Source organism: Rhinoderma darwinii, chromosome 3 (assembly GCF_050947455.1).
Source record: "Rhinoderma darwinii isolate aRhiDar2 chromosome 3, aRhiDar2.hap1, whole genome shotgun sequence".
NCBI lineage: Eukaryota > Metazoa > Chordata > Amphibia > Anura > Rhinodermatidae > Rhinoderma > Rhinoderma darwinii.
This window is the reverse complement of record NC_134689.1, coordinates 37,605,646-37,749,824: the sequence shown is the minus strand read 5'-3', so window position 1 is coordinate 37,749,824 and position 144,179 is coordinate 37,605,646. Positions and strand designations below refer to the sequence as shown.

The following is a 144,179-nucleotide window of genomic DNA, read 5'->3' as shown; positions in this document are numbered from 1 at the left end:
GCTGTTTTTAAACACCATCCTAATTCCAACTTGTACTTTCCAGAATGCCACGTGAATATAATGAGGATGAAGATCCAGCTGCCAGAAGAAGGAAGAAAAAAAGGTAACTTGAGAGCTGCATCATGCTTGTATTGTATTTCATAAGGCAAAGATACCTTGCATGTAAGTGTGCATTCTATTTCATTATTGCACTTCAGGTAAATGTTCATTATTATGTATTTAGGGCTTAATTTTTATTTATTTTTTGTTTACAGCTACTATGCAAAGTTACGACAGCAAGAAATTGAACGTGAAAGAGAACTTGCTGAGAAATATAGAGACCGAGCCAAAGAGCGACGAGATGGCGTCAACAAGGACTACGAAGAAACTGAACTCATTAGCACAACAGCAAATTATCGAGCAGTGGGACCTACAGCTGAGGCGTAAGAGTTTTAATATTGTATATTTTTAGTATAGAAATATTTTTCTTGGTTACATTTAGGGATGCACGATGCATCGAAACTTCGATACTCTGCATCCCTAAACGGTTCGATACCGCTATTTCCTGTATTTCGATACTTCGCCGCACAGCTCAGTATAGTAATACATGAATGTATGAGAGCGGGGCTGCAGCTGTGTGATACAGCGATTGCTCCACTCCGGAGTCCTGATAACAAGTGCTGTGGGGTCAGGATGATGTGATGCGGCCGCCGCTGCACTAATGAGCTGCGGCACTGAAGACAGAACATGGCAGGCGCACTACAAAACACCCCCATGTTCTGTCTTCAGTGCCTAAACCGCCGCTCATTAGTGCAGCGCCGGCCGCATCACCTCATGCTGACCGCGCGCGCACTTCCTGTCAGGAGCGGGGCAATGGCTGTATTACACTTCCACAGCCCTGCTCTATAACGGCGGAAATCAGAGAAACCTCTCATCTCCGCCGCTATTCCCCTGAATGCTGCGATCACAGCTGACTGCAGCATTCAGGGGAAAATGAGAAGGGGGGATGCCCCTGGATCGCGTCACAGGGAATTCCTGTGACGCGATCGAGGGCCATACCATATATGGGCATACAGCCCAGGGTCTATTGACGGACCCCAGGGCTGTCCTACCATATTTCTTGTTGTTAGGGCATACTGAGGTATGTCCTAACAACTGCCTGTACTATCCGTCCACATGCTAATGTACTGGCACATATCTGATATGTCAGTACATTAAAGTTTAAAAACAAAGTATTGTTAAATTTAAAAAAAATACACATTCACCTTTTTTACAGTAAACATTAAAATAAGTCAATATATAAAATATACACATTCGGTATTGGCGCGGCCGTAATAACCTGCACAACAATTTTTTTTGCATCATTTATGATGTGTATGCTGTAAAAAAAAAATGAAATAAACACGGCTTTCTATCACTTATCAATGTGAGGCGCGAGGTGCGATGAATTTAACCTCCATGTTCCTCACATTAATAGTAATTAACCCCATCATGTACCTCACACATTAACCCATTATGACTGAGAAACTGGATGGGATTAATTACTATTAATGTGAGGCGCGTTCAAAATTCATCACACGTCGCGCCTCACATCAGAAAACGGAAGACATTTTTTTTTTTATTACTGTTGGCAAAGTATCGTAATCGCAATACTAAACGAAGTATCGGTATCGAAGTCCAAATTCTGGTATCGTGACATCCCTACTTACATTAGGAACAACAAACAGTGGGTATATGGTGTTGCCACTAGGAGGCTTGACACTAAGAATTCAATTGTAGCCCCTCCGACGGTATAAACCCCACCTACAGACGACATTGAACTAATACAGTCTTAGCTTAGTGTCTTTACATTATTTTTTTTTATTGAAGTAAATTATATATTTTTTTTTTCTATTTTAATTGAGAAACATGGTTTTCCTGTTGTCCCCTCCAAGGCGGGCGCACTGTGTCCTTTCTATTGCGCCATTGTTCCCCTCCCTATGAAGACAAGAGGTACAACATTGTCAGCTCCTCTGTCACCGCCAGCCTAAGGTGCAGCTCTTCTACTTTGCTCCCACCAGTATCTCCCCTCACCGAGGGCGACTCGCTGACGGGGTGCTCCAGCCCAAGGAAGAGCGTGAGTCCGAGACACTCCCTAACACTTGTTAAACTCAGCTCACTTATACACTTGTTTTTAGGCCTTCGTGTCCTATTTACTTTAATGGCTGCCATTTACAGCCAAGCTGTATCCGACGGCACAAGCTTGCAGGCGCTCCCTGTTTTTTTCACTTTAAATGGACACCATTTTCTGCCAGCTCTAGCCGGCGGCGTTATTTTGTGGTGCTGGAGTATTTTTGTTAGGCAAGGGGTGGGTCTTCAGCATGTTCAATAGTACTCCGCTCTCTTCAGGGGGAAAACAGTAAAAAAAAAAAAAGCTGGATTGAATGATTGTGTACTCATGACCGCCAACGTCTAATCGCTGCGTTTCGGTGATGTGGCCTATGCCTACCTCTCTGTCGGTCCTTCATTCGGGCAGACACGTCAATGGACACAGGACCTCCTGACAGAGTCTTGCTGCCTTTGCCTCTAGGACAGCACAAACTGTCCAGAAACCAGGTAGGCCTCCTTTTTTTTGTTTTAATTGTTTTTTTTAATTTATTTTCCACACTACAGGTGCCTTTTCCTTTAGACTCAGAGTGTTTTCCCTACAGTAGGAGTTATTTTCCTAGCAGACCTAGGTAACTAGGCAGCCATTACCTGCTTACTTAAGGAATAATTGTGCTGCAGTGCAGTACCTGAGTGTACCCACTAGTCATCTCACCACCCGTCTTTCCAGAATGAGTACGATGAGCAGTTCTACTGCAATGTCTTACCCTAGGGGAGAGCCTTCCTGCCAGGCAACCGTCACTGTTAGTTATGCTTTCTCTAAATGCAGCACTAAATTTTCATGTGGTCAACCTACTTCCTTTTGGGATGTATGCCAGACTCCTGGTCAAGCATCTCTGACCCCTGCCATCCCCAGCGTTACCCATGCCTGGTATTGAGGGCACTGAACCGGATTGGGCTCATTCTCTTTGTAGGACCGTTGGTGACCTCGCTAACATCCAGTCAATGATGTGCATCTTGGTTCGGCTTTCTGTTCAGTCACTTTAGACTCTCCGTCCACATCTTCCTCACGTGGCAGACTCCAAAAGCGGGCCAGGTTTACTCGACTAACTTTGCTTTCACCTGTCTCTTCTGCCTTACCTCCTCCCCCGGAGGTATGGTCCTTTGCTTCCTCCCCGCCCCTATTCCTACTTTGATTCTGATTTGGATGACAAAAAATCCTCAAACCTCTCCACTTCTGTTGAAGCTCTTAAAGAGGCTCTGTCACCAGATTATAAGTGCCCTATCTCCTACATAATCTGATTGGTGCTGTAATGCAGAGAACAGCAGTGGTTTTTATTTTGAAAAACGATAATTTTTGACAGTTATGAACAATTTTAGATTTATGCTAATTAGTTTCTTAATAGACAACTGGGCGTGTTTTTACTTTTTACCAACTGGGCGTTGTGAAGAGAAGTGTATGACGCTGACAAATCAGTATAATACACTTCTCATTGTTCCAGCCCAGCGTGATTGTGCAGTGAAAGAAGCTGGGCTGGAACAATGAGAAGTGTATGACGCTGATTGGTCAGCGTCGTACACTTCTCTTCATAACGCCCAGTTGAAAAAAGTAAAAACACGCCCAGTTGTCTAATAAGAAACTAATTAGCATAAATCTAAAATTGTTCATAACTTGGTAAAAAATGATCGTTTTTCAAAATAAAAACCACTGTTATCTGCATTACAGCGCCGATAACATTATGTAGGAGATAGGGGACTTATAATCTGGTGACAGAGCCTCTTTAAGTCTGCCCATGACACATTACAGGTCACGTGACACAGTACCTTCAATTGGTTTGTTTTCCTTCCTTCACCCTCAACGGTCCCAGAAAGTTTTTCCTACACTTTCTGAACTCGAGGGAGTGGTTTCTAAGGAATAGAAACATCCAGACAAGTTTTCTCACTAGCCAGTTGGATGTTATGTATCTTTTTCTGGAAGGGGTCTCTTTCAAATGGGATAAGTCACCAGCGGTGGACCCTCCAGTCTCCCGCCTGACCAAGACTACTACTTTAGCCATGGCAGCTGCAACTTTGTTCCAAGACCCTGTGGATTCCTGTGTGGAGCCTTTTTGCTAAATCCAACTCTGAGACTACTGGCTATGCCCTACGTCCTATTTTCACTTCAACCTGGGTCAGCAGATTCGTCATGGTCTCCTCTCCAGGGCTACTTGGGAAAGATCAGCCAATTCCTCCTATCACCTATCTAATGTATCCAAATATTTGTGCGAGGCATCTTTGACGCTACTAGTCTGGTGGCTCGTGCTTCAGCTTCTACCATTGCTAGACTCAGAACGGCCTGGCTCAAATGTTGGTCTGTGGATATGGCTTCCAAGCAGTCTCTGACAGCACTTAATTTTTCAGGTTCCCTTCTCTTTGGGACCCGACTGGATGAAATAATCTGTGATGCCATGACTTGAAACAGTCAAACGGCTGCCCCTTGCAAGTAGACCGGTCCCTGTTTTTGGTCTTTTCATGGGTTCTCCAGCACTCAGTCTTCCTTCCAGACTGCCATCTTGCCAGGACCCTAAAGCCAAGACTTTCTTCAAGGTCCCTCCCTCCTAGTGTCCTCACCCTCTGACCGCCAAAGCAGGGGCTGGCAAACTTGGCTCTGCCTGAAGGTGCGCCCCTGCTTGACCCCCTTTTGAGTGGGAGGGGGGGGTCAGACTTCTGTGCTTCAAGGATGTCTGGCTTTCCCACATTTTGGATGCCTGAGTTCAAATGGTAACCTTGGGATCAAAAATCGAATTTACCAGCTTTCCTCCAGAGCGCTTCTTCCATTATGCTGTTCTTCAGTCTCCCTCCAGAAAAAAGATTTCTCAGGATTTACTTTTGTCGTTCCAAAAAAAGGACTGCCCAGTACTGGACCTCAAGCGTTTTAAAGAGTGTCAAGGTCCGCCATTTCCGCATGGAATCCATCCGCTCGTTCATCGCTTCCATAGAACTAAGGGAACTTCATCAAGGATGTGTATTTTACATGTTCCTATTTGCCAGTCTCACCAGCGCTTCCTTCGCTTTGCAGTGCCGTTTCCCCCTCACCAGATTGTAGCTCTTCTATTTGGTCTGGCGATGGCACTGCGTTTTCACCAAAATTCTGTCTGTGGTGATGGTGCTTCTTTGAACCAGAGGTGTGTCTGTCACCCCGTACCTGGACGACATCATCTTCAGCAAGTTCCCTACCAGGGAGAGCGTGGCTGCTCTCCAGATCACTCTGCATATCCTGTGCCGATTTTGTTGAATTGACAATTGATCCAAGACTTGTCTATCCCCCTCCCAGACAATTGTTTTCCTGTGCGTGGGATTCGACACTCAGCCAGCGAGAGTGTTCCTTTCCTAGGAAATGTTTTTTGTTTTTCAGAACAGAATTTGGTCCTTGCGGACAGCTTCACAGACCTCTCTGTGCATGAGCGTTTTTGGCACCATGTTACCTTTGATTGAAGCCATTCCCTTCGCACAGTTCCACGTTCACTTCCTTCCGCTAACCTGGCAGATCCTTTCCATGGATGCAAGCCCCAAATGGTGGGAAGGAATGTTCTGGAACCTCACGGCTTAGGGGCTGTGATTCCCCCGCAGGAATCATTTCTCCCCATCAACCTGCTGGAGTTCAGGGCCATCTCCTTTTGTCTGCTGCACTGGACATCTTTTGTCCGGCCATCCGGTGCGAGTACAAATGGATAAAGTCACGGCCGTGGCTTATCTCCATCACCAGGGTGGGACTCGAAGCGCAGCGCTAAAAAAAAAAACCTCACCTGGGCAGAACGTTTTGTTTCCGCTTTGCCGATGGTGCACTTCCCAGGGGGCGACGACTGGCTCTTGGGCTTCCTCAGTCGAGTACTCGCCATAAAATCCTTTTCTCATCCAGTTCATTGGGGGGACAGCACACACTTCTTTTATTTTGGTCAATGTTCGCATGTTTTTTTTGTTGGAGATATTTTCCTCTTGTTCTGACTGACCTTTACTTAGTCTGCTTCTACTGCTTAAGGAGAGACTGAAGCTCAGTGTGTTTATGTGGGGCAAAAAAAATAAAATATATATATATAGATTATTTTTTTGGACACTTTTCTTTCCTTTTTTCTTTTTTTTGCATCTCTTGTAGCCAGGAAAATTTTCTATATATTTCCTGAAAGCAGACCACTTTTAATGATTTGCAATTGACTTGATGAGCTGTTGGTAGCCATGTCCACTTTCACGTTACTTTGTGACAAACAGAAATGTATTAAAAAAAATAAATGCATTCTAATATTTGCACCTAAAGCTCACATACAAACAGAGGTTTACATCAAAAATAGTGTAAAAATAATAGACCACGGTTTGTAAAGTTCTTGTCTGTTACATGCGTCTATATCAACAAGAGCTTGTGCTCTCAAAAAATGGCTAAAAGATAACTAAACTTTTAAAACTTCTGACGTGTCACTGACACGTCAGAAGTTTTGATCTGTTGGGGTCCGTGCACTGAGACCCCCAACGATTGCTAAAACGAAGAGGCGTAAGTGCTCGGGTGAACGCTGTGCCGCTTCGTTTCTGATTTTGCTTTCCTCGGAAAGCCAAGCGAGTGGTGTACGGACTCAGACTTTCTATTGTGCCCGCACACCGCTCCGAGGAAAGCCGATCAGAAACCTAGCGGCTCAGCGCTCACTTGAGCGCTTCTGCGGCTTTGTTTTAGTGCTCGGACCCCCCCCTGATCATAACTTCTGACATGTCACTATGACAATTTAAGACTTTTTCTAAAGTCTTGTTATACTTTAAATAAACCCCATGCAATATTTTGCCATTATTCACAAATGCGTTAAAAATATAGACTGCACATGGCAAACTGCTAATATTCTACCAAAACCTAATTTTTTTTTTGAGGGCGCACAGCATACCATGTATAAAAATACAATTAAATAATTTATACCCACAGCCACCTTTATGCAACTTTGCATCTAATAGTGATTGTTCATACAGTTTTTGCTTATAATCAACGTTGTGACTAAAATGCGTACTCAAGCAGACCCCATATCAAAACCAATTATATTCTGAAACGAACCGTAATTTGTACGTTCACAGGTGCATGTGTTAATGACACGCTAAAACCACAGGAATGCACCAACAAATTTTTGCATGCAAATTAAATTGAGGCTTATATGGGTATATCATTATCCATTCCCCTATATAAACTGTATTAAAAAAATATATATATATTTACAGTAAAACTGCTTTATTTTGCTGCAATTCTGCAAATAACATAAAAAATTAACATTTCAATTGCCTAAACTTAATCTAATGGGTTAGCTAGTTAAAGTAGCAATCAGTGGATTTTATGCTAAAGAGTGTAAAATGTACAAACTTTATTGACTCTGTAATCCGGATGCTGGTAAGTGTCCGCATCATTAAGTCAATAGACGGCCTAATTAGATGCAGAGGGGTAATTAGACGGACTATGGCTCGCTTTCTCCTCCCCTTAAAAAAATAAATATGTTGGGGTGACAACATAAAGTCAAATTCATGTTAACCCTTCCCCTGGGGTCATCTATAGCCATACAGGGACAGGAGGAGGAGGATAGCTTCTCCCCTCCCTGTATGATGCCAGCACATCCCAAATGCTGGCATCCCCTTTCCTCCTACACATAGACTGAAGTGAAAGCAGCAACTATATACAGCTCCCAATTCAACCTGCTCTTGTTCAAGCAAGTCCTGAATTGCGGCTCCAGCCGAGTTAGAGCCAGTAGTAGTAAATACGTATTGGATACGTCCTTGGATACTGAAGTGCCTTTCTGCCATGACCTATAACATACGTACGTACACACACCGCTCCGACGCTGTCTGCAGCTGATTGGACAGTGTCATAGTGCTGACTATCACGCCCCCCCTACCTGAAACGACCTAAAATTTTACATTAAACTGGTGTAGAATCGTTGTTCAATTCCCCCCATAGTTTTTAGGCTACGGCTATTGTTTGGGTTAGCAAAAAATCTTCCCCTAAAAAAAGTTATGAGGTTACCAGGTTCTTCGAACGTAATTGATTGTGTTTTGTTTCTGGTGTTTTGCAGTGACAAATCCGCAGCAGAGAAAAGGCGTCAGTTGATCCAGGAGTCTAAGTTCTTGGGTGGTGACATGGAGCACACTCACTTGGTGAAAGGCCTGGATTTTGCCCTATTGCAAAAGGTTAGGAATAGTCTTGTGTCCTCTATGCAGATCATGTACTAAATGAATCTTTTGCAGCTAAGGCTTCGTTCACATATCCGTTAGGGCTCTATTCTGACGTTCCGTCTGAGGTTTCCATCAGAATAGAGCCCTGATTGACACAAACGGAAACCTCAGACGGAGTGTCAGAATAGAGCCCTAACGGATATGTGAATGCAGCCTAATTTGTATTATTTTATGGTTTATAAGTCGCAGTCTCTTTGCTTAAAGGGAACCTGTCACCAGCATTTCACCTATTAAACCTGCAATACCTGGTGCTAGTGGGTGAAAAATCATGTATATGTAATCTGTTATCTTCTAAGTAGGCTCTGTACCTTTTTTTAATATTCAGTTTTTTAGTGAATGCTAATGAGCAGAAAAGAGTCATATCTTCGTTCGAAAAGAGTCAAATCATCATTCTTAAAGGCCCTTTCACCACATAAGTGGCTTATGTTGTACATGATGTGATTGGCGCTGTAATGTAGATCACAGCAGTGTTTTTTTTATTTAGAAAAATGATCATTTTATGTTATTGACCTATTTTAGCTTTTCTAATGAGTTTCTCAATGGACAACTGGGTGTGTTTTACTATATGACCAAGAGGGCGTTGTACAGAGGAGTGTATGACGCTGACCAATCAGTGACCAATCAGCGTCATACACTTCTCTCGTCATTTACACTGCAGATAGCGATATAGCTATATCGCTATTTTCAGTCCCATAAACACACTATAACGCTACTCGTGTCATGACAATGAATATACATTTCCTCCAACCTGGACGTCGTGTGTACTCATTCTCCTGACCACTTCTGTAGCGTCTGTGTGATTTACAGCACAGCAGGCGTAGTCTCGCGAGATAATGCTGTAAACGGTCATGCACAGCGAGATCTCGCTGTGCTGTGCTGTAAATCACACAGACGCTACAGAAGTGGTCAGGAGAATGAATACACGTCACGTCCTGGCTGGAGGTAATATATATTCATTGTCATGACACATGAGTAGCGTTATAGTGTGTTTAGGTGACTGCAAATAGCGATATAGCTATATCGCTATCTGCAGTGTAAATGGAGAGAAGTGCATGACGCTGATTGGTCAGCGTCATACACTCTGTACAACACCCACTTGGTCATATAGTAAAACACGCCCACTTGGTCATATAGTAAAACACGCCCACTTGGTCATATAGTAAAACACGCCCAGTTGTCCATTGAGAAACTCATTAGCATAAAGCTAATATAGGTCATAACTCCGTCAAAAATTATCGTTTTTCTAAATAAAAAACCACTGCTGTGATTTACATTACAGCGCCGATCACATCATGTACACTATAGGCGACTTATAATGTGGTGACAGAGCCTCTTTAAAGCCTTTCCGAGTTAACCCCGTCTCCTTACTTTTGATTGACAACTTAATTTTAATTGGCCGCATTCAGGATGGACCAGTTTTCGGCGTTGGGCGGGCATAAGAAGAGGAACGAACGGCCGTCGGATTATTACCATAAAAGACGCAAAATGTTTCCGACTGTTATGTGTGGTCGGAGGAGGAATTTAGTAGAGGAGATAACGGCAAAGATCTTTTGACCGCAGCAGCCAGCGGGGGCTGAGTAGAGTTCAATAGGTGAAATGCTGGTGACAGGTTCCCTTTAAGTGTTCTTCAGCCACCAGAAAAACTTACAGGGAATGTTGTGTATTGTTAGGTCCGTGCTGAAATTGCCAGCAAAGAAAAGGAAGAAGAGGATATCATTGAAAAGCCAGAGAAAGAAACCAAGTGAGTATCACAAACTTGTATAAAATAATAATCTTTCTGGTAGATGAGTAAGAGGGATTATGGCTCATTTCTAAATCTGGCTCTCCCAACTGGGCGCAGCTTCTCGAAAGTAATTCGCTTTGATTTCCAACCTCTAAAACTCAGGTATTCTCCGGTATTCTCAACTTATAACATTTCTTACAGGGATATTTCTCACATGGACTGCATAAATTGTCCATGCGTTTGGCTGAAAGAAGATCTAGTCAACCTGGCAACTAGGTTTTTTTCTAGCTTTGCTCTCGTGATTTAACCAGTTCAGGACCGGGCTATTTTGCGCCTTCAGGACCAGACACCGTTTAGCCATTTTTAGCACGTGTTCGTTAAATGGCTATAACTTTTTTATTTGTTGGGCTAACGACGTGATTTTTGCGACGTTTTTTCCGTAGACAATGCAGGTTTCTTTTTTTTATCGTTTTTATACACACCTTTTTTGCTATTTTTAGAATTTTTATTCATAAAGTTTGAAAATAATAGTAAAAAAATAAGCTTTTTTAAGTTTCAGCTATTTTTTTTTGGTAATAACATAGTTTTACCCTAAAATAGACCTTTTATTTGTGATCGTCATTGTCTACCGTAAATTTTAATATATTACATGTCTATATTAGGGTAATTGGGTCAGCCCTAGCTTTACAACAATGATTGGCGGGGGGGAACGTTTTTTTTGGGGTGGGTATTTTATGTGTATTTATTATTTAATTTTTTTTTGCACTTTACTATTACTATTTTTTATTATTATGGTCTGTTCCTCAAAGGTCAAAAAAGACCTTTGGGGAACTTTATATATATTTTTTCTTTGTTTTACACCATGTTTTTCCACTGTAACGAGCTGCACAGCAGCCCCAGTTACAGGGGAAATCAGCCCTCTCATAGTGACGATTGTCACTAATAGGGCTGTGCTGGGTCTAGTAAGACCCAGCAGCAGTCTGTCAGTAACGGCACCCGGCGATCAGGTGACCAGTCACATGATCACCGGGAGGAATAGAGACAGCGCCGCTGCTGCTGTCTCTATTCCTATACACAGTGTTCATTGAGCGCTGTGTAAAAAGACATCGGAGAAGACAGAAGCAGCGAAAGCTGCTTCTATCCTTTCCTCAGGGTCCCCGGCAGTCACTGACAGCCGGAGACCCGACATTCAGCTGCCCGATCGCGCGGGCAGCAAGTTTAAACCCGAGCCGTAAAAAGTCTATGGCTCGGGTTTTAAGGACGCTGGCCGTAAAAATACAGCCAGCGGTCGGGAACCAGTTAATACATACCTTGTGAATAGTAGCAGAATTGCTATAAAAACAAATATTGGCAAACTTGGGATGATTTCTGTAATTTAGTTGCCATCTCACTCAGATCATTGGCTGTACGACCAGAAGAAGCCATGGTCCCTGTTTTCATTGGTAGGTTAACTGCACGTGCATGGTTACATGAAGTCCGCTTTTCATGTGAACGTGGCTTGATTAAATCGTTCATATGTTTTTTCATTTTCTATAGAAAAGATGAAGATCCAGAAAATAAGATTGAATTTAAGACTCGCCTTGGTAAGTCCACACTCCACACGTTGTGCTTGTTCTTCAAGAGAATATTTAGAACAAAATTGCAGGATAACATACAAAGTGTTTGTTCTTTCTCTTTTCAATAGGTCGGAATGTGTACCGGAATCTTTTTAGGGGCAAAGCATATGAGCGCAATGAGCTCTTCCTGCCTGGACGAATGGCCTATGTGGTAGATTTAGATGACGAGTACGCAGATACTGACATTCCAACAACGCTTATTCGAAGCAAAGCCGACTGTCCAACCATGGAGGTAAATGATAGTGAAATTTTATTATTCTATTGTAAATCTCATACCCCCTGTAGAAGAGGACATACAGGTGGGTACACCTTTTTATTAATGCAGAATAATGCCTTTAAAGAGTAAATACACTTTCAGAAGACATTTAATATGTCATAGTGACACATCAAAAAGTTTGATCGGTGGGGGCTCGAGTGCTGAGATTCTTACAATCGCTGAAACAAAGGTGCAGAAGCACTCAGTGAAGCGCTCTGCACCTTCGGCTGTGATCAGCTCTTCTCATCAGCCTGAAGACGGACTCCCACAGAACAGCCAATCTACAGTCTGATGAGAAGCACAGATCATAGCCAAAGATGTGGAACGCTCAGCTGAGCTTTTCTGCATTTATTTTGTTCCCCCCTCTATCTTTTACTTGATTTTTTTATTTTTATTTTTTTAAACTTTTATTTTTTTGGGTTGCATAACAACAAAACAACCTCCTTCGATTGCTTCTTAAAAACTCAATGTGCAGGAGTAGGATAGCAGAATTAACACCTCAATACACTTTTTGTCAGATGTAGATTATATCTTCCAAACAGCAGAGAGTCTTCAATATTCATTAGCGTAGAGATCCCCAGAATTACTTATGCACACCCTAGTTATCAGAGTCTCTGTCACCAGATTATAAGTGCCCTGTCTCCTACATAATCTGATCGGCGCTGTAATGTAGATAACAGCAGTGGTTTTTATTTTGAAAAACGATCATTTTTGACCAAGTTATAAACTATTTTAGATTTAGTTTCTTAATCGACAACTGGCCGTGTTTTTACTTTTTACCATCTAGGCGTTGTACAGAGGAGTGTATGACACTGACCAATCCGTGACCAATCGGTGTCATACACTTCTCATTGTTCCAGCCCAGTGTGATTGTGCTGTGAATGAAGCTGGGCTGGAACAATGAGAAGTGTATGACACCGATTGGTCACGGATTGGTCAGTGTCATACACTCCTCTGTACAACGCCTAGATGGTAAAAAGTAAAAACACACCCAGTTGTCTATTAAGAAACTAAATCTAAAATAGTTTATAACTTGGTCAAAAATGATCGTTTTTCAAAATAAAAACCACAGCGCCGATCACATTATATAGGGGATAGGGCGCTTATAATCTGGTGACAGAGCCCCTTTAAGCTAAATTCTGTCTAGTAAAAGAAGCAGATGCCAGACCTAATTCATCTAACAATTTAGCCTATAATTCTTCAAACTTTTCTTGCATATTTTTCTTAAGATGAACTCCATTTTTCATCCGAGTTATCCAAATAACGTTATTAATAAATTATTGCACTACAGCATTGAGCTATTCCCTTCCGTGCAATTATATAAAAGTTTAAGCACCAAGTTTGAGAACATCATTGACGGAAGATTTTGGACATATCCTAATACGCATTATAATGGGGTAACCAGTATGGAAAGTCCATATACAGGACCAGTTAGGCCTGGTTCACATTGCGTTCTTTACCTTCCGTCGTAGGTAGACGGAGTCCTGAGTTACACCTCTGGTGGAATTTAGCAACGTTTCTCACTGAATAGGTATTCAGTGGTATACCCCGCTCTTACCCCCAGGTCAGAGCGCTACTTGAAGTGATGTGCCCGGGGAAGCCCCTGACGTTACTGTCCATATATGTATACTTTTTTTTTGCGGGATTCCTCGGGAAGGAATAACGTAGTCTACTACGTTATTCCCTTCTCGAAAAAAAAAAAAAAAAAAAAAGTTGGACCAATGTATACCAGCCCGACTGAGGCCAAAAGGTCACTCTTTTGGCCTTTGTCGGGCTAACCGATCCCCATGGACAAGTTTAGCATGTATGTCGGCAGTTTTCTTGGCGTACATGCTAAACGTAGGGCTAAAATGCAATGTGAATAAGTCCTCAGTTGCAATACCTCCCTTCAATACCTTCTCAACCTTGGGCAATTCTAGATCATGTGGATCCGCCTGTTCATTCTGACACCTACGGCAAGCAGAAACTCCTCTGAGACCGATACGTTAAGACCATAAAATAGATGGCTCAGGGTCCCCCTCCCTAGGCTCAAGTATGTCAGACACTTGTCTATCTTTCCTTTCCTTTTGTCTCTGCGCTTTTCTGGTTTCCTTCACTATATTTCTGTTTTGCAATGGAGTTTTATGCATCGCTGCGGGTTCATGGTGCATAGCTGCATGCCTTCCAAAATCACTCAGAGATATTGCACTTCTTGTTGTTCTTATTGAATTTATGCACTGTATGTAACGGGCCTGAGGCCACGGTCAATAGCACATTTGAGTGTATTCTGATGATTTTTGTCCGATTGTCTGTTGATCTTCATATTACAAAATCAAAATAAAAGAATTTATAAAAAAAAACAAAAACATAAAATAGAGCGATAGACTTGGTGTAATAAATAGAAGTGAGCAAATACACAGGCCGCATTACTAAAGAGCTTTGGAACTGCCTGCAGAATTTTAGCCAAAACTTCATCGCTAATGGTACCCAGGTCTGTTTCCCATTTTTCCTCAACAGTGCATGGGAAGGGTTCCAGAAACCATGACAAGAAATGCCTATACAACATTGATATGAGACCCGAATTGATTTCTGCTTTCTCGTTCATAACAATAGCAGTGTTCTAGTGGATGCTTAGACTAACCGTGCAATTTTGAAACTCCGAAGCGCGTCTCAATTACAGGTATTGATAAAAGCAAAGCATGCGCAGGCCACATTCCTGCTGAATAACTGAAAATTGTTCAACACCTTTTAGTACAGATTTGGGAAACTAGTCGTACTGCTTATTTCCACTGATGAAAACCCACCAGTTTGTGCAAAAAACTGTGGCTGCCTGAATTTAACAAAGTGGAGTGGGGCGCACAACCACTAATGCCTTGCAGGGGCCTCACTACCCACCACAATTTATACATTAAATGGATGGTGTGAAGTCTTCTGGCATTAATGCTAAAACCATTACTGTCCAAGGATACCAGCAGGTGTGGTAGTTGAGAGTCCAAAAAATATATCTCCGGGTTGGGCTCTGCCCGCGCTCCCTCCTCTTCCTCCTCCTTCAATCGCAGCGGCTCTAGTCAAATTCTATGATGACCCTTTTTACATATCGGGTCCTGATACAAAGCTTTAATTTTTAGTAAAGAATGGTAGAGGGAACCAAACTAGTGATTTGTGCAGAAAGTAAAGAAGTTTTGGCATCCAGTTCATTTTCACCACATTGGTTTGTCCAACCACTGATCTAGGTAATTTACGTGTAATTTTTTAGTAAAGTTACCAATCAGCGAATCAAGATTAAGTTGCTCATATTCTGCTACATTCCTAGACTCCCTAATATTTAGATACATAAAATTAGTTATCAACTATGAACATAGCCACTGGCAAAAAAGGTGTAACATTTCCTTAGAATGAGATGCATGTCGTCTGTATAGAGGGCCGCTCCTCCCTTTCCCCATAACAAAATCCAGCAATAGAGGGATCTATGCAGAGAGCTAGCGGTGTTTTCATTATTGCAAATAGAAGGGGTAATGGGGGACACCCCTGCATTTTGTCCCTTCCCAAGGGAAAAGTCTCCATTAACCGTCCATTGCCCATTTATTCTCGCTCTGGGATCCTTGTAGAAGAGTTGAGCCCACGCTATAAAAGTTTCTTCAAAACCAATCCTAGCTAACCCCTCCCACAGAAATGGCTATTTGACCCTATCTAATGCCTTAGCGGCATCTAACGAGCTGCCCACTCGTTGAGCCTCATTTATCTGTGGTAATTTGTAAGTTAATATATAGCCACTGGGTATTGATGGCTGTGGACTTTGCTGTCATAAAGACTGGTTCGGTCGGAATAAATGACAGGTAATGACTTTAGAGATCCGCCCAGCCAAGACCTTAGCCAAGATCTTTACATCCACCAGCAATAATGGTATAGGCGTCAGGGAGAAGAGGGTCCTTGCATGACTTGGGCAGCACCACTATGGTGGCATCACACACGGATTACAGAAGAGACGCTGCCTTAAAGGGGTTTTCCAGGGACACAAAAAATTTTAAGTAATATTCCATGTAATTCTTTAATAACGTTCCTAATATACATTCTATATTTAATCTGAACAAGCTTCTTCATATTCTCCCTACTTCTGCCCTGCTGGAAGTTCTGCTTTTCATCCGTCGTCGTTTTTTTTTTTTCCCTCGACACAGGCTCGCGCACAAGAGTTAGTATACACGCAGTCCTGTGTCGATCCCTCACTGACCTACGTAACGACACAGGACTGTTCTTTACTAATTATTCCGCCCCCTGTGTGTCTATTGGCCCTCCCCACTAATTCTTCCTTCCCCTCCCAGTTTATTCTGAATCTCGTGACCAAACCTCCGATAACAAATGAAATCCCCATTATCCCTAAATATATGTACCCCATCATAATTGTAGATGCCATCGGGGCAGGCAGCTTTCGGGCACTGACGAAAATGGTGCCGCTATTGAAGTAGAAGCATAGAATGAACGGAGCGGATATGGAGTAGGCTGTGGACCAATAGGATGCCTCAAACCCAGGACTTCTGACTTAGACCCGGGTTTGATGCATCACATTGGTCCGCAGCCTCCTCAATGCCCGCCGTGTTAAATTCTTTGCTTATGCCTCAATGCCCGCCCCAATTTCCACTCATTAAAAACTCCTCCGTGCGCTGCCTGGCTTGAAAAAACTAGTGTCCCTGGAAAAGCCCTTTAAAAACAGGTAAGGAAGTAACATTTTTCAGATAAATTTTTTTTTTCTTCTAGTTCTGCAGGCAGGTTACCTTGCCCAGGTGCTTTATCATTAGAAAAGGAACTCGATACTTCCTGTAATTCCTCAAATTGAAGAGGAGCATTTAGGGAGTCTCTAGCCACTAACGATAATTGTGGTAAATGAAGCTAACCGACATCGGACTGGATTTGGTATCAAGTAGCAGACAGCTTGGCATCGGAAACCACCTTTCCCCCTGAATGCTGAAAACCTTTGATATAGGAAGGCCCAATTTGAGCATATGCTATAATCGCTAGTAAATGCTCTGCTTTCTCCCCCTCATAATATTTTTAAACTCCGGAACTAAATTCCTATTAGCAGCTACGTCAACTAGATGAGCGGTATGTGGGTTTTTGTGTATCGAGTTTTATTGCAGACCATTTGTTCCTCACTGGTATTAAGCTGGATACTAATTTCCTCCCCTAATTTACTATTGCAAGACTTAACCTGGCTATTGCACTGAATTAAAATTCTATATATATATATATATATATATATATATATACATATACACAATATATTATATATACACTACCGTTCAAAACTTTGGGGTCACCCAGACAATTTTGTGTTTTCCTTGAAAACTCACACTTCTATTTATCAAATGAGTTGCAAAATGACTAGAACATAGTCAAGACATTGACAAGGTTAGAAATAATGATTTTTATTTGAAATAATAATTTTCTCCTTCAAACTTTGCTTTCGTCAAAGAATGCTCCATTTGCAGCAATTACGGCATTGCAGACCTTTGGCATTCTAGCTGTTAATTTGCTGAGGTAATCGGGAGAAATTTCACCCCATGCTTCCAGAATCCCCTCCCACAAGTTGGATTGGCTTGATGGGCACTTCTTGCGTACCATACGGTCAAGCTGCTCCCACAACAGCTCTATGGGGTTGAGATCTGGTGACTGTGCTGGCCACTCCATTACAGATAGAATACCAGCTGCCTGCTTCTTCCCTAAATAGTTCTTGCATAATTTGGAGGTGTGCTTTGGGTCATTGTCCTGTTGTAGGATGAAATTGGCTCCAATCAAGCGCTGTCCACAGGGTATGGCATGGCGTTGCAAAATGGAGTGATAGCCTTCCTTATTCAAAATCCCTTTTACCTTGTACAAATCTCCCACTTTACCAGCACCAAAGCAACCCCAGACCATCACATTACCTCCACCATGCTTGACAGATGGCGTCAGGCACTCTTGCAGCATCTTTTCAGTTGTTCTGCGTCTCACAAATGTTCTTCTGTGTGATCCAAACACCTCAAACTTCGATTCGTCTGTCCATAACACTTTTTTCCAATCTTCCTCTGTCCAATGTCTGTGTGCTTTTGCCCATATTAATCTTTTCCTTTTATTAGCCAGTCTCAGATATGGCTTTTTCTTTGCCACTCTGCCCTGAAGGCCAGCATCCCAGAGCCGCCTCTTCACTGTAGACGTTGACACTGGCGTTTTGCGGGTACTATTTAATGAAGCTGCCAGTTGAGGACCTGTGAGGCGTCTATTTCTCAAACTAGAGACTCTAATGTACTTGTCTTGTTGCTCAGTTGTGCAGCGGGGCGTCCCACTTCTCTTTCTACTCTGGTTAGAGCCTGTGTGTGCTGTCCTCTGATGGGAGTAGTACACACGGTTGGAGGAAATCTTCAGTTTCTTGGCAATTTCTCTCACGGAATAGCCTTAATTTCTAAGAACAAGAATAGACTGTCGAGTTTCACATGAAAGCTCTCTCTTTCTAGCCATTTTGAGAGTTTAATCGAACCCACAAATGTAAAGCTCCAGATTCTCAACTAGCTCAAAGGAAGGTCAGTTTTATAGCTCCTCTAAACAGCAAAACTGTTTACAGCGGTGCTAACATAATTGCACAAGGGTTTTCAAGTGTTTTCTAATCATCCATTAGCCTTCTAACACAGTTAGCAAACACAATGTACCATTAGAACACTGGAGTGATGGTTGCTGGAAATGGGCCTCTATACACTTATGTCGATATTGCATTAAAAACAAGAAGTTTGCACCTAGAATAGTCATTTAGCACATTAACAATGTATAGCGTGTATTTCTGATTAATTTAATATCTTCATTTGAAAAAAAACTGCTTTTTCTTTCAAAATTAAGGAAATTTCTAAGTGACCCTAAACTTTTGAACGGTTGTGTGTGTGTATGTATGTGTGTATGTATGTGTGTGTGTATATATATATATATATATATATATATATATATATATAGTGTGTGTGTTTTCTGAGTGTCCCAAACCATCTCTCTAGAGGTGGTTCCTACATTATAAGTAAAAAAAAAACAACCTGAGATGACACTCAGTATACTCTACTATACAGTAGTTGGAGCTGGAAGCAGATGGCTCCGACAACTGCATTGCGGCCATTATGGAGAACTGCGGCTCTGCAGAACAGCCGCTATGCTGCAGTTACGCTTTCATATCAGGGAGTATAATTCCTTGCTCTAAATTCCATATAACCTCTTATGCTTTCTCTAACATTTGGTTAGTTCTAGCGTCTTGTTGAAAAATTTATTCGTGATCCCTTGTGCTACAGTTTAACATAAACCTCTACTTTTCAGGCTCAAACAACACTCACAACAAATGACATCGTCATTAGCAAGCTGACTCAAATCTTGTCCTACCTGAGGCAAGGAACTCGGAACAAAAAGTTGAAGAAAAAGGACAAAGGTAGTTATAGGCGTGTTTCTCATTTACTGCAATACCTGGTGTGTGTCCTGTTTTTATAAGCTAATTCATCGGTTTCCTTAAAGGGAATGTGTCGCGAATGAAACCTTTTTTTTAAGTGTCGTTACTTATTTCTATTATATTTTTTACGTTTTTTTGCTGTATTTTTATTTATTTTTTCTTCCATATCCTGGAAAGTATTAAAAATCAAATAATAATTTGACATGTTTTCCTATGTTGGCCACCAGGGGGGAGCACTTCCCAGAATTACAGCAAGGTGAATAAGGCAAAGCAACCTGACTCACAGCTGCTGTAAATGTTGGAGATAATCTCACCCCCCCCCCCCCCTCCCACAAGCCAGGAAAAGGTGTCTTCAAATTGCTAAGCAGTGTCCGGCAGCCATTTTGGGTGTGTTATAGGACACACCAAAAGGATAAGGGTATGTTCACACGCTTACTAAACAAAGGGAAAACCGCTCATGATTTTCAGCCATTTTTTAATCAAACTCGCGTTTTTTAACGGCCGTTTTTTGGAGCTGTTTTTCTATAAAGTCAATGAAAATCGGCTCCAAAAACGTCCCAAGAAGTGATGCGCACTTCATTTTGGTGGGCGTCTTTTTACGTGCCGGTTTTGGAAAACGACCACGTAAAAAACGCCCTGTCGGAACAGAACGCCGTATTTTCCTTTGAAACCAATGGGCAGATGCTTGTAGGCGTTCTGCTTCCGATTTTTCAGCTGTAAACATTGTGTGTGGCCTTACCCTTAGGGCTTATTCAGACGAACGGGATATACGTCCGTGCAACGCGCCTCGCACGGACCTATATTAGTCTATGGGGCAGTGCAGACAGTGCGTGATTTTCATGCATCGTGAGTCCGCTGCGTAAAAGTCACGCATGTCGCACGGAAGCACTTCCGTGGGACGCGCGTGATTTCGCGCAACCAGTGAAAAGGATGAATGAAAACAGAAAAGCACCACGTGCTTTTCTGTTTACAAACATCCAAACGGAGTGTCATAATGATGGTGGCTGCGCGAAAATCACGCAGCCGCGCATCATACGGTGATGACAAACGGAGCTGTTAAGTGCCTTTTGCGCAGGCAAAACGCCGCGTTTTTTGCGTCCGCAAAAAACACACTCGTGTGAATCCAGCCTTAGGCTGGATTCACACGAGTGTGTTTTTTGTGCACACACGTGTAAACCCGACCTAAGGCTGGATTCACACGAGCGTCTGCTTTTTGCGCACGCAAAAAACGCGGAGTTTTGCCTGCGCAAAAGGCACTTACCAGCTCCGTTTGTCATCACCGTATGATGCGCGGCTGCGTGATTTTCGCGCAGCCGCCATCATTATGACACTCCGTTTGGATGTTTGTAAACAGAAAAGCACGTGGTGCTTTTCGGTTTTCATTCATCCTTTTCACTGGTGCGACATGCGTTGTTTTCACGCACCCATTGACTTCAATGGGTGCGTGATGCGCGAAAAACGCTCAAAGAACGGACGTGCTGTGACTTTTACGCAGCGGACTCACGATGCGCAAAAAACACGGACTGTCTGCACGGCCCCATAGACTAATATAGGTCCCTGCGACGCGCTTGAAAATCACGTGCGTCGCACGGACTTATAACACGTGTAAATGAGCCCTTAGAATGATGAAAGTGAAGTGAATGACTTTTCAGCTGACCGGTTCACACACCGTGTATTTGATACGTTTTTTTTTTTTTGCACATTTTACGTGCAAAAAACGCATTAAAAAAACGCTTGATTACACTTGATTCTGCATGTTTTGGGGGATTTGTGTGTGTGTGGGGGGGTGCTCGCCGCTGATTCTTCAAAACAGCTGATAAGCGGCTATGAAGGATCAGCGGCGCCCGTGCACACTATGCTCTGCCACACACACACACACACACACACACACACACACACACACACACACACACACACACACACACACACACGCACACGCACACGCACAGGAAAAGTCTTAAAGGGGTCGTCCTGGAAAACATGGCGCCGCACCTGTCCTCAGGTCGTGTGTGGTATTATAGCTCTGTCCTATTCACTTCAGTGGAGGTGAACTGCAATACCAGACACAACCTGAGGACAGGTGCGGCGCTGTCTCCAATCCGGACACTCCTTCTGTCCTGAGATGACCCGATGGGGGAGGCGGGTGTCAGAGCCACCCACCGCCATCACTGCAGACAGAACCACACAACTACGGCATGATGGCAGGGCTTGTCCTGAGTGCACGGTCTCTTGTTATGGACAGATTTAGGGTATGTGCACACACACTAATTACGTCCGTAATTGACGGACGTATTTCGGCCGCAAGTCCCGGACCGAACACAGTGCAAGGAGCCGGGCTCCTAGCATCATACTTATGTACGACGCTAGGAGTCCCTGCCTCGCTGCAGGACAACTGTCCCGTACTGTAAACATGATTATACTACGGGACAGTTGTCCTGCAGCAAGGCAGGGACTCCTAGCGTCGTACATAAGTATGATGCTAGGAGCCAGGCTCCTTGCACTGTGTTCGGTCCGGGACTTGCGGCCGAAATACGTCCGTCAATTACGGACGTAATTAGTGTGTGTGCACATACCCTTATAGTCACATGAACCGGTAACCTAGGTCCGATCACATGACAGAGGGGGTCACCAAAAACCCTGTGCACCCTCAGCCCGTCCATCCAGCCCTTTCCTGGTTATATCTGCTTCTGGGAAAGCTGGGTGACCACCATTACCCCTCATAGTGGAGTGTGAGCGATTCATTAGTCACATCCCCAAACACACTCCAGTAGGAGGGGTAATGGTCACCCAGCTTTCCCAGACCCCTGAACGATAAATCTCTCTAGTTGTGCTGAGACTGTTTGGGGATGTGACTAATGAACCTCTGAGTCTCAGCACAACTAGAGAGATTTATCGTTCAGGGGTCTGGGAAAGCTGGGTGACCACCATTACACCTCCATCTGGAGTGAGAGGTTCATTAGTAACATCCCCAAACAGTCTCAGCACAACTAGAGAGATTTACCGTTCAGGGCTTTCCCTGTACAGTTGCATAATGTGTCCTCCATATGGGGGGGGGCCGTTAGGGGGGGCCTGTCGGGGGTCACGAGAGTGGGGGTCTGTGAGATAGAGAGTGGGACAGACATAGACACACATCTTACCTGCAGTGCATCTGGTCTTCAGTATGGCTGCTGAGTGACTCTGCTCTCTGGCTCTGTACTCTGTACTGCGCAGACGCAGGTCAAAGTCAATGGAACGGCTCCCGTTCATTGACTCCTATGCCCTGTAGCTGCCGTATTCCATCTCAGTATGTGTCGTTAATCGACACATACAGAGATGAAAAACAAAATGGCAGCCCCCATAGTGAAGTAAAAGTTAGAAAAAAGAAAAAAGTAACCCACAGATAATTAAAATGTATTTTAATATACTAAAAGCAATATTATCTAAAAAATAATTTTTTCGCGACACCCGTCCTTTAAACGTGATTTTGAATTAGTGGGTTGAGTTTAGTTTTCTTGCATCTGTTTTACTGGAAGGGAAATGAGAAAAAAATATTTTGCCTTATAATACCACCTGTTCAAGTCCATTGTTACAAAGAGATTGTGTGGCTCCAAATCAACATCTACATCCCAAAGCGCCTGAACCAGTCACAGGTTTTTGTGGATTTTGCGGTCTATGGTGATTCGGATCCACATAATATCGGTGATTTATCGCAACTCAGGTTTTTTAAAGGTGTTACAAATCATACTGGAAATAAAGCAGATTGGTCATAAGAGATATATTGTAACTTTGTAATATAACACCTTTGTTTGAACTACTATCAAGTTCTTCATTCCTAAAAAAGGTTTAAAACACATTTAATATTAAATAAAGATGTTTTCCGAGCTTCATAAAAATAAAACTAGGGCTCAATTGCCGTTTTTTTTTAGACCGCATCTCTGTTTTAATCCTGCTTCTATGGGCTGGATTACCATGTAAATGACTACAGTTCTCTTGATTCCCCTCCCCTCTCAGACACTGCCTCTATTTACAGCTGCCTGTATGCCCCTCTATTACAAGGTGTATGGTAGTGCTGTAATTACTCGCTGTCTGCTACTAAGACACCGCTCTGCTTTTAGAATCTGCTGCCCAGCATGGGAAGCAGATCTGGTAAGAGGCATGTGATGTCCCATACTACAGGGAGAGAGGAGATCACCACATGTTCAGTGTACTGAATGTCACACAAGCATGGGATAAACGCCAGGAGCAGGGTCATATGACTGTAAGCCAGTCTCACATGCAGAAACCTTTGTTACGGGCAGTACATTAGTAAGTGACTAATCTTACTGCATTTAAACCATCTGCACACCATTTCTAAATATCTAAAATCCCCTAATACCACTTTTTCTTTTTTTTTTTTTTTAAAGAGGCTCTGTCACCACATTATAAGTGGCCTATATTGGACATGATGTGATCGCGCTGTAATGTAGATTACAGCGCTGTTTTTTTATTTAGAAAACCGATCATTTTCGACGGAGTTATGACCTATATTAGCTTTATGCTAATGAGTTTCACAATGGACAACTGGGCGTGTTTTACCATATGACCAAGTGGGCGCGTTGTACAGAGGAGTGTATGTCGCTGACTAATCAGTGACCAATCAGCGTCATACACTTCTCTTCATTCATTTACACTGCCAATAGCGATATAACTATATCGCTATCTGCAGCCTCATACACACACACTAACATTACTGCAGTGTCCTGACAATGAATATACATTACCTCCAGCCAGGACATGATGTGTATTCAGAATCCTGACCACTTCTGTAGCGTCTCTGTGATTACAGCATAGCAGGCGTAGTCTCGCGAAAAAATGCAACTAACTGATTTCTATAGACATATTCTCTTTTTTTTCTTTTGCACTATTTGCACTCATTATAAAGCTCCTCTTACATTGGTCTACACTTTGGGCTTCTGCATGACACTAAAAATGAAAACGTGCAATATTTCAAATCTTGAAGTGATTAGCAGACTGCATGAAACTCACAGCCTGGAATCCGGGTAATGTGAGAGGGGAACATTGTATAGACTGGGAGACCCAAATAGTAGGCCGTGACTGGAAGTAGCTGCTTATTTTTGTCAGCAGTTGAAGTTAGGAAACATCTGGAGCACCAACCGCTCCGCTAACAAGAATGTTTTTATATGTTATTAAACTGAATATTTTTTATTTCCTTAAAGGAAAGTTGGATGACAAGAAACCTCCAGAGGCTGATCTGAAGTAAGACCTTTTATATTATTTCTTGATTTTTCTACCAGCGTTTACATAAATATTCAAGTGTTGGACGTTTATGAGATCATTTGTTTCGTGTATATACAGCATAGACCTTTTATCTTCCTTTTTATTTAAGCATCTTCGATGATATTGGAGACTACATTCCAACTGCAACTAAACCTCCTCGTGAGAAAGAGAGAAAAGAGCACAGAGAAAAGGAGCGGGATAGGGATAGAGACCGTCCAAGAGAGCGAGACCGAGACAGGGATCATGAACGCGACAGAGAGCGGGACAGAGAAAGGACACGGGACCGAGAGAGAGAGAGGGAAGAAGAAAAGAGGAGGGAAGAAGAAAAGAGGAGGGAAGAAGAAAAGAGGAGGGAAGAAGAAAAGAGGAGACACAGTTACTTTGAGAAGCCAAAGGCTGATGATGAGGTAATAAACATACATTATACTTTTCTATTCTCACCTCCCCTCTAGTGGATTACTGAATAACCATGTTCAGTGGCGGCTACAGGTTTATTTGGGTCCTTGTGCCACCTTAGGCTGGGTTCACACGGCCTATTTTCAGACGTAAACGAGGCGTATTATGCCTCGTTTTACGTCTGAAAATAGGGCTGCAATACGTCGGCAAACATCTGCCCATTCATTTGAATGGGTTTGCCGACGTACTGTGCAGACAACCTGTCATTTACGCGTCGTCGTTTGACAGCTGTCAAACGACGACGCGTAAAAATACAGCCTCGTCAAAAGAAGTGCAGGACACTTCTTTTGACGTTTTTGGAGCCGTTTTCTCATAGACTCCAATGAAAACAGCTCCAAAAACGGACGTAAAAAACGCCGCGACAACGCAGCGAAAAACGCCAGTTGCTCAAAAAACGTCTGAAAATCAGGTACTGTTTTCCCTTGAAAACAGCTCCGTATTTTCAGACGTTTTTGGTCACTACGTGTGCACATACCCTTACTTTAAACATTGTAGCCAAACTATAACTATAACGCCGGTCGGATGAAGAAATGAAGGCTTTATCTCATAAATATTAGTGAACGGTATGGCAGACTTTCTACTACTATGAATGTTACAATCCTGATTTCACGCTGTATACAGGGTATGACGTAATTGTAGTAGAACAATTATTGTTAAAGGGGTTCTCCGGGTGTTAAAGTGTAACTAAACTTTTGACAGATAGTGCTTGGACCCCTCAGATTTCAAAACTTCTGACATGTCACCAAGACCCTTACTGATGGCCAAAACAGTGACAGTAGCGTTACCATGAGCGCTGTGCCGCTTCCTTTCTGATACACATTCCACGGAAAGCCAAGCGAGCGATGTAGACACATAGACTTTCTGTACGGATTCGTAGACATCTGCAGCTTCGTTTCAGCAATTGGCAGGGATCTCAGTGCTCTAACCCCATCTGACCTGCACCTATCTCTAGAACGGGGCCCCCTAAACCACGTTCTACCTTTGTGTGCTCACACTGACTCCTGGCCACTTCCTGATTACATGGTCAGGAGTTACGGAAACAACGTAACTCGCTGAGCTACGCGGTTTCTTTAACTCCCATAGCAGTGAATGGCAGTTATGGAAGCAGCGTAGCATGCGAACTAAGCCGTTTCCATAACTACCATTCAGTTCTATGGGGCTTACGGAAACAGTGTAACTCAGCGAGCTACACAGTTTTCTCCATCACGAAATCAGAACCACCAGTCTGTGTGTGTTCTCGCGGGAGGGAACACCGCCCAAGTCGCCCTGACACTGTCCGTAGCTGATTAGACCGTGTCAGAGGGAAGAGATTACGCCCCTTGCCATTTAGTTAGAAACGCCCCATTAGGTTCAGAGGCTTATGTACATATCGGGCGCTAAATATAATTCTGAGGGCTCGTAGTCTTTCAGAGGGGGTTTTTCTACATTTGATCGAGGCTAGGGAGCCTTCTTAAGCCCACATTTACCATCGTACCTGGAAGGCCAACTTTCGTTGGTATGAGGATCATCACAATCTACCACACTTGTGTTTTTTTTCTCTGTCCAGAATTCTGTCCTTTCTGTAGGGTGGCCTAGATGAAGGTTTGGCACTTAGCTACCTAGAGGGGCAGGTGTCAGCACTTCCCATCTTGTTTAGTCGCCCATTGGCATCTAAGACTGACAGCAAGCTTTTCTGCAGGGGGTTGCTCACACGGTTCCACCTTATCGTCCTCCGATTCCTTCTTGGGATCTCAATTTGGGTTTGCAGGTGTTGTTGTCGGCTCCCTTTGAACCCTTGCGAGAAATCTCCCTTCGTCTTTTATTCTGGAAAGCTTAATGGCTGCTTTATCCTTCCGGATTCCATTTCTGTCTCCATCAGGATAAGTCAGTGCTCTGTGTGGGGACATCCATTTATTTATTTTTTTTCAACGGTTTCGGCCTTTCATCTGAACGAGGACACTATTTTGCCTGTCTCTTAGTCATACGAGTGGGAGCGGTTTCTCAACAACCTGGATGTCTGCCCCTTGTGGTCTTAGGTTTCTCTCACTGCTTCCTTTCGGAGGTCGGATTCCTTGTTTATTCTCCCGGATGGGCCTAGGAAGGGTTTTGGCGGCCTTTTAAGGCCACTTTCACTTTCTGCAGAGTGGTTGGCGCCTCCTGGGCTGTGCGCAATCAGAATTCTGCTTTTCAAGTGTTCAAGGCCGCTACCTGGCCTTCCTTGCACTTTTTTGTCAAATTCTATCAGGTTCACACATTTGCTTCTGCAGAGGCTTTCCTTGGACGCAAGATTTTGCAGGTATCAGTGGCGTAAGTGACCATCTTCTTCTTTTTATTTTTTTTCTGTTCCTGCCCCTGGGTTCTGCTTTAGGACATCACACGGCCAGTGTCCCCCAATGTAATGAAGGAAAAAACCATTCTTTTAGTACTCTGCATAAAATCCTTTTCTTGTCCAGTTCAATTGGATGGACAGCTCCCACTGGTTTTCTGTTTCTCATGGTTCTCTGTTGGAGGGATTCTCGATCTTTGTGACTTTTTTTTTTTTTTTTTTTTTTTTTTTTTTTTTTTTACTTTCCTGGTTTCTACTTCTCCTACTGCTTACGGACAGACTGAATTATCTCTGTGTCTGTAGGTGGGGTATATCCTCTAGGAAGGGCTACAATATTTAATTCTTTGTGACTAGCCTCCTAGTGGCAACAGCATATACCCATGGTCTGTGTCCCCCAATGAACTGGACGAGAAAAGGATTTTATGGCGAGTACTTAAAAAAAATAAAAAAATTATAATAATAATTTTTACTAATCTTGCACAAATCTCTTTTAATGTGTGTTTAGTGCAATTGTACAACTGTCACAATGGTGGCAGCAGTAATGTAAAGAATTGTCAATGATAGTAAATGTTGCAGTAATAAATGTCAAATATTATCGTTTAACATTTGGCATTTCTTTCTTTAATTTCAGCCCCAAGATGTTGACAAGGGTAAGTTGCATAGTACACGATTTGTGAGTAAGTGGTTACGAGAGGCATTTGCGAAAGCTGTGCGTTAGTCCGCTCCGACTATGATTAGAGTAAAAGAAGGTTTAGAACGTGTTTTTTTTCCACTATAGGAACGGCAAACATTTTTATTTATTTTTTTAACCATAGGAAATGGTCATAGTTCATTTTACAGTTTACAAGAAGTGTAGATGCCTTTCTTGAAAAAGTTAATTAATTACCCATATTGTGTTTTACATAGCTATAGTAAGTGTTGCAGGGATTTGTTTGGTTTGTATTTTATTGGGAATGATTTAAAATGTTTCCCTTTTTTTTTTTTGTTTTATGTTTGTACTCTCTAGCATCTCCCTGCAGTAAGCCCACAAATGCGCATTATGCTAATGAAGAACCAAAGAGTCTGCTGTGGGGTCTGGGGTATGCATTAGCATACAGCGCACTGACCATCTGCAGGCTTGCTGCAGGAGAATGCAAACACTAAAAATGACATATTTGGAATCCGGGTCTTTTATGCTATTCACTTATTGCAGTAGTTTATTTCTTAATATAGATAATCGAAAATGCAAACAAAATCACGGAAAATTCTTTAAAAATACCCTTAACATAAAAACTTGATTTAAAGAGGCTCTGTCACCAGATTTTGCAGCCCCTATCTGCTATTGCAGCAGATAGGCGCTGCAATGTAGATAAGAGTAACGTTTTTATTTTTAAAAAACGAGCATTTTTGGCCAAGTTATGACCATTTTCGTATTTATGCAAATGAGGCTTGCAAAAGTACAACTGGGCGTGTTGAAAAGTAAAAGTCCAAGTGGGCGTGTATTATGTGCGTACATCGGGGCGTGTTTACTACTTTTACTAGCTGGGCGTTCTGATGAGAAGTATCATCCACTTCTCTTCAGAACGCCCAGCTTCTGGCAGTGCAGATCTGTGACGTCACTCACAGGTCCTGCATCGTGTCGGCACCAGAGGCTACAGTTGATTCTGCAGCAGCATCAGCATTTGCAGGTAAGTAGCTACATCGACTTACCTGCAAACGCCGATGCTGCTGCAGAATCATCTGTAGCCTCTGGTGCCGGCACGATGCAGGACCTGTGAGTGACGTCACAGCGTGATCTCTGGAGAACACGGCTGTGTCTGCACTGCCAGAAGCTGGGCGTTGTGAAGAGAAGTGGATGATACTTCTATACACAACGCCCAGCTAGTAAAAGTAGTAAACACGCCCCGATGTACGCACATAATACACGCCCAGTTGTACTTTTACTTTTCAACACGCCCAGTTGTACTTTTGCAAGCCTCATTTGCATAAATACGAAAATAGTCATAACTTGGCCAAAAATGCTCGTTTTTTAAAAATAAAAACGTTACTGTTATCTCCATTGCAGGGCCGATCTGCTGCAATAGCAGATAGGGGTGCAAAATCTGGTGACAGAGCCTCTTTAAACAAGTCATTTACTGCTGAGACATTCCCTATCAATGTTTATTTTAGGCCTTGCTCAAACACTGAAGATCTGCTGCAGATTTTGCATGCATATTTTACGCCTAAAACAGAATGGAGTCCAGTAGAGCATACCAAAAGGCCTACCTATTATATATTTCTTCAGTTTAGGTTCTGTTCCTGGTTTTGCCATAAAATAGAAATGCAAAATCTGTAGGAGTTATTCACTGTTGAACAAGATTTTTCAGGGAAAGAAAAAGCGCTATCCTAAGGATGTCAACAATTGTGGTCTAACCGCCAATCCTAGGCAGCTGTACAAAGCTAAATACCTCTTTTGCTAAGCTCTTAATTTTTTTAATGACCCATCAGAAGATCTGTAAAAGTGAACATTTTCTCTTTTTTTCTATGAAATTATTGTAATGGAAATGTTTTTATATCGGTTTTTCTTTATTAGGACCTGGTTCAACCAAGGATCTTCTTAAGTCCATCAATGATAACTTTGCTGGATCTACCGGTTGGGAGGGAGTAGAATATCCTTTTTGTCTGTATTTTGCATTTTCTACACAAGCACATACTATTTATCAACAATAGCAGTCCTTGCATGTAAACTTATAGCATGTGAGCTACGCTGTTTCCGTAACTACTATTCAGTTCTATGGGACTTACGGAAACGGTGTAGCTCAGTGAGTTACGCCGTTGACGTAACTCCCGACCATGTAATCAGGAAGTGGCCGGGAGGCAGTGCGAGCAAAAAAAGCCAGAACGGGTTTAGGGGGCCCCGTTCTAGAGATGGATGCGGGTCTCAACTCTGGGGGTCCGCACCTATCTGACATTTATAGCCTGTGGATATATATTCAGGAAAACCGCAGCACAGCCACAAAAAATTCTTCCATGTGAAAGGACAACTCCCCAAACATGGGTGGTGCATGCAGTAAAGAATCCCAGGCCCAAGGGAGAGTCATCAATATGCAATGGAAGAAAGGAACTGCAGCACTCAAGATAATCCATGCTTGATAAAGACCCATTCATGGGTTGAAACGTTGCAACTGTTTTTATGCTTGGTGAATAAATCAAATACACTTCTTTGGATTATCTTGAGTGCTGCAGTTCCTTTCTTCGATTGCATATCCTGTGGATGTGTCATAAATGTCCTTCATTGGAAAACCCCTATAAGGATCAGACCGGGTATGAAAAATATGGTTCCTTGATTTTGTTTTAAAAGATCAGTCATTGGAATAAAGTTTAAGATGAGAATCCATTCAGGAAACTACTTAAGGCCCTTTTACACGGGCCAATTCTCGGGCAAATGCTCATTCATAGAACGCTCGTTGCCGATAATTGCCCTGTAAACAAGGCAGCGATCAGCAGATGAACGAGCAGATGTCCACCTTCTGATTGTATCGTGTTAAAAATATTATCGTTTGTCGGCAGCACATCTCCCTGTTTAAGCAGGACGTGCTACCGACCTGATGATGCATGGGGACGAGCGATCGGAGTAACGAGTGCTCGTCCCCATGCTAGCTCCTTGTGAAAGGCGCAAATGTGAGCCGAGATGGCTCGTTCGGCGCTCGTTTACTCTGCCCAGCACGGCCCATGTAAGAGGACCTTTAGACAACAATGCTCAAAAACATTTTTAAGGGTCCGTGCACGTGGCGGGTCCCGCAGCAAAATCCGCTGCAGAATTATTCCTCCCATTGACTTCAATGGGAGATTCGGGCAGGACGAACAGGCAGGATCCTTTTCTCCCGCTAGCTGAAGAAATCAGCTAGCGGCAAAAGAAGTGTCTGACTCCCATTGAAATAAATGGGAGGTGGAATACCGCCGCGTGAACAGGGCCTTATTGCCACAAATACTACAAATTGTGTCAATGGAGCAATATGAAAGAACTGAACTCACAGCTGTAGAATGGCAAAACTCAAGTACTGCCCTCCTGTTATGGCTACAGAGTACATCTGAATTTATTGTAGTCTATAATATAGAGCCCACAAGGCTTATTTAGTTTGCACAATGTAGTTGAAAATGGGCAGTGCCGAGGTCCTGTATCTTAGGCTTTTTTCACATCTGCCTTGCTAGACCTATCCCATAGAGTATGTCCGGTTCTGCCGAAGTTTTCATCACTGTTTTTCCGTAAAAAACAGCAGAATCTTTAATGGGGGCTCCTAGCAGAGCCTCCGATGCGGATGTTAATGCAGCCTAAATTACATTGATAATGAGTGTATTAAAAAGTATGCCCTATTTTGGAGCATCTCTGAATTTGAGGTTACTTAGCGTTAAGTTGTGTAATTGCATTCACAACAGCTTCTGATCCTGGTGAGGTTGTGACCTAGAGGACGTGGTTTTGGTGAACCCACGAATAGACCAAAAACGAGAAGCCCCCCCCCCCCCTTTTGGTTGGAGTAGTTTGTTTGAGCCAGTTTTGAGGAAGATGGGTTCTCTTGCCGCCCGTACCCTCTGGATGAAAGCTCGTACCTGGGCGACATCCTGATCAAGTCTTCTTCCAGGGAGGACAATGAGACTGCTCTTCAGATTACTCTGGACACGGAGTTGATTCGGTTGGATTGTTAACCGATTCAAATCTTGCCTGTCCCTGCAGATTGTGTTCTTGGCGGTCGCCGTGACACTCGCTCTGCAAAAGTTTTCCTTCCACCAGAGCATCTATCAATTTTTCAGGATGGGTTTCGTTCCTTTCAGACAGCCGTTCTGATTTCCCTGCTTCTGCATGTTCTTGGGACTGTGGTGGCTTCAATCAAAACCATTCCCTTTGCGCAGTTCCACGTGCGCCCTCTACAACGGGAACCCCCCCCCCCTCCCTTTGAACTGATCTTTATTTCTCTGGATCTGTAGTTCATACTTCCTCTTGCAGTCCAATGCTTGCTTCAGTGGTAGATCACCTCCCTCTGGCCGTTTCTTCCTGCCACTGATCTGTCTGATCCTCTCCACAGATACCAGTCTCGGGTTGGCGGGCTCTTTTCGGAACCTTACGGCTCAGGAGCTGTTGTCTCCACGGGAATCCTCCCTTCCCATCAACCTTCCGTAATGGTGAGCCATTTTCCTGTTCCTTCTGCACTGGACGTCATCGCTGTCAGGACATCTGGTGTGTGTTTCAATGGACAATGCCACGGCCGTGGCTTATCTCAAACACCAGGGCTTCACTCGCAGCATGGTGGTGATGGACGAGGCAGCAAAGGTTCTGGCCTCGGTGAAAGTTTGCGTTCTGTCTCAGACGGCAGTACTCATTCCCGGGGTTGACAAATCGGTCGCAGGCTTCCTGAGCCGCGAAAAGGTGGATCCTGGGTAGTGGTCTCTTCACCAGGAGGCCTTCAATCAAATATGTCTCCGGTGGGTCACCGTGACGTGGACCTGAAGTCCTCTATGTTAAATCGCTAGGTACCTTGCCTTATATCCTGAGCACAAGATCCGGACACTCTCGTGGCGCCGTAGTCCGACATTAGTCTCCTGTATGTCTTTCCTCTTCTGCCGTGGCTCCTCCAATGGCGCAAGGCAGAAGGGACTCCAGCCATTTTGGTAGTCCCGTTTTGGCCATGCCGTTGTTGGTATGCAGACTTTGTCACTGTTGGCCGACGTCCCGTGGCCCTTGCCTCTCCCTGACCTTCTCGCTCAGGGACCTCTCATTCACCAGAATTTAAGGTCGCTACGTTTAACGGCTTGGCTGTTGAGGCCGCAGCTTTGAGGGCTCGTGTTCTCTTTGGTGTTTTTCTCACTATGCTCAAGGCTAGGAAGCTGCCTTCAGCCTGCATTTACGATCGTGCATGGAAGACCTACCATCGTTTGTGCGTTTGTGTGAGGATTGCAAGTTTTCCCTCAAGGTTTCTTTATCCAGAATTCTTTCCTTTTTGCAGGGTGGTCTGGATCAATGTTTGGCACTTAGCTCCCTGATAGGATAGATGACTGCACTCTCCATTTTGTTTGGTTGCCCGTTGACATCTAAGGCTGACATCAAGACGTTTCCGCAGAGGGGTGGCTGATGCGGTCGTGTGTCTGTCCCCCCCCCCCCCCCGTTATAGTCTTCCGATCCCTTCTTGGTATCTCAATTTGGTTTTAGCGGTCTTTAAAGTCGGCTACTTTTAAACCTTTGCGAGACATCTGAGTCTTTTGTCCTGGAAAGTCTTTTTTTTCTGGTCACGATCTTCATCCGGTGGGTCTGAGTTGGCGGCTCTCCTGCTATTCCCCATTTTTTACTCTTTATCAAGACAAGGCAGTGCTCCCACAGTGTAGTATTTTTTTTTCCCAAGTTTGTTTCGGCTTTCTACATGAATTGAGGATAATGTTTTGCCATCTTTTTGTCCATCTCCCAGTCATCGGAGGGAGCATTTCCTGCACAAACTGGATGTCGTCCACGCCTTGCAGACTTAACTTCCTGTCACTGCTTCCATCAGGAGGTCGGCTTCAATGTACATACTCCCGGAGGGAGGGTCCCAGGAAAGGTTTGGCGGCCTCCATGGCCACCATTGCTTGTTTGATTCAACTGATTGTTCACAACGTTTATCAGGTTTGGGGACAGGTTCCCCCTTTTCCGTCTCACGGCCAACTCTATCAGAGCGGTTGGAGCTTCCTGAGCTTTGTGCCATCAGACCTCTGCCCTTCAGTTGTGCAAGGTTGCCATGTGGTCTTCTTTGCAAACCTTTTTGTCACGTTTTACCAGGTGCACATCTTTGCTTCTGCAGACACTCCCCTAAGTCGCGTGGTCTTGCAGGCACTTGTGAAATAGCTGACCATGTCCTGTGTTCTTTTCCTACGCCTGTGGACTGCTCTAGAGTGCCCCACAATCTGTTCCCCAACGAAACAAAACAGAAATCAATCCTTTTCTTGTCCAGTATATTGGAGAACACTGCTCCCACCCATTTGTGTGTACGAGGTTTTTTTTATGTTTGTGATTGAGAAATCTCCCCCATTTTGTTCCGATGGTCCGAGTGGAGGGATATGAGCGCTTTCTTTTTGAATTTGGGAGTTGGTGTCGACAGATCCTGGAATACAGCTGTCCCTTCCCCCTGGAAGGTTCTTCTGTCAACTCCGCTTCTGCTTTTCCCAGCCTATTTGTCCTGTAGGAGATTATAATTTCCAGTTTCTCAGGTGGGATGTTGTCCGGATTTCTACTGTAATGTTTTCCCACTATCCAAGGCATCGGATCAGTCCATTCTAACCTGGAGCTTGTGAAGTTGGAGTTTTTGCGGGGTATCCCTGTAATTGGTGGTAGCATTTCCAGGTACATCCAGGGAGACTTCCTTTACTCATTGGGATGGTTTTGACCCTTTTCTGGACGTGAGAAGCCTCCTGCCCTCTCGGTTTCGTCACTGAGCAGCCCGACACGAGGCAGTGACGTTATCATGCCGGTCTGCGCCAAGCCACACAGACCAGAGGAGCAGAGGGATCTCCTCCATCTGTCGTTGGACAGAGGTTAGGCGAGTATTATTTTTATTAGGCACTATTGGGGCATTATATTGTGTGAGGCAGCTATGGGGACGTTATGCTGTGCGAGGGCAGCTATGGGGGCATTAGACTGCACGGGGCAGCTATGAGGGCAGTAAACTGTGGAGGGCAGTGTCTGGGTATATTATATACAGTAGTATACAGCAGATTCATGGAATATATATTCCATGGCATGGCATTCAAATAGGGGGCATGGCATGCAAAAGGGAGTGTGGCCTAAAAATTGCTCATTAATCGTAGTCTGAGTTGCATGTTTGTTTAATCGAGATTTTGATTTAGGTCATAATTGCCGAGCCCTAGGTCGTTACTTTTTTTTTTCTTTTTTGTGTTATGTCTGTCCTTGCTATACTTTACACTTCTTAACTATTGCAAACAATGAAGAAACATGAAGACAAGAAGCAGTTGGGAGATTTCTTTGGCATGTGGAACAGTTATGCTGAATGTTACCCTGCAACGTAAGTGGTACCTGTTGTTGCATATATGATTCCTATTATGCATGACATGCAAAATTATATAATCCAGTAATAAAGACAAATTCAGCCAAGTCGATGAGCTAGATATTGAGATATATACTAGTCCTTCTCAATGAATTAGAATATCATCAAGAAGTGAATTTATTTCAGTAATTCAATTCAAAAAGTGGAGCTCCTATATTCTATAGATTCATTACACACAGAGTGATCTATTTGCAGCATATTTTTTTTTATTTTAATGTTGGTTATGGCTAACAGTTAATGAAAACTGCAAACACCACTTGGTCTAAAGTAAAAACACGCCCAGTTGGGCATTAAAGGCACTCTGTCACCAGATTTTGCAGCCCCTATCTGCTATTGCAGCAGATCGGCGCTGCAATGTAGATTACAGTAACGTTTTTATTTTTAAAAAACGAGCATTTTTGGCCAAGTTATGACCATTTTCGTATTTATGCAAATGAGGCTTGCAAAAGTACAACTGGGCGTGTTGAAAAGTAAAAGTACAACTGGGCGTGTATTATGTGCGTACATCGGGGCGTTTTTACTAGCTGGGCGTTCTGACGAGAAGTATCATCCACTTCTCTTCAGAACGCCCAGCTTCTGGCAGTGCAGACACACAGCGTGTTCTCGAGAGATCACGCTGTGACGTCACTCACTTCCTGCCCCAGGTCCTGCATCGTGTCGGCCACATCGGCACCAGAGGCTACATTTCATTCTGCAGCAGCATCGGCGTTTGCAGGTAAGTAGCTACATCGACTTACCTGCAAACGCCGATGCTGCTGCAGAATCAACTGTAGCCTCTGGTGCCGATGTGTCCTCGCTCGTCCGACACGATGCAGGACCTGTGAGTGACGTCACAGCGTGATCTCTCGAGAACACGCTGTGTCTGCACTGCCAGAAGCTGGGCGTTCTGAAGAGAAGTGGATGATACTTCTCGTCAGAACGCCCAGCTAGTAAAAGTGGTAAAAACGCCCCGATGTACGCACATAATACACGCCCACTTGGACTTTTGCAAGCCTCATTTGTATAAATACAAAAATGGTCATAACTTGGGCAAAAATGCTCGTTTTAAAAAAAAATAAAAATGTTACTGTAATCTACATTGCAGCGCCGATCTGCTGCAATAGCAGATAGGGGTTGCAAAATCTGGTGACAGAGCCTCTTTAAGAAAGTAATTAACATAAAGCTAAAATCGCTCCCAACGTGGTAAAAATAGATAGTTTTTCTAAATAAAAAGCAGTTTACTGCAACCTTATACCTGGTCTTAATTTCTTGTGATTTAGCATGTCCATGTATTATATTTACAGACCATTGACTTCAATGGGGTCAATTGGTTTTCTTGTTAATCGGGTGACTTGGCACTATTGGTAAATGCTCCTGCCGCTTGGTGGCAACGCTAAGTAGGAAAGAGTCTTTTTGATCCACCCAATTTATTAAGAGCTGCACACCTCTTGCTAAATTTGTCACATCTTTGGCTATAAGGGTGACAGGAATTGTGCCAGTTTTCTGGTGTAAATTACGGTAAATCTGTTCTGATGGAGGCCCACTTTTTGCTAAACATCACCCCTTTTCCCACCACTTTCGGAATGTGGCAAAAATTTTAGTGCAACTATTAACTGTTCTAAATTTGCGTCTTTTTCTTATGCTAGTCTAAACCTTTTGATCTATTACCCCCACCCCTCCCTTCCCCTCTGTTTCCTTGTGGATTACAACTAACCATTAGTGACCCATTACACGGGCCAACAATCAGCCGAGCGAGCATTCTTTTGAACGCTCGTTCCAAATTATTGGCCCGTGTAAACATGGCAGCGATCAGCTGACAAACGAGCAAACGCTGTGTAAACGGGTTGTGCTGCCGACAATGATTTAAACTAATGGGGACCAAACGATCGTATGATCGTTCTTCCACATGCAGCATAGCATTGGCCTGTGTAAAAGGGCCTTTTAACGTGCGCCGATTTGACTTATATCGTTGATCAGCACTCGTTATGGGCAGAAACAAACCCTACTCACCCTTAGGCGTTCCAATGGGGAAACTCCCTGTGCTCAATTTCTAATCTGAGGACCCTTTCCACCAAAAACCATTGTCCAAACTGGAGAGCCTCTCTTAAAACCTGTATTCGCCCCTTTCAATCCCAACACTACATTAGGTACAAAATAAGTTTTGTTTGTGTTGTAACTCACTGAATGAAAGATTACAATGTGTGGGTTACATATGCTTAGTAACAATCTGTTCTTCTGTCTCTTTGCAGTATGGACGATATGGCAGTTGATAGTGATGAAGAAGTAGATTACAGTAAAATGGACCAGGTAAGTCTTCGTCCAGTTCTTTGGCCCTGTTCATATTATGTTTGCGATGTCTGTTTCGCATGTACATCGGAAAAGTTTCCAATGTACATGCTAAAAGTGTCCATAGGCTTCCATTGCCATTCGGAGGCTAAAAGACTTTCCTTTTAGTCCATACCGCTTTATTCAGCAAAAAAATAAAAATGTATGTTTAACGGATACAATAATTGCCTTATGGGTGATTGATGTCACTATATGGCATCTGACACAGGCCTCCATTTAACGCTTAAGTCGGGAAGCTCCAGTGGCGTCACTGGAGTTTTTCTTGGTCAAACACACTTTTTGCTTGCTTTAGGGACTATACTGACACATGAGAGCACATATACGGACACTGCTTCCTAATCACCAGGGCCACCGCTCCAAACAGGCAGAGATTATGGTATCTGGACTGAACAACAACAGTTTGCTCCTTCCCTCTCTGCACTAAGACTACACCGTTCCCCCTGCCAAACATAGCGTAGATGTCCGCATTCAGCACTTTGTTTAAAAAAGTGCGGTATTCGGAGGTACTGTAGGTGACGCATGGTTCTCTCTGAGCGGTCCTGACTGGAGGTGGTGGGACCTCTGCAGGTTACTGTCCCTTAAATCCAGGCGCAGGCTAAAGTTTTGTATTGTGCGGGATGGATCTGAGCATTGTCCATTTTATTTGTGCTCTTTCCCCGTTTTGCTCCAACATTATGTGGTGAATTACAGAGGGGAGAGAACGAACTGCACAAGCCACAATTGAGTCCATAAGGAGGAGAGTGGGAGACCAGGAAGGTGAGCGGCTTATGTAGTGGCAAGGATGCGAGCCAGCAATATCAAGTGTGCCACTGCCTATGCTAAACAGGAACTGTGTGTCCTGGGAGGAGACCCACGTCCCGGGCACTGGCATCTACTGTGGTGAGCACTGCCCACCTTGATGCTATAAGAGGGGAGAAATGTGTATGGGTGACGTATCCCACTATACCGGGTACAGTGGGATACGTTGCAACCATCCGTCGTGAGTCCTTCCTCCGACGGAAGGCCGCAACGTCATGTGAATAGGGCCTTTGTCCACTTTCACATGGCAGTATTATTAAAAAGCCTAGGAGTGGAAACTCCAGAGCAAATATAATGGAAAGATTTTTGTCACTTGCAAGTTTTGAACTCCTGGTTTTGGCTTACTAACATTGAAGTAAATACGAACTAAAATACTGTCTGAAAGTGGCCTATAGATTAGATCTTGGAAATTATCATAATTAACAAAATTTTATGTTTAAACATTTTTAAGATGATATTTTTTTTTTTTTACATTTTCCAATTTTTCTATAGTTAATAATAATAAAGAAAATCCTCAAATCTTGGCCTCATAATAGACTAACACTACCTGCTATGTAGAGATCACAGGCAGGATTACATTGACAGGTGACGCCTCTGTTATGAAGCTGGAGGCATATAAGAGGATTCACAAATGATAATGGGTAATGGACACAGCTCTTCTTCTACCCCTCCCTGCACATTAACCTCTGCACAGGTCACAGAGCATGCCCACAACAATCCCCCATGGAAGTCAATAAGTCCTCTCCAGACTACAGGTTCCTATGATCCATGTGACTGCTGTAAAACATACCTCTGAATCCTGTTAACTGAGCAAAGCAGCTGTACAGGGAGGATGGCCATCCCTACAATCATATACAGAAAATAAAATCAGATTAGAAAAAAAAAAATGTTTCACTATCTGGTTTTATTTGGTAAAAAAAAAATATATAAAGAGTAACGGGGAGTTTGGGAACCACTGTCCTCGCGATCAGTGGGGGGTCCCAGAGGTGGGGCAGCGTTCAGACAATCATCACCTATCCTGTGGGTAGGTGATAATTGTAGATTCTGGTACAACCCCTTTTAAATGATTTTTCTAGTTTTATGTAAATTAGGTATAATCACCATATTGTTGAAAAGTTATACAACGTGTAATATACTTTTGTATCAATTCCTCACCGTTTTTAATTTATTTGTTTGCGATCAGTGAAAAAACCACTTGATTATATTGAGTTACCTATTCCAGCTCTTACCTGAGAAGTGGATACAAGTGCTCTGTGATCTAAATACATCCGTATGAGCTGCACGAATCTGTAGGTTGCTATTAGTATTCGTCTCAAGCCCAACCTGTTTTTAGGGTATGTCCAAACAGAGCGTAATTGCTGCAGATTTTTCATCCAGATTTGCGGACAGAAAATCTGCAGCATATTACGGTAGCAGCAAAGTGGATGAGATTGAACAAATGGCATTCACAGGCTGTGGGAAATTTGCATGCAGCAATTGACCTACGGTGCAGATTTTTTAATCTACAGCATGTAATTTTATGCTGCGGACTGGTTGCTTGTTTGTTGTGAATTTTCCCCATTAACCCCTTAGTGACCACCAATACGCCTTTTCACGTTCGTCACTAAGGGGCCTTAGGCTAGGCTGACGCCTTTTCACGTTAGCCCAGTCTAAGTCCTGCACGGGTCTCCCGTGCAGGCTGGAGCCGGGGCTCAGCTGTCTGATGACAGCTGAGCTCCTGCTCCAACGCCCGCGATGGAAGTTTACTTAGATCGCGGCCGTTTAACCTGTTAAATGTCGCCGTCGATAGCGACCGCGGCATTTAACTTGTTTACAGAGGGAGTGAGCTCCCTCTGTCACCCATCGGCGGCCTGCAAATGCAATCGCTGGTCTCAGATGGGGTGTCATGGCAGCCGGGGGCTTGATAAAAGCCCCCAGGTCTGCCCTGGACATATGCCTGTCAGGATGCGCGTTTACCTCCGTAATCTCGCGAGATTTCGTTTCACTTGCCGGTATCTCACAGAAAAGATTCAGAAGTGTCAGGATTCTGAGTACACATGACGTCCAGGCTGGATTTCATGTGTATTCATTATCAGGACACTGTAGTAATGTTAGGGCTTGTGTATGAGGCTGCACATAGTGATATAACTATATCGCTAGTGCAGTGTAAATGAATGGAGAGGAGTGCATGATGCCGATTGGTCAGCGTCATGCACTCCTCTGTACAACGCCCACTTGGTCGAAAGTAAAAATACGCCCACTTGGGCATTAAGAAAGCTCATTAGCATAAACCAAAATCGCTCCTAACGTTGTGAAAAAAGATCGGTTTTTTTAAATAAAAAGCATTACTGTCACCTACATTACAGCGCCGATCTCCTTATGTAGGAGATAGGGCACTTATAATGTGGTGACAGAGCCTCTTTAATACGACTAGGTCTTTGGAAAAATTAAAAAGCTATAGCTTTTGAAATGCAACGATGAAAAAATCGCTCTGTCATTAAGGCCCAAAATAGGATGGTCACTACAGAGTTAAAGTTCACGCTCATTCTAGCTGAAGGACACTGTTTTTTGTGAATTTTGTATTACGTATTGCCCTATACTGTCTACTGCATGTGATAGAAGTGGTCACATATCTAACTTTTTTCTTTTACTTTTGCAGGGAAATAAGAAGGGACCTTTGGGACGATGGGACTTTGATACACAAGAAGAATATAGTGACTACATGAACAATAAAGAGGCTCTGCCCAAGTGAGTATTCTCATTGTTACTTTGTAGATACTAGGAAGCAGCACTCCGAGAAAGAGTTATCCGAACTAGAACCAGATGTCCTACAAATCGTTTTCCATAGTTCTATAAAAAAAAACATTGGTGGCGTTAACCCTTTAGTGACCAGCCTATTTTGGACCTTCATGACCGTGATCTTTTTCCGTTTTTCAAAAGCCATAACTTTTTTTTTTCTTTTTCCGTAGACCTATCTGTGAGAGCTATTTTTTTTGTGGGCTGAGTTGTATTTTTTTAATGCCACTATTTTTGAATATATATGATTTTATTGGTTAACTTTTTGTGTCCGTAATGAAAAAATATGGAATGTGTCCAAAATATACGCAGTTTACTGTGTGGTATAAATAATACAATAACTTTATTCTGTGGGTTGTTATGATTACGGCGATACCAAATGTATATATTTTGTTGTACTACTTTTGCATACTAAAACCATTTTTTTTTTCTTGTACATTACATCGGGGACACAGACTGAGGGTATATGCTGTTGTCACTAGGAGGCTTGACACTAAGAATTAAAAAAATGACCCCACCTACAGACACTAAGCTATCTGTTTTACATTAGTGTTTGTAGGCGGCAGACACGCCTGCTAATGTATCAGTCTTACCATATTTTTTTATGCGTTTTTTCTTCTTCCTTTTTTATCTGGAAAACAGGGCTGACATAAATCTCCCTGTTGTCCCCTCCAAGGCCAGCGCAGTGTCTTACTACAAAAGCATCAGCTCCTTCTCAAAGTGTGAACTACTAAGGAGCTGCTCCTGCTAGTCACACATCTGGGAGATGGAGGGTGAGTGTTATAACATTCCCCCCCCCCCCATCCCTTTTGGACTCCGCTTGTATAGCGCTGACAGACAACGCTACCTGGGGCCCACAGGACTCTGCCCACTGGCCACATAAATTTTTGGGATTTTGCTGACCGCTAACTTCACAGGCACCTTTTCCCAGTCTGCCTGCGGCACCATTTTTTTCAATTTTATAACTGGTGCCATTTTGTGGCGTGTTTACAGTGGGGATGAGGGGGGCTCTAGGATAGCGCATACACTTCTGGATCTGAGTAGGATCGGCCCTAGGCCTCTCTCGATACGGGTTTCTTAGACCTCATTCCCTGAGTGTATTTGCTCACTGTAGGAGTATTTTCCTTGCAGACCTAGGTAAAGACACCGATTACCCCCTTCCTAAGGTATAGAAATCTATTGCTGTTTAGTACCTGAGTGGATTCATAAGTCATATCTTTCTCGCTAGACAACTATCACAGTCCATTATGCATGCTCTAAATGCAGCACTAAATTTCCTTGTGGTCAGCCTGCTTCCCTATATGATTCATGCCGGCCATCTGGCTGTGCCTGTGGCTCCTGCACCCTCTCCACCCTAAGCGTTGCTCGTACCTGGTATTGTGGGTTTTGACATGGACTGGACCCATCCCCTTTCTAGGACCGCTGGGAACCTGGCAGACATCAGCCAGTCGATGGTGGGCATAATGGTTCGCCTTTTCTGGCTAACCACCTCTGGACTCTCAGTCCATGTTTTCCTCATGTTGCAGTTCACTCAACCTACTTCACTTTCACGGGCCTCTTCTCCCCCCCCCCCCCCACCCCACCCTCTGGTGGTGCAGTCCAGTGCCTCCTCTACCCCCAGTGGGGGTCTCATCAAAGGGGGCTCTTTATGATTCGGATCCGGGTGACAAGGAGTCTTCCCAACTGTCCACTTCTGTTAAGGTGGTAATCTCTTCCCCCACCGTTCCCCGAGGTCGAGATTCCTTTCTGCGGATGCCAACCTTGAGGGGTGGGGAGGAACATTTCACCATATCAGGGGCAGTGGTCCCCACAGGAATCCTCTCTCCATCTTCCTTTGCCTGCTGCGTTGGCCATCATTCCTGTCCAGCCATGCAGTGCAAATCCAATCATACAATGTCACGACCGTGGCTTATCTTAATCATCAAGACGGGATGCACAGCACAGCAGTGATGGCCAAGGCCGCAAATATTCTCGCCTGGGCGGAACGCCACGTTCCTTCTGTCTGCAGTACACATTCCAGGGGTCGACAACTGGTTTGCAGACTTCCTAAGTCACAAAAGGGTGGATCCCAGGGAGTGGTCCCTGCACCAGGAGGTCTTCGACCAGATTTGCACCAGATGGGGCAGGCCGGATATGGACCTGTGGGCATCCAGATTCAGTCGCTAAGTTCCCTGCTTTCTCTCCTGAGCCTGGAATCCAGAGGCCTATGCCATGGGTGCTCTTGTGGCTATGTGGATCTGCTTCAGGCTTCCGTATCATGTTTCCCTCTCCTGCCTCGGCTTCCTCCAACTGCTCCGGGCCGAGGGGATTCTGACTTTCCTGCTAGCCCTAGATTGGCCGCGTCGTTATTGGTACGCAAACTTGGTGTCCTTCCCATGGGCCTTGCCTCTCCGTTCCGACCTCCCCTCTGACACCTCTCTTTAAAGAGGTTCTGTCACCAGATTTTGCAGCCCCTATCTCCTATTGCAGCTGATCGGCGCTGCAATGTAGATAAGAGTAAAGTTTTTGTTTTTTTTTAAAAAACGAGCATTTTTGGCCAAGTTATGACCATTTTTATATTTATGCAAATGAGGCTTTCTAAAGTACATCGGGGCGTTTTTACTTTTACTAGCTGGGCGTTGTGTATAGAAGTGTCATCCACTTCTCTTCACAACGCCCAGCTTCTGGCAGTGCACAGACACAGCGTGTTCTCGAGAGATCACGCTGTGACGTCACTCACTTCCTGCCCCAGGTCCTGCATCGTGTCAGACGAGCGAGGACACATCGGCACCAGAGGCTACATTTGATTCTGCAGCAGCATCGGCGTTTGCAGGTAAGTCGATGTAGCTACTTACCTTCAAACGCCGATGCTGCTGCAGAATCAACTGTAGCCTCTGGTGCCGATGTGTCCTCGCTCGTCCGACACGATGCAGGACCTGGGGCAGGAAGTGAGTGACGTCACAGCGTGATCTCTCGAGAACACGCTGTGTGTCTGTGCACTGCCAGAAGCTGGGTGTTAACGATGAGAAGTGGATGATGCTGATTCGTCAGCATCATACACTTCTATTCACAACGCCCAGCTAGTAAAAGTAGTAAAAACGCCCAGATGTACACACACAATACACGCCCAGTTGGACTTTTACTGTAAACACGCCCAGTTGGACTTTTGCAAGCCTCATTTGCATAAATATGAAAATGGTCATAACTTGGCCAAAAATGCTCGTTTTTTAAAACAAAACAAAAACGTTACTGTAATCTACATTGCAGCGCCTATCTGCTGCAATAGGAGATAGGGGTTGCAAAATCTGGTGACAGAGCCTCTTTAAGGTCACTACATTTATTCATTACGCAGTTCCCCCTTGTCATCCAATTCCTCTGAGATCTCAACTTGGTTTCGGAGGTTCTGCATTCAGCTCCTTTCAAACCTTTGCGAGAAATCTTCCCTTCATTGTCTTTCATGGCAGGTGGTTTTTCTGGTTGCAGTGACTTCCATCCAGAGGGTCTCTGAACTGGCGGTGTTGTCTTGCCGCTCTACATTCCGGAGTCTTCTTCAGGATAAGTATAGTAGTAAGATGGGCTGAACTCCTGAAAATGAATATTGGTGCTGTTCGAGTTGGAATCCCCACAATATCAGTAACTAAGAACCCCAGCACTTGAATATGAATCATGAATAAACTTTGGATTTTTCAAAATGCGTTTTTATTCGTACGTAGGTTAATGTACTTCACAATGTAGTAAATTCTTTTATATTATTGCGATTTCTTTTCAACAACGTTTCGGCCTATCCATTATCCTAATCGCTTAGTATAAGTGTGCTGTGCAATCCTGATGGGATAATGCGGCGTCTGATACTCTCACCTAGGAGCATCTGACAGACGCAGAATTATCCCATCAGGATTGCATAGCACACTTATACAAAGCGATTATGATTATGGCTTTTAACATGTATTAGGGCATTGTTCTGCCATCCTTTTTATTAGTTTCCCAGTCATCCAAGTGAGCGTTCCCTCCAGAACCTGGATATTGCCCGCTCCTTGTGTTCTTACGTTTCTGTAACTGCTTTTTTCCGGAGGTTGGATTCCTTGTATTATCCTCCTGGAAGGTCCCAGAAAGGGATTGGTGGCCTCTAAGGCCACTATCGCTCGTTGGATTTGGATGGCTATTTGCGAGGCTTGCCGGGTTCGGGGTAAGGTTCCCTCTTTTCTGATCACGGACCACTCTAGCACAGTGGTTGGGGCTTCTTGGGCTGTGCGTCATCAAGCTTCTGCTCTTCATCTATGCAAGGTGGCTACATGGTCTTCCTTGCACACTTTTTGTCAAGTTCTATCAGGTGCATACCTTTACCTGTGCCGACACTTCTCTTGGTCGCAAGGTCTCGCATGTGCATGTGTAAAATAGGTGACCATGTCCTTTCTTCTGTTGCCGCCCCAGGGGACAGCTTTAGGATGTCCCATGGTCTACAGCCCCCAATGTAACAAACAGAATTTTTTTTGAGTACTCATTGTAAAATCCTTTTCTTTTTATTGCATCTTTTAGAAGGCAGTATTAAGAGCGAATAGCAATTCTGACGATGTGTTTTATTTTATTTTTCACAGCGTTCACTGTGCGGTTTAAATAATGTAATTGTTTTATAATTTGGACCGTTACGCACGCAACAATCCCAATTATGTATAGTTTTTTTTGTAAGGGAGAGAGGGCTGTTTTATTTTTTTCCTTTTTATTTTTTTTTTTTTTTTTAAATTTCCTTTTTAAAATGTTTAATTTAGTAACTAAAAAAAAAGGGTAGCTTTTTTTTGTTTTTTGTTTTTTTCTTGGTCCCACAATTGGACAGAACTACTCGATAGTTTGATCACTTTTATAATATATTGCAATACTTCTGTATTATGTCTGTTCGTGTTCAACTAAGGGTATGTTCACACGGCCTATTTACGGACGTAATTCGGGCGTTTTTGCCCCGAATTACGTCTGAAAATAGCGCCTCAATAGCGCTGACAAACATCTGCCCATTGAAAGCAATGGGCAGACGTTTGTCTGTTCACACGAGGCGTATATTTACGCGCCGCTGTCAAATGACGGCGCGTAAATAGACGCCCGCGTCAAAGAAGTGACCTGTCACTTCTTTGGCCGTAATTAGATCCGTTATTCATTGACTCCAATGAATAGCAGCGCTAATTACGGCCATAATTGACGCGGCGTTCAAGCGCCTGCACATGCCGGTACGGCTGAAATTACGGGGATGTTTTCAGGCTGAAACATCCCCGTAATTTCAGCCGTAACGGACGCCCTCGTGTGAACATACCCTAACAGGCATTCCATTAGGCTTTGTCTATAACAAACTTTTCTATAATAGGCTGTTGTTATAGCTGTGAGCTTTGTTTTATACTATATTAAAAGTTACATTTTAACCTTACCCTTTACTGTATTTCCATTAAATGGACCATATAATATTCTAAAAAAAAACAAAACGTTTAAAATAGTTTTTGTGAGGTGGAATGAACAAAAAAAAAAAAACAGCAACTCCACCATTGTTCTTTTGGATTTTGTTTTTAAATTGTTCACCATACGTTAAAAATTACATGTTTTTTCCCATAATGAGTATTTATCACAAATCCACAGGATAGGTGATAAATATCTGATCGGTGGAGGTCTGACTGCAGGGACCCCCACCGATTGTGAGAATGGACTTACCTTTCTGTTCCTTGGAGCCCCATACGAATGGAGCGGTAGTTTGTATGCTTGCCCACCACTCCACGATTATGGAAAAACCGCTTTGTTTATTTTGCGGGTTAGTGTGATTACGGCGATACCAAATATGTATAGTTTGTTTGTTTTACTACTAAAGCATTTGGTTAACATCTGGTTTTGTGTCAGTGTTTTAAGACGACCCATAACTGTATTTTTAATTTTTTTTCGGTCAATGAAATGGTGTTGGGGCTTGTTTTCACGTTGCTATTGGGCCGATGGGATGACAGTGGGGGGGGGTCACTCCCTATCTAACAGCTGAGATGCCGCAGTCGCTACTGATCGCAACAAGTGTTTAAGCAGCCGGGAGCAGAGTTTTTATTTGCATATTTGTAATGTTCTACTTACAAAATCTTGCATGTTTAATTTATTTTTACTTTAGGGCTGCATTTCAATATGGTATTAAAATGTCAGAGGGACGTAAAACAAGACGCTTCAAGGAGACCAATGAAAAAGCAGAATTGGACAGACAGTGGAAAAAGATCAGTGCGGTAAGAATATTATTGATTTATATAGCGCCATCAACTCGCCATGCTTCACTAAGAATAAAGTCTATACCCCTTTTTTTTTTTTTTTCGTAAGAGGAGATGGATAAAATTCAGTTCAAAGGAAAACTGGTGAAACGAGTGATATTACTGCTTTCATGTATCTAAGGCAGAAATCTAATTTGTTGGTATTGGAAATTACTTTAGTTTTTCCTTTGCAAAGTTTCTATACATCTCCTCTCCAGTATACTATAGGGGCAAAAATAAAACTTTGTACCCTAAGTTTCAGTGACAATCTATTGATATTCTCACTAACACTATTACTAATGTTTCTTTCAATTCTAATGATTTTCTCTAGATCATTGAAAAACGTAAGAAGCTGGAGGCTGATGGGTAAGTGTTTGCAACAGTAGGATATTGTCTTATGGCTGTTTAGATTATCATAGGATACTGGTTATCAGTGCATTTCTACTTGTTCATGCCCCATGCACACGAATGTAAAAACGCCCGTAATCACGGGCCGTAATTACGGGCCCATAGACTTCTATTGGCCACGGGTACCTCCCCGTATGCTTACGGGAAGGTGCCCATGCCGTTGAAAAATATAGAACATGTCCTATTTCAGGCCCTAATTATGGCACGGGCAGGCCCATAGAAGTCTATGGGGCTCCCGTAATTACGGGTGACTATGTGTGGGCACCCGTAATTACGGGAGCGTTGCTAGGCGACGTCAGGGGATAGTCACTGTCCAGGGTGCTAAAAGAGTTAAACGATCGGCAATAACTCTTTCAGCACCCTGGACAGTGACTTCCGATCCCAATATAGATCAATGTTTAAAAAAAATAGAAGTTCAAACTTACCCAGAACTCCCTGCTTCTTCCTCCAGTCCGGCCTCCCGGGATGACGTTTCAGCCCATGTGACCGCTTTAGCCAATCACAGGCTACAGCGGTCGCATGGACTGCCGCGTCATCCAGGGAGGTCGGGTTGGATGTCGAAAGAGGGACGCATCACCAAGACAACGGCCGGGTAAGTATGAATTTCTTTTACTTTTACTATGGAAAGGGCTGCCCCTTCTCTTTATCCTGCACTGATAGAGAGAAGGGGCTGCCGATTAGTGCAGTGCAATTTTGCAGCTAAAACATGCCCGTAAATACGGATGGAATACTGGTGCAATACGGGTCGAATACGTGTGACCAAGGACCCGTATTTACAGGAGGAAAAAAATAAGTTTGTGTGCATGGGGCCTTATTGTATAAATTGTATTGTAAATTTACAGAGCGGGTGAAACGGTTCTGTAATTATGTATCTCTCACAAACTGTGCCGTAAAGTATGCTCTCTTATTACCTAAACTTTACACAACTTGAGGTTACGTTCACACATTGCGTTTTGCTGATGCTATTTGTAGCCAATTCTAGGAATGGATCCAAAACAAAAAGATTAAACCTTTGACATACCTCTCCTGTGTTTAGGCTCCACTTCTCTTGTAGAACCGATACTAATATATTAGAACATTGGATTTACAACATTTCTCGTTCGTCTCGTGGCACACAGACCAGGAGTATATGCTGTTTTACTGAGATTCGAGACATTAAGAATAAAGTGTAGACTCTTCCATCAGTATATACCCCTATAGGATCTGAGCTAGTCATTCTTAGCTTAGTGTCTGTAGGAGGCAGACCACCCCTGCTGGTACAGCAGGCTGTCTCTCTATTTTTTATGTTAATTTTTTTTCCTTCTAGCGGGGTAACTCTGTCCCCTACCTACCCCACCATCTGGCGGATGCTCAGTGTTTTATTGCATTGTTGTCCCCCCCTGCTATGCTAAGGACAAGAAGAAATTAAAGTGCAAGCTTCTTTTGTTGTGCCACTTTACTCCCCACCAGTGTCCCACCACATCGCAGATGGCATACAGATGGGACTTCCCTACTGGTTCTACATACTGGGAATAAAGTGGACTTCGGGACAGGTGAGAAGTGTACACCATCGCCCCCCCTCCACAGCCTTGCCATGTGAGATACTTGGCCAGGCACATTTTGAAAATTTTTTTTTTCTCTGGCACGACGTGCTCCTCTTCCTAACACTCCTGTATTGGCATGCACAATAACGCCGCTACTGGCGGCCCATGGCTGCTTCTCTGGGGTTTATGATTCCACATGTCCCTAGTTGCCAGACTACTATTTTCACTATAAGGTCCGCCATCTTTTTCGGCTTCCCACAGGCTGGGATTCGGACCCCTGATCCTGGCCAGTGTTTGGGTTACAGCGGTCACGTGATCGCTAGCGGGTAATTCCAGCAGGGAGAAGGGGCAGGTCATCTTTTCCTGCTCGCATCAGACACTAGGAGAATTCGTACAGAAGATTGCCTTATGTGATTCATTTTGCCTGTTCAACATGTGACCAAGAATTCTTATGTGGTCAACCTACTCCTCTGTGATGCATGCCGGCCTCTTGGCCAAGCATCTGAGCCTCGGTGAGAATCTACAATCTCTGCCACCCTCAGCCATGCCTACGCCCAGTGCGGACGCTTAACTGCTATGGGCCAACTTCCTCTCCGGGGTCGTTGGTGACCTCTCCAATGCCACCCGGTCCTTGTCGGGCTTCTTGGTTCGCCTTGCCGATCATCTCTCTGGCAACTCAACGTCCTTCTTCTACCCATGGCAAACCTTCTAAACTGGTCAGATCTGTGCGAACTCCTCCACCCTCCGTATCTGTAGTGGACAGTCTCGTCTCTGAAGTCAGAGATACTTTATATCAATCAGCACTGAGTGATGGTCGCGAGCGGCATTCAACGCAAGGAGATCGTAAAAGCCATATAGCTGATAAATAATTTTATTTTCCATCGACATAGCCATATGAGGGCTTGTTTTTGATGGACAAGTTTTTTTTTAATGGCAACATTTTGGAATAGATATGTAACTTATTGATAAACTTATATTAACATTTGTGGAGGGGGGGGGGGTGATAAACAGGAATTCTGGCATAGTTTATTTTTTGCCTCTGCAAGGGTCAATAAGGCCTCTACTGAGTGACTTCACCATCGCCTCCTCTCAGCAGCACCTACTGAAGGTCTAGTGTACCTCTCAACCGTTGTCATGGGCTACCAAGTATCTCTGTGACGCTTCTTTGGATTGGACTTGCCTTGTGCGCATCCTCCTCCCCTTTTTGCTGGGCAGTGTGGCTAAAGTGCTGGTCTGCCGACATTTCTTTTCAGTGGTGCTTGACGGCTGTACCTTTTTTTGTTGGCTCCTATCTCTTTTGGAGCTTGCCTGTATAAGATCGTAACAGACTGAAAGAGCACTCGCCTGCCTCAAATTAAGGCTCGTCGTGCTCCTAACCCAAGGCAACCAGGACTTTGTGTCCCTTTCGCAGATTGTTTGGACCACGGGCACTCAGTCATCAGTCCCACCAGGACTCCAAGAACAGTCCTACCTTAAAGCCCTCTTCCTTGAGGTGCCCTCGTCCTTCAGGCCGCTAAGCTTGTAGCGGGAAAACACTTACATCTGAAGGTGCTCGGCCTTTGGCTCTGAGGTGGTAGGCAAACTTCTACTCTTCGAGGACGTTTAGCTTCATCCTATTTCAGACGTCTGGGGTGTGGTTAGTAGTCTCCACATGGTTTGCTTTTTACCTGACGGGCTCTGCCTTTTTCAAGCATTAGAATCCCTCTTGAGTCAAGGAGTCATTTGTTCCTGTTCGTTTAGTCTAGGAGTCCTGTGGTTAGTCTAGGAGTCCCGTGGTTTGTACTTAAAACTTTTTGTTGTCCCCATAAAGTTTGGTTCAGTCTTTTCCCATCCTGGACTTCAAACGGCTGTAAATCTTTTGTCCAGGTCAGTCCTTTCCGCTCTGAATGCCTTCATTGAGGGGTACTTCCTACCATCAGTAGACCGATATACCACATGTCCCCATTTGTCCGTCTGATGAGTGCTTTCAGCGCTTTGCAGTTCTTCCTTACTACCAGTTTGTGGCACTTCTGTGTGGCCTGTCAATGGACCCTTGGTTAACAAAAGTTCTTTGTGTGGTCACAACTCTTCTTCGTCCACAGGAATTTTGGTTGTCCCCTTTCCGGCCAATATTCTCACTAGGTGCCCATCCCAGGAGAATTTTTATTTTTTTTTGACCTATCTACAGATCATACGGGATACTTTGGCTTATTTCAGATGGATTGTCAACACGGGCAAATCCTGTCTGAATCCTTGTTGGAGATTCACCCTTCTGGGAATGGTGTTCGACACCACCTTGGCTAGGATGTCCCTTCCAGAGAATCTGTCCACCATGCAACGGGGTCTGTACCATGCATCGGAGCACTCTAACCTCTTTCTGCTTTTGTATGAAGGCTCTGGGCACCATGGTGGTCTCCATCAAGGTTATCCCCTTTTCCCAGTTTCATACTTGTCCACTTGAAAGGGCGATCCTCTCTCGATAGAACTACTTTCCTCTCCTGTGCTGCTGAATACTTCCCTTTCTGGTGCGCTGGTCCTTTCTCTGATGGCTCTCCTCTCCAACGATATTGTTCTATAACCTTATGTTTTGCTTCTGTGTAGACTGACTAGCTCAGTGCCTGTAGGAGGAGTATATACAGTCGGAGGAGTCAAAACCTTTTTATTCTTGGTGTCAAGCCTCCTAGTGGCAACAGCATATACTTATGGTCTGTGTCCCCCGATGGACTGGACGAGAAAGGGATTATTTTCCCTATTCTACGTTTATTCTCTCTATTGCTAGCTTTAAGGGGTTGTCCGGTTCCAGCAAACTGTTTTTTTTGTATAATTTAAAAGTTATACACTACTGTTCAAAAGTTTGGGGTCACCCAGACAATTTTGTGTTTTCCATGAAAACTCACACTTATATTTATCAAATGAGTTGCAAAATGACTAGAAAAAATAGTCAAGACATTGACAAGGTTAGAAATAATGATTTTTATTTGAAATAATAATTTTCTCCTTCAAACTTTGCTTTCGTCAAAGAATGCTCCATTTGCAGCAATAACAGCATTGCGGACCTTTGGCATTCTAGCCGTTAATTTGCTGAGGTAATCGGGAGAAATTTCACCCCATGCTTCCAGAAGCCCCTCCCACAAGTTGGATTGGCTTGATGGGCACTTCTTGCGTACCATATGGTCAAGCTGCTCCCACAACAGCTCTATGGGGTTGACATCTGGTGACTGCGCTGGCCACTCCATTACAGATAGAATACCAGCTGCCTGCTTCTTCCCTAAATAGTTCTTGCATAATTTGGAGGTGTGCTTTGGGTCATTGTCCTGTTGTAGGATGAAATTGGCTCCAATCAAGTGCTGTCCACAGGGTATGTCATGGCGTTGCAAAATGGAGTGATCGCTTTCCTTATTCAAAATCCCTTTTACCTTGTACAAATCTCTCACTTTACCAGCACCAAAGCAACCCCAGACCATCACATTACCTCCACCATGCTTGACAGATGGTGTCAGGCACTCTTCCAGCATCTTTTCAGTTGTTCTGCGTCTCACAAATGTTCTTCTGTGTGATCCAAACACCTCAAACTTCGATTTCGTCTGTCCATAACACTTTTTTCCAATCTTCCTCTGTCCAATGTCTGTGTGCTTTTGCCCAGATTAATCTTTTCCTTCTATTAGCCAGTCTCCGATATGGCTTTTTCTTTGCCACTCTGCCCTGAAGGCCAGCATCCCGGAGTCGCCTCTTCACTGTAGACGTTGATACTGGCGTTTTGCAGGTACTATTTAATGAAGCTGCCAGTTGAGGACCTGTGAGGCGTCTATTTCTCAAACTAGAGACTCTAATGTACTTGTCTTGTTGCTCAGTTATGCAGCGGGGCCTCCCACTTCTCTTTCTACTCTGGTTAGAGCCTGTGTGTGCTGTCCTCTGATGGGAGTAGTACACACGGTTGGAGGAAATCTTCAGTTTCTTGGCAAGTTCTCGCATGGAATAGCCTTTGTTTCTAAGAACAAGAATAGAATTTCAAGTTTCACATGAAAGCTCTCTTTTTCTAGCCATTTGGAGAGTTTAATCGAACCCACAAATGTAATGCTCCAGATGCTCAACTAGCTCAAAGGAAGGTCCGTTTTATAGCTCCTCTAAACAGCAAAACTGTTTACAGCGGTGCTAACATAATTGCACAAGGGTTTTCAAGTGTTTTCTAATCATCCATTAGCCTTCTAACACAGTTAGCAAACACAATGTACCATTAGAACACTGGAGTGATGGTTGCTGGAAATGGGCCTCTATACACCTATGTAGATATTGCATTAAAAACCAGACGTTTGCAGCTAGAATAGTCATTTAGCACATTAACAATGTATAGAGTGTATTTCTGATTAATTTAATGTTATCTTCATTGAAAAAAAACTGCTTTTGTTTCAAAAATAAGGACATTTCTAAGTGACCCTAAACTTTTGAACGGTAGTGTACAATTTTCCAATATACGATCTATTAATTCCCCACAGTTTTCAAGATCTCTGCGTGTTCTTAAGTAGGAAAATTCATTCTTTACTTCCAATGTATAAAATTCTGTCCATGGTCGTGATGGATACGTAGGTGCTGGGATCATTAGAAGACACCGCTCTGATACATATACTGTAACGAGCTGTGCACCTGTGTGTCCATCACATGACCATAGACAGAATTTTATAGACTGGAGGTAAACAATAAATGTTCCCATTGAATGACAACAAGCAGAGATCTTGAAAACCGTGAAATTAATACAGAAAGTATATTGGAAAATTGTATCACTTTTAATTTAAAAAAAATACATTAACTTGCTGAAAGTGGACAACCTCTTTAATGAGTGAGAGCAACACAATTGTAGAGTTCGGGTAAAAGCCAGGGAATCCCATTGACTCCTTGCAATACCTCAGCAGACAGTTTGTTTTATAGTAGCCTCTGTTTGCTGCTTTACAGGCAGAATACACCTAGTTGTACAACTATCTAATATACTTTGTTTCAATTAATCACTCATCATTTTCTAGTTTGCTGCCTGCTGTCAGTAAATGGAAAGATCGGTTTACATTAAGAGCTTATTCAGAAGAACGATTTTCATGTCCGGGTTTTCTCCGTAGAACGAACAGCACTCGGATCAAACACTTAAACATTATAGTTAATCGACCAAATCAGACGTCCGTTTTGTCTTTTTTACGGAACATCTGTGATGAAACAAACGCATCATGCTCTTTTGTCTGTTTTTCACGCAGAAATGGCCCATAAATGGGTCTGCGTAAAAAAAAAAAAAGACACCACATGAATGCCATATGTTCCATTCAGTTTTTCACACATTTGCCTGGAGACACTTGAGAAGTGAAACCTGGAAGTAGTGTCAGCGCTGTGTGATCCTGAATATAAGTCATGGTCATAAGCCGAAAATATGCATGAGAAAAATCTCACAATGCTCTGTATGCTATAAGCTATAGAAAATGGCTTTTTGGCAAATTTGGTGCCCATTCCTTTTCTAGCCAATAGCAGAAATAGACCCAAAACAAAAGAAAAAAAATTTAAAGGAAAGAATTCTCTCCATTTTTTGGGGTGATTGAGTCTCTGCCTTGGCGGCGAAAAATGTTTTCGCATGCAATTAACACAAAGGAACAATGAATAGTCGTGTGTGTGTGTGTGTATATATATATATATATATATGTATATATATATATATATATGTGTATGTATGTATGTATGTATTTGGATAAAGCTCATGAACGATTGATACTGGATATACCTGGCTTTTTTTGGGGTTTTTTTTAGTTGGAGTTTGTAACCATTAAAAAATACAAAAGGAAAGTAATCACATATGCTCAAATCCGCACTGTGTGAACAAACCCATAGATTGTTGCACAACTATTCAATACAGAATAATTTTAAATAATCCCAGAAAATCTCTTTCCTACAGTTTGTTCTCTGAACTACAATGGAGAATGTTCTATTTTTCTGCTGGTTCTGAATTCCCTTATACAGTTTATCAATTCCGTTTGAATCTGCCTTCACTTGATTTATTTTTATTTTTTTAAACTAGATTAATGTTTTGTCTTTTTTGATTTTCAGGGTTGAAGTAAAAAGGCCTAAATACTGAAGATGTGTATGTCACTGATATTTGATTTCTGATGTGGCGTTTTTAGTTGTTTTAGACTTGTGTTAAAGTTCATTCTTACGCACAATGGAAGCAGCCGATCATTGAGTAATATCCGAACTATAAACTTACATTAGAGGCATCTTGTGGGGCAAAGCTGTGTCAAGGGGTTCCACCGAACCTCTACAACGTGTCAAGTTCTAGATATGTTACCATTTAATGATGCTGAAAATGAAACTAATTTACTAAACAAAGTTCGGATTAGGGCCTGTTTACATCAGCGTCGCTTTCCGGTGAACCCCTCAACAGAAAGGCAAACAGGAACCTTATCTTCCCTTTGTATCACTATTGATCTCAATGGTGACGGAAACTTTGCTAAGGTTTCCGTTTGTCTTTCCGTTGGTCTTTCCCCCGACGGAAACCTGAGACAGAACCCATCAACGGAAGGTCGACGCTGATGTGAACACCGTCTTACTGGGCGTCAATCACATTCTTTTCTCAATTTATTCCAAATAATGTTGCATGTTCCTCGTTGCTGGGATTATTAGCACCCAGTATTGTGTAACAGAATCTATTAAATATTTTGACATCGTTATCTGTTTTGTGTTATATTGAAAACTGATATAAGGTGAAAATGGTGGCTCAGTGGCTTTTACAGTTGCCTTGTATCACTGGGCTCTTAAGGGTAAATCCTACTGTGGCAATATCTGTATTATCAAGTTTGCATATTCTTGCCTGGGCTTCTTCACATGCTTGGAAAACCTCCAGTGGTATTCTCCTACAAGAAACCCAAACATAACTAAACGTGATCAACATGATGGCCCCTCTCTATTTTAGTCACCACGAAGTACATACTTTCCAAAAAAAACTAGATCCCTTTTAATTTCCCCCTGTGTCGTCTTCACGACGGAATCCTGAGATTGACTATACCGCATGTTTTTCAGAGTAGTCTGCACTAAAACGTGTTTTGCTTTGCTAACCGGCGCCAACTAGTTTTCGGAGGTAAGAATTACCACAGAACTTGCTCTGGTTGCATATTGCTAGAGATGCAGGCGGCAGCAGGCGTCATTTCTGGTTTCAAGTATCTCTCTAGCCTGTCAGCCTGCCATGGATCCCTACATTGTAGAGCCTGTTGAATAAATGTCAAACCCTGGCTCAGTAAGTACAGCCTTTATTTGACATTATGATTTATTTTTCTGCATTGCCAGCAAGACCGTGTCTTACTTTACTTATGCCAAATACATAATAGACAAGGAGGCTACCCCCAAGAAAAAAGTGTTCAGCTTAGAAAGTGAGATTTATGTAATAAGAAAATGTCCCCTTCATACAATAAACCTCTGTGCCAATCCTGCAAACAGTAAATCGTTAACCCCTTCCCGCTCCTTGACGTACTATTACGTCATGGCAGCTGTATCATTCGCGCTCCATGACGTAATAGTACGTCACGGGAGTAACGGCCGTTTCGGCCGTCCTCCCGACACATACAGGAGATGTGACAGCTGCTGTCTTGTTCAGCAGCTGTCACAGCTCCTACAGCGGGGACCGATCGCTGTGTCCCCGCTGATTAACCCCTTAAAAGCCGCGTTCTATAGAGATCGCGGCTTTTTAGGGGTTAAGCTGCCATCGCCGGCCTGCTACGCGATAGCGGCTGGCGATGGTGACTATGGCAACCGGACACCAACCAATGGCGTCCGGCTATGCCATAGACGGAAGCCTAGTGGGTCCTGACAACGTCAGGACCCACTATGCTTGCTGTCAGTGAGTAGCTGACAGTTCTAATACACTGCACTACGCATGTAGTGCAGTGTATTAGAATAGCGATCAGGGCCTCCTGCCCTCAAGTCCCCTAGTGGGACAAAGTAATACAGTTAAAAAAAAGATGTGTAAAAATAAGAAAATAAAAGATTTAAAAGTAATAAAAGTAAAAATCCCCCTTTTTCCTTTATCAGTCATTTATTATTAATAAAAATATATAAACAAACTATACATAATTGGTATCGCCGCGTCCGTAACGGCCTGAACTACAAAACTATTTTGTTATTTATCCCGCACGATGAACGCCGTAAAAGAAAATAATAATAAACCGTACCACAATCACAATTCTTTGGTCACTTCACCTCCCAAAAAATGGAATAAAAAGAGATCAAAAAGTCGCATGTACCTAAAAATGGTACTGATCGAAACTACAGTTCGTTACGCAAAAAATAAGTCCTCGCACGGCTTGATTGATTGAAAAATAAAAACGTTCTGGCTCTTAGAATAAGGTAACACAAAAAGTGAATGATTGTTTACAAAACGTATTTTATTGTGCAAACGCCATAAGACATAAAAAAAAACTATAAACATAGGGTATCGCCGTAATCGTATCGCCACGCAGAATAAAGTGAATATTTTATTTATAGCGCACGGTGAACGCTGTAAAAAAAAAAAATAATAAAAAAACAATAGTAGAATTGCTGTTTTTTAGTCACCACGCCACCTAAAAATAGAATAAAAACTGATCAAAAAGCCGCATGCACCCCAAGAAAACTACAATGGATTCCTCAAGGCGTCTAGTTTCCAAATTGGGGTCACTTTTGGGGGGTTCCCAATGTTTTGGCACCACAAGACCTCTTCAAAGCGGACATGGTGCCTAATAAAAAAGAGGCCTCAAAATCCACTGGGTGCTCCTCTGCTTCTGAGGCCGGTGCTTCAGTCCATTACCGCACTAGGGCCACATGTGGGATATTTCTCAAAACTGCAGAATCTGGGCAATACGTATTAATTTGAGTTTCACTGATAAATCCTTTTGTGTTATAAAAAAAATGGTATAAAGAGGATTTTCTGACAAAAAAAATAATTTAAATTTCACCTCTACTTTGCTCTAAATTTTTGTGAAACACCTAAAAGGGTTCATAAACTTTCTAAATGCTGTTGTGAATACTTTTTGAGGGGGCTAGTTTCTAAAATGGGGTATTTGATAGGGGTTTCTAATATATGGGCCCCTCAAAGCAACTTCAGAACTGAACTGGAACCTAAAAAAATAAATAAATGAGGCAATACTTCGCTTCTTACATTATACTGATAATGAGCCGTGCCCACCCCGAGATGACCCCAGTTTTGACCGTTTGTATAAACGGAGACCCCTATTAGACCATTCCAGTGCCCGGTTTTCCCAAGCATACACCCCCGAGAAGTGTATTTCTATTGATGAGTCCCTGGTACATTTTTAAAGGGAGGGTTCAATTCCGCGAGTACCTGCCGGGTAAGAGGGCAAGGTATGGCGTGAAGATGTATAAGCTGTGAGAGTGCATCAGGGTATACCTACAGGTTTAGGATATATGAAGGAAAGGCCACCCCCAAACCAGACTGCATCCTGGACTACAATAGGTACATGGGAGGGATGGACTTGTAAGATCAAGTCCTGAAGCCCTACAGCGCCATGCGGTGTGGTATAAGAAGCTGGCCATGCACATCATACAGATGGCTTTGTACAATGCGTACGTGCTACGTCGATGTGCAGGCCAGACGGGAACTTTCCTGGAATTTCAAGAGGTGATTATCAATAACCTAATCTTTAGGGACCAAGAAGGGGGGGCACCCAGTACTTCTGGAAGCGGGGCCACACGCATCGTACCAGGGCGGCAACACTTTCCAGGGGAAGTTCCCCAAACTGGCAAGAAGGGAAAAAGTCAAAAGAGGTGCAAAGTCTGCTATAAGAGGGCGATAAGGGATGACACAATATATCAATGTGACACGTGTCCCGAATAACCAGAGCTCTGTATGAAAGAGTGTTTTAAAATTTATCATACATCCCTTGGTTTATAATTTACCCCAATTTTACTTACCCTGATGCACTCCGCACAGCTTATCCCCCCTCGTCTTTCCCCTCTGAGCCCTGCTGTGTGCCCAGGCAGCTGATAACAGCCACATGTAGGGTATTGCCATACCCGGGAGAACCCACATTACAGTTTATGGGGTGTAGGTCTCCGGTCAAAATGCTCACTACACCTCTAGATGAATGCCTTAAGGGTGTAGTTTTTAAAACGGGGTCACTTCTTGCGGGTTTCAACTGTACTGGTACCTCAGGGGCTTCTGCATACATGACTTCGCACTAGAAAATCCCCAGTAGGCCAAATGGTGGTCCTTTCCTTCTGAGCCCTCCCATGGGGCCAAACGGCAGTTTATCACAACAAATGGGGTATTGCGGCCCTCAGAACAAATTGCGCAACAGAATGGGGTATTTTGTTTCTTGTGAAAATAAGAAATTTTCAGCCAAAACTACATATTATTTGAAAAAAATAATTTTGTTTTCATTCCCAGCCCAATTCAAATTAGTTCTGTGAAAAAACTATGGGGTCAAAATAGTCACAACACCCATAAATGAATTCCTTGAGGGGTGTAGTTTCCAAAATGGGGTCACTTCTGGTGGGTTTCCATTGCTTTGATAGCTCTGGGGCTCTGCAAATGCGACATGGCAGCCGAAAACCAATCCAGCAAAATCTGGACTCCAAAGAACACACAGCGCTCCTTCCCTTCTGAGGCCTCCCATGGGCCCAAACGGCAGTTTATTGCCACAAATGGGGTATTGCCGCACTCAGGACAAATTGGGCAACAAAATGGAGTATTTTATTTCTTGTGAAAATAAGAATTTTTGAGCTAAAATGACATATTATTGGAAAAAATATATATTTTTTTAATTCCCAGCCCAATTCAAATAAGTTCTGTGAAGAAACTATGGGGTCTAAATGGTCACATTACACATAAATGAATTCCTTGAGGGGTGTAGTTTCCAAAATGGGGTCACTTCTGGTGGGTTTCCATTGCTTTGATACCTCTGGGGCTCTGCAAATGCGACATGGCAGCCGAAAACCAATCCAGCAAAATCTGGACTCCAAAGAACACACAGCGCTCCTTCCCTTCTGAGGCCTCCCATGGGCCCAAACGGCAGTTTATTGCCACAAATGGGGTATTGCTGCACTCAGGAGAAATTGGGCAACAAAATTGAGCATTTTGTTCCCTGTGAAAATAAGAAATTTTGATAAAAAATTACATCTTATTGGAAAAAATTTCATTTTTTTAATGTCACAGCCCAATTGAAATAGGTGCTGTGAAAAAACTGTGTGCTCAAAATGCTAACAACCATGAATGAATTCCTTGAGGGGTGTAGTTTCCAAAATGGGGTCACTTTTGGTGGGTTTCCATTGCTTTGATACCCCTGAGGCTCTGCAAATGCGACATGGCACCCGAAAACCAATCCAGCAAAATCTGGACTCCAACAAACATATAGCGCTGCTTTCCTTCTAAGCCCTCCCATGGGCCCAAACGGCAGTTTATCACCACAAATGGGGTATTGCCACACTAAGGACAAATTGGGCAACCAAATGGGGTATTTTGTTAGCTGTGAAAATAAGAAATTTTGATCACAAATGACATTTTATTGGAAAAAATGAATTTTTTTTCATTTCACAGCCCAATTCAAATACGTGCTGTGAAAAAACTGTGCGGTCAAAATGGTAACAACAACCATAAATGAATTCCTTGAGGGGTGTAGTTTCCAAAATGGGGTCACTATTGGGGGATTCCTACTGTTTTGGCACCTCAACACCTCTTCAAACCTGGCATGCTGCCTAAAATATATTCTAATAAAAAAGACTCAAAATGCAATAGGTGCTTCTTTGCTTCTAGGGCTTGTGTTTTAGTCCACGAGCGCAGTAAGGCCACATGTGGGACATTTCTAAAAACTGCAGAATCTGGACAATACATATTTAGTAGTGTTTCTCTGGTAAAACCTTCGGTGTTACAGAAAATAAAAGAATAAAATTGAAATTCCGCAAGAAAAAAGAAATTGGCAAAGTTCACCTCCACTTTGCTTTAATTCCTGTGAAATGCCTGAAGGGTTAAAAAAAACTTTCTAAATGCTGTTTTGAATACTTTGAGGGGTCTAGTTTTTAAAATGGGGTGTTTTATCAGGGTTTCTAATACATAGGCCGCTCAAAGCCACTTCAGAACTGAACAGGTACCTTAAATAAAAGGCATTTGACATTTTCTTAAAAATATGAGAAATTGCTGTTTATGTTCTAAGCCTTGTAACGTCCAAGAAAAATAAAAGAGTGTTCAAAAAACGATGCCAATCTAAAGTAGACATATGGGAAATGTGAACTAGTGACTAGTGTGGGTGGTATAACCGTCTGTTTTACAAGCAGATGCATTTAAATTCTGAAAAATGCAATTTTTTCAAAATTTTCTCTAAATTTTGCAAATTTTCACCAATAAACACTGAATATATCGACCAAATTTTACCACGAACATGAAGCCCAATGTGTCACGAGAAAACAATCTCAGAATCGCTTGGGTAGGTTTAAGCATTCCCACGTTATTACCACATAAAGTGAAATATGTCAGATTTGAAAAATGGGCTCTGAGCCTTAAGGCCAAAATAAGGCTGCATCCTTAAGGGGTTAAAGATGAGACTCCAGTCTTCATGGATGACAACCTGCCATGTCTGCATTCGCCCCACTGCATAGTGTTAATACTTCTCTAATTAGATCAAAACTGGAACATCCTCTGATTCAAGAGTTTCATCAGATCACCCTATCTCTGAGGAGAAAGAAGATACTTTTTCTAATGATGACAGTGATGAGGAATTCTTGTTTGCTTCAGAGGATAATGAGGAAATGGCCAAAGCCATACATAACACAATGAAAATAAGTTAAGATACTATGTTTGGAGGGCTCTGAGAGACCGACACAGAAGAGTTTTTCTGATACATGAGAACATTTAATAAGGTGATCAAAAATGGAAAACCTGAATAAGAGATAGAAGACTGGAATACTCTTTCTATGGTTGTTTAGAAAAAAATCTCTCACTAGAGACCTGGTTTTAGCCTCTTTACCACTACTCTAAAAGGCCACCTACTACGTAGTAGATGCTTCGGCAGAATACGTTTAAGATGGTGGTAAGAGCTTTTGTCCTCGTCAACGCAAAAGTAATAATTGTAAAATCAGAATAGCAACCATTGTGACATCACAATAGCTACCATTTTTAAGTGACTATTGTGACCTCACAGAAGTGACCATTGTGACATCGCAGATACAATCTGATGGGTGATATATTACATTTATATTTGGCAATTTTTTGCACTTGTTTCTGTCAATTGACATTGAAGAACACAAATACAATTTTCTACTAGTGCTTATTTCCTTGTACGACAATACAATAGCGATCATTGTGACATCACAAGTTACCATTGTGACATTTATGGTAATAATCCGACAGTCTCATTCGTTCCTCTTAGGGTATGTTCACACGGCGGGGGTCCGTAACGGCTGAAATTACGGGGATGTTTCAGCCTGAAAACATCCCCGTAATTTCAGCCGTACCGGCATGTGCAGGCGCTTGAACGCCGCGTCAATTACATTGTGTCATTTGACAGCGGCGCGTAAATATACGCCTCGTGTGAACAGACAAACGTCTGCCCATTGCTTTCAATGGGCAGATGTTTGTCAGCGCTATTGAGGCGCTATTTTCAGACGTAATTCGGGGCAAAAACGCCCGAATTACGTCCGTAAATAGGCCGTGTGAACATACCCTTATGCTCGCCCACGGGCAAAAACTGGCCCGCCCTGAATGCCGAAATCTTGTCTAAAATAGCACACATGTGCACGTCATGTATGGTCCAACACTCTTCCCTGCTTCGTCCGGGCCTCCAATCTAGTTACTGTGCATGAACCGCTACGGTGTCCCGTTGTGCGCACGCACCAGAACAGGACATCGATGCGCAAGCATTGAGCTTCCTGTGTGCTGGGGGAGACGAGGAGCTGCCAATAAAAAGTAATGAGGTGGGGTTAACTCGGAAAGGCTTGAGCAATGAAGGTATTACTTCTGCTCATTAGCATATGGTGCAGGAACACTAAAAAAAACAACTGAATACTAAAGGTACAGAGCCGACTTAGAAGATAATTACAGATTACATAAAAATAATTTTTCACCCACTACCACCAGGTATTTCTGGTTTAAGATGTGAAATGCTGGTGACCGGTTCTCTTTACGTTGTAGTTTCTTGGTGGATATTGGCATTGGTTACCCCTATAGCTATTATTATTTTTTATCGTTTATTATTCTTTAAAGAAGTAAGGTAAATTTAGAATATATTTTAGGGGTTTATATGCACATATTGCACTTCATACTTTTTGATAGTTTTGCATTGCATATTCTTAACTGCTTACTTCTATTTTGTAGGTTCATATGCATTAATATTGGTCTGATATGTTGAATTGGACGTTCACCCAACTTGAAGGATACAGCATTAAACTTGTTTTATTGACCATGTGAATCATTACGTATACATTTGCTAGTCATAAGGTTTTTCAATGATGATTGGCCCCATTAGGATTAATAGAGCCCTGCATGATGGCACCGCTAGCATTGTGTGGCATAGACACTGTCCTTTTGGGTGTGTATCGAACGTAAGATCTGCCCAAACCTAGTGGTGGCGGAAGGCATTGTCGGGACCTCGAAATCCTGGGGTCCATTATCCCATCTATAAGTGGGGATTTTAACCCCTTAATGACCGGGCCTGAAAAGACCTTAATGACCAAGCCAGATTTGTTAAATCTGGTATGTCTGACTTTATCAGAGAATAACTGTGCGAAAGTTTTGAATATCCAAGTAATTCTGACATTGTTTTTTCGTCACATGTTGTACTTTATTTTAGTGGTAAAAGTAGACTGATATGATTTGCGGAAATTAATGAAAAAATAGAAAAATTGAAGAAATTTTGTAAAAATTATCATTTTTCCCTATTTTTAACTGCAATATGTCACATATGTACATACATACTGTACAATTTTTTTTATAAAATATATATTTCCATCGCTTTACTCTATTTTGGCAGCACTTTTGAAAAAAATAATATTTTTTTTGAGCAATTTAGAAGACTTAGAAGTTTAGTAATGATTTTATACATTTTGAAGTACATTTTGTTTTCCTGCACCAAGCCAGGTTTTCAGAGGCTCATAGGTGTCAGAATGGTGGAAACCCCACAAGTGACACCATTTTGAAAACTACACCCCTTAAGGTATTTATTAAGGGGTGTTGTAAGTATTTTGACCCCACAGTTTTTTTGTAAGAATTCATGCAAAGCAGGCGTAAAAACATATAATTTCACTTTTTTCATAAAATTATCACTTTGAAGACCGATTTCTTTGTAAAGCGACCATGAGAATGAAGAAATGCACCCCAAAATCTATCACCCTGTTTCTCCTGTTTTCAAAAATGCCCACATTGTGACCCTAATGCGTTGCCTGGACACACGGCAGGGCCCGAAAGGAAGGGAGCAACCGGAGGAATTCAGGTCTCATTTTTGCTTGAAAATGTTTCAGGTCCCATTACACATTTATAGAGGCACAGAGCTGCCAAAAAGATAGAAACTCCCAATAAATGACCCCATTTTGAAAACTAGTATTTTGACCCCACAGTTTTCGCAGGAATTAATGCAAAGCAGGTGGAAAGAAAATTTTATTTCACTTTTTTTCACAAATGTGTCATTTTAAGGTCAGATTTCTTGTACAGAGGACATGAGAATAAGGAAATGCACCAGAAAATGTATCACCCTGTTTCTCCTGTGTTCAAAAATATCCCCATTGTGGCCCTAATGTGTTTCCTGGACACACGGCAGGACCCAAAAGGAAGGGAGCACCCGGAGGCTTTCAGGACACACATTTTGCTTTGAAAATGGGAGGATTCTACTTTTCTAGATTGAGAAATAGATGTCCCTTAGGGTATGTTCACACGGCCAAATTTCAGACGTATACGAGGCGTATAATGCCTCGTTTTACGTCTGAAAATAGGGCTGCAATACGTCGGCAAACATCTGCCCATTCATTTGAATGGGTTTGCCGACGTACTGTGCAGACGACCTGTAATTTACGCGTCGTCGTTTGACAGCTGTCAAACGACGACGCGTAAATTTACTGCCTCGGCAAAGAAGTGCAGGACACTTCTTTGCCACGTAATTTGAGCCTTCGTTCATTGAAATCAATGAAGCACGGCTCAAGGTTTACGAGCGTCTCCGACGCCTCGTAAATTACGAGGAGGAGCTTTTACGTGTGAAACGAGGCAGCTGTTAACAGTCTGTCTTTTCACACGTAACTGCCTCTCAGCGTGTGAACATACCCTAACAGTTTCTACACCCTATGACTATGTCGTGCTAAGAAAGCAGCGGTCCTGAAATCATGTCAGTCCATAGACATTATGTATATTAACCCGCTCTGATATATAGTAAGTTAGAGTGGGAAAATGTATTAAACTTTTGGTCGGAAAAAGGCAATATATCCAAAAAAAGGAGGAAGAATGTATCCAGCTATGTGGAAAACTAGAGCATGTTCACAGGATGAAAGAAAATTTGTAGGGCTGTAATGACTTTATTATTCAAAGTGACTGGTCATACAACGTCTCTTTAGCTCCATCAATCCCTATATAAGGGACGAATGTGCCAAGTGACGCGGTACACCATAACAAGCCCCTGCCCGGCAAGGTAGGAACCGCTGTGTGCACAAAACAACCAATCACCTGTAGAATATATAAAGGGGCAGTGTCCCACACCGTATGTATAGATACAGTAAAGGACCACTACTCCCCAAATTAATGTCGCTATTTCTAGAAGTATTGTCGGGTGTAAGAGGTCCACCAAAAACCCGAACAAAACTGTAATAAAGCCCATAGTGTATTGATAAGGACAAAACAGGGACTTATGCATAGACCAGGGTTGGAAGGACAAGCGGAACAATAATATCATGACTCACTTCGCTGTCCTCGTTTGCTGCAGACCCGACACCGGTGGGGTATTTTTGGTTAGATGTTGAAGGGATGGGGTGTAAAAAATGTTTTTCAACAAGTCGGTGTACATCCTCTGACTCATGGACTACTCTCTGGTCTGCAGATTGAAATGGGAAATCTTCAATCACTTTCTCCTGAAATTCAAAGAATGTCGCCCTGCCCGCTGATTTTTTGTACAGGACAAATGTGTTCTGCATCGCAACTTGAATCCCTTGAAGCGACACTTTAGCTGTCGCTTTCAAGTAAGGCTGGGTTCACACGACCTATTTTCAGACGTAAACGAGGCGTATTATGCCTCGTTTTACGTCTGAAAATAGGGCTACAATACGTCGGCAAACATCTGCCCATTCATTTGAATGGGTTTGCCGACGTACTGTGCAGACAACCTGTCATTTACGCGTCGTCGTTTGACAGCTGTCAAACGACGACGCGTAAAAATACAGCCTCGTCAAAAGAAGTGCAGGGCACTTATATACATTATATGCAGGACACTTCTTTGGACGTTTTTGGAGCTGTTTTCTCATAGACTCCAATGAAAACAGCTCCAAAAACGGACGTAAAAAACGCAGCGAAAACCGTGAGTTGCTCAAAAAATGTCTGAAAATCAGGGTCTGTTTTCCCTTGAAAACAGCTCCGTATTTTCAGACGTTTTGGTCACTACGTGTGCACATACCCTAAAAGCTCAACTTCAGATGCAGAATCCGTATCTGAGCATAGCATCTTCTGGCAGTCATAATGATAATACAGTCTAAACCGCAAATATTAAATGGAACTAGCGGTTTAAATATTTTTTTTTTTATCAACTAAGGCCTCATGCACACGACCGTAAAAACACCCGTTATTGCGGGTCGTAATTACGACCCTCAATAACGGGCTCATGGACTTCTGTTACCCACGGGTACCTTCCCGTTTTCTCACGGGAAGGTGCCCGTGCCGTTAAAAAAAATAGAACATGTTCTATTTTTCTATTTTACGGGCTGTGCTGCTATACTTTATAATGACAGCACGGCTCGCAAAAGCGGCCGGCTGCCCGCGGCCGGCCGTGCTCGTAATTACGAGTCGTAATTACGAGCACGGTCGTGTGCATGAAGCCTAATCAACTAAGAACACTAAAAGAATGAAACTTTTTTTTTTTTTATTTATTTTTTATTTTTTTTTCAAACCTAAACCTAAACCCTACGCCTAACACAAACCGTAAACCCAAGCCCAGAACAGCACCCTACGCCGTCTAAGGCCCCATGCACATGAACGTGTTTTTGCGGCCGCAATTCCCCCGAAAATCCACGGGAGAATTGCGGCCCCATTCTTTTCTATGGGGCCATGCACACGACCGTAGTTTTTGCGGTCCTTGCACGGCCCGGGAGCCTGGACCGCAGAAAGAACGGGCATGTCTTATTACGGCCCTGTTCTGCGGTCCGGGCTCATTGAAAACAATGGTGGCGGCCATGTGCATGTCCCGCGATTTGCGGGCGGCCTGCGGCGGACAGTCCGCAGCCGGCCGACCCGAAAATCACGGCCGTGCACACGGCTACGGTCGTGTGCTTGAGGCCTAACAGCGTACACGCCGTCTAACAGCGTACCCTAAAAAGAAAGTAGTTTATAGTACGATTCTTAGTATATACAGTAAATATATTTATATATATATGTATATACTATAAAATACTGAAAAAAATGTTTGTTTTTTTTAATAAACTGTGTAAGGGACAAGTGATTTTGTGAGGGGACACTGACACACTTGCATCTGTTTCTCTCCACAGCTAGAACAGAGTGAGGAGAAACAGATACATGTTTTTACTTTTATTTTACAGTAGTGATCACTATGATTGGATCTCATAGTGATCACAAAAGATCAGGAACCAATACTATTGGCTCCTGATCACTGCTCTAAGAACAGAGCTGCTAGCAACAGCTCGTTCTTAGAGCAGGAGCTGTCATTTAGACACTCCCAGCGGCTCTGTACACAGTAACAGCGTGTGACCGCTGTGATTGGCTGTCACAGCGGTCACGTGCTGTTACGACGAAATTGGCAGGTCCTGATGGCTGCACTAAGAACCGGACCCGTTACTTACAGCCGGTTTTTAGTGCAGATGTCACCAGGGTGCCGATAAACCCACTCTACTACAGCGACGTCAAAAGGCGTTGCTGTAGACTGAGTACATGCACCGCCTGACGTCAAAAGACGGTGGGCGGTCGTTAAGGGGTTAATAGAGTATGTAGCATGTGTTGACCTACATGGTCACTTTTTCTAGATTTACTCAGTTTTGTTTAATCTTTAAATCCATGGGCGCGCATGCACCTAAGCTTGTGTCTTGTTCCCTTGGACGCTAGCTGTTTCTATGAACACTACACTGCTGTAGTTTGACAGGTGATCATGTGACTTCTTCAGTCATATGACTGGTTTGAGACATGCGGTTAGTTCCCCCCTAGATGCCAGAGTTGGCTTGTTTAGAATGGTGCATTAGATTAACATGTGGTCTCTGTTTGTGCCTTAAAGGGAATGTGTTGCCAGCAAAACATGATTTTTTATTTTTTTGTTAAACAATTAGTGTATAGGTGATTAAACATTGTTCTAATTTTTTTTTTTTTTTTTTTCACGAGTCAGGAAATATTATAAATTGGATTCTAATTTATAATATTTCCCATTGCTGGTCACTAGATGGAGCCATTCCTAAAATTGCAGCATTGCATGTGGTAAAGCAACCACATTGCTTTATGCTGCAAAATTGGGTAAAAAGCCCTTGCTCTAGTGAGCTCTCGGCATCCCCCCCTCCTTTATCCTGGCTAGTGCCGGGATAAACGAGGGGATTGAACGGTCTAACCTCCTACACTGTGTGTCGCCATTTTTTGAGCTAACACACAGTGTAGTAGGTTTACATACAGTAGTAAACACACACAAACACGAGCTCCTCCCTCCGGCCCGTCCGCTCCGTTTGCTGCCGCTGGTCCAAGTGCACAAGTCCGGAAGCCGCGACCGGAAGTAGTAATCTTACTGTCCGGCCGCGACTTCCGGTCCACAGGAAAATGGCGCCGGACGGCGCGCATTTCAAATTGAACTGTGTGGGAGCGGCGCATGCGCCGTTCCCACACAGACGGCATACATTGAAGTGGATGGAACGGGCCCCGTTCGCAGTCCCTATGGGACTGGAGCTGCCGTATTCCATGTCTGTATGTGTCGTTAATTGACACATACAGAAATGGGAAAAAAAAATGGCAGCCCCCATAGGGAAGAAAAAGTGTAAAAATAAGAAAAAGTAACACACAAACACACAAATTAATCCAAACGTTTTTTAATAAAGCACGAACATCTTTAACATATTTAAAAAAAAATTGTGGTGACACTGTTCCTTTAAGCTTGGGTGAGTGCCAGCCACTTGATGTTTAGCATTACGATAATCTGTTTGATAATGCATGATCTATATTCATTGTATTGCTACTTCTTAAATATTTTATCACTAACATTGACACTAATTATTATTGTGATGGATGTATAGAAGTAGTCAATTGTTCACTTTTAATGTTAATTATATAAATTTTGAGTTAGCTCCACCCATTGAGTCGTATAAATCTATTGGAACACCTGTGTATTGCTGCATTGAGCAGCTAAAACGTTGCATCCTTTTGCATATATGGGTGAATAAATTCATTTTTTGAGATTTCTACTCTGGAGTGCTGCCTCTTTTCCTTGTTTTGTCTACATTTGTGAGATCTAAGAGTCGGATTCCTGGAGGCTGGCACCCATTGGGCCTGGAGATTTAGTTTAGGACGTTTTTTTTTTTTTTCAACAACGGGACTTTGTGGGGAGTTCTTGCTGGTAACTTGGGTTCACTTAAATCTTCTGTAGTAGCAGTTCTCACTGGTAACTTCACCTCCAGAAAGATCAAAGACTATCTGATCATTGGCTGAGCCTTTGCCAATTCTTCGATCCATTTGAACAGTAGTTTCGGCTTCCTTCCGCGTCTTTCAAGTTTTGGTTTCCATTTCAAGGCATTTTAGCTGAGCAGCCTATAATTTGCTGTGCTTCTCTAAATGTTTTTACCCCTCCAAGCAACTTCTTAATCAAAGTATGTTTTTCATCAGAACAATGTGTGGAACGATCCATTTCCCCCAGTATTTCAGAAGGAAATGCACTACAACCAACATGTGCAATATTTGCCACCCTCTTCCCTTAAATAAGGGCCAAAATTGACACCTGTTATTCCACAGAATGAAGGACTTCACCAATTTAACTCCTCTCTTATTTTGGATAAGCTGCTTTCAATTAATGATTCAATACCTTAGAAGGAGCGGCATGTCCTAATTGTTGGCTGTTTTTTTTTTCTACTACTAGAAATATCACTTCTACCAAAAACATTGATCAGGTTAATGATATTGGACTTTATTTTTTTAAAACATTACTGTAGCTGGTTAGAGGAGCTAACACTTATTTAGTGTCTGCCTCCTACTGACAGCAGCCATACCCAGGGATCATTTAGGTGTCCCCCAAAACATTAATTTCCAACTGGTATTTTCACATTTTACTTCATATATTATACTTGGGTTGGGTTTTGTTAATCTGTTAGGCTGGGTTCACATGACCTATTTTCAGGCGTAAACGAGGAGTATTATGCCTCGATTTACGCCTGAAAATAGGGCTACAATACGTCGGCAAATGTCTGCCCATTCATTTGAATGGGTTTGCCGATGTACTGTGCAGACGACCTGTAATTTACGCGGGAAAGTTTCCCGGGGACTGATTGCGGGTGTTGCCGTTAGTTATCATGGCAACCGGAGGCCATTCAAAAGCCTCCGGGTCTGCCATGCACTGAAGCCTATGAGGACCAGCCAGAGGCTGGTCCTCATATGCTTCCTGTCAATGACACACTCCGCATCTCACTGAGTTTATAATATATTACACTACCCATCAGTGCTGCAGGTCCTAAAGTTAAAAAAAAGTATGTCACGAGAAAACAATATCAGAATCGCTTGGATAGGTAAAAGCATTCCAGAGTTATTACCACATAAAGTGACACATCAGATTTGAAATAATGGGGCTGGTCCTGAAGGCCAAAATGAGCTCGGTCCTGAAAGCTTTAAATACACTAGTCCGTTACAATTCCTTGTACCCCTTTAGTGGGCATACTGGGTTATGTAGACATCTTACCTCTACCTGCTTCTTTGAAATTAACGGCTCAAAAGATATCAAAACGCACAAGTTGCTTGCGGTTCACTGGCTAGATACCGACCCACCGAGTTATAGGGAACTTATAAATGGAATTATTGGTATAGAGAAGCATATTTATTTAAAAAAAGAGGGGCAAGGAAGAAATATGAAAGCCAATGGGCAGTATGGTTGGAGACGCTAGAGACAGATCTTCACGACTTTTCTCCTTTAATGCAAGGCTCTGCTTGATGGTGTGACTATTACTTTCACTTAGTATGATTACTACAACTATGGAGGTCTCTACTACTTTTCTAAGGGCTTGGTATGCATGGTGCTCCATGGTTGTTCGGGGAAGTGGGAGGGGGATGGTGGGATATGTAAGTTTATATTGTGAAATATTGTCTGTATAATGTACCTTTTTGTGTATACAACTTTATGTATCGGTTTGCCTTTTCCTGGAAAAGGTTATTAAAAAAACATTTGATTTAAAAAAAAAAAACAAAAACAAAAAAAAACAAACATTGTGACTTTCAGATTATCGGGCATTAACTCGTCATCTTCTTTTGAAGAAATTACAGCCTGCTGAAATTTTTAATTGCATTGTGTTTTGGCAGATCGTGCATGGGCGCTATTAATTAGAATAGGACTCATGCTCAAGACTGCTCAATAGATATATGGTTGCCTCGGAAACTGCAGCGCCCAGCGTGCAGTAATGGCTCCCCATGGCCGATTGCACTTTTTCCTCTCCTGCCCAATGACATTTAAATTTAAAGCCCAACTCCACCACAAATCATACCTCCACTGGAAACCTGAAAATTTAGGTTTGACTTGAGGTGAAATGGGCGTTGCTCACCTGCAGTGACCCCCAAGGCAGCATTATGAAATGTGAAAGCCACAGGTTAGCTTTGCAATATTACTTTGTAAAAATTACTCTGTGGAACGAGCCTGCATAATTGACAAATTAATATCCTACAAAAAATGTTATGCTATGAGTGAATAGGATTAAAACCATTCACATGCATTGTACTGTACTTTATTGCGGGATTTCGGTGCAGATTCCGTAACAAATACGTGTTGTGTGAACATAGCCTAATAAACCTATATATACAGGGTTTCTCACATGCTGTAAAGTAATGTTCACAAGTAGCACATGCTTCATGTAACCTAGTTTATTATATGATTTTTTTGAACAGAGAAACGGAAGAAATTTAAAATGTTTGCACATATAATTTATAAAGAGTTGCAAAAAAACAGGTCAGACAGGTGGACCCAAATATGTATAAGTCTAAGCTTCACAATAACATCTTAAAACCGACTGGTTCTTCTTTGAATCTCTTCTACTAACTTTTGCCTGGAAACATCCACCTACACAGAAAAAAAAAACAAAAAAAAACGATAAGATTTATTAAAACATGAACAGATGATTTCTACAAGTAAAAACACGTAAAGCAACCAATATTACATAAGCCGCCTGCACCACGCACTGGGGATCTGTTAGAAAATACACCAGGGGACAATTAATAGAAATGGTGCAGAGAAAGAGAGGAACAATTGCTTACTGCAACCAACACTTATTAGTCAGAGGCCATTTTGAAAATACAAGCAGTAATCCGATTGGTTGCAATGCACAGCTTCTCCACTTTTCCTTTGCACTAGTTGTAATAAGACGATCCATCTGTGTATTGGAAGCAAGAAAATTATCTTTAAAATGGAAGGACATAATTCAAGGTTCTAGGAAACCACCACTACACTCACCTGGAGGTTACATAGTTAGGGGGGATTCACACGGGCGTGTATTCGGTCCATGCGGGCCGCGTGGTTTTCACGCGGCACGCATGGACCAATACAAGTCTATGGGGCAGTACAGACAGTCCGTGCTTTTTGCGCAGCGTTTGTCTGCTGCGCAAAAAGCGCAACAGGTTCAATAACTCTGCGTATTTCGCGCATCACGCACCCATTGAAGTCAATGGGTGCGTGAAAATCACTCGCACCACACGGAAGCACTTCCGTGGGACGAGCGTGATTCGCGCAACAGCAGTGAAAAGGATGAATGAAAACAGAAAAGCACCACGTGCTTTTCTGTTTCCGAACATCCAAACGGAGTGTCTTTGCGATGAGCGAAGCCGGACAAGCGAACCGAACTTCACCGGGTTCGGCCGAACTCGTTTTGGCCGAACCCGGCAAAAAAATTATCGGTACGTGACGTCAGGAGATAGTCACTGTCCATGGTGCTGAAAGAGTTAAACTGTTTCAGCACCATGGACCGTGACTTCCGATCCCAATATACATGAACCTGTAGAAAAAAAAACGAAGTTCTGACTTACTGATAACTCCCGGCGTCTTCCTCCAGTCTGACCTCCCGGGATGACAATTAAGTCCAAGTGACCGCTCCAGCCAATCACAGGCCAAGCACAGGCTGCAGCGGTCACATGGACTGGCGCGTCATCCAGGGAGGTGGGGTCCGATGTCAAGAGAGGCGCGTCACCAAGGACGCGTCACCAAGGCAACGGCTGGGAAGTTCTCGGTAAGTACGAACTTTTTCTTTTTTTTCTACAGGTTTTGCGATATTGTGTTCGGCATTCACTGTCGAGGGTGCTGAAAGAGTTAGCTCTTTCAGCACCTTGGACAGTGACGGCCGTCGACTAGCCTCATCTCTATGATGGCGGCTGCGCGAAAATCACGCAGCCGCGCATCAGACACGGATGACACACGCAGCTGTCAAATGGTTTTTGCGCGCGCAAAAACGCAACGTTCGTGTGTATCTGCCCTTAGGTTGAGAAAAAAAAAGACATGTCCATCAAGTTCAACCAAGGAAACTAATAGTTATTGCAAAAAAAATAAAAATTTTATGACAGCTTTGGTTACAGAATGGAATAAAAATTGGGGATCTCACGTATAGTAAACAGCCTGAATTTTTTTTAAACATATGTCTGTTGCTATATAGCTATAACTGGAACACTCAATCTGATCTAATACCAGCTAGAAATAATAACTGACAACCAATCGCAGGTTATCCAGGTTTAAAAAAAAATATTTTTGTACTCAAGCAATGAAAAAACAAAATCCCTTTTGTTGTTTAACACAGCATTATGGGTATTGGCCTTTGCCACTAAGGAGGCCGATGCTAGGAAAAAAAAAATATTTTTTGGCTCTGCCCAGGAAGACCTTATCCTTCCCAGAAGAAAAGGCTTACTAAATTTGTACAGTATCAATAGAAGAAAACAAAAACATATCCATGATCCTGGTAGATTTAAAATAAACAACCAGAAACAAGCTCCCGGGTCTGGAAAACAAAAGGGGACGGTATCCGAGTCCCCAATGAATTAAACTAAAAAGATTTTACGATGAGTACAAAAACCTAATTTTCTCGTTAATATTATTGGTGGACACAGCACCATGGTAGTAGTTCCAGAGAGCGGGCAAATAAAATCAATCGATGAGTCACGTGACCCACCTAGTGCACAGTCACTTGGTGCAACTCAGAATCAGCGGAAGCCAGGGAATTAATCTGGTAGAATTTTGTGAAGGTGTGCACCTAAGCCCTGGTAGAAGCCTTGCAAACCTGGGAGACCGAAGCTTGGGGCCTTCCTGCCTAGGATGTGCCAAAACCCCTCGTGGAGTGGGTAGTAACTCAAAAGGGAAGGAACTTTACCTTAGGACAGATAGGATTCCAAAATCACAGACAAAATCTAAAGAGCAATGATAACCTCGAAAGCCACCAATCCCTTGTGCGGCCTTTGATGAAATAAAAAAAAAAAAAAAAAAAAGTCGGAGCATCTAGACAACTCAGCCAGATAGATTTGGACGACTATTCTTACTACAGCCAGAAAGTGCTGGGGCCGCTCCCTCAGATGAGATGGGGAGGGGCGAAAGGAAAGGACGACGATGTCCACAGACCACTTTCAGAGGAAAGACGGGACAGGACAGAACACAACCTTATCCCTATGGATCACTAGGAAAAAGGACAGAACAGCCAGTTCTGAAACCTGTCTGATGGACGTAATGGCCACAAGGAAAGCTACCTTCCAGAAAAGACTGGCAAAATTTTCCGCAACGGCTTGAAGACAAACTTAAAGAGCATCGAGAACCAGGTTAAGATCCCAGGGCTCAGTGTGATGTCAAAAGGGAGGAACAGCATAGGCCAGACCCCACAAGGTGGTCTTTACCCAGGAACGGTAGACAAAATGTTCACTGAAATACCTTGGACAATTAAGGTTTCCTGGCTCTTAACATTGTCTGGATGACTAGTTTAGAAAAACAGCAGGACCTCAAACGCTCAGTTTCCTTCAACGGCGTGGCTTTTTTTAGTCAAGATGAAGTGGAGATGGAACACAGAACTTTGGGAAAGGAGGTCGGGTCGTAGCAGAAGACGCATACCATGGACGACGATGTCAATGGGAACGGTCTCCACATTGATCCACTTGAGGACGTTAGAGAATCCCTCCCAAAATGTGACCTACAACTGCGACGTAGGCTGGGACCTTGTGGTTGAAACAAGATTTAAAATAAAAAATAATAAAAAATAAAAAAAAGGAGGTCCATATCTAGAGTGACCCACTTCTGGTAGAACCGAAGGAAGATTTACGGGTAAGGCGACCTTTCCTCAAGACCCAGTTTTAGTGCACTGAACAATCGTCCACTCCCGGCATGTGGGCATGGCTGGTATGTGACTCTTCCCAGATTGGAGGATCCAAGAGGACTGTGCTGCTCAGGTCCTGGTTCAAATAGGCAACTGCTGTGGAGTTGTCGGTCTGCACCCTGAGTGGTAGACCTTGGAGAAGTGGAGTCCAAAAGGCAGAGGGCAAGATAAGCGTATCAATTCCAGAAGGTTGTCTCTGCAGAGTCTTCACCAAGAGGTCGTCCAGGTAAGGTATGACAGCGACTCCCCTGGTGTAACATGAAGTGCAATGAGAGTCGACGGGGCTCTCTTGAAGACCCTGTGAGTCGTAGCTAGCCCAACTGGGAGTGTGACAAAATGGAAATGCTAGGAAACTACAGCAAAGGAAATGCTGGTGGGCCCATGTGATAGGTATGTGGAAGTAGGCATCGCAGATGTCAATAGAGGGAAAGGTACATTTCCCATTCCAGCGATGCAACCACTGACCACAGGGATTCCAAGCGGAACCTCTGAACGAGAAACAAAGCAATTCAATTTCTGACTGATCCAACCTTTTTAGGGACTATGAAAAGATTCAAATTGAGCCCCCGTAAACAGTCAGACTGGAATGGGGAAAGTCACTTCCTGAAGGTAAATAGACAGTAAAAAAATCTGAAATGCGATCTGGGGCCCGAGGCGAAGTTGAGAGAGGGAAAAAAAAAATAAAATAACCTCGGTAAGGATCAGAAATTATATCTTGTACCCTGTCGACACAACCTCTTGACCAGTGCGTCGTCCATGTGAGCAAGCCATATCTTAGAAAATAAGTCGTCGTCGTCGTCGTCCCCCCCACCCAATTCTTGAGGGCTTTTGGGGTCTGGGCATAGCCTTGAATGATGAGCATCTTGAGTCCGTGGGGCAGCTGGACCTAGTCTGACCTCTGGGACGGGAAGTTATTAAAGTACATAAATCTGAGAAGGCTGCTGACTTCGGGGGCGGTTCGGAGTATAAAGTAAACTCTTGACGCCAGTAGCCTTAGAAATAATTTCCAGACGCCTACCAAAATTGGAGTCTGCCCCAACTAAGGGAAATCCAGTGAGGGCTTTTTTGGAAACAGAGTTCACCATCCAACATTCCAGTCAAATTGAGTGTTAGACAGCCACTAAATTATCTAGCCCCTGGCAAAACAAACTTGGAAGAATGGATAAATTGAGAGGTGAGATCTGCAGAAAGATCTGAGATGTTGTGGTGAAGCTGCTAAGATGGAATAGGACTTCGGTAGGTAGATGTGAGTGCTGGGTGCAGAGCAGAACCCGCTGCCATGAGGTAGACCTGGCCAGGGGATCTAACTTCTTGTCAAGAGAATCACTTATTGATGCCATATCAGACAGTGGAATGGCGGTCTCCACTAAAGGAAAAACTGTCCATTTGGAGACCAACTTCTACTGGAAAGTAAATAGCGTATCCGTTCTTATATACCCGGCCAAACAGCTGTCTGGGTACATCCTTTTTCTTCGGCAGGATTTTCTCAAACTCGCGGTGATTTGGAAACAGGCCGGCGCCATTGATGGCGGAAAGGCACTTCTTCCTGAGAGTGCGGAGCCATCCTTAACATGTAAGGCGTCCATGACATCACTTATTAATTTCTGCATAGTAGCTGTCAATTTTGTTTCCTCTGAGAATCCCTCAGAGGAAACGGACTGATCCTGACCGGGGACCCTGGGGGAGAACCTGGTGAGGAGTGGAACTTCTCTTGGATGGTCTTGGATTGAAGGCTCCGAGCATAGCGAGTTAGACTGGCTGCATATAAACTCTTATATATTACAGCTGTCGCAGGCATAGTGTCTCTCCAGGCCTGCCTGGGCTGGCTGACTGTTGGAGTCCTGCTGATATAAAGACATGTCACAAGAGTGCAGAGGACAGGCAACTAGAGCAGTGTCATAAAGGGGGAACATCACCTAGTAGAAAATAAGTGTCCCCTGGAAATATAAATTAAATCCACTGGAATAGCCTACTGGATCCTTGGTGCTGTGTAACACCAAATGTCCAGAGCAGAGGCTATCAGTGCCGCAGTGCTAATTTGCAAAGGAGAGCTGTTGCAAAATGACTGCTGGCTGTGGTGCCCAGGACCCTTACACAGTCGTCGGACGGTGTAGTTCTGGTGCAGTTTGTTTTTTGTTTTTTTTCCTTCCTTTTATACCTTCTTTTTAGGTGGCCATACACATTAGATGGTCGGCCTCGACTATTGGGCAGTCGGATTTCAACATGCCCGTTCCTTTTGTTCTCAGGGGAGAAGCTGCAAGGTGTCTGGCAGCGGCTTACACCCGCTCTTGTTTCGGAGTACATGCATGCTCAGCCAAGGCTATGTGTATAGGGAGATCGGGAGGTATAGCTGTTGGCCGAACAAGCATTTTTCCAACAGTACATGGCCAGCCTTTAGGATTAACTCATGGTTTATGGTTTGGGCTAAAATCAAAACGGATCAGAAAGTGCATAGAAATGATTTGAGTGAGCCTGGCATTACGTACCTCTTCCCTTGTAGATACATCTCTAAGCTTCACAACTCCATCTTTGAGTTCCTGCTCCCCAATAATCGCCACCAGTGGAATACCGGTCTCTTCACAATACTGCAACTGATTAAGTAACTTTGGATTCTTCTTATACAACAGTTCTGCCTGTGTGGATAAACAAAGATGATAAAAGAAGTTGTCCCAGAAACGCAGATATGACATTTTGTCAATGTCAGATTGGTTTCTTTAACCCCACGAATTCCAATAACAAGCCAGTCACAACTGTCTCAGATATCAATAAGGAGGTGGCTGTTGAATTCTGAATCGAGAAGAAATCTTACAAGTGTTTCTGCCACCATTTCACTGAGAACAGTAAAGGGAGGTCAACTGAGTGCATTGTATTGTGTTAGGCTCTATTAGCAAATTGACTCAATTTTTTTGCAGGTCTGCGACTTAATAAAAATTTATGTAAGGATTGTGTTCATTCCTTTCTCACCTCTATTGTTTGTTTTTTTAGCAATAACCACTACAATGTACAAGAATATTTCTACAATAATATGCATAGATATCCTTTATGACATACTTAAGACAATGTTACTGGACAGCATAGGGGACCTCCGTTTGGCTCCTTTTGGATATAGGACAACCGAAAACTTAAAGCATTTGTCTGCACCACAATCACTATTGAACACCGTGTTTAGGGAGTTAATTGGTATGGGTCAAAGTTTTCTCTGATCCTGATCTTTAGTATGGTTAATGACAGCCACCCTCGCAGTGGTGAACGTGTTGGCATAGCTTCTTGGCCTGCGTGATCACCAGTGAATAAGTGTAAAATGAAATGTGGAGGGCTGAATAGAACCTGGAATGGAAGATATGAGTTTGTGAGCTAGTGCGGCAACCTTTTTTCACTCTCACTAAACACTCCTCCTTAGGCAATTCTCTCTGCCTCTATTCTGTTAGGCAGAGGGAAAGATAGGATTTAATCAGTACATTCTAATCCCTCTAGTTTTTGTTGCTTGAAGAATTAAACCCATATCACTAGTCTGCATGGCTCTACTTTACCCCATTCTGATGCATCTCTGAAAAAAGACCTTGAAGCTGATTTATATGAAATCAATAAGAGATACATTTTGATTTAAACCCTTATGGTAACATTACCTGTGAAATGGGGACGGTGGGTCCACAATCCATAGAATCAAGTTTCCAACCCCCCCTCTTTACATTTTTGTGCTTTGGAATTTGTTGGAACAGATAAAACTAATATAAAAAAAAAAAAAAATCTCATGACAATTCCCACTGGAAATAAAGGAAATATTGTAAGTGGATTTTTTGAGTACCCGCCATAAAAACCTTTTCTCGTCCTCCTTTAAGGGAACGAAGGGCAAGACCCAGAACCAGACCTCATTTGGGGAAATAAAGGACCCTGGACAGGACAACGCGCAACGGAAGAGAGGTCCCTGATAGAGCAGGTCGTGACGGAACGGTAAGGCCCACAGGGCGTTGGTCAGAATGCCTGGTACCAACGGCAACGTGGCCAGTCCAGCGCCATAAAAAATCCCTTCGGTCTTTAGCCATTTGAGAAGCCTTGGCAGAAGAGGTAGTGGAGGGATTAGGTACAGAATACTGAAGCTACCCCACTAGGGCTTCAACTGCATAGGCTTCAGTATCCTGTGCTCAAGAAACAAAAAACAGGGGACCTTGCAATTGAACCTGGATGCCATCAATTCCACGTTTGACACCCCCGATCTGGAGTAAACGTGGTGGAGACCACTCCCCATGGGTCGACCTGTTTACGACTGAGGAAGTCGGAGACCCAGTTGTCGAACCCTAGGATGTTCACAGCCAAGAGAGCGGGATCGTGACACTGCCCAGGTTGCAATTGGTGATTTACATACAAACTGCGGCCATGACATTCTCTTTTTGGATTTGGATCGGAAGGCCGGACAAAATCGATGTCCAATGCAGAAGGCAAAGTATGATTGCTCTCAATTTCAAGAGGTTGATGGGAAGAGCGGATATTTGCTGGGACCACAGTCCCTGGGCCTTGAGGTTTGGATCAAGGTATCCAGGGTGATCCATAGAATTACTACTTTGCCCTCCCTGAAAACTTTATTAGAATGTTGTACAGATAGGGGGTGACAAAGCCAATGGCTCGAAGATGTGCCGTCACCACAGAAATATCGGTGAAAACCTGTGGCGCTACTGCCAGGCCAACCGGGAGCACCACATATTTTTAATAGTCAGTTCTTAACCGCCAAACGCTGGTGGGCTTGGCAAATGGGGAAGTGTAGCTACGCATCCCTTATGTTGACAGAACATAGAAACTCCCACTTGTCCATAAAAGAAATGACCAAACTGAGAGACTCCATATGGAAATGACGGACTCGATCATAAGCGTTCAGTCGTTCGAGAACTGAAGAGTCTTTTTTTTTTTTTGGTACGACAAAGAGATTGAAGTAAAAAACGCGTAATCTCTGATTTGGTGGAAGCTCTACTGACCCAAGCAGAAACAAACTTGGGCGCAGGAAAGACTCAGTAGCTTTAAAGGAGGACCTGGAAGATGACTTGATAAGGTGGGCCAGCAGGAAATGGAATGATGCTGTGTGCACAATAGGTATGGTAGTCTTGGCCAGGCGGGAGACTGGAGTCCTCACCACTGGTAATTTGGACACCATTTTGCAGAGACCTGCTTTTGAAAGGGAAACTTAACATCCAACTGAAAGGTATGGGACAATTTCTTGTCAGGGTGCTTCCACTCCTTGGAGATCACCTGCTAAAACTTTTTGTGAGAGGGAAAAACCTTTTGCAACGGTTTAGGTCGGCGTAAGGATACCGCTTCTGGTGAAGTACAAGGCTCTGTGTTCATCTCCAGTAAGGTGTCACAAACTGCCTTAATGAAACTGTCCACATTAAGGGACAACTTAGAAGATTGTTTCTTATCCAGCTCTGATCATAAAGCTCCCCTTCTGACACGGCCTCTCGGGGAGGAAACTGCAGATAGCATCCCCGAACTTGGAAGGTAGGAGTGACCGATGGTGGTCTTGTAGATCTAACCCCCATTTGGGGCCCACCACTTGAGAAAGACTTTGACGGACTGGGTGACAATGGTGACCAATGGCCCTGAAAAGGAAATGAGCCCACTCCGATTCGGCCGCTGCAGCACTAAGCACGGGCAACATATGGGGTGGCAAAGACACAGATGGTTGGCTAGGAGGCCGATATGCATCACGCAGAGACTTAGATTAATCATATAAAAACTTTAGTGCATGCATAATAAGCAGTGATGGTTTCTGGCGGAAGGACTCTCCTCTGGGGTCTGACATTGCTGTAAAAGCGTCAAAACACATGACTTTAAAAAAATGGGGGTGATGGTGAACCGTGAGCCCACTTAGATACTGCACAGCAGGACAATTACTCTACCTTAATAAAAGGAGTAAGAACTGCTCAGATACCTAGGTTCTGCTGTATTAATGGCCCCTACTGTGGAGAATTCTGGCTCGGAGACAAAGAAAGGGGACCTGTAGGAAAAAAATAGGCCTAAGGGTTGATCCTACCTGATTCAAGGGAGTATAATGCTGTTCTACCCCAACTGCAAAAACACAGCCGGAGGTCCTGTGTCCTCACAGCTCGTCTGCCCGAATGAGGAGACAGAGCGGGAGGAAGAAGCCACGATAGGAAAGCGGCGGCGGTCGTGTGCTTCAGGAGGACCAATCCCATTTGAGCAAGAATTTTACACGCATGTGCACGATTGGATGCTGCCCCTACCCACTAAGCAGGGATGGCCAAGATGGCACGGCAGAAAAAGTGGCAGCTGCCAGGGGTAAAGTAGAGCAAGCCAGGAGAAAGGATTACCCTGCAGATGCCCTGGCGCAAGTCCCAGCCAGTCATGGTAAGCTGCAAGCATGGCATAGCCTCCATTGGACGGAGCCCAAAAGCGGTAGGCGGTGAAAATCAGGCGGCGGGCGTGGGTAGAGGAACTACTCTGCTCCAGATCCTTCTTGTTCCCAGTGATGTCAAGAACAGCAGTGGCACCCCAGTGAGCCATCCTGAGGTGAGCAGCAGGAAAGGTGCCCCTTAGAGAGGAGCCTGCGCACTTGTCTTCATTAGCAAGGAAATAACAGCACAGTGAAGTGGACACAGTGTGCCCACTACAGAGGGGAAAGAGTCACCCCTGTTTTCCGCCTACAAAAGAAAAAAAACAAAAAAAAAAAAAAAACACAAAAGAACTGACAACCTGCTGAACCAGCAGGATAGTCTGCCTCCTAGGGATACTAAGCAAAGATTACATTAGCTCAACGTCTGTATGTGGGGTAAATCCTGTAAGAGGGGGTAGCACTTTAATGCTTCGTGTCAAGCCTTAATGTCAATAGCACATACCCAACGGTTTGTCATCCAATGATACAAATGAGAAATTCCATTTTCTACACAACTACAAAGGATATACAATGTGTGTTTTATGGAACCTTCATATCATTTGATTTCACAACCCTGTGCTGGTCTAGGATTGTTATCTGTAATCCTGATGTAAAAAAAGACCATACACAAATCATCTACCTTGATACCCGCATTCCAGAGTTCAGCTATAAGCTTCATTCTTTCTTCCAAAAGCTTCTTCTGAGCTGCTGCAACTAGAACCTGGGTCTCTGTAGTCCGAATCTTTTCTTCGGAAGCCTGAGGATAGAAAATATTATAAATCAATAGAATGTAGAAGTCTAGAACCAGAGTACATGATTACCGTACATACAATTCGGAAGAAAAGTCAGTCAAAGACTACTTTTTCATTATCCACAATATATTGCACAATTTAATAAAAAGCTATTGCTATTACACACTAAAATCTGTTACTCCTTGGGATAGGCTCCTGCCGTTAAAAGGCTGACACTATATAGAAATTGTTGGCTCCACCTACACCCACTTGTTGGATGTGTCAGTTTATGATCAGGACACTAAGAAAATTAGGCACCCACTGCCTTGGGGTATGTTCACACGCTAGACTAAAAACTACTGTAAAATACGGAGCTGTTTTCAAGGGAAAACAGCCTCTGATTTTCAGCTGGAGACTATTTTCTATTGGGACAATGAAACCTGCTCCAAAAACATCTCAAGGAGTGACACACACTTTAACGAGCCTTCTTTAAAAACGCCACGAGGGAGCATATCTCCATATTTTCAGCCGTTTTAACGGCCCAAAAAAACTGCTGAAAATAGGCCGTGTGAACATACCCTTAAAAGACAAAATCAAAATAGAACGGTAAGAAAAAAAAAAAAAAAAAAGGGGTAGTATTTTTGTTCCCCAATGACCCCTCATGAGAAAAAAAAGTTCTATGGGGTGTATCAAAAAACTCTTTTCTCTTGTGTCATTGTGGGAAACAGCAATTTAGGATACTACACAGCAGTCCCTGTGGATGGGTAAAGAAAAGCTTTGAACCATACTAGTCCTGCCTATTGGATCTAAAGACAGAAAGCCCCCCCCCCCCCCCTCCGATTTTGAGGGACATGGAGCTGGATAATATAACAGCAGCCATCCTGGTTGGAAAATAACTTGTACGCCAAGTAAGTGAACAGGCACCTTGTGAATGGCCATGTAAGAACTAGATGAAAGAAGAAGGAAATTAGTGCTGCACAAAAGGTGAAGAAACTGTCAACAAAAGGGATACAGGTGTAGGTGATCTTTAACTTGGCTTTTAAACACGTTAAATACACAGATGTGAGAAACTTTAAACTTGACTTTAATACCTTAAGTGATAAGTTATCACGCTGCAGCAAGCTATCAGTCAAGATAAGAATTGCTACATCTGTACCTGCAAGAACACAAGGTAAGAATCCTGTCAATTCAGAGGAAAGTCTGGTTGCCGAGGGAGTGAGACGACCTGCTTCGGGCTTCCAACATTTAGCCTCTACTTACCCTATATTCTGCGAGTTTATCCTGTTCGGGACCAGAGATAGCCCGGTCTCGCAACCCTCAGGTTCTGTGGAGTAGCAACTGGGCTGAAATACCAGTTGCAGAATGGGTTTACCGTCACCCTAGACTTTTGACTGCAGCATCCCTGTAGGCCACAACTGTCGTCTTCCTGGCAGTTGGGTTACTGGAGGTCTCTAGCGCTGCTCCTGGCAAGTTGGAAAAGGGAACCCTGCTGACTGTCCTGTGCTGCTCCCCCGACCTTCTGATCCAGTCGTTGAGGCATTCGGGAGACCGGTGATGTTGCCCAGTCGTGTGAAGCCCTGGTATGGGCCTGCAACACAGTCAGATGGAACGTCGCACTCCTTATTGGACTTGCTGCTCCGTATCCGGCGGACACCGGGACCAGATGAGGTCTGATTGGTGCAGCCCAGATATAGGTGCCTTGCGTTTTGACAAGTGGCCCAATTGTGATCTCCCCTGCACATATGTCATCTCCATCCTGGTCCTAGGGAGCGCCTCAAAGATGCTCTACAGTGGTTTACATCCCTGCTATTAATTTTAGAGGCGGGATTTTGTACACCTTTTGGGTCCATTATCTACTAAGACCATTTCCATCCTACTGGTCTGCGGGTGCAACTGGGTATTTCCCTCAGCCTCCCAAAATATCTCCCTCATTGACATTAGGGCACCTGCCTAGTATATGGCAGCATTGTGCCGTTCTACTACTCATTGCCATTTTATAGTTTGTTATTTGCCGGTTCACAGTCCTTCTAAACCACCCACTACGAACCCCCCTTACTGCGCCCACTGTTGGATCTCCCTGCTTTTCCTCTTGCAGAGGGTCATCACGTCTCAGATATTGCGATGAACATTGTCGCCTGCTATTGATGGGCAATTTTAAGTGCTCAGAGGGAACCCCTGTTTCACAAACCTCTGATGACTACTCATCATTCTGGTGCTCTCACTGTTACTTGCCATGCAAACTACCTGCCACTCTAACTACTCACTATAGGCCTGTACGGAAAAACATGGAAGTTGTTAAAGAACTTTAATATTTTCAACAGTGGGAGGTGGCCACTGGTGCTCAGGTTTCCTTGGACCAATTGCCTGCATCTGATTCAGATACTCCATTCACCTTGGCATCTATCCCAGAAACACAAAAGGTATAATTAGCTATTCAACCCTGTCATACGATACGGACCACCAGAATAGAGATTAAAATGGACATCTCCAGGCTACGCACAACGAAACCGAGAAAGAGCTACCAGAGGTGGGAGCAACGTGTTAGCGATCATAAAAATACTCACAACCGTATGAACCATACCCTTACGGACAGTGCTTCTCAAATGGAAAAGCTACACCAGCGCACAGATGATCAGGAGAACTAACTTAATCGTTGCAACCTACGCTTTGTGGGACTCCCAGGACGATCAGAAGAGCCCACTCCTATCTTGTTTTTGCAAGATCTGGTAATTAAGACATATGGCTGTGACAGCTTCTCAGCTATGTTTGCAATAGAGAGGGGGCTCACCGTAATCCTCAACCGCTCTTGCCTTCTCCTCTCCCACTCTATTCCATATCTTTGTAGAGGGCCTCGGACTGGAGGACACTTGGAAAAGTATGTGCCCAGACATATTCATGTTTTTCCTCATCTCATGATTCCATGTCCCGCATAGATTTGTTACTGGCAGAAAGATCCGTACACCCCCTGGTTTCAGCTGCCTCCTAACCCTTCTCATTCTAGATCGGATCATTCCCTACTTAGTGTAACAATCTCATGGGGTATCCGTCCTCCTCGACAATCACGGAAGTTGAAACCATTTTGGCTCACTATTCTCCACCTCCACAGTACTTTATTGATTAATGGTCCACTCTTTTTTTTTTTTTTTTCTTCTTGATCAGGGTCCAGATTGCCTTGTAGTGGACTGCTGGGATGGGATCATGCCCCCTGCCATTCATTACCTAAAACAAGTCCTGGCCTTTAATGACGTTTCATTGGAATATGACACTATGCAAGTGAAATTGGCCTATATTCAAAATCCATCACCGGCATCCAAACTAGATTGGCAATTGAAATAGAGGGCACACTCTGATCTTATGGCTGATCAGACTAAGCATAATCAGTTTTTCCTCAGGCAGGATTATTATGAACAAGGGGACAGTTGTGGTACACTTTTGGCCCATTTTGCAAAGGGGGACTCTGTGCCCCCCATAATTACCGAAATATTTACCCCACATGGAATCCCCTCCAAGACCCTAGAGTCATCGCCAGAGCTTTTGGAGTTTTATGCCTCCCTTTATGAGTACTCATCCCAGTACACTTCTCAGGACACTGTAAAATACCTGGAATCCCTCCCTCTCACAGGAGCAATGTGAGTCCTTGGTTGCACCTATTACTGAAGATGTTTCTTTATCCGTATTCCCTTTGCAGAATCATAAAAGTTTTACAAAACTTATAAGGCAGATTGAAACCCTAATTTTTTTACCTTATTTCAGTCAGCCTATGATACTGGCTATCTCTATGACTGAGGGTAGAGTGGTAGTCATTCCCAAACCTGGCAAAGACCCTGCTTATTGCACTTCCTACCATCCCATTTCATTCCTTCAAGTAAACATAAAATTGTTGGCCATGGTCCTGCCTGTAGAGTGATTTCCATGACTCTTCTATCCCTCTGGACAAAGATGGCTTTTTTGCCCGGTAAGTTCACTGCTATAAACGTGTGTAGACTTTCTGAATTTACAGGCCCCTCGTGAAAATTGTGGATCGAGGGTCTTGGTGTCCTTGGACGTGGCCAAGGCCATCAATTCGGTTGAATGTGAATATTTGTGGCGACGGATCTCTGAAAATTTGGCTTTCCTTTAAGTTTCATTAAATAGATAGGTTTATTGTACGGTCACCTAAATGCCTTGGTCATGGTGAATGGTTTCCCATCTCCAACATTCTCTCTACAGCGGGGTTTCAGACCCGTCTCCCCTATTATATGCTCTGACTATTGAGCCCCTGGCAGAGCTTCTTAGACATTCCCTTTGAGTGCGGAGATCGAATAGATGCTTGGTAACTGAAACCAATCGGTTTGTACGCGGACGACAGGCCACTCCTGGTTAACGGTGCTCCAATTATTTAGGGACTTTGTGTTATACTCCGGCCTCTGCATAAATTTCAACTGTGAAGAGAAGACTTCTATCTGCAAGTTTTGACAGGCGAGTATCAGTAAGAAAGCCACTGCTAAGATTGCAAAAAAAAAAAAAAAAAAAAAGAGACTTGCCTGGGACAAGCAGCACCTCTAGTGGACTACTGCAGAGTGGAAGAAGGTCTTATGGACTGATGAATCAATATTTAACATCTTTGGTACATCCCACAGGGTTTTTGTAGATCGTCCAGTACGTGAAAGAGTGCTTCCTCAGTATGCGACACCAACTGTCCAACATGGAGGAGGCAGCGTGATGGTCTGGGGCTCTTTTGCTGGATCTAGAGTTGGCAACTTGTACAGGGTTAGGGCCCATGCACACGAACATATTTTTTTCGTCCCGTAAATACGGGTCTTTTTCATACGTATTCGACCCGTATTCACGGACCCATCCCCGTAAATACGGGTCCGTTGTCACCAGTATTCCACCCGTATTTACAGACCCGTTTTCTCTGCACTAATCGGCAGCCCCTTCTCTCTACCAGTGCTGGATAAAGAGAAGGGGCAACCCTTTCGGGCAGAGTTCCCGCAGCGATTGAAAGTAAAAGTAGTTCATACGTAGCCCGGCCGTTGATTTGGTGACGTGTCCCTCTTTTGACATCCAGTCCGACCTCCCTTGATGACACGGCAGTCCATGTGAACGCTGCAGCCTGTGATTGGCTGCAGCGGTCACATGGGATGAAACGTCATCCCGGCAGGCCGGACTGGAGAAAGAAGCAGGGAGTTCTGGGTAAGTTAACTTTTAATACAATTAACTCCAGCGGTAGTCACTGTCCCGGGTGTAGGGATGTCACGATACCAGAATTTGGACTTCGATACCGATACTTCGTTTAGTATTGCGATTGCGAAAAAAAACAAAAAAAAAAAAAACACAAAAAAACCTTCCATTTTCTAAACATAAAATGTTTATTGGATTGAATTTTTTTTTTTATTGTTCAGATTGCCAATGTTTGATTTTAAAATGAAACATTCTTAAATAAAATCTATAGTGTTTTGTTTTTTTTTACCTTCCCTAGATTCTAAGCCCTCGCGGGAAGGGTTCTCTTTTCCTTTGTACCACTATGTAAACCCTGTACAGCACCATGGAATTAAAAGGTTATTAGCATCTGAGACTTTAATGGTATATCTATATAGGATATGCCATGAATGTCTGATAGATGCGGGTCCCAGGATCTGGGAGTCACAGAGGTGGGACTCACATCTATCAGACATTCATGGAATATCCTATGGCTATGCCATGAATGTCTCAAATGGGAATACCCCTTTAATAGTGCTTAACTAATAATAATTTAATTATAATTCAGCAACTGCAAGTAAATTGACCATGTAAAAAACGAAACATAAGAAAATGTAAAACATGGCCGGCCTCTTTCTTTTTCTGAAATTACAAGCTTGGGAGTTTCTTTGCCTGTTTAAGGTTCTTAGCCAGGAATACCAGTGTGTCTATGTGGTCTTCTGTCAGTCTCATTCTCCTCGGACTGCAGATTAGGCCAGAGGTACTAAACACTCGTTCTGATGCACAGCTAGAGGCAGGAACGCATAGATATGCTTTGGCAAAATGTGCAAGGTTAGGCAGACTTGTGGCATGTCTCTGCCACCAGGCAAGTGGGTCTTCTTCAGGACTAATCTCCTTCATCTGGCTGTACAACATGAACTCACTGCTAAGCTTTTCAGCAGAAGTTTTGTCCGATGATGCTTCACTCTCAGTTGTACCCGCAGAACTGCCTGCTGATCCCCTTTTCTCTGTTATGATGCTAGACAGCAAGCTTTCCAGATCAGTTTTTTTTTTCTTTGCTACTTGTCCCATTGCATCATGTTCTTCCTCGCTGAACTCTTTCTGACTCTGATGCTCCGGTTCTGCTCCTTCAGGTAGCGAAACATTGGAAGCTCTCTGCAGAAGCTCTTCCTTCACATCTTTTTCCATAGACACAAACGACTCCTTAAATCTTGGATCTAAGTATGTGGCAATGTTGAGAATGAGTTGCAAGTTTTCATTTTCATACCTCTTTTTCATGTCATTTCTGACTCTTTGTTTCATTTCTCTTGCAAGAATGCGGTCAGATTCCTCCTCTGTTACACATGCATATATTTTCCATGTCAAGGGAAGAACTGAAGAAAGAGTGGGGTCTCTCACCACTTAAAGCATCTGTGAAGTCACTCATTGGTGAAAGCACATCTCGAACAGTCTCCAGAATGGTGACATCTGTGTCCTTCGGCATAAGATGCCACTTTTTGCGGTTCTCTGCCAGAACAACACAGACAGCTTGCTGCTGTTCACAGAACCTCTCTACCATGTCGTAAATAGAATTCCACCTGGTCGGCTCATCATGAATGAGTTTGTGTCCAGGTATCTGCAGTGTTTTCTGTTTCTCTTTCAGTGCTCTGCTCATCTTATTTGATCTGCAGAAGGCGGAGACCGTCTTACGTAGTCTGGACAGAAATGCTGCCACTCTGTCAATATCTAAGGCTTTGTTTACTGCCAAGTGCAAATTGTGGCCAAAGCATGGGACCCAGTTATATTCTCCAAATGCTCGGATATTGTTAGAGGCATTATCTGTTGTTATTCCAGCCATTTTGGATAGGTCCAGTTTCCACTCTTCAGTTATTGTTTCCTCAAATGCCTCATGTAAACTCTCCGCAGTATTATCTGTGTGCAGAGCTTGTACAGCCTAAACACCAAGATTGCATTTCCCATCGATCTGTTACAAACTGGTGACAGCCATGTATGCATCTGTAGCTCTGCTTGTCCAGAGGTCTGTAGTACAAGCAAAGAATGGAACTGCAGCCAGTTGTGCCTCAACAACCCTTCGGATTTCACTGTAGAGTTGTGGTATTTCTGTATACCAGGCAGGTCATACTTTCTGTCTAACTGCTGTATCAGATTTCTGAATCCACTTTTCTCAACCATAAATATGGGCACTTGGTCCATGCAGATGTACTCAGCTACAGCTCTGTTTAGTCTTTGGGCTTCTTTGGAGTCTTTGCCATATTTTCTGTTTCTGTCTAGCACAGAGACAATGGTAGCCTGACTGGATGAACTTGAAGGAGTGGTAGAAGTTGAATTCTGCTTCTGTGTAAGGAAAATAAAGTGTGAGAAGAATATTCGTAACTTGGACTTAAGCTGCACACCCCGTTTTTGCGACATTATAACCACCAATATTTCACGTTTAAAGTTAGCCCACATGAAATTTAACGATTATGTGGGCTATGTGCTAAATATACTAATATGTGGCGCACATGGTAAGACGAATAATTAGCTTAGACGCAAAAAACTGTTACATTCTCAACAGTTCTAATTATTCGTCTTACCATGTGATTTTGTGAACTCATGATGATGTTCCACATATGTGTTTCCATCGCTAACAGTATATTTAGCACATAGCCCATATAATTGTTACATTTCATGTGGGCTAACTTTAAACGTGAAATATTGGTGTTTATAATGCCACAATAATGGGGGTGTGTAGCTTAACCAAAAATTATGAACGTTCTTTACAGGACATTTCACTAATCACTTAAGAAAGCGTAACTTTGCTAACCTGTCGACTTTTCAGCTCTTTGTACAGGTCAGGGTGATTGTCGGCCAAATGCTTAGCCATGTTGCTGGTGTTGCCTGCTTTGCAGTGGAGGGATTTATAACACCTTTTGCACACCGGTTTTGTCATTTCAGTTGGCTGCCGGTCTTCATCAGCAATGTAGGCAAAGTATGTCCACACTTCACTCCTTGAGCACTTTTTTTCAACAAGTTGTGGACGTGAGAGAACATCTGCCGTTTTTGGCGTTGCCATGCTAGTTCCTGCCTTCTCGCTGCTCAAGCTACACTGTTTGCGTGTGTCTCTCCAATCTCAGCGGAGTGGTTGGGATGCTGGGCAATGTTCGGTGGCCAAGCAGAAAACCTAACGTAAGAGCATTGGTAGTTGGGTTAATGCGAGGTACATGATTGGTTTAGTCACTATTAATGTGAGGCTTATGGAGGTCCAAAACACCATGTGCTTCACATTATAGTAATTGATCCCATTAAGTATCTGAAAATTGTAATAGGCAACATTGGGTTAATGTGTCAGATACATGATTGGGTAACTTACTATTAGGCCATGTTCACACAGGGCGGATACGCTGCATAAAAAGTATGCAGCATATACGTCCTGGAACCCGCACGGAATTCAGCCCGAAAAAAACACACCAAATTGTGGTGCAGACTTTTGGGTTGAATCTCCACTGCGGAAAACAGTGGCCCTGTTTCCGATGCCATAGTGAGACTTTCTTCTGTTCTCGTCCAGGAAGGCCACCCGGTGATTGGCTACAGCAGTGACATGGGATAAAGCGTCATCCCAGGAGGCCAGGCTGCACTGAAAACAAAATTCACTATGACAACGGCCAGTGGTAAGTATAAACTTTTTAATTCATTTAATCCAAAAAAGATTTGTTTTTTTTTCAGAGTTGCGATTTTTACAGCAGAATCGCAGCATTTCCGCCACAAAAATTGCAACATTCGCTATTTATTGCGGGTTTTAACTCCCCATTGAATTCAATGAGGAAAACCCGCAACAGAAAAGCAGTGCTTCTGCAGCATATATTGACATGCTGTGGATTAAAAAACGCACCGCAAGTCAATTTATCAACGTTTCTTTACATGCAGCTTGTGGAGGAGATTTGTTAAAATTTCATCCACTCTGCTGCGCTCCTATACTTATCACTGGGAGCACAGTCCGCAAATGCGGTTGACACTCTGCGGCCCATCCGTGCAGTATTTACTGACTGTAAATTCTGCACGGTCCGGTCGTGTGAATGAAGCCTTAATGTGAGGCTCATAATTGATACACCAAGTGCCTCACATTAAAGAGGTTTTTCCACAAACACAGGGTAGGAGATACATGTGTGGCCTTTGGTACCCCCAGCGATGAGGAGTACAGGGGACCAAAAGTCCCCTAAAGTACTCCATGAGAATGGAGCATTGCTGAGGAGCATGCTCTCCATTCATTTCTATGGGTCTTCTGGGACCGCTGTCAATGAAGCTGGCTGAATATGCTTACAACGCTCCATTCTCATGGAGCACTGATTTAACCAGTTCAGGACCAGACATCGTTTAGCCCTTTTTAGCACGTGTTAGTTAAACGGCTATAACTTTTTTATTTGTTGGGCTAACTACATGATTTTTGCGATGTTTTTTCCGTAGACAATGCAGGTTTCTTTTTTTATCGTTTTTATACACACCTTTTTTGCCATTTTAGAATTTTTATTCATAAAGTTTGAAAATAATAGTAAAAAAAATAAGCTTTTTTACATTTCAGCTATTTTTTTTTTGGTAATAACATAGTTTTACCCTAAAATAGACCTTTTATTTGTGATCGTCATTGTCTACCGTAAATTTCTATTTATTACATGTCTATATTAGGGTAATTGGGTCAGCGCTAGCGTTACAAAAATGACTGGCGGGGTGGAACGTTTTTTTTTTTGGGGTGGGTATTTTATGTGTATTTATTATATAATTTTTTTTGCACTTTACTTTATTATTTTTTTATTACTATGGTCTGTCCCCCAAAGGTCAAAAAAGACCTTTGGGGAACTTTATATCTTTTCCACTGTAACTGGAGCTGCACAGCAGTCCCAGTTACAGGGGAAATCAGCCCTCTCAGGCTATGTTCACACAGAGCATTTTGGGGGAGGAATATCTGCCTCAAAATTCCGTTTGGAACTTTGAGGCAGATATTCCTCTCCCTGCACGCCGATTTTCGCGCCGTTTTTCGCCCGCGGCCATTGAGCGCCGCGGGCATAAAACAGCGAGAAATACACTTTCTCCTGCTTCCCATTGAAGTCAATGGGAGGTCAGAGGCAGAAGCGCCCGAAGATAGGGCATGTCGCTTCTTTTTCCCGCGAGGCAGTCTTACTGCTCGCGGGAAAAAGACGCCGACGCCTCCCATTGAAATCAATGGGAGGCGTTCTCGGGCCGTTTTTGCCGAGTTTTGCGACGCGGTTTCCGCGTCAAAAAACTCGGCAAAATACCCCGTGTGAACATAGCCTCATAGTGACGATTGTCACTAATAGGGCTGTGCTGGGTCTAGTAAGACCCAGCAGCAGTCTGCCACTAACGGCACCCGGCGATCATGTGACCAGTCACATGATCACCGGGAGGAATAGAGACAGCGCCGCTGCTGCTGTCTCTATTCCTGTACACAGCGCGCATTCAGCGCTGTGTACAAGTGATCAGAGAAGACAGAAGCAGCGAAAGCTGCTTCTGTCTTCTCCTCAGGGTCCCCGGCAGTCACTGACAGCCGGAGACCCGACATTCAGCTGCCCGATCGCGCGGGCAGCAAGTTAAAACCCGAGCCATAAAAAGTCTATGGCTCGGGTTTTAAGGACCAGCGGTCGAGAAACAATTAATCGCTGGGGGTCCCAGTGGCCGACTCCCAGCAATCACACATGAATTCCCTATCCTGTGGATAGGGGATTCATGTGATTTGAGGGAACACCCCTTTAATAGTAATGGCAACATTAGGGTTAATGTGGGTCACATTAATACTAATGTTCCTCAATGCTGGCTGTAACAAATACTAGTGCCTTTATTTTAGGCTTTTATTCTGCTCTAATACCTGCTTTCCTCTGTGACTACAGTACACTGCAGCGCGGTTCGACTCCAAACTTTAGGGCGCGAGCGGCACAGGCACGTCAACATCAACCCACTGCCTGTGCCGCGTCATAATCCCTCCCTGCCTCTACACAAAGAAGCAGCTTCTCATTGGTGACAGTGGAAACAGGAGGGAGGAGCGTTCCACCCTCCTTCTGTGACGCACCCAGGATGAATGACGAGCTGGGCGGCAACTGAAAGAAAAGAACATCGTAGGCTCATGTATTTCAATAGTAAGCTGAGCGGACGCACAGCTAAGTATCGAAATACAGGAAATAGCGGTATCAAACCGTTTGGGGATGCAGAGTATCGAAACAGTATCGAAGTTTCGATGCATCGTGCATCCCTACCCGGGTGCTGAAAGAGTTACTGACGATCAGTTAACTCTTTCAGCACCTTGGACAGTGACTATCCCGACGTTGCCTAGCAACGCTCCCGTAATTACGGGTGCACACACGTAGCTACCCATAATTACGGGAGCCACATAGACTTCTATGGGCCTGCCCGTGCCGAAATTACGGCCTGAAATCGGACATGTTCTATATTTTTCAATGGCCCGGGCACCTTCCCGTACGCAAACGGGAAGGTACCCGTTGCCAATAGAAGTCTATGGGCCCGTAATTACGGGCGTTTTTACGTTCGTGTGCATGGGGCCTTACTGGCACACTGGACAAAAATGGCTACCACAGTATTTTGATGCGCCATGCAATACCCTCTGTTGTACGCCTACTTGGTCAGGGGTTCATATTACAGCAAGACAATGACTCAAAACATACTTCTAGGTTATGTCCGAACTACCGGAGAAGACCAGAAGAAGCCGCTAGGCTTCAAAGTATGGAATGGCCTGCACAGTCTCATTGAGCTTATTTGGGATGAAGTGGACAGAAGGGTGAAAGCAAAGCAACCTACAAGTGCAGAACATTTGTGTGAACCTCTGCAACAATGTTGGGAAGAAATTTCTCAACAATATCTGAATGTAATTGTAGAAAGAATGCCTCGATGGTGTAAAGCGGTTATCAGCCAGAGATGGCTACTTTGAAGAGTCAAATATCCAGATATAATTTGTTGAAACCAAGTTAATTGATTATTTATATCCATCTTAACTTGTTTTTTTTCTTCTATGCTTTCATTTCAAAGTACATTTGAGACATTAAACTGTAAATATCAATAAAAACTGGAAATAGAGGTGTTCTAGAACTTTTGACCGGTAGTGTAAATATACCCCCTGAGCCTGCTGCATACTAATATACACACACACACACACACACAAAAGTGGCGCCTCATAGTACCATACATATCCAAAACCGACTAGCATATTGCACATTAGGCACCCTGCTAAGGTAGGTCTGCTATGCACACATGTATCAAACATGTGTACATAGACATACCTGAGCAACCTAGGGTTGTCACGATACCAGAATTTAAACTTCATTACTGATACTTTGTGTAGTATTGCGATACACTATACCAAAACGATACTTTTGCCAACAATTTTTAAAAAAAGTTCTTCCATTTTCTGATGTGAGGCACGTGGTATTAATTTTGAACCTCCATGTGCCTCACATTAATAGTAATTAACCCCATCATGTTCCTCAGTCATAATGGACAACATTGGGTTAATGTGTGAGGTACATGATGGGGTTAATTACTATTAATGTGAGGCACAAGGCGGTACTAAATTCATCACACCTCGTGCCTCACATTAATAAGTGAAAGAAAGCAGGTTTTTATTTTAGAATAGCGTTAACATAAACGACGCTATAAATTTATTACAGTCGCGACTATCCCAAATGTGTGTATATTTTATGTATTGACTTATTTTAATGTTTATTGTAAAACAATGTGTTTTTATTTTATTTAACATATTACTTTGTTGTTTTTTTTACTTTTTATTTTTAAACCTTAATGTCCTGGCATATATCTATATACTGATATTACACAGGCAGTTGTTCAGACATACCGAAGTATGCCCTAACAGGAAATATGGTCACACAACCATGGGGTCCTTCAATGGACCCTGGGCTGTCTGCCCATATATGGTATGGCCCTCGATCCGTCACAGGGATTACCTGTGATGCGATACAAAGGGCATCCCCCCTTTTCATTTACCCCTTGAATGCTGCAGTCAGCTTTCAGGGGAATAGCGGTGGAGATGAGAGGTTTCTCTGATCTCCGCCAAGACAGCGGCTGTGTAATACAGCAATTACCCCGCTCCTGACAATAAGTGCGCACGCACGGTCAGCATGAGGTGATACGGCCGGCGCCGCACTAATGAGCGGCGGCGCAGGCATAAGACAGAACATGGGGGTGTTTTGTAGTGCGCCCAACATGTTCTGTTTTCAGTGCCGGCTCTTATTAGTGCAGCACTGGTCGCATCATATCGTGCTGATCGCGCGCGCACTTGTCAGTACTCAGGAGCGGGGCAATGGCTGTATTACACATGTATCACACAGCCGCAGCCCCGCTCTAACTACATTCATGTGTTACAATGCTAAGCTGTGCGGCTGCACAGCTTAGTATTGAAGTACATGAATTAACGGTATCGAACCATTTGAGGGTGCACGGTATCGAAACAGTATAGAAGTTTCGATGCATCGTGCATCCCTAGAGCAACGTGTATAATGTATTATATACAGGCAGCAGCAGGGGCAGTTATGCAGTTGCCCCGGGCAGGCTTTTGACAGAGCACTCTGGCGTCGTATACCTAGAGTACAAAGGGAGGAATTTGTTACTGCTAATCGAAGTAATGGGGGAGCAGGGAGTCAGAAGATGCCACGTACTCTGAGGGTGGGTCGTGGACATGGAAGACAGATGGTCGAATGGACTCCGTTGGGGGAAGGGGAAAAAAAAAATAAAAATCTTTGTTCAGATTGGGGGGGGGGGGGGGGTGTACTGCTTATAAAATGGCATCTTCCGTAGATTATAATGGTGGGGAAAATCAGTCACAGAAAAATTAGGTCTGAATGGGGGAGGGGTCATCTGGGGAGGTTTCACTGTATAGGTAGCAAAAGGAGGGAGAGAGCTGAGGAGTCAGAAAAATAAATCCACTGCTAGGCCTTCACTAAAGCATATATTGTACTAGACCAGGGGTCTCAAACTCGGCAGGGTAAGTGGGCCGCATATAGAAAAAATGGGAAGTTGACGGGCCGCATTACTTTCAAATTTGATACAATACAAAATTATTGTTAATAAATTACTTATTTGAACTACTATAACACTATATTACTATAATAATAATAATACTACTACGTTACACTATAATAATACCGCTAGGTTTAAAATTTGAGATATTTCTCCACGTGCTTATTTCAACAATCCAGTTTTCCATTTTAAGTGTCGCTAAATGCAGTCCGGCGGCTCAGTTGGCAGCGTTTGGCAGACACACATGTCAAGATTGGGCAGCCCCTTTTTAGATCGTGCCACAGTGCCCTCTGTACATGCTGCCACAGTGCCCTCTGCAGATGCTGCCACAGTGCCGTCAGGGGCTTGCCCTGAGCTGGAGTCCCGGAGCAGAGCCACTTCTAGCACTCTGCCTGGGATTCCAGCTCTGCTCCTGACATCACTGTCCATATATGGACAGAGATGTCACGGGCAAACCCAGAGCTGGAGTCCCGGGCAGAGTGCTAGTAGGCTCTTCCTGGGACTCCAGCTGTGGTCCTGACATCACTGGGACTCCTGCTCTGGGGAAGCCCCTGACATCATTGTCAATGTATGGACAATGATGTCAGGGAATTCCACAGAGTCCCGGAGCAGAGCCTGTACTAGCGCTCTGCTCGGGACTCCGCTCTGGGGAAGACCCTGACACACTGTCCATATATGGACAGCGATGTCAGGGAATTCCACAGAGTCCCGGAGCAGAGCCGATACTAGCGCTCTGCACGGGACTCCGGCTCTGGTGAAGCCCCAGACATCGCTGTTCATATGTGGACAGCAATGTCAGGGCATTCCAAAGTCTCGGAGCAGAGCCGATACTAGCGGCTCTGTGTCCCGCAGGCCGCATATGACAGCCACAGGGGCTGCATGCGGCCCGCGTGCTTGAGACCCCTGTACTAGACTGTCAGATCATAAGAGATGGTGATCACCAAATGCTTAAAACGCCTATACCGGAACCACTAGCTTCCCACCCAAGGCAATCTGAGAATGTGCTTGTGGATTTTTCCTGAAATCAATAATCTCCTCTTTACTTTTTCCCACATTCAAGACGAAATTTTTCACTCTGGACCATATCTCCAGTCACTGAATTTTTGAACGATAAGGTATCATCACCAACCGTAATCATGCCAATCAGTGTCATGTCATCGGCATATCTTAATAGAATGGCATCTTAACCGGTTCAGGACAGGTCTATTTTTGGGTGATTGGCTTAGGGCTAGCGTTACGGCAATGATTGGCAGGGGGAACGTTTTTTTTTTGGAGTGGGTATCTTATGTGTATTATTATTACTTTTTTTTTGCACTTTGCTTTACTTTTATTTTTTTTATTACTATGGTCTGTCCCTCAAAATTTCAGAAAAGGCCTTTGGGGGGACTTTTTTTCTTCTTCTTTTACACCATGTTTTTCCACTGTAACTGGGGCCCAGTTACAGGGTAAATCAGCCCTATTATAGTGACTATTGTCACTAATAGGGCTGTGCTGGTTCTAGCAAGACCCAGCAGTAGCCTGCCACTAACAGCATTCCGGCGATCATGTGACGAGTCACATGATCACCGGGACTAATAGAGATAGCGGTGCTTCCGCTGCCTCTATTCATATACACAGCGCTCATTGAGCGCTGTGTAGAGAAAATCGGAGAAAATAGAAGCAGCGAAAGCTGCTTCTATCTTCTCCTGAGGGTCCCCGGCAGGCACAGACTACCAGAGACCAGACATTCAGCTGCCCGTGAAGCAAGCTAAAACCTGCGCCGTAAATAGTCTATGGCACGTGTTTTAAGGACCCTGACCGCCGGCCGTAAATACACAGTCAGCCGTCGGGAACCGGTTAAAGATATGTTATAAAATCCGAAGTATAGAGGGAAAATAATGTCGGACTCAAAAACCCCTGTGGGATCCACAAGGACTAGCATTGCGCTGTCGATAAAGAACTGCCAACCCTATCTGATTCCTATTAGTACAAAAAAAACTAAATATTTTCAATGACAGCCCGAAATTTAATACGGCACCACTGTATTAAAACGTAGCTAAATTCCTTAGACAAATCCCTTACATAATTATGACTGGCAACAACAGGATTTAAAATAGTATGCATCGCCAGCTTCTTACACTCGCTTGTATAAGTATTTATAACCAGAGGTACGCTTTAAATTATTTATGCTTGTTTATGGTCATGTGACGATCACACAGATGCTTGGCTCTTTACAGTGCAGTTATCAGAGCTGTGTACCTTTGAGTTCATCACATGACTATGGATACATTTTCATCCTCTAGAAGTCAACAATGAATTTCTTCAAACCAAAATACTTGAAAAGTCTGAGGAACGATACAAAGTAGATTACAAATAACAAATGACATCCTGCAGCATTATAGAACAGAAATGTTACTCACCTCTGCTTTTTGCTCCATGATAGAAAATATTCTCTCAATTCCAATACTGACGCCCACACATGGAACTTTCCTGCCCTTCGGATCAAACATCCCGACCAAACCATCATAGCGTCCTCCTCCAGCTACACTACCTACGTTGACCGATTCCTCTGTGTGGTCATTCTGTTGTTCCCCTTGATTCTGAATCAGAACGGCTTCGTAAATGACTCCTGTATAATAATCCAAACCACGGGCCAAGCTGAGGTCAAAAGATATCTGCAAAACGAATCAAAAGAAGCCTTTATTCTACGTGCATCTATTAAATGGGGTGTGAGAGGATTAGATAGACGTCTACAAATTTCCTGAATGGGTAGTGTGCTTATTTAGGTAGCAATACCACCCAAATTTTGCTACATAATTAGAGGACTGCCATCCTAGGGGTCAGGAAAGCAGAAGGTCTCATGCATAACAGACCCAATTTGTACTTAACTGTACCCCTGTATGCCTTCAATTTCATGAGTGGTATGCTAGATCGGATGTCTGGAGAAATTCTTCTAGAGGAGAATGGCTCCATACATACGGCCTGCAATGTGCATTCTACGATGGCACACAGAGTCTCTGTCGCTCTATAGTACGGAGTCAAAAAGAACGGTGTGCCCCATCATAAGTCACTGTGTCATAGGCACGAGGCCTAACAATCCATACAGAAGATCCATTATCAGTTATCACTTCTGGAAAACCGCTGAGAATGTAAAGGGATTGAATAGAATTTTCAACTGCAAAGAACTCAAAGACTTACAGTACGTTTGGGACAATTGAAGGCAGATATTTTTATTACTGTATATTTCTAATGTTATCTCCTCTGCTTCTCCTCTTAGGTTTGCTTCTGTTCTCTGCCTCTTTCACAATAAACAATAGTAACCCCAACCCAGTAGCCTTATACTTTTTTTCTGCCATTTGAACACTTGGTTATAGCTGTACTCACTTTATCAGTAACTCCAAACAGTTCCAAGTACTGAAAGAGGGTTTTCATGTCAGTCAATCCTTCTAGTGCCTGCTTGTTTTTTGACAGTTTGGCATCATTCAAAAGCCTCTCGATAAGATCCAATCCACCTAAAATAGGTTACAATATTTAATGTTAGTTTAACCCCTTAATACTGAAGGTATTTTAAACCTTGACGACCAAGCAATTTTTTAAAGTTTTTCCACCGTCTCATTCAAAGAGCTATAACTTTTCTATTTTTTAGTCTACATAGCTGGATAAGGCCTTTCTTTTGCGGGATAAGTTGTATTTTTTAATAGCACCATTTTGGTGTATATATAATTTATTGATTAACTTTTTTGGTGGGGTAAAAACTGAAATTTCACCATTCTTTTTTGCATCTTAAATTTATGCCGTTTACCATGTGGTATAAACATTTTATTCAGCGCGTCGTTTTGATAGCGGCGATACCATATTTATATCGTTTATGTTTTACTACTTTTACACAGTAAAAACACTTTTAAAATATGGAGACACAAAAACAAATTATTTCGAGAGACATAACTTATTTTTGTGCGGATGTAACGCTTTTTTTTTTGCGGGACGACTAGTTTTTACGGGTACCATTTTGGAGTACATGCGACTTTTTGATCACTTATCACATTTTTTTTAAAGGCAGGATGAACAGAACACCGCAATTTTGGCAATGTTTTTTTACAGCGTTCACGGCGTGGGTTAAATAATGTAATCTTTTACAGTGGAGGAAATAAGTATTTGATCCCTTGCTGATTTTGTAAGTTTGCCCACTGTCAAAGTCATGAACAGTCTAGAATTGTTAGGCTAGGTTAATTTTACCAGTGAGAGATAGATTATATAAAAAAAAAAAAAGAAAATCACATTGTCAAAATTATATATATTTATTTGCATTGTGCACAGAGAAATAAGTATTTGATCCCCTACCAACCATTAAGAGTTCAGCCTCCTCCAGACCAGTTACACGCTCCAAATCAACTTGGTGACTGCATCAAAGACAGCTGTCTTACATGGTCACCTGTATAAAAGACTCCTGTCCACAGACTCAATTAATCAGTCTGACTCTAACCTCTACAACATGGGCCAGACCAAAGAGCTTTCTAAGGATGTCAGGGACAAGATCATAGACCTGCACAAGGCTGGAATGGCTACAAAACCATAAGTGAGACGCTGGGTGAGAAGGAGACAACTGTTGGTGCAATAGTAAGAAAATGGAAGACATACAAAATGACTGTCAATTGACATCGATCTGGGGCTCCATGCAAAATCTCACCTCGTGGGGTATCCTTGATCCTGAGGAAGGTGAGAGCTCAGCCGAAAACTACACGGGGGGAACTTGTTAATGATCTCAAGGCAGCTGGGACCACAGTCACCAAGAAAACCATTGGTAACACATTACGCCGTAATGGATTAAAATCCTGCAGTGCCCGCAAGGTCCCCCTGCTCAAGAAGGCACATGTACAGGCCCGTCTGAAGTTTGCAAATGAACATCTGGATGATTCTGAGAGTGATTGGGAGAAGGTGCTGTGGTCAGATGAGACTAAAATTGAGCTCTTTGGCATTAACTCAACTCGCCGTTTTTGGAGGAAGAGAAATGCTGCCTATGACCCAAAGAACACCGTCCCCACTGTCAAGCATGGAGGTGAAAACATTATGTTTTGGGGGTGTTTCTCTGCTAAGGGCACAGGACTACTTCACCGCATCAATGGGAGAATGGATGGAGCCATGTACCGTCAAATACTGAGTGACTACCTCCTTCCCTCCACCAGGACATTAAAAATGGCTCGTGGCTGGGTCTTCCAGCACGACAATTACCCGAAACATACAGCCAAGGCAACAAAGGAGTGGCTCAAAAAGAAGCACATTAAGGTCATGGAGTGGCCTAGCCAGTCTCCAGACCTTAATCCCATCGAAAACTTATGGAGGGAGCTGAAGATCCGAGTTGCCAAGCGACAGCCTCGAAATCTTAATGATTTACAGATGATCTGCAAAGAGGAGTGGGCCAAAATTTCATCTAACATGTGTGCAAACCTCATGATCAACTACTAAAAATGTCTGACTGCTGTGCTTGCCAACAAGGGTTTTGCCACCAAGAATTAAGTCTTGTTTGCCAAAGGGATCAAATACTTATTTCTCTGTGCACAATGCAAATAAATATATATAATTTTGACAATGTGATTTTCTGTTTTTTTTAAAATATAATCTATCTCTCACTGGTAAAATTAATCTAGCCTAAAAATTCTAGACTGTTCATGTCTTTGACAGTGGGCAAACTTACAAAATCAGCAAGGGATCAAATACTTATTTCCTTCACTGTATATAGTTGGGGTCGTTACGGATACGGCAATACCAAATGTGTAACTTTACTTTTTCATAATAAAGCATTTTGTAAGGGAAAAAGTGGGGTTTTCATTTATTTATTTTTACTATAAACGCATATTTACTTTATATTTATTATAAACTATTAAACTTTCTAACTCTTTTTAGTCCCGCTAGGGGACTTTATCGCGGGGTGCTGATGGGGTGAGAGGGAGCCACATCCTCTATAACCACTTCAATGCAGCGGTCGCTATTGACTGCGGTATCTGAGGGGTTAAATACAACTGCTATTGGTCTCTGATCATTGCCCTGAAGCCCGGGCTTCACGTGAATCAGCGCCTGATTCGGGTCATAGATCTTCTGAACAACTATGATTAGCTTTGTGGGACACATTGGACTTACAGCACCAAAATGGAATCACTATTTCTTTATTTTGTTACCATTGTGGACAGAAATGAGAAAACCTCTACGGCTTATAGGAGTGCGGACATTGCGGTTTTAGCGCAGCTCAGAACAAAAAGGTGCCTGTTCAGGTTTAAATCACTTCTGCATTTAGCATGTATGGGCCATTGTTCTATGCGTGCATAGCATAATGTATCCGTTTTATGCTGCACAGTAAAAAAGAAAGCAAGGGGTGTGTTTTTTTTATGGTTAAAGGGGTTGGTCAGCTAGCGTTAGTCCGTTTCCAAATGTAGCATAGCGGATTGCAGGGGATTCCGATGCTGAAGCTCTTGGTGATAAACTTATCAGGGAAGCTGCCATTCAAGTCAAGGCATATATGGATTATATCTGGTTGGCCAAGTCATGTCTGCAGCGGCTCACGGCTTCTCAAACTTTTTCTTCTGGGCCTCACCAACCATTCCATGGGGATGACGGGTCCAGTGAACAAATACTACCGTGCAGCACTCATATAACCTCCGTAGCAGCGCCAAACAAATGCCACCATGCAGCGCACATAATACCCCTTGGCAGAACCAAATAAGACAATGAAGCACAACATCCCTCTAAAGCAGCACAAAGTACACCACATCGATGCTAAACATATACAGCTCAGCAGCACCAAATATATAAAGGGCAGAATAAAAACAAGGCTATTTGACATTTTCAGCAAGGCTTAGCACCCGGGCAACATGTACGAGACTGGCTGGACATTGAAGTCTTAGGGCATGGCATGGTCAAAAGGGGCTTACTGCAGGAGACCGGGATAAGCCATCTTATTAACTTTCCATGGTCTCTTTCACTGTGCCGCCAATGAAAAACACTTATTCTGAGGGGGAAAGAGGGAGGGTGGGATGGACCACTACATGACCAATGTTATAGGGGTTTATATAGTACTTCTAATAGGTTTCACCTCATTATAACTAAGCGCCAGGTGTAGAAAGGGATTTAGATGCTGTAGTTAATGTGCAGTACTATATTGCTGAATTCTTGCTCACACTTTGAGGAGCACTGCCGTAGCGGATGAGGCGGTGTACCGGAAGGTGGGCTACCACCTTGATGTCCATATGCCCTAACAATGCAATTGGACAGGTTTCGTTGCGAGCACGTAACCCCTTCAAGTCCTTTCCGACATACATAGTAATAGTACATGAATATGTCAAAGTCGGGAATGGGGGTTTACGGAGCTCGCTTACGGGCTGAGCCCAGTTCCACACACCACAGGTGTCAGCTGTATATTACAGAATGCTAAAAGCACAATACACTGCCAAACACGTATTTAGTGTACTGCAACAGCGATTTAATGATTGTTCAAGTCCCCTAGTGGTACTGAAAAATAAAATAAAATGTAAAGAAACTAGTATTAAATATAGGAGAAAAAAAATTGCATAGCTCATCATTTTCAGGAGGGATATAGCCTGTGTTGGAGGAGAAAACACTATTGCCTTGTGCCAACTCCCAGTAACAGCAGCCTATACGCACAATTATGCGTCCAACGATACGAGCAGGAAAAAAAAAAGAAAAAAGAAAAAGGTCTGCGATGGGAAAGTGTTCATGGTTTTCCTTTTGTTTTTTTCTTCCTAAAGAGTTCCCGAATTTAAGAACACAGAGCTTACATTTGGCGTAATTTTTGACTCTGATACGAGGACATGGGTGATGTATAATTTGTTGGCCACCATCATGTACTCCGCAGTTGGATCTTTATATAACTCCGTCACTTTCTTTTTTCCATTTGCTAATAGCTGACTAGCCTGTCGAAATGGCCTAACATTCACTGCTAACCTACAATCGACATGATTAGAGAGTCTTTTCTGAACAAGTTTACGCAGTGTATGTACATCTTCGTGCCGCACCACTAACGTCAGTACAAATAGAGGCAGTTTTGCTGTGATTTGCATTCCTAGGGCGGTTTCTGTGGAACATTGCACTGCAGTACCACAAGTAAAAAACGCAATTGTGCTTTTTATTTGTTTACATATTTTTACTAAATGAACAGCAATTACCTTTTAACTGGGATGTTTTGTCCCGGCACTACAACATGTAGTCTGGCTCGTAACTTTTGGAGCTGCCTCATAGATCTATCCTGACCCAACTTACCATTATTTTGGACATATTCCCCAATCTGGTCAGCAACCTCAGATGAAAGTCCCTTCTCTCCCACCATTTCATTCTTCACCTCTTTCCAGGGGGTCTGAAATGAAGGAATATTTATTACACTTCTAAAATGCGAAGAGCAGCTGTCAAATTGTTAATGTTCAGTATTTATTCAAACGTAAGGAATAACTGGCTAATTTAAAAATAAAAAAAAGGTGTTCGCCATTTTGGTCTGAGGTAGTTGAGTTCCTTCATGATAAATTTGAATTCCCTCGACTCCTCGCCACCTCTTGGACATTATGAATGAGATTGTACACGGCTATTATGATAAAATATTTTTTCTCTTCGCTTTGTTTTGTACTAGGAAGGTTCCGATTATGGCGTGGAAAGCCACGACGTGTCCGAGTCTGGAACACTGGATAGAGTTAGCAAATAAATATGTACCTATGTATCAAAAACTGAACCTCAACAGGAGATGTCCTGACAAATTTGAGAAGATCTGGTGTAGGTGGTTGGAGACCTCGGATACTGCAATCTAATTAATGTTAGTCTTACTGGCTGGGATGGGAGCAATGCGGGATGAGTGGAGCGCTTGGTTGAATGGTGTAGGAATGTTCTCTTAGTTGTTGTTAGGCAATGACTGTGGTCACCTTATCTTCCTAATTAACCGCAAACTATATACCGTGATGTGATACTCCTTTTGACAACGGCTTTCTCTGAAATGTTAATGTATTATATACCATGGTGCCTTGTTGTTGCCAACTAGTTTTGGTTGGTAATTATGTTGTGCTGGTATTTACTTGTACTATCGAACTTGGAAAACTGAGAAAAAAAAAAGCTAAAATGTTAAAAAAAAGTGAATATATAATGCAGCTAATCTGTAATAGCTCTCATATGGTGCTGGATTAGATTTTTTTCTGGTGTCAAGATGCACTAGTCTATGCTGGAAAACTCCTTCAATAAAATAAACCATTGAACACACTAATACAGCTGACATTTTCCATGAGCAATACTGTATAAACATTATAGAATCATTTTTACCTTATCTAATTTGTCCACCGAAGAGCAAATTGTGCGAAATTGTACGTCAGGTACTCCACACACAGAAAACATGCCGTCCAAAATTCTCCTGTCATTCACCTGCACACAAAAATGTCATCATTAAGTCATTTCAGTAAAGACGTCACGTCATGACCAAATCACTTATTACAACTATTATTAGCTTAAAGTGTAAGTTTGGTGTGCTGAAACTGTACGGCACGTCAAAAAGACCTGTACAAAAGATAACTTTGGTGGGAAACACGGACACTTGCCAACTTAATAGAATCTGGGGTCTCCTGGCAATTGTCTGGGTGACATGGTCTCTGTAGGCAGTTAGGAAATTTCTGATGTTGGCTAACTAAAATCCATTATGAAGATCTATTGTGTTGATTTACAACTTTCAAACGACCAGTTGGCTGGAGATACTCTTTAGTACCAAAGCAAAGAGTCACTAAACAAAAAAAAAACAAAAAAATGAATAGCAGGTCTACTAGTCCTTTTCAATGAATTAGAATATCAAAAAGTTAATTTCAGTAATTAAATTCAAAAAGTTAAACTCCTATTATAAAGATACATTATTTCCAGCATTATATTTCTTCTAATGCTGAGGATTATGGTGACCGTTAATAAAATCCCAAAATTTAGTATCTCAGAAAATTAGAGTATTATGTAAACCTAATAGCAGGATCTATTTTTAATACCGAAATGTTGTCCTACTGAAATGTCCAGTATCTGCCCTCAATACTTGGTCAGGGCTCCTTTTGCATGAATTACTGCATCAATGCGGCGTGGCATGGAGGTGATCAGCCTGTGGTGCTGCGGAGGTGATATGGAAGCCCAGGTTGCTTTGATAGAGGCCTTCAGCTCGTCTGCATTGTTGGGTCTGGGGTCTCATCTTCCTCTTGACAATTTGTAGATATTCAAGAAATCAGCATCACAGTCATATAGGTTTCACCAGCGGGAAAGGACAACTTCCCAATCATGGTGGTGCATGCAGTAAAGAATCCTAGGTCCAAGGGAAACAATCAATATGCAAATCAAAGAAAGGAACTGCAGAATTCTAGATAATCCAATGAAGTGTATTGGATTTATTCACTAAGCATAAAAACACTTGCAACGTTTCAACCCATGAATGGGTCTTTATCAAGCATTGGACCAACACAGTTCAGTGGTCCAAAGTCCTGTTTTCAGATGAAAGTAAATTTTGCATTTCATTGGGAAATCTCGGTCCCAGAGTCTGGAGGAAGAGTGTTGAGGCGTCAATTCAAGTGTCTTGCGGTCCAGTGTGAAGTTTCCACAGTCAGTGATGGTTTAGGGGCCATGTCATCTGCTGGTGTTGGTCCACTGTGTTATATCAAGTCCAGAGTCAACACAGCCGTCTACCAGGACATTTTCGAGCACTTCATGCCTCCCTCCGCTGACAAGCTTTATGGAGATGCCGATTTCATTTTCCAGCAGGACTTTGGCACCTGCCCACACTGCCAAAAGTACCAATACCTGGTGTAATAACCACAGTATCACTGCGCTTGATTGGCCAGCAAACTCGCCTGACCTAAACCCCAGAGAATGTATTGGGTATTGTCAAGAGGAAGATGAGACACCAGACCCAACAATGCAGACGAGCTGAAGGCCACTATCAAAGCAACCTGGGCTTCCTAAACACCTCAGCAGTGCCACAGGCTGATCGCCTCCATGCCACGCCACAGTGATGCAGTAATTCATGCAAAAGGAGCCCCGACCAAGTATTGAGGGCAGATACTGTACATACTTCTCAGTAGGCCAACACTTCTGTATTAAAAATAATTTTTGATATTGGGCTTATATAATATTCTAGTTTTCTGAGACACAAAATTTTGAGTTTATTAACGGTTAGTCAAAATCCTCAACATTAAAAGAAAAAATGCTGGAAATAGATCACTCTGTGTGTAATGAATCTATAGAATATAGGAGCTTCACTTTTTGAATTGAATTACTAAAATAAATTAACTTTTTGATGATATTCTAATTCATTGAGAAGGACTAGTATGTGATTCAGCACTGATGAAAGTTCTGGACAGTAGTAATGTATCCGCAAAAATGAATTTTATTACTTCACTAGAATGATAAGAAATCTGGGGTAAAAAAAATAAATAAATCCTATAAACAAGCATCCAGATTCTTGAAATTGCACTGAACTTCATACATATTGTTATGGTGTCCATCACTAAGCTGTTGAATGCGAAGTACTTCATAATGCCTCACCTTAATTCGAAAATCCCCCAACTCCAGTCCACTCAGGATTTCGTGAACTATCTTCAGACACTCAGCATCGGGAATCATTGGGTCATACTGTCCGGCAATGTCAAAGTCCTACAAGAAAATGAAAGTAAACATTTTTTTATCTGCTTATTACAAGCTTTACAAAGCTTAACTGATCCTGCATTTAGAGAAGTCTTGGGTCAGCTTGGTATACAAACACTTTCAAAAAGGAGCAATTTCACCTATACATACCTTTCTTACTATCAAATGTTTCCATTGCCAGAAAATCTTAGTGCCAAAGTGGTTTAAATTTTACAGTTTAAATATAATCTTAAAAGTAGATTTCCCACCAGGTGGTTAGGAGCGCCACTGTGCAGAAAAAAAGCTGAAGGGACCTTCATTCACAGGACCAGCCGTGGTTCTTAGAGGTAGGGCCCCCACTTATCAGAACGTTGTGGCATATCTTAGCAAGAGGTTATAACATTATATGTAGGATATTATAAGACCCTGACGACTCACTGCAGAGTTATCTAAGAGTGAAGAAACGCGTAGGGCTAGTGGTTCGTAGATAGGTAGGTGTTTTGTTAGCATGACGGTCACTCAGATATAGCTGCTGACACCATATGCAGTACCTAGCATTCATGGTGCTCTGAAGTAGCAGCAGCTTTAGTGTTTGATACTGGATAAGAAACCAGAGTGCTAGTTCTTGGACAAGAGGGGTTACCGGTCCCAACTTCGAAATTACAAAACTAAAATATAATAAAAATATAAAATTAATAAAAATACGGAGAGAAAAAAATAAATATAAGACTCAAAATAAAAATGTTTTGCGCAAAACAAAAAAATTAGAAAGTGTGATGGTATTAACCATTAAAACCTTATAACACATTCTTCCCCTAAACAAACTATTTTTTTCTTTTACATGTGTAAATGTAAAGTGCGCAAGCACTAGTGAATTATTTGTTATACAATTATCATTATTATATATTGCTGAAGGGTGAAACTAATCTTATATTAACGGTTACGTTGTAACAAAAATAAATTCCCACTGGTATCCACAAAGTGAAAAATAGGAATATATAGTTTTCTATGGTTTGACTCACGAGATCACGCTGTGCTGTCACATACACCCACATTAACTTTACTGAAGTGTCTTGAGAGTGAATAGACATCACCACCAGCCAGGACGCAATGTTTATTCACACTCCCGACACTTCGGTAAAGTTTGTGTGGGACTTAATCACAGCGTGATCTCGCGAGATCACGCTGTGCTGTGTGAGTAAGTCCCACAAAAACTTTACCGCGCCGATCAGATTATGTAGGAGATAAGGCACTTATAATGTGGTGACCGAGCCTCTTTAAATTTAGCTTAAAATTAGACTAGATGCGCCAAATTTATCAGTGGCTCATGTTGGATTATTAATTTGAGGCATTTTAAGATACTCCTCAAACCCTATACCGCCTCTTGGTTGGCTTACTTAAACCACCGCCAAAAATCTGGTACATCTTATACCATGCCCATTTTTAGCTAAACCATTCTCCCTTGTCAGATAAGTCACAAAAAGTGTCAAACGCTTTATAAACATGGCACATGTCATGTGTGCCATAATTTTGGCTTATATTGCACCATAATTCTGGAGCATTTTTAAATCTGCCCCACTGAATCAAGCCATAGAAAACTATATATTCAAGCTCAGCATCTCCCTCTCTATGCAATGCTGTCCAGATTGGGTAGCATAAGAGACCTGACAAATCCCGCTGTAATGGTATCTGTCAGGTTTCCATATTTACCTTACAGAATTCTGCCGCCAACAACAAAGGAAACCTGACAAAACGGAGGCTAACAATAGCCAACCGATAATTGCCTTCAGAAGAATGCTATTGAAATTGCCGAGGACGATTAGTAAAAACAACTAAAACTTATTTCAATAATATAGATATATATGTTTGGTCTGTTGAATAAAAAGACCAATAAAAATAGATTGTGCCTTTTAAAAAGACTTACACATTGGTAGAATTCTCTGTAGCGTCCTCTGGTCATAGCTGGGTTGTCCCTTCTGTAGACTTTAGCAATATGGTAACGCTTAATATTGGTAATCTTGTTCATTGCCAAATAACGAGCAAATGGAACCTGACAGAACGGTTAAGGATTGTAAAGCAGTAATACACAAAAACGACAGGTGGTGGACACAGGAAAAAAAATAAAACAAGTATATTATATATATATATATATATATATATACATACACATACATATACACACACACACACGCACTGATGATCACTGGACCACTCTGTAATCCACAAATAAGGAATCCCACTGGATCACTTAAAGGGGTTGTACAGGATTAACAAAAACACGGCTGCTTTCTTCCCAGAACAATGCCACACTTGCAATTGAGCTGAACTGCAATACCAGATACAACCCATGGACAGATGTGGTGCTGCTTCTGGAAGAGGACAGCCAGGTTTTTCTAATTCTTTACAACGCCTTTAAATGAAAAGAACCAAGCTCAGCGGTTTACATCAGTGCCATAGTCTTTGAATGGAGTAGCATCATGCATGGTCGATTAACTCCATTCATAGTATTCAGAGCTGAGGTCATGCGGATAGGGTTGAGAACTTCTATTTAAAAGGATACAGTGAGATCATAACGTAGAGATAGCAATTCACCACCCTGATCTTTCAGGTCATATATGAGCTTAGAGTCTTCTCCATATTTTCCAGTTAGGGTTTCCTAAAAAAAATGCAAATAAAAGAGGCCAATAAAAAAAAAAATCCAAGGATGGCAAGGATACGTAAACCAGGTATACATACACATAGTACAGCTATTGGCCAAGAGCTCAGAGGTAAAGGCCCTTTTCCATGGGCCAATGATCGGGCAAACCTCACTGGAGGTTTGCATCTTGGGTGAAACCAATATACAGTGAGCCAGCCAACCAAAATTGAACAGAAAAACAATGGGGGTGGTCCTCTCGGGGAAAAAAAAAAAAAAGTACACAGAACACGGATTGAAGTGTCTGATGCAGTCAGTATGTATAGCACAAACACAAATAATGATAAAAAGAGCCCAAAGAATCAGGTCTTATTTGTAGAATGACAAGTTCTCTGGTAGCACAGCAAGCAAGTTCTCTTACATCGTGACCGGTTGTGGGCAAGTGTAGGTATTGCGGGTTTTAATAGCAGCAGTGTCTGGCAGCTGATCAGCATATCACACAAAACCATTGCATTAGTTTATTAATAAGGGTTTCCCCTCTTAGTCTTGCCTCCCCTAACCATTGTACTAAATGAGCGGTATTACTCTACAATGTTTTTTTTCTTTCTTCTCTTGCGCGTTTCTGCGAGCGTTCGCGCCGACTGTCTTATTAGTGAGTGATACTAAAAGTGGTTGTTTTATTTCTTTTACTATATTACAAAAAAAAAAAAAAAACAGGCTCAGACTAGGACTAATGAAACAAAAGCTGGCGTGGCTTAACAGGCAATGTGATTTTTAATTAGTCTAAATCTTAAATTAAATTATTTTGTTGGATAAATTTAAAATTTAGACTGTTACCAGTCTAGTGAGACAGACAGTCAGTTGACTACCGCAAAATAACTGCTCCTGATCCGAACTCCGCTCCTCCAGACACTCCAATCTAGAGAGAGATAGAGTCCACCCAAAAAGCGCAGCGCCGGTAGTGGCACCGCGATAGGTACAGAAAATAGACTTACCAGCCCCCACATTGGAAGCACCATCTAGCTCAGACAGTTGTGACTTGGGACAGGCTGGTGGTCAGCCGCCCGTTCACTTCATGCTGGTCCCCTGACTAACGTATTACCGCCAGAACAGGAGTTTTGTACTCCACCTCCTGCTCCGCCCATCCTGCTGCCTGCCGGAGCCAAAATCAGCGAAGGAGTCAGAGGAACAAAAGGAGAAGCAAAGAGCCTCCTATGAGAGTGGTAAAAAAAAAAAAATGCCGGCACCGGCCTGACCATAAAAATACCAGCCGGGTTGCAACTTTAGAGGGATGCCATTCATTATTTAATTATGCTTAAAACGTTCACATACAATGCATTTGGAATGTCTTCAGACCCTTACAATTTTTTCACATTTTGTAATGTTGGGGCCTTGTGCTAAAATAAAAATCCAGTTTTTCCCCCATCATTCTGCACTCAATACCACATAACGACAAAGTGAAAACAGAATGTTCGTAATCATTGATAATTTACTGAAAAAGGAGAAACTAAAATATTGCATAGACATAAGTATTCAGACCCTTTACTCAGTACTTAGTTGAAGCACCCTTGGCAGTGACAGCCTCCAGTCTTCTTGGGTTTGATGCCACACGGTTTGCACACCTGAATTTGGGGATTTTCTGCCATTTTTCTCTGCAGATCCTCTCAAGCTCTGTCAGGTTGGATGGGGACAGTCGGTGGACAGAGATTTGTTTGAACCACATATTTATTGCCCAGATTCTGCAGTTTTTAGTAATATCCCACATGTGGCCCTAGTGTGATAATGGACTGAAGCACAGGCCTCAGAAGCAGAGGAGCACCCAGTGGATTTTGGGGTCTCCTTTTTATTAGAATATATTTTAGGCACCATGTCAGGTTTGAAGAGGTCTTGTGGGGCCAAAACAGTGGAAATACTCCCAAAAATACACCATTTGGCAAAATACACCCCTCAAGGAATTTATAGAGTTGTATAAGGAGCATTTTAACCCCACAGGTTTGTTGCTTAATTTAGTGGAATTAGTCCATAAAAATGAAAATCTAAATTTTTCCCACTAAAACAGAAATCAAATTATTAATTTTTTACAAGGCATAAAGAAGAAAAGCACCCCAAAATTTGTAAAGCAATTTCTCTCGATTACGGCAATACCCCATATGTGGTCATAAACTGCTGTTTGGATACACGGCAGAAGGGAAAGAGCGCTTTTTGGCTTTTAGAGCTCAAGTTTGCTGGATTGGTTTTCTGGTGTCATGTCGCATTTGCAAAGCCCCTGAGGGACCAAAACAGTGGAAACCCCCCAGAAGTGCCCCCATTTGGAAATCCACCGCCCTAAAAAGAATTTATCTAGGTGTATAGTGAACACTTTGATAATTAAATATTTAATATATTCTGCGGGTCAATACGATTACGGCAATACCATATGAATAATGAATATAGTTTTTTTTAATGTTTTACGGTGTTTGCATAATATCACGGTTTTAAAAAAATTATTTTTGTTTTTGTGTCGCCAAATTCTAAGAGCCATAACTTTTTTTATTTTTCCATCAAGAAAGCTAGGTGAGAGCTTGTTTTTTGGTACCATTTTTGGGTACATGCAACTTTTTTTTTCTGATAAAAATAAAAAAATTTGTACATTTCACCTCCACTTTGCTTTAATTCCTATGAAAACCCTAAAGGGTAAGAAACTATCTAAATGCTGTTTTGAATACTTTGAGGGGTGAAGTTTTTAAAATTGTTTGATTTATGGGGGTTTCTAATATATAAGGCCCTCAAAGCCACTTCAGAACTGAACTGGTACCTATAAAAATAGGTTTTGGAAATTTTCTTGAAAATGTGAGAAATTATTTCTAAAGTTCTAAACCTTGTAACGTCCTAGAAAAATAAGAGTATGTTCAAAAAACTATGCCAATCTAAAGTAGACATTGGGAAATGTTAATTAGTAACTATTTTGTGCAGTATTACCATCTGTCTCACAAGCAGATACATTTAAATTTAGGAAAATGCTAAGTTTTGCTAATTTTCTCTACAGCTTGGTGTTTTTCACAAATAAATACTGAATTTATTGATCACATTTTTTCACTAACATAAAGTACAATATGTCACGAGAAAATAGTCTCAGAATCGCTTGGATACGTAAAAGCATTTCCAAGTTATTACCACATAAAGTGACACGTCACATTTGAAAAAAAATCCACAAGGCCAAAACAGGCTCAGTCCTGAAGGGGTTAAAAAAAAAGACCTACAGAATTAAAATTATATTAGCTCCAATTTTAATTATGAAATAGGTATTGTATTCCTTATTATCTCAGGGATGTGGCCTGACTCAGCATTTAGGCAGACGTGTTTCTGAGAGCACGCACGAGAGCAGACGTGTTTCTGAGAGCACGCATGAGAGCAGACGTGTTCCTGAGAGCACGCATGAGAGCAGACGTGTTCCTGAGAGCACGCATGAGAGCAGACGTGTTTCTGAGAGCACGCATGAGAGCAGACGTGTTTCTGAGAGCACGCATGAGAGAAGACGTGTTTCTGAGAGCACGCATGAGAGAAGAGGGGTTTCTCTGACCGAATCCCTATATTTTCCACTTGTTTTCCAGGCGGATTCTACAGGATATCACATTAGTGCTCATTACACTGCCTATTAATTTTTAAAAAAAAAAATCACTGAAAAAAATCCCATGATCATTTTAGTGCGTAGTGGCTTTTTTCCTATAGTAATAAAAACTAGTTAGAATAGTGCAACTTCTCTTTAATGTAATATTTATAACAAAACATTGTGTATCAAGATATGGAAGTATATAACGTATGTATGAGGGATACGAGCGATGAACACTCACCTTAAGCTCAAACACAGGAGTGTCGATGGTCTCAGCACCATGGCGTTTAAAACAGTGGACAATGGTGTCGAAAACCTTCTCTCGGATGGCCATCTGCTTGGGATTATAATCCCTTGTGCCCTGAGAAAAAAATATTGAAACAATAAATGGATAGAAACATTGCGCAAGAAATCAGTAGAATTCTCTGTTATCCATCAGCTTTATCTTAACCCATTAGTGACCGCCAATACGCCTTTTCACGGCGCTGCATCAGAATAAATAAACAGAGCAGGGAGCCAGAGGTAGCGGAGGGCTGGGGCATCCCTGCTCTAACAGGTGAGATCGATATCAGTATCGATCTCACCCGTTTAAACCCCTCAGATGCGACGCTCAATAGCGAGAGCCACATCTGAGTGGTTCCGAGGAGAGGGAGGGAGCTCCCTCTCATCCCACCGGCACCCTGCGATAAGATCGCTTGGTATTGGTGTCTTCTATGGCAGCCGGGGGGCCTAATAAAAGCCCCTAGGTCTGCATGTAGTGAGTACCTACTAGATCATGCCCGTGGCATGGCCTCGCAGATTCCTGTCCGTTTTAAACGGACAGGCAGTAATACACTGCAATATAAAAGTATTGCAGTGTATTATAAAAGTGATCGGATTATCGCATAGTAAAGTCCCCTAGTGGGACTAGTAAAAAAAATTTTAATAAAGTGTTAATGGGGAAAAAAAAAAGTGAAGAAAAAAAACCCATTAAAAACCCACTTTTTGCCCCCTTCCAAAAGTAAAAACAGTTACACATATTTGGTATCGCCACGTCCGTAACGACCCCAAACATAAAGCTATTACATTATTTAACCCCCATGGTGAACGCCGTAAAAATACAAAAATTGCTGTTTTCTGTGAATCCTGCCATAAAAAAAGTGCCAATAAAAACAACAAATCGTCCTGCAAAAAAAAAAAAAAAAAAAGGGTTTTACTGCGTAAGACCTTAAAAAATAAAAAAATAAATAAAATCAATACAAATTTGGTATCGTTGCAATCGTAACAACCCGCTGAATAAATTTATTATTTATACCACACGGTAAATGGCATAGATTTAGGACGCAAAAAAAGTGGGGAAATTTCAGGGTTTTTTTTCTTTTCCCCCCAAAAAAAGTTAATAAAAGTTAAAAAATAAAATTATATGTACCCCAAAATGGTGCTATTAAAAAATACAACTTGTCCAGCAAAAAACAAATCATTATGCAGCTATGTCGACACAAAAATAAAAAAAACAGTTTTAGCTCTTGGAATGACACGATGGAAAAACGTAAAAAATGGCTTGGTCAGTAAGGTTTAAAATAGGCTGGTCATTAAGGGGTTAAACTGTAGGGCGCCATGTTGTACTACATATTTGGGGCTGAAACCTGCTGACATGGTCAGTTGATGCAGATGGTCCAAGACCGCAGCAATCGTCGCACATTTCCTATCAAACTGATGCAGGACACTCAAGTGAGCGCTCACAGCAACCACTAGCTTAACACTTTAGCGACATTGTTAGATGACCTGGTTATTGCTCTCATGACAGGAACACTTTATCGCGGTGAAGGAATACACTGGGTGGACACGATGTGCATCTAGAAATGTAATCAATTTATACAGTAGTAAATACAGAGTAATGCGGTGCATGTGGAAGGGAACACATTAGGGCTGGGCTCCCATGTCGTGGTCAAAAGGTGTTTTTTGTTGTTTTTTTTGCTGCGATTTGCATCGCAAAAAAGCATTTTGACCATGAAATTAGAACCCAGCCTAGAACAGAATAGACGTTCTATATGAAATTTTAAAATGTGTACTTTTTCCTTCTTTTTTTTTTAGAGGGGGTGGGAAATATTTTACCTTAGGGGTCTTGAGAACAAACTTGTATTTTCCATCATCAGTCCCCAACTGTGCCTTCAGTTTCAAGAGTATTGCAACTTCTTCTGCAATCTAAAAAAGTAAATAACCATTATTACACCACAATACTAGAATATAGGGAATTACACAGGAATCAGTAGAGAAATGGCAGCACCGAATACATCAGTAATCTCGCATATGGAAAGATTTTAAAAACAAACATTTTAACAGCGGCCTGAACTACTGCATTATTATTTATATACAATTATAATATCTTTAGGGCACGTTTACACAGTGTGGATTCATTCCAAAATACAACCTAAAAAAAAAAGTAATGGGGCCGTGCTATACAGTTCCTTCAACATCAATGAGGGTCCCGGCAGTCAGACCCCTTCTGACCATAAAGTGATGGCATATCCCAGTGTGAGGAGTACCACTTTAACTCTTGACTCAATAGTACATCATGGCATGGCTTGTGTTAAGGCACCACGTTGTATATGTAGATCAAGATGATCGCACCATAATCAAAGCTGTGCCCATGTGATCAAAAGGGGGAGCCAAGTGTTGATCGAAGGCTGGGCTCCCATTGTAACAGGTGGTATCAGAGAAACCTCGGACACTGGCTGTTTAACCTCTTAGATGCCACGATAAGTGACCACGGAATCTAATATGTTTAATAGAGGGGAACTCCCTCTGTCAGCCCCTCAGCACCCTGCATATCAATAAGGGCAGCATGCACCACTAAACATGTATGAACGAGAGTGCCAGTCAACGTGCACACTGAAGACAATGAAAACTGGCAAAAACAAAACCCGTATACTATACTGCACGTGTCAAGCAAATAAGAGATCTTTATTACATCAATAAAAAATACAAAGAAATACGGACAGTCATTAAAAAGCACAGAAATATGTGCAGTCCTAAACCCCGATTGGGCTGAAGGACAACCCCCCCCCAGGAGAAAGAATAAAAGAATATACTATCCCACAGGTCTCAAAAAGAAAAATCTGTAATATGCACTATATGGACAGAAGTATTGGGACACATACACATTACACTTACAGGAGCTTTTATGACATCCTATTCTAAATCTGTAGGCATTAATATGGAGTTTGTCCCCCCCTTTGCAGCTAAGACAGATTCCACTCTTCTGGGAAGGATTTCTACATGAATTTTGAGTGTGTCTGGGGGGATTTTTACCCATTTATCCAGAAGAGAAATTGTGAGGTCAGACACTGATGATATGGAGAAGAGGGGCTGGCTCGCAATCTCTGTTCTAGATCATCCCAAAGGGGTCTGATGGGGGTTGAGGTCAAGGCTCTGTGCGGACCGCCCATGCCTTTATGGACCTTGCTCTGTACACTGGGACACAGTCATGCAGGGACAGAAAAGGGCCTTTCCCCAACTGTTCCTCTAGTTGGGAGCTACAATTGTCCAAAATATCTTGTTATGCTGAAGCATTAAGATTTCTCTTAAACTAAAGGGCCTAGGCCGACCCCTGAAAAATAACCCCAAAGCATTATCCCTCTTCCACCAAACATTACAGTTGGCACAATGCAGTCAGACGGGTAACGTTTTCCTGGTCTTGCAAAACCCAGACTCATCCATCAGACTGCCAATTAGAGAAGGGCGATTCATCACTCCACAGAACACTTCCACTGATGCAGAGTCCAGTGGCCACGTTCTTTACACCACCCCGTCCAACACTTGGCATTGTGCGATGTGATGCAGCGGCTCAGCCATGAAAACCCATGTCATAAAGATCCCGGCACACAGTATTTGTGTGGATATTAATGCCAGAGGAAGTTTGGAACTCTGCAGTTATAGTCAGCAGAGCATTGGTGACTTTTATGCACTATGTGACAGGGCTGGGCAATTAATAGAAGGAAAAAACAAAAGCAAAGTTTAGTGCAATTAACCCCTTCCCGCTTTGGCCACTTCTGACCTTCCTGACAGAGCCTCATTTTTCAAATTGGACATCTTTCAGTTTATGTGGTAATAACGGCGGTATGCTTTTACCTATCCAATCGATTCTGAGAATGTTTTCTCGTGACACGTTGGACTTTATGTTACTGGCAAAATGTCAATATACATTGCCCATGTTCTGCAGTTTTAGGAAATATCTCACATGTGGCCCTGGTGTGCTTATGGACTGAAGCACCGGCCTCAGAAGCAAAAGGAGAACCTAGTGGAATTTGGGCCTCCTTTTTATTAGAATATATTTTAGGCACTATGTCGGGTCTGAAAGGCTCTTGAGGCGCCAAGACACTGGAAATCCCCCAAAAGTGACCCCATTTTGGAAACTACACCCCTTGAGGAAATTAACTACGGGTATAGTGAGCATTTTGACCACACATGTTTTTTGCAGAAATTATTGGAATAAGGCAGTGAAAATGAAACTCTACATTTTTTTCCCCAAAAAATGTAGGTTTAGTAAATTTTCTTTTTCCACAATGACTAAAGGAGAAAAACCACTGCTACATTTGTAAATCAATTTCTCCCGAGTAAAACAATACCCCATATGTGGTAATAAACGGCTGCTTGGACATACGGCAGGGCTTAGAAGGGAAAGAGCGCCATTTGGCTCTTGGAGCTCAAATTCAGCAGGAATGTATTGTGGAGGCCATGTAAAATATATATATATAGCTATATGTCAGTACATTAAAGTTTAAAAATAAAAGTAAAAAATTAATTGCTAGATGGAACAAAAATAAATAAATCTGTAAACATTAACATAAATGTTAACCCCTTCACGCACATTGACGTGCTATTACGTCCGGGTGGTCATGTATGGCATGCGCTGTTATAGGCCCTGTTCACACAGAGTTTTTTTGCAGGCAGAAAATCATGCCTCAAAACTCTGTGTGGAATTTAGGGGCAGATTTTGATCTGCATGCACACCGTTTGCCAAGTTTTACGCAGCGTTTATCGCTCACGCCCATTGAGTGCTAAGGGCAAAAACGCCACAAAATACACTTTCTCTGCCTCCCATTGATGTCAATGGGAGGACAGAGGCGTAAACGCCCAAAGATCGGGCATGTCGCTTCTTTTTACCGCAAGGATTTTTTTAAAATCAATGGGAGGCATTTTTGGCGCGTTTTCCAACGCGGTTTCCGCGTCAAAAAAACGTGTAAAAAAACTCTGCGTGAACAGGGCCTTACAGCCGATACCTGATATTAACTGCCAGGAACAACGATTGCACTGTTCCTGGCTGTTTAACCCCTCAAATGTTGCGGTCAATCGTGACTGCAGCATCTGAGACGTTGAAAAGAGGGTGCGGCCCCCTCTGAAACTCATCACCACCCTCGCAACGAGATCGGGGGTGACGATGGTTGTCATGGCAGCCAAGGGGCCTAATGAAGGCCCCCAGGACTGCCTTCACTCCGCCTCTGTTAAGCTCTGCCAGTGTATAACTGACAGGCATAATAGACGGTAAATCAGAAGTGGTACATTGTATTATAAAGCAATCAAATGCTCGCATAGTAGTAAAACAAAAAAAAAAGTTGTAAATCGGTGATCGCCCGTAATCGTAACGACCAGCAAAATAAAGTGACGTTAGTTATACCACACGGTAAACAGCGTCAATTTAAGAGGCAAAAAACAATGGCGGAATTTGGGTTTTTTCCATTACCCTCAAAGAAAAAAAAAAGTTAATAAAAAAGTTGATTTATAAGTTATATATACCCAGAAACGGTGCCATTAAAAAATACAACTTGTCTCCCAAAAAGCAAGCCCTCGCTCGGCGAGATCTACGAAAAACGAAAGAAAAAAAAGTTATGGCTTTTGAAACGGGGTGATCAAAAAAATAAACGATCTGTTATAAAGGCCCAAAGTAGGTTGGTCACTAGAGGGTTAAGGTTTTCTACTACTGTAACAACAAAGCGCTGAAGATAAAATGACTCACGTCTCCACTAAAGTAAGGTCGCAGCCTTTATATATGGCTTCCTCGTGAGCGCACACCCGTAGACATGGGCCACTAATAAAGGGACTTTTGATAAAAGGGCTATTAACACTTTACTGCGGTGCCGATATAAACCTTCATGGATGCCGAAAAGCCCCGTGCTGGGTACAGTAATGGGCAGAAGTCTCCTACAGATAAGAGGATGATGAAACAGAAGCGCTGGGTTACAGCATTCTCCTGGACTAAACTCATACAATATACTGGAGCCCGTCTACTCGTACCCATCAGCAGCGTAGGATGTGGCGCGGGGATAGAGGGCACACTACTGAGCGCCACCAGGCGGCATGGACTACAACTTTTCTGAACAGAAATGTAATGTAACAGGGAACTGAAAAAACGCTAAATTATTATTATGCACCATTATGATGATGTCCTGTGCTGACCGCTGTATGTGTGGTCTCTGCTCATATAAGACTAGGTTCACATTATGCGTTATGGTGTGTGACAAGTGCAAATGCCCTGGAACTACTCCTGTGGAAAACCGCACTAAAAAAACAACCACAGATTGGACATGCATTTACTTCTTAGTATAATAGATATGTATCTCTAACTCTTTCTATACAGACAGAACATATTTTCAGAGACTACAGCAACGAGGGGACCTCTAAGAACGGTCTCCTCACATTATGTCTATGGGGGTCATAGCTATACCACACAGAGGTAATTCTACTCTTAGTCTGAATTCACACTGTGTATTTCTCACATGTATTTTATGTTTCTATAATTAATATGCATAGAAGCTCATAAACCAAAACCCATGTTTAAAACGCAACAAAAACGTAGTGTGAACTTAGCCAAGTGAGAGGTCATCCTCCACCAACCCCTAAATCAGATTGACGTAAGGGTGCCGCAAAGTTACCACCTCACAGGCTGCTGTACCCCTGGGGACATCTCTTGTTAGGTGACTGACAGCAGAAGCGCCCGAGCGCTGTATAGCGGACATCGCTGCGGACAGGATGACGCGTGGGGGCAGCCCAGGGGATACTCACGTGCTCCTGACATGTTTTTGGGATGTATACACATGAGCGGTGACATATTTCTATACCGGACTCTACCTCCGTGGTCACAAGGCCGTGGCTCGGTATTGCAGTCAGACTAGCATTGCCATTCATACCGCCGTCATATTTCATTCAGTCCAGGACTCACCTGCTCCGAGCTGGCCTTTTCCTGTTTCAGCTTCCGCACCTTCTCTCCCTGCTGCGTTAACGCCTGCTCCAGTTCCGTACGATCCGCCATGCTGACTACACAGTACACACAAGAAGCCGGTGTTCAAAGCCGCGCATGCGCAGTGCTTGGGGAAGTGCAGTGACGAGAACTTCCCTCCCATCCTGTCATGTAGTCCGCAGTGTGCACACAGAAACATCGCGTGGAAATGCTTCTCTTTTCTTTTTTATTATTATTATTATTGTTGTTATTAATTATTATTATCATTATAATTTATTTATTTTAAAAAAAACATATGCACGAAACATTGCTGGTATCCATCAACGATAACATCACATGGCGAGCGGTTACGGTTGCCTCCTTCTTCACAAAAAAAATAAATACCGGCATGGGGAAAAGGGGCGTGGCTGGGGGTGTGGCTTAACCGTTCAGATTTAGAATTTAACCCCTTCCCGTCATAAACAACTTTCAGATTTTCATTTTCGTTTTTTCCTCCCCACCTTCCAAAAGCCATAATTTTTTTATTTTTACGTTGATAGTCCTATGAGGGCTTGATTTTTTGGAGACGAGTTATAGTTTTTCGTAGCGTCATTTATTGTGCCTAGGAAGCGAGAAAAAAATTATTTGTGGGGTAGAAAATGAAAAAAAACGATTCCTCCCATGTTTTTTTGCGCTTCGTTTTTACAGAATTCACTGTGCAATTAAAACAACATATTAACTTTATTCTGCGTGTCAATAGGATTACGGCGATACCAAATATATATAGTTTTTTCTATATTTGACTACTTTTACAAGTGTAAAAAATGTAATTTATTTTTATTTTTTTTACATAAAAAAAACCTTTATTTTACAAATTTTTTATTTTTTTTTATTAGTCCCCCAAGGGGACCTCAACCAGCGATCGTTAGATCACTTGCACTATATACTGCAATACTAATGTATTGCAGTATATCGCCTCTCTGACAGGCTTCTCTTAAGCACAGGCAGACCTGGGGGCCTTCATTAGGCCCCCTGGCTGCCATAGCAACCATCGCCACGCCGTGATTACATTGCGGGGGGCGCGATGATCTGCTAGAGGGTGTCGCCCCAGTCTTTCTAACGATTTAAATGCCACGGTCGCTATTGACCGCGGCATTTAACTGGTTAAACGAGCGTGATCCCGCTTGTTACTGTGAAGTGTCGGCTGTAACATATAGCCAACACCGGCATCGTATGGATCAGGTTCACTCCGTGAGCCCTTTCCCTACCCGGCTATGACGTATGGATACGTCAAATGTCGGGAAGGGGTTAAGGCTATGTATCGTGTTGTTTTAAAAAAAAAAAAAATGTGTATGGCCCCATGCACACGACCGTATTTTTCATCAATAAGGCCCCATGCACACGACCATGGAAAAACTCAGTAATTGCGGACCGCAACACGGTCCGCAATTATGGACCCGCCCGGTTCTATTGGCCGCGGACACCTTTCCGTAGCGCTACGGAAAGGTGTCCGTGCCGTAGAACCGTGCCGGGAAATATGGAGCATGTCCTACTTTTCGGATTTTGCGGGCTGTGCTCCCATACTTTGTATGGGAGCACAGCACGAAAATGCGGCCCGCGGGTGTTGGCAGCCGGCCGTGCCTGCAATCGGGGGCAGTGATTACGGGCACGGCCGTGTGCATGAGGCCTAATTACGGACAGTAATTACTGACCCATTCATTTCTATTGGCCACGGACACCTTTCAGTATTTTTACTGATGGGTGTCCGTGTTGAAAAAATTATAGAACCTGTCTTATTCTTGTCAGTAATTACAGCAAGGACTCTCCCATGGGCCCCATGCACACATACATATATTTTTCAACGGCCCGGGCACCTTCCTGTAAGCAAACGGAAAGGTACCCGTGGCCAATAGAAATCTATGGGCCTGTAATTACGGCCCGTAATTACGGGCGTTTTTAGGTTCGTGTGCATGGGGCCATAGAAGTATATGGGAGCTTCAGTAAATACGGACCGCTACGGATGCTGATAACAATATTTGCATCCTCCCTCTGTTTTTACGGACAGTATTTCGGGGTAGATGAAAATACTTTCGTGTGCATGGGGCCTATCAGTGTGTTTGGTGGAACTTTCTAAATACTTTTTATTAAAAATTATTTTTACTTTTTGAGATACAGCTCCTGGAGAGGCCCTGGTGTCTCTATCCATATATGGACATTGATGTCAGGGGTTCCTCCAGTAGCAAAATCCCCGGCCAGAGTGAACGCCTTTGCCGGGGATTCCACTCCAGTAAAAGCCCATGACATCACTGTCCATATATGGACAGAGACATCAGGGGCTCCCTCTAGGAGCTGAATCCCCAGCCAGAGCGTCAACAGTGGGTCCTGCATGTCTCTTACACGCAGGGTCGAGCTGATATCAATCACTTCGAAGTCCATAACTTAGATGTGATCGATAACAGGTGCATCCTGTGTGGACCCGCTGAGCTGAACTTGTCAGTCCCACTGATCTGACGGATAGTGTTGCCGATGCTACGACCGGGTATTCCACACCTAGAGGGAGCCCCTGACGTCTCTGTCCATTTATGGAAAGGGACGTCAGGAGCTCCTCCCGGAGCAAAATCCCCGGCTAGAGCGTTGCCGACGCTTTGTCCGGTGATTCCACTCCTAGAGGGAGCCCTTGACATTCCCTCATATATGGAATGTGATGTCAGGAGCTCCACCTGGAGCGGAATCCCTGGCCAGAGCATTTCCGACGCTCTGGCCGGAGATTCCGCTTCTAGATGGAGCCCCTGATGTCATATAAGGCCAGTGATGTCAGGGGCTACTGGTGAAACTAAATCCTCAGCCAGAGCTTCGCTGATGCTCTGGCCGACGAATCCTCTCCTGGAGAAGACCCTGACGTCGCTATCCATATATGTAGTAGAATCCCCGGCCAGAGCATCGGCAACACTCTGGCTGGGTATTCCACTCCTAGAGGAAGCCCCAATTGCGCTATTTACAGGGAGGGGGTGTAGCGTTATCTACAATGGGGTGTGTGTGGCACTATCTACAAGAGGGCGTGTGGCACTATATATAAGGCGTTGTGTAATACTATCTACAAAGGCGTGTGTGGGACTTTCTACAGAGGGCTGTGTGGCACCTTCTACAGGGGGCTGTGTGGCACTATCTTACAGGGGGCAGTGTGGCACTTTCTACAGGGGGCCGTGTGGCACTTTCTACAGGGGTCTGTGTGGCAATTTATATAGGGGGCTGTGTGGCACTATCTGCAGGGGGCTGTGTGGCACAATCTACAGAGGGCATTGTGGCACTATCTATAGAGGGCACTGTGGCACTATCTATAAAGGGCACTGTGGCACTATCTACAGAGGGCACTGTGGCAATATCTACAGAGGGCACTGTGGCACTATCTACAGGAGGTGTGGCATTATCTACAAAGGGTAATGTATCATTCTCTAAGAGGGCACTGTGGCACCATCTATAGGGGGGCTCTGTGGCTATATTTACATGGGGACTGTGTGGCTCTATCTACAGGAGGGTGTGTGGCACTATCTAAAGGGGGCACTGTGGCATTATCTAGATGGTATTGTTACACTATCTAAAAAGGGTGTGTGTGGCACTATCTACAAGGGCACTGTGGCAGTATTTACAGGGGGGCTGTGTGGCATTATCTACAGAGGGGGTCATATGGCACTTTCTACAGGGGGCACTGTGGAAAAGCTACAGGGAGCAGTGTGGAGCACCATCTACAAGGGGCACTGAGTCTGGAACTAGCTACACTGGTTTTTACGCTACCAGTAGTGGTCAGCACATATCACCTAGCCCAAAGTGAGACATCACCTGCCTGTAACCTAACCTGATAACCAGAGAGAGATACTGTCAGTGGCGTAACTACCGCTGTTGCAGCCATAGCGTCTGCTACGGGGCCCGCGGCATGTGGGGCCCCTCTTTCCCTATGGCTGCGGCAGCGGCACCACATTCAATAGTATCTCCAGGATTCAGAAGGACAGTCCCGGATTTCGGGCGGTGTCTCGCTGTCAACTGTATATGCGTCCTCAGAACGCAGATACAGTTGAACCCAATTCTGAAGCAGGGAACAATCAGCTCCCTGCTACAGAATTAGTTCGGAGCAGAGGGAGCTCCTCCGCTTGCCGAGGAATCCCCGGGCACAGTTTTAAGCACTGTACTCGGGAAAGCCTTTGATGTTACTGTCCATATATGGACATTGACGTCAGTGGCTACTCCTTGAGCGGAATCCCCATTGCCGACACTGGCCGGGGATTCCGCTCCAGGAGGATCCCCTAAGGTCAATGTCCATATATGGACAGTGACTTCAGGGGTTTCCTCTAGGTGCGGAATCCCCGACCAGATCATTGGCAACAGGGATTCCGCTCAAGGAGTAGCCTCTAATTCTGAAGCAGGGAATATTCAGCTCCCTGCTTAAAAATTTGTTCAGAGCGGAGGAGCAGAATGAGCTCCTTCACTCGTCGAGGACTCCCCGGGCACAGCGCTACTTTAAGCACTGTGCTCGGGATAGCCCTGATGTCACTGTCCATATATGGACATTGACGTCAGGGGCTCCTCCTAGAGCGGAATCCCCGGCCAGTGTCAGCAACGGGGATTCCGCTCAAGGAGTAGCCACTGACGTCACTGTCCATATATGGACAGTGAAATCAGGGCTTCCCTCTAGGAGCGGAATCCCCGGCCCATGCTCTGGCTGGGGATTCCGCTCCTAGAGGAAGTCCCAATGGCGCTATCTACAGGGGGTGGCACTATCTTCAAGAGGGGTGTGGCACTATATAGGGGAACTATCTACATGGGCACTGTGTCACTATCTACAAGGGCACTGGAATTAGGGGCAGCTAAGGGGGCATTATAACCTATGGGGGCAGCTATGGGGACATTATTCTGTATGGGTGAAGCTTTGGGGGCATTATACTGGATAGGGCAGCTATGTGGGCATTATACTGTATGGGGCATCTGTGTGGGCATTATACTGTATGGGGGCATCTGTGGGCAGTATATTGTATGGGGGCATCTATGGGTCAGTATACTGTATGGTGGCAGCTATGGGGACATTACACCATGCGGGGCAGCTATGGGGGCATTATGCTGCATGGGGCATCTATTGGGGCATTATTCTGTATGGGGTAATTTGGGCATTATACTGTATGGGGGCATCTGTGTGGGCATTATACTGTATGGGGCATCTGTGTGGGCATTATACTGTATGGGGGCATCTGTGTTGGCTTTATACTGTATGGGGGCATCTATGGGTCAGTATACTGTATGGTGGCAGCTGTGGGAGCATTATACTGTGTGGGGGCAGCTATTTGGTATTATACAGTGTGGGAGGCACTATGGGAGCATGATACTGTGTGGGCTGAACCAGGTGTGTATGGGCGGGGATTGGGTGGGATTAGAGGCGTGACTTAATAGGAAATTGCCGCGCTGCACACTGCATCGGTTGTCCCGCTTTGTGATACTTGAAAGTATAGCACTGTCTACAGGGAGGGCTGTATAGCACTGTATGGGGGGGACGACTGTCTAGCACTGTCTACAGGGGGGGGGGGGGCTGTATAGCTCTGTCTACAGGGGGGCTGTATAGCTCTGTCTACAGGGGCGGCTGTATAGCTCTGTCTACAGGGGGGTCTGTATAGCACTGTCTACAGGGGGGCTGTATAGCACTGTATGGGGAGACTGTATAGACCTGTCTACAGGGGGCACTGTATAGTACTGTCAGGGCCGCCATCAGAGGGGTATTAGGGGTACTGGTGTGAGGGGCCCGGCCAAACCTAATTGAAAGGGGGGCCCGGCAACTGCCGCGACTTGCCATTGGTAGAAAACAACGGGCCCCTGCAATGGGGCCCGTTTTTTTCACCACAGAATGTCGTGAGCTGCGGGCCCCCCTCTCGTCATGGGGGCCGTCGAACCTCCCGCGCGCGCGCACAAGGAACCTCCCGCGCGCGCGCACAAGGAACCTCTCGCGCGTGCACACAAGGAACCTCCCGCGCGTGCGCACTCGCGAGCGTCCGTGAGCACGCACCCACGAAAGCCCGCACTCGAGACCGCCCGCGCGCGCACACGTGAAAGAACGGAAGCGCGCATCTGCGATTGCCAGCGCGCGCGCACCCGCGATCGCCAGCGAGCGCACCCACGAACGACCCGCGCGCAGCCGCGGACACACACATGGACACAACTTACCTGGAGCCTGGAGGTGAAGGACTGGACGTCTGGACCGAAGACATCGCCTGAAGAGGACTGGAGTGGGAGCCAGCAGCTCTTCAGACACAGTGAGTAAAGTGTCTGAAAGTGCTGTTTATGTATGGCCCTGTTCACACAGAGTATTTTGCAGGCAGAAAAAAATCTGCCTCAAAATTCCTTACAGAATTTTGAGGCAGATTTTGACCTGCCCACACTATCTTGCCGCGTTTTTTTGCTGCGTTTTTTGCCCGCGGCGATTGAGGACAGCAGACAAAAAACGCAGCGAAAAATGCATTTTCTGCTTCCTATTGATTTAGATGGGAGGTCAGAGGCAGAACCGCGGCAAGAAAGGACGTGCTGCTTTTTCTTTTTTCCGCGACTGGCTCCCATTGATTTCAGATTAAATCAATGGGAGGCGGTTTTGGAAGTTGTTTGGTGCTGATTCTGACGCAGTGTCCGAGTCAATATCAAGGCCCAAAAACTCTGTGAACTGGGCCTTATTGTTAGGGCTTATTCAGATGAACGTGTAATACGTCCGTGCAACGCGCGTGATTTTCACGCGCCTCGCACGGACCTATGTTACTCTATGGGGCCGTGCGGACTGTCAGTGATTTTCATGCAGCGTGTGTCCGCTGCGTAAAACTCACGACATGTCCTATATTTGTGCATTGTTCGCGCATCACGCACCCATTGAAGTCAATGGGTGGGTGAAAATCACGCCCAGCACTTCCGCAGCCGTATAAACTATGAATGAAAACAGAAAAGCACCACGTGCTACAAACATACAAACAGAGTTTCATAATGATGGCGGCTGCGCGAAAATCGCGCAGCCACGCATCATACGCTGCTGACACACGGAGCTGTTATGGACCTTTTGCATGCACAAAACGCCACGTTTTTTGCGCGCGCAAAAAGCACTCGCTCGTGTAAATCCGGCCTTAGGGTAGGAACACACTAGGCATGAACACTGCAGATTTTATGCAACACATTTTATTGTGGAAAATCCGCAGCGTATTACAGTCGCAGCAGAGTGGATGAGATATGAACAAATCTCATCCACACGCTGCAAAAAAAATGGACCTGCAGTGTGGCTTTTGGCTTTTTAAGCCGCAGCATGTCAATTTATGCTGTGGGATCGCTGCTCCTCTGTTGCGGAAATGCTGCGGTTCTGCCGCAAAAATCACAAATGAGAAAAAAAAAGGTACTTTTTTAAATTTATAAAAAAGTTTAGACTTGCCCCGGCCGTAGTCCTGGTGACGCGATCCTCTATTATTAGCGCAGCCCGGCCTCCTGTCATGACGTTTCATCCCATGTGACTGCTGCAGCGGTCACATGGTCTACAGTGTCATCCCAGGAGGCGGGGCTACGTTCAGAAGAGAGAGATGCGTCACCAGGACTACGTCCGGGGTAAGTCTAAACTTTTTTTTCCCTGCAGGATTCCCGCAGCGGACACGCCTCACCAAACCTGCGCCACTATTTGGTGCGGTTTTGCTGGCAGAATTCCCTGCGGCTACCGGGGCGGATAAGCTGTGTAGTTTTACTCAGCATATCCGCCTAGTGTGTTCCTTATGATGTCGCTCCTGGAGCTGCTGCCGGTCTCTAAATAGGCAATTGGTCCAGTAGAATTTAGAATTTTTTTTTTTTGTGAAATACGAGGGGTGGAGTTTTGGTGCTTATAGTAACCCAGCGCCTGCAATGAAGTATGCCGTTGACATCGATACGAGCATCTTCCCTTGACGCACAGCAGAATATCTGCTGTTGAATATTATTATCGCTGGTGATGAGGCCAGAGTGACCAAGATACGGACCCCTGAGGATGAGTATCTGAAACGCGTAGGGTCGTTCATTGTACATGGAATGTCTGCATAGGGGACAGTAGCATTGTGTTACACCCAGCGCTAGGAGATCCGGTGTTTGTTTACGGACACTGGTGCATTTTGGGGATTATACTACTGTTGTGCCCAGGATAAATGCTGGTTCCAGTGAAACATTGTTACAAACACTGAGATATATTTATCATAATGACTCAGTGTTTCTTGTTTAATACGTTTTTAAATGTTCACGGTGGGGCTTACTTCACAGTGGTGTGTTACCCCTGTTTTTAAAACGAGTTACTATTAAAAGGTATATTTTACTCAGTTGTCACTTCAGTGAACCTTCTAATTTTCTCATATTGTGGGAGCACAATTATATTTAAAACAATTTATACAGTGAATTTATATTTAATCCATACAGTTATTACTTTCATTATATCTGGGTATGGCAGCCTTTGCACTCTCTGATTTAAACACGGAAGGGTGGATGAGTGAGGCAAAAAGTGTCTTTTCTGAATGTGAACTGATATATACAGCACAGGGTGCATCTCTCAAATCTACCTTTAAAAACCTTAATAGATTACATAAGGATTATACTAGAAGCTGGTGGGAGATCCAGAGTCTGGAAAACTATCTAAAAAACAATATAGTTCCCAGAGGCCTTAGGGTCCCCATTGTTCCAGCATCAAGATTAAAAACCACTAATATAAAAGAAAGGTGGGAACAGGAGATCACAGGGAGTTCACTTAGGCTGATGCAGATTTTAGTGGAGGAAGAGAAAGTCCAGTTTGACTTTATTAGTGCGGAGCTCAAAAAAGAGATTGAGGCAGCTAAGTCTTTGGTAGATACCCCTGGTTTTGATAAAAAAAGACAAAATCCTACAACAAACTCTAGAAAGGTTCACTAATCATTTAAAGGAACGTAAACACTTCCAGTTCCAGAGAGACCTACAGGAATTTAGGGAGAAAAAAGCTTACGACTTTGTTAATACCCAACAACAGCAATATCAACAGACTAATAGGGGGCCGAGGGATACTGACCCTTCCACATCAGAGAGTGAAACAACAGACTCTGAAAGAGCGGGCCCTTTCTTTGGTGGTAGTGGTGGGAAACAAAAATACAGGGGAGGAGCTAGAGGTAGAAATAGAGGCCGTGCTAGAGCCTCTTCTAATAGTGGCAATAATTTTTTAGCCAACAATCCCCCCATTTCCCGCTACATGCTGAGGGGACAAAAGGATTAGTGAAGGGAAGTAATATGGATAGGCTACGAATCATAAACCTATCTGAATACATTTTGAGTGCATCAGAGAGTACGCTATTAGAAAAGGGACTTTCCTTTGTCCCCACAGTAAAGTTTGACTCATTTTCTTGGATAAAGGATCTTAATTTGTTTGCTCGCAAACTCAAATGGATCAAATTCTTCAAACACCATAATAGAAAAAAATGCATTGAATTGGGATTAGAAGAATCTGATATGGAAGGCCTGGTGGCCTTAGAGGGGTTACTAGAGGAATCTGGTAGAACCCCAGGTCTAGGTCCTTTCACCAATCTTAAATTGAAGAGTAGGAAGCTGCCACCTATAGGAGATTTTACCAATGTGGATTTATTTGTGGAGATGGTGGGAGATGAGATCAAAAATCTTAGTCAGGACAATAGGGGCATAGACAACAACCTGTCCTGGTCCGAACGAGTAGCTCTGACCACTTTAGAGAAAAAACAAAATATTGTTCTAAAGGCATCTGATAAAGGTGGGAACATCGTGGTCATGAGTAGAGATGACTATAAAAAATGTGTGAGGACATTTTACTCAATCCTGACTGTTACACCATTTTAAAGGACAACCCCACAGCACTGTTCAAGAAAGAGTTGCTGGGCATTCTGAGTGATGCAAAGAGCAGATCTTTGATCAGTGCAAGCGAGTTTGGGTTCCTGTTCCCAAAATTTCCCATCATGGCGTGTTTTTATAGCCTGCCCAAAATCCACAAAGGGTATCCCCCCCTTACGTGGCAGACCTATTGTTTCAGGCATTAATAATCTAACTCAAAATGTGAGTACATATGTTGATCAGGTGTTGCGCCCTTTTGTCTTGAGTCTCACATCATATGTACGTGACACTATGGATGTTCTGAAACAGATTGACGGTATCACTTTGGAGAAAGACACACTGTTGGCTAGCCTGGATGTTGAGGCGTTGTATTCATCCATACCTCACAAATTGGGTTGTAAGGCGATCGAGTACTTCCTTGGATCAAGGGGCACTCAGTTTGCAGCCCATAACCAATTTGTTTTGCAGTTATTACAATTTGTTCTTGAAAAAAATATATTTATCTTTGAAGACAAGATCTTTCATCAGCAATGTGGCACTGCAATGGGGAGTCCTGCTGCTCCCACCTATGCAAATTTATTTCTTGGCTGGTGGGAGGAGACAATTGTCTTTGGGGACAATTTTGCTAAATGGACTTCATCCGTTGGACTATGGATTAGATATATTGATGACGTGCTGCTTCTTTGGAACTCTACAGCAGAGGAGTTCCATAGTTTTGTAGCAGCCCTCAATACAAATGATATAGGGCTTAGGTTCACATGTGAGATCAGTGAAAAAGAATTGTCTTTTCTGGATTTGAAAATTATAAAAACAGGAGAAGGCACAATTCGTACCAAGGTACACCGGAAAGAAACAGCAACCAATAGTTTCTTGCAATGGAACAGTTGTCATCCTTATCCCCTCAAACGTGGCATTCCAAAAGGCCAATTTATGAGAGTACGCAGGAATTGTAGCTCCATGGGTGATTTTGAGTGTCAGGCTCAGGAACTCAAGATAAGATTGAAGGATAGATGTTTCCCCAAGGGTGTAATCAGAAAGGCCTATGAGGGAGCAAGGGACGCAGACAGGCAATGTCTTCTGGTTCCTAAAAAACGTAAAGAAGAACAAGTTACGAGACTCATAGGCACCTATGATTCTAAACAAAATGATATTATGCAAATCCTGAAAAGGTACTGGCGTATTCTCAGTTCTGATACAGATTTGGTAGATCAGATCACACAGTGGCCCTCTGTCACGTATCGGAGAGGGAAAAACATTAGGGACAGAGTCATGCACAGTTGTTTTGACCCCATTTTACCTAGGGGTACGTGGCTGGATACACAAATACCAGGCACTTTTAGATGTGGTAGCTGTAAAGCTTGTGACTTCATTCTCAAAGGGAATAGCTTTACCAGTGTTGCAACACAGGAAAAGTACAACATTCGGGATTTTGTCAATTGCAAAACAGCGGGGGTGGTTTACCTTATTACATGCCCATGCCCCCTAAATTATGTGGGTAAAACGGCACGACAATTTCGGCGCCGGATAAGGGAGCATGTCGGAGACATTATCCATGCTAGGGACACCCCAATATCTAAGCATGTGCATGCTAAACACCAAGGCCATGCAGCATGTTTAAAGTTTCAAGCAATTGAACTCATTAGACCCCCAAAAAGAGGAGGTGACTGGGACAATTTAATTCTACGCAAAGAAGCCCAATGGATCCATAGACTGGCATGCATACAACCAGCGGGTTTAAACGAGCAGACTAATTATACGTGTTTTATCTAATATGTAATACCATTCCTCTGTAGGCGGCCAATATTCACCCTGGGTTGCCTTTTGGGTGGGTGGTTTTATTCTGCATAGTGTACTATGTTTGATATGGCCATATTGGCCAGCCAACATATAAAGAGATCTTTTGTCAGAAATTCCAAATGGGAGGGATTCCGTAATCTTGTCCACCTAATATGTGTTTATAAACTAGAGAGTTGCTTTTTGAGGTAGTCCACTTGCGGTGGGTAACTGTCCCGCAAGACATACTTACAAACAAATTATCGTTTTGCTCTTACCTTCCTCTTACTTGGCAGTCCGGGCGATACGTCCTTGGCTTCTACTGCGCCTGCGCGTTCGGCTTGATGCGGTCGATGATGACCCCTGGCTGTCAGCTGACGGCGGGGGGTCACATGGGCAGGTGTCACGAATCGAGAGGGTGCTGTGATTGGTCAGTTCATGTAGCGCCGCCAAATACGAGGGGTGGAGTTTTGGTGCTTATTGTAACCCAGCGCCTGCAATGAAGTATGCCGTTGACATCGATACGAGCATCTTCCCGTGACGCACAGCAGAATATCTGCTGTTGAATATTATTATCGCTGGTGATGAGGCCAGAGTGACCAAGATACGGACCCCTGAGGATGAGTATCTGAAACGCGTAGGGTCGTTCATTGTACATGGAATGTCTGCATAGGGGACAGTAGCATTGTGTTACACCCAGCGCTAGGAGATCCGGTGTTTGTTTACGGACACTGGTGCATTTTGGGGATTATACTACTGTTGTGCCCAGGATAAATGCTGGTTCCAGTGAAACATTGTTACAAACACTGAGATATATTTATCATAATGACTCAGTGTTTCTTGTTTAATACGTTTTTAAATTTTCACGGTGGGGCTTACTTCACAGTGGTGTGTTACCCCTGTTTTTAAAACGAGTTACTATTAAAAGGTATATTTTACTCAGTTGTCACTTCAGTGAACCTTCTATTTTTTTTTGTGAACCAGCTTAAAAAAATACAAAACTTTTGTGTTAGGGCCTGTTCACATCACCGTTCGCTTCCGCTCCGGGGTTCCGTCTGAGGTTTCTGTCGGGTGAACCCCGCAACGGAAAGTGAAAGTGACAGCACAGCTTCCGTTTCAGTCACCATTGATCTCAATGGTGACGGAAACATCGCTAATGGTTTCCGTTCGTCACCATTCCGGCTGGTTTTGGGACGGAATCAATAGCGCAGTCGACTGCGCTAATGGTGACGGAAACGGAAGCTGTGCTGTCACTTTCACTTTCCGTTGCGGGGTTCACCCGACAGAAACCTCAGACGGAACCCCGGAACGGAAGCGAACGGTGATGTGAACAGGCCCTAACACAAAAGTTTTGTATTTTTTTAAGCTGGTTCACAAAAAAATATAATTCCAAATTCTACTGGACCAACTGCCTATTTAGAGACCGGCAGCAGCTCCAGGAGCGACATCATAAGGAACACACTAGGCGGATATGCTGAGTAAGACTACACAGCTTAGTCGCCCCGGTGGCCGCAGGGAATTCCGCCAGCAAAACCGCATCAAATAGTGGCGCAGGTTTCGTGAGGCATGTCCGCTGCGGGAATCCTGCAGGGAAAAAAAAGTTTAGACTTTCCCCGGCCGTAGTTTAGGTGACGCATCTCTCTCTTCTGAACGTAGCCCCGCCTCCTGGGATGACGCTGTAGACTATGTGACCGCTGCAGCAGTCACATGGGATGAAACGTCATGACAGGAGGCCGAGCTGCGCCAAGAATAGAGGATCGCGTCACCAAGACTACGGCCGGGGTAAGTCTAAACTTTTTTATAAATTTAAAAAAGTGCCTTTTTTTTTTTCTCATTTGTGATTTTTGCGGCAGAACCGCAGCATTTCCGCAACAGAGGAGCAGCGATTCCATAGAATACATTGACACGCTGTGGCTTAAAAAGCCACACTGCAGGTCCATTTTTTTTGCAGCGTGTGAATGAGATTTGTTCAAATCTCATCCACTCTGCTGCGACTGTAATACGCTGCAGATTTTCCACAATAAAATGTGTTGCATAAAATCTGCAGTGTTCATGCCTAGTGTGTTCCTACCCTAAGGCCGGATTTACACGAGTGTGTGCTTTTTGTGCGCGCAAAAACGTGGCGTTTTGTGCATGCAAAAGGTCCATAACAGCTCCGTGTGTCAGCAGCGTATGATGCGTGGCTGCGTGATTTTCGTGCAGCCGCCATCATTATGACACTCTGTTAGTATGTTTGTAGCACGTGGTGCTTTTCTGTTTTCATTCATTGTTTATACTGCTGCGGGAGTGCTGGGCGTGATTTTCACGCACCCATTGACTTCAATGGGTGTGTGATGCGTGAACAATGCACAAATATAGGACATGTCGTGAGTTTTACGCAGCGGACACACGGACACACGCTGCATGAAAATCAAAGACAGTCCGCACGGCCCCATAGAGTAACATAGGTCCGTGCGAGGCGCGTGAAAATCACGCACGTTGCACGGATGTATTACACATTCATCTGAATAAGCCCTAACAATAAGGCCCAGTTCACAGAGTTTTTGGGCCTTGATATTGACTCGGACACTGCGTCAGAATCAGCACCAAACAACTTCCAAAACCGCCTCCCATTGATTTAATCTGAAATCAATGGGAGCCAGTCGCGGAAAAAAGAAAAAGCAGCACGTCCTTTTTGCCGCGGTTCTGCCTCTGACCTCCCATCTAAATCAATGGGAGGCAGAAAATGCATTTTTTGCTGCGTTTTTTTGTCTGCTGTCCTCAATCGCCGCGGGCAAAAAACGCGGCAAGATAGTGTGGGCAGGTCAAAATCTGCCTCAAAATTCGGTGCGCGGTTCCAGGCGGTCGCCGGTGCGCATGCGCGGGAGTTTTCGGGTGCGCGCGATCGGTCGCACGGGCGGCGGTGTTTGACGGCCCCCATGACGACCCCCATGCTACCCAGGGCCGGTATTAGGGGTACTGATGTGAGAGGCCCGGCCAAACCTAATTGAAAGAGGGGGATTTTTTCTACCAAAGGCAAGTCGCGGCAGTTTGCCGGGCCCCCCTTTCAATTAGGTTTGGCCGGGCCTCTCACATCAGTACCCCTAATACCCCCCCTGATGGCGGCCCTGGGTACCATGATATAGTGCTGGACGGAGTACCGTTAACAGGCGGTGTCACGGTAGGGGGGCCCAGAAAATTTTGCTGTAGGGGGCCCTGAAATTCCTGATGGCGGCCCTGTTACCAATACCACTGAACCAGTCGCTTCTTTGCTGAATTTGACTACTTCAGATCACAACCATCTCATTCCTCTGATGCCCCTCCCACACAAATCTACATCGCCAAAAGGAAGATGTAACCCTCCAGGACTGACCGCTGCCCTCTGCCCAATGAATATAGGAATGTCCAATAAGACAAACCTGGGGGTGACCATCACCTGAGAGATAACGAGAACAGAAATATAAGAAAATAAAAAATCAGGCAACTGATTACAACACAAGATCGGGCCGAATATAACTGTGATAACTTTGCGAACGCCACCAACCCTATGGCATAATGTCCATTTCAGACAAACCCAACGCATCTGCCATCGTAACTGCACGTATGTGGAACGAGTAAGTCCCAAATTCACCCAAATTCAAATCAAGGAAAGTCTTCGAACCATATCTTCCCCCCAAAAGACCACCCGGCCACCTCGCATTGGGAAGCACCAACTCACCTATAATTATGGCACCAAAAAAGGCCAAAGCAAAGGACGTACGCAACAATAACACCTCGAAAAATTAAGCACAAACTGATGTGGAGGTCTGCAAAAGATATACAGCACATCTTCGATCAACCCACGATCTCTCTGTTTTACAACCTTTTATGACCTGGCCAACATAGAACTGCTTTGGGTGGAAACCATTTAATTTAAGCATAAAAGCCACCCTAGACAGGCGTCTGGCAGCCAATGTAGCTGACACCTCTAAACCTCTAAGAAAAACTAAATAATCCAAGACCACGTTTGCATAAACCGCATCGGAAGACGGGTAACAATCGCGAGAGCCATCCTTAGGATAGATGGCGCCCCGTGCGAAATTATCTTTCGGCGCCCCACCACCATCATAAAAAAAATATAATGCCCCCCCCACATTCTAATGCCCTATATAGTACCTCCACACAAAATAATGCCCCTTTAGTGCCTCCCATACAGTATAATAATAAAATGTAATAATATAATCTATTATAACCCCTTCAAGGAAACAATATTTTGTCTTCTAATTGTGCCCACACAGTATTATGCTCCCTAAGTGCCACAAACAGTATATTGCCCCTGTAGTGCCCCTACACAGTATACTGTCCGCTTAGTGGCCTCCAAACAGTATAATGCCCCCCTCCCCTGGCTACCACGCACAGATCCCCCTTGTAGATAATGCCCCTTGTAGATTGTGCCATACAGCCCCCCAATTCCCCCATGTAGACCGTGCCATATGGCCCACACCTCCCCCTTGTAGACAGTGCCCCCAAACAAAAAAAATTGTACTCATCTAGGCCCACTTCCCACAACGAACTGAGCTGCTCCACGACGGAATCCTTGCGTGGGCCGGCGTGATCCTGTAGCCTAGTACAAAGTTTCCCAACCTTTTTGGACTTGAGGCACCCCTGGGAAAAATGTTTTTCCTCAGGGCACCTCTACCAAAAATTGTTTAGAGAAAGACAGAAAACAGCTAAAAACAAGCACTACATTCTTAGGGCATGTTCACATAGCGTTTTTTGTAAGGCAAAAAAAATCTGCCTCAATATTCCTCCAGGAGTTTTGAGGCAGATTTTGAATTGACAGCGTTATTTAAGTTTTTTTGTGTTTTTTTTAAGCCGTTGAAGCTAATGCAAAAGATGCAGGCAAAAAAAGCACTCCAAACGAGCGATGCAGGTATTTTCTGCCTCCTATTAATTGGAGGAAGCCACTTGAAGACCATCAGCCCCCCACTCACAGTAAAATAACCATCAGCCCCCACTCACAGAAAAATGACCATCAGCCCACCACTCACAGTAAAATGACCATGAGCCCCCCACTCACAGTAAAATGACCATTAGCCCCCACTCACAGTAAAATGACCATCAGCCCGCCACTCACAGATGCCCCGTGTAGATAGTGCCACACAGCCCCCTGTAGGTAATGCCACACAGCTCCCTTGTAGGTAGTGCCACACAGCCCTCTTGTAGGAGGTGCGACTTCCGGGGCAGATGGATGAAGCTCCCAAAAACAATGAACCTGGAAGCGAGACAAAGCATCAGCAATATTGTTGTTAACACCTGGTCCATGTTTAGCCCTAAACCAGATATTTAACTGCAGGCAGCGTTAAACAAACCTGGCCAAAGAACTTGATGACTGAATATTCAAAACATGCACCACTGACAAGTTGTCAGTCCAGAACACAATTCGGCGATTAACCATATAGTTTATTCTGAAAAACACACTCCTTATCAATGGTCACCTGCTCAGCCGAGACCAAAGACCAGATATTGACATATTCCCCTTTTCGGATTTTATCTGGTCTGGTCTCTGCAGACAGATGAGCACCGAGTGGAGCAACAACACAAAAAAACAGAATCCCGAAAAGTCAATACGGTCAACTTAGCCGACCACTCAGGCAAGGGCTTAGAACCACCTGGTGAAGATACTAATACATCCAACCTGTATGGACTATCAAGAGAAGCTAAATACGACTTCAATACAGAAACCAAATCATTATTTTTATTCATACAAACATGCACGGGCCATGAGCTTGCCATGGTAGACTCAACTGATCCTGTAGTCCCTGAAGGACCCTGGATTAGCTCCAGTGGAGAGGAAGTACCTGCAGCGATCCCAACAGATGGAGGTGCAGTCGGCTGAAGAGACTGATGACTTGGAACAAGGGGTGCTGTTTTGGACGATCTTGAAGGCTCCTGAGATCAATGCGATGGCTCTGCACGACCACCAGCCCCGGATGAACAGCTGCAGGTTGAGTACACTGGCGAACATCTGCCAGTGGAACTCAAGTGCTGTCCTTGGCCACCACAGTTACTATACAAACGTCGCCTCTGGTGCGGGTGTGAACCATGTCTGCGGAAACTAGGCCTCCCGTTACCGCTAGATGTGTCAGAGGAGGACCGCCTGGAGGGGTTGCTATGCCTTTGGCCCGCCCGCTCAATGCCAGAAGAAGCAAGAGCCACAGCAGCGGGGGGAATATAGGGAGTAATAGTGCGAGGGATTTGACCCACAGAAAGGCCTGTAGGAGCGGTAAGCACTAGGGGGAAAGTGAGGAGTGCAGGAGTACTTTGAATGAATGGAGCATCCATCCATAATATGGTTGGATCTTGGGCCACCTGCCTGAGCAACAACGACATGGGCAGGGGAGACCAGGTGGCACAATTCCGCCGCCCCCACATAGGGTACTGCAGAGCTGGCCACAAGGACACTCACTGCCTCGGCAGGAGAAGCCAAGGAAGGGGCTGTAATAATGGGGAAAGAACTAGCTAGGGACTTGGGGGCCATATTACTAGTTTGCCCCATCCCTGCAGCAGCAGATGAGGGGGGCCACTGTATGTTTAAACTCTGCTACTCCTCAACAGGAGCAGCAGCGACTGAGGGAGCTGCAACCTTAGTACGACCCCTAGCAGGATGGGGGAGCCTCGAAACAGCTCCTCCCCGCAGTGCATCTTTCTTATGTGACGGGGCAGAGCAGGATGTCCCCGCTGGTGGATGTTTGTTCTTCCCCGTTTGAAGTCTCCTTGTTCACAGCGGCCTTTGTTTTGGCCTTCTTCGGAGCCTTATGCATTTCCGAATTGATCGCCATGTCTGCGGCCCGCCCGGGCGGTTTGTTAGTTAATGATGTTGCATTATCCAGTTCGGGGGTCCGATTCCGTATACGGAAATCTAAAACAGACGTATTTGGTAAAGGTTGTTGGGTATCTTTAAGGCCTGTACCCGGGCCTGTCTGCCCTGTTCAGGTCATCACACTTTATTCAAATGTTCATGTGTCGGGTACCCAATTTTTCACCCATGTGGACGGTAAACCACTCACTAGGTTTCAGTTTTTGGCAGTCTTTAGGTCAGCTCTAGCTCGCGCTGGCTTCCCCCCTAAGGAGTTCGGAACTCACTCATTCCGCATTGGGGCTGCTACTACAGCCAGAGGATTGGGCCTAGCCGATGATTATGTTCGCCGTATTGGGCGCTGGCGTTCTGATTGTTTCGCTGGATATATCCGCCCGGATTTGATTTTACATTAATTTTATTTGGTTCTTTCCATATTATCCGTGATATGGATCCTCGGGCACTCGTATGCCTTTTGGGCAGAACGAAGAGCAGCCATACGACCGCTAAGTCTCTCGCTGAATTTTTTTGGGCGCCGACGTCCACTGACGCGGTCTGCGAGGCCTGAGATGGCTGGAGGTATCGCCCGAGGTAGTTGCCATCAGTAGGCATCGAGTCGGTCCCACGGTGCTGGTGATCCATGTCGGGGGGAACATCCTATGTTCCATTCGTTTAGGTGAAATGATAGCGTTAATTCAGTCCGACCTGGAAAGGTTTACTTCTTTTTTCCATGAGTTACTACTAGTTTGGTCCGAGGTGATTCCTAGGGCGGTATGGCAAGGGGCCCGTGATGTGAATGCAATTGAAAGGGGTAGGCGTCTGCTAAACACTAGGGTCTCCAGGTACGTCAGGGTCGGTGGACGCGTGGTGATCAGGCACAGGCAGTTGGAGGGTAACAACCGGTGTCTGCTTCTACAGGATGGGGTGCACCTCACAGACATCGGCTTGGACATATTTTTATCAGGACTCCAGGATGGTATGGAGGAGGCTTTGTTCCGGTTGACCGGGGGGCGGGGGGGGGGGGAGGAGGTGTGTGCAGTTAAGGATGCTCACCCTCCCTGTGGCGGTATTGTCTGGTAAAAGGTATGACCCACATGCCCTTCCTTAGGTGGGCTGGCATACGGGTAATATTGGAAAACAAATTGTTATGGTTAATTGGTTTATTGGTAAATATGCAAATAAATAAATATTAATAAAGCTGTGGCCGACCCTTTGCGTCAACCCACGTTTAAAATTCGAATTGGTTGTCGGTCATGTTATTTACGTTAATGGTGTCATAATCCACCCTAGCCTGATCATACAATGTTGGCATGCACACAGTTAATGCAAATGTCACTTGACCATCCCACATCTGTCACAGTCATTGATATTCATAATTGTCACATGATGACGTGGTACTGTGCAGAATATATGGTCAACTGCAACTTTTTTTTTTTCAGATTTTCCAGCTCCGTTGCGTTACACACATTGTGAATCCCTACGGGTCAGTCATGACGTCTCGGAGGTCATTTACTAAAGTCTAGTATGGTCTTGTCACTATAAGATTTCCAGTCTTTAATTTATTTATTTTTACATTTCAATCTTTATTCAAAATTTTTTGAAGAGCATAGAAAACATTGCAAATAATGAGGCCAACATGGCCGGACAGAAAAGTCACATAATATTATGCATTACACTGTTGACATACTATCATAAGATAATTGCAACCTAACAACCAAACATTATTCCAGGGAACAATTTCATACAGACAGAATCGCAGATATCAGAGATTCCGAGGAGGCGATTAAATGCAGGAATGAGCCCCCATCCTATAGTTGCAAGGCACCCTTCATACATAACTATAATAAACCGTTAATAGAGAACCCACCCCCTTATAACATCTCAAGAAGAGAGAGCCCCGGATGTCAAGTAGGCACACCAAATAGACCACTTTACAGAAAACTTTGAAACCTGATTGAGTCGTACAGCCACCATCTTTTCCATAACATAATCAAACTTTATCAAGTTTACCAATTCTGCCACAGTCAAAGGAACAGGGGACTTCCATGACCTAGCAATAGATTTCCAGTCTTTTATGTTTGTGTTGCTGATATTATAAATAATGTACTAATTCCTTTATTTATCTATTTTTAGCATTTTGGACATTTTAAGGAACATTGTCCACTTTCCTTAATCGTGACACAAGGTTCCAGAAGAGGCTGGACGCAGCCTGCAGGGCTTAAGGGGAAGCCTCCATGACCTCACTGGTAGGGAAAGGGTTAATAGGTAAGGGAGAGTTGGAGGGAGAGTTAGGAGGAGGTGGAGGAGGGACAAGGAGGAGTCAGGGGGCCGTTGCTGAGCTTCCCGCTGTTTGCGGCATTGAGCCGGAAGCAGCGGGAGGAGTAACACAGGGAGAGACAAGCTCCCCGTTGCCCGCGCTTATAACAATGTCGGAGGCCGTATTATTAGAGCGGCTGCATGCCGCTGATGTGCACCACGGTCCCGGATGGCTTGAGGAGACCGTGGCTGCATTAACTAGGATCCCGGACGCCGTTTCGCCACGCCAGGCCCGGCGTTCGGGGTCTGTTGCAGGGGACAGGCTCCCCTCCCCCGGCCCCCTTACTAGCATTACTATGGCGGCGGGGGGGGAGTCGGCAACAACCGCTCCTGCTCGGAGCAGGCTGAGAGCGTTGCCGGGGGTGACGGCGACTCAGGCCGGGTCGACCCGTCCCTCCCGGCGGTCCCGACCTCCAGAGCGCCTCAGTCCTGAGGCAGTCCCGCGGACACGGCGTCGCAGAGGGAGCCCGATCTCGGACGCTGCAGGCCAGGCAGCTGGGAGGACCGCCCCTTCCCAGGCCCTGCGTCCTGGCAGGAATCCCAAGCCGCGACGGGGTCCGGCGGTAAGCAGGGAGTCGCAGGCCGGGCTCCCTGTCACCCCTCCCCCATCGGATGGAAGATTCGGAGGACAAGGTACGGCCGCCCCGCCTGGTGATGTTCCGGCCAGGGGGCAGGCTTCTTCAGGATCAGCGAGACGGACGTCTAGATCTGCAGCGACGTCGAGGCAACAGGTCCGGTCGGAAGTCTGGGTCCCGGCGGTCGGGCGGCAGGTTGCCGGCCCATCGGTCAGCGCGTCCTCATCCCCGTTCCGAAGATGTCGTTTGGATGGACAGTCGTCGGCGAGAGAAGAGCTGGAGGAAGGTGAACTGGACGTGTATCGTCGAGGTCAGGATGGTCCGGCTGACGGGAACACAGCGCCTGTGCAGCCCGGTGAGTGTATAACTCCATCATTGTCATATCCAGCGATTTTTATGTC

General features: G+C 43.7%; 3 protein-coding genes across 4 annotated transcripts in view; 1 reads left to right on the top strand and 2 right to left on the bottom strand.

Annotated features, from left to right (window-relative positions):
- Positions 1–55,917, top strand: part of IK (IK cytokine) — a 61,688-nt gene extending 5,771 nt beyond the window's left edge. Inside the window, exons 4-20 of the mRNA XM_075856277.1 lie at positions 44–103; positions 255–422; positions 8,133–8,247; positions 9,963–10,033; positions 11,552–11,598; positions 11,700–11,863; positions 19,187–19,295; positions 24,509–24,548; positions 24,679–24,976; positions 27,962–27,980; positions 29,882–29,958; positions 35,251–35,330; positions 37,601–37,658; positions 41,134–41,222; positions 47,374–47,482; positions 47,835–47,869; positions 55,489–55,917. Coding sequence (XP_075712392.1) covers positions 44–103; positions 255–422; positions 8,133–8,247; positions 9,963–10,033; positions 11,552–11,598; positions 11,700–11,863; positions 19,187–19,295; positions 24,509–24,548; positions 24,679–24,976; positions 27,962–27,980; positions 29,882–29,958; positions 35,251–35,330; positions 37,601–37,658; positions 41,134–41,222; positions 47,374–47,482; positions 47,835–47,869; positions 55,489–55,516 — 1,567 coding nt within the window. The 3' untranslated portion in view covers positions 55,517–55,917. The remainder of the gene's footprint in view (positions 1–43; positions 104–254; positions 423–8,132; positions 8,248–9,962; positions 10,034–11,551; positions 11,599–11,699; positions 11,864–19,186; positions 19,296–24,508; positions 24,549–24,678; positions 24,977–27,961; positions 27,981–29,881; positions 29,959–35,250; positions 35,331–37,600; positions 37,659–41,133; positions 41,223–47,373; positions 47,483–47,834; positions 47,870–55,488) is intronic.
- Positions 55,918–72,625: 16,708 nt separating this feature from the next.
- LOC142748897 (histidine--tRNA ligase, cytoplasmic-like) lies at positions 72,626–122,613 on the bottom strand. 2 transcript variants are annotated; one of them, XM_075856274.1, is made up of 13 exons: positions 122,461–122,611; positions 117,357–117,446; positions 115,504–115,623; positions 111,599–111,694; positions 110,963–111,088; positions 108,961–109,068; positions 106,720–106,818; positions 105,682–105,775; positions 100,798–100,925; positions 99,834–100,088; positions 83,133–83,249; positions 78,597–78,743; positions 72,626–72,836 (listed from the first exon to the last, which is right to left on the bottom strand). In XM_075856274.1, the coding sequence occupies exons 1-13, from the start codon at positions 122,548–122,550 to the stop codon at positions 72,777–72,779; spliced, it is 1,530 nt and encodes a 509-aa protein (XP_075712389.1). In that variant the 5' UTR covers positions 122,551–122,611; the 3' UTR covers positions 72,626–72,776. The 2 variants fall into 2 exon arrangements, with proteins under 2 accessions (XP_075712389.1, XP_075712390.1); XM_075856275.1 differs by lacking the exon at positions 78,597–78,743 and having other exon boundaries at positions 122,461–122,613.
- On the bottom strand, positions 88,617–91,397 carry LOC142748899 (E3 SUMO-protein ligase ZBED1-like). Its single transcript, XM_075856276.1, has 2 exons — positions 91,208–91,397; positions 88,617–90,738 (listed from the first exon to the last, which is right to left on the bottom strand). The coding sequence occupies exon 2, from the start codon at positions 89,704–89,706 to the stop codon at positions 89,053–89,055; it is 654 nt and encodes a 217-aa protein (XP_075712391.1). The 5' UTR covers positions 89,707–90,738; positions 91,208–91,397; the 3' UTR covers positions 88,617–89,052.
- Positions 122,614–144,179: the final 21,566 nt, after the last annotated feature.

What these genes read in the sequence shown, in the direction of transcription:
- LOC142748899 (XM_075856276.1), bottom strand. Translation starts at nt 89,706, where the DNA reads ATGAAACAAAGAGTCAGAAATGACATGAAAAAGAGGTATGAAAATGAA.
- LOC142748897 (XM_075856274.1), bottom strand. Translation starts at nt 122,550, where the DNA reads ATGGCGGATCGTACGGAACTGGAGCAGGCGTTAACGCAGCAGGGAGAG. An exon ending in CTCTACGTTATGATCTCACT is followed by an intron (nt 111,089 to 111,598) that starts GTATCCTTTTAA and finishes CCGTTCTGTCAG; the next exon opens with GTTCCATTTGCTCGTTATTT. An exon ending in TGTTTGGAGTTACTGATAAA is followed by an intron (nt 100,089 to 100,797) that starts GTGAGTACAGCT and finishes TTCGTTTTGCAG; the next exon opens with ATATCTTTTGACCTCAGCTT.